At 41.3% G+C, this 144179-nt stretch overlaps 1 protein-coding gene across 1 annotated transcript; it reads right to left on the reverse strand.

Moving 5' to 3' along the window:
* Nucleotides 1–1169: 1169 nt before the first annotated feature.
* On the reverse strand, nucleotides 1170–60068 carry NUDT14 (nudix hydrolase 14). Its single transcript, XM_054286757.1, has 5 exons — nucleotides 59890–60068; nucleotides 32008–32051; nucleotides 17318–17382; nucleotides 12351–12588; nucleotides 1170–2432 (listed from the first exon to the last, which is right to left on the reverse strand). Exons 1-5 carry the CDS (start codon nucleotides 59968–59970, stop codon nucleotides 2192–2194), a joined length of 669 nt encoding a protein of 222 aa, XP_054142732.1. The 5' UTR covers nucleotides 59971–60068; the 3' UTR covers nucleotides 1170–2191.
* Between the last annotated feature and the right edge of the window lie 84111 nt (nucleotides 60069–144179).

Genomic DNA, 144179 nt, shown 5'->3' on the forward strand with positions numbered 1-144179 from the left:
TGGGAGCTGGGGACAATGCTTCTTGTCTGGCTGCCTGCATCATGGATGATGCTGAGGGAATGCCCAGCTCATGCCACTGCCCTCCATCACCATTATCCACGAGTTTCAACTGCCTAAAACACTCTGGAGCCTGTAGGTTGTGTTGGTGGGGTCACCTCAGAGCAAGCAGAGCACTGATGCCACCCTGCCATCCCTGTGGCTTCCTCCACACTGCCACGTGTCCCCCTCTTCCCACAGGGTGACCTCCAGCTCTCACCCCACCCTGGGAAGGAGCAGGACCTCGGGCCAGGTTTTGGCAACCCTGGCACCGCCCCAGGGAGGTTTGGTACATTGAGGAACAGTCACAGCGCCTTGGAGGGGCAAAATATTTTATTTTTCCCAATTTCTGCATTATACAGAAAAAAGATTTTTGACATGTATGCACACAAGCTGCTGTGTGACCAGTAATTTTGGTGGAATCAAACAGAAACTTTGGTTACTACAGCCTGGAATAAAAGGCATTATTTATTCTATGGACTGTAGTAGTTCATAAAGGCCTCAGCAGCAATCAGGACACACTGTACTAGACAGAGCAGTGGAGACCCCACCTTGAAACACCTTCCAATGTAAATACATCAGACAGACAGAATTTATTTGCTTCTCACAATAACTCAGCCCTTGACTCACCATGGACCAGGCCCAGCTCAACACAGCTGTGTCTGAACTTCCACAAATAGCCTGACTCCACAGGCAGAGGCTGCTCCTTCTTCAGTGGCTTTCCAAGGACCTTTCCTCCCTATCAGGAGGAGAACCAGCAAGCAGCAATTCTAAATGCCCCTTTAAAAAAAAACTTTTTTATTTATACACCCATTGAGATAAGCAGTGATTTAAAATCAGCCACTGGACACCATCAGACACCTCTGCTGCATTTACTTCAGCTGTTAAGTTTGAGTTTGCATATTTGCAGCTCTCTTCTAACCACACTTAGCACCTCAGTACTCCTGGAGGCATTTATAATCTGGGCATGTTGATTAAGTCAGTGAATAACATAACCCAGTGCATAATTAAATTGCCAGACTTCATTCTGTTTCATTCATGCTCTTAACAGTTTCACATGACAAACAGTCCACATCCAAACTACACTGATAGAACAAGTACTATATGTTCTAATTAGAGCACTTTACTAAATCAAATTATTAAATCAAGATGTTGATGTAAAGAGCCATTCCTCAGGATATCTGTGCAGGTTGCACAGGCTTTCATGTAAACTGCACAAATGATGATAAAATCACAATAAAGCACTTCCAATCATTAGATTCCAAGAAGTGTTATCTGAGGGGTAAGTCCCATTCCTCCCATTTGGTGGTAAGGAAATTGAGACCACAGCAACCTCAGAGCAATCCCTTGTGTTAATCACCTCATCGTCAAATTAAAAGAATTCGGCCTCTCTGGTCCCGCTCTAGGGGACAAAGTTTGATCTGATTTATCAACTATTGCCCATAAAGCAAACAAAGCAGCATGTGTTCCAGCAGAAGCCCCCATCCTTCACCCCTCCATCCCCATCAGTGCTGCCCAGTATTGTGATGGGAACAAACAAGAGCACATCACCCTACAGCTGCTGCACTGTCAAGGTGACATGTTAGCAGGACTTACAGACCTGTTTGTTTATGAAATAAAAGTTTGCATGTTCAGAAATGCAAAGGCCTCCTCTGCACAGGAGCCACACACACAGAGAAAGCTGCTCCCTGAAAGCTGTGCTGAACTCAGGAACCTTGTTAAGGTATCTGTGACTATTAAGGTTTGCTGCTTTCTTCAAAAAAATATCAAAACTGACAATGAATACACACTGCCAGTATGTAGACATGGTGAGAGGCTCCTGGGGCAGCTGTGCTGAGGGCTTGGGCAGCTCCTCAAAACAGTGCTGTGAGAAAGGAGATCTGGACACGTTCAATTAACTGCACAAAAATCAACATTTGATTTTTTAACTGCACAAAAATCAACATTTGCCTCTCCAAGGCAAATCCTGGCCCCAGCGATTCCAGTTAGTGTTTTGCTAATAATGGAAATTGTGTGAAGATTTTAATTCCGATTATACTTCTAAGTTTATTTAAAGAAAACTTTGTGAGAAGTTGAGTTGATTGAGGCAGGCAGATTTTGCAGCTTTCTGCAGGCACAGCACCAGCAGAAAAGCTTTCCTTAAAATCATGGTGCTTTACTTTTTGGGTAGTTTAGGTGCTATGTTGTTGTGGAACCACATGAAGCTGAAGATGACACCCATTGTCTTCGGGAAAGTCTCATCATAAGCAAACTTCATGGATTCTGCTAAAGGTATTTCCACAACTTCTATCAGCTCTCCTTCTTCAGGCTGGCCACCTCCTCCACTGGCTCTCATCTGGTCGTTTACTTCTGCATAAAACAAAGTCTGCCTAGAACCTGTCACACCAACTCCAGACCTGCAAAAAAACAGAGAGGAAACTCTGGTTTAGACAGAGAGAAGGCATCAAGGAGCTGGGAATGGAACCCTGGGCCCTTCATGTGTGAGACAGAATTATTGAGACAGAAATTGATTGCAACTTTCAACCAGAAATATCAACAGTTTTGAATATAGTTCCATATAAAATAGATCCATCTTCAAATGTATTCCTTGGAAATATGTGATTTTGGGATAAAATAAAAAAAGAAAAAAAATTTTGCATTGGTGAACTGTTGTCCTAGACACACTGAAGTCAACAGAAGTTCTTCCAGCTGACCTCAGGGAGAGCAAACTGCAGAATGACTCACAGAGATGCACAAACAAAAGGAGGAAGCTCCCCAGTCTATCTGTGTGCTGTCGTGCTACATTTGTTTGCTTGTTTTTACACAAATATTTAGATTTTTTACTCTTAAGAGGATTATGTCCATTCACAGCTGGAGTCCTCCACTCATGGACTGGATAGGTAAAGAAGGGAAAGGCAGTCTGAGACTCCCTTTCTATCCTTCCTGAACTTTAGCCCTGACCCAAATGGACCACTGTAAGCACGCACATGTCCAAAGTAATTCAGTCTCCCTGCTAAATTTGCTTCAGTGGATTTAGTTGAGGATATTTTAGATTATGTAGTCTTTCTTCAGCTAGACTGCTTGCTGTGTATTATACTTCTTATTTGTTAATCCTCTATTTCCTTAGGACTATTTAATTTAGGTATTATTAAATAAGGGATAAGTAGATAATCCACTCATTTAGTCCTTCCAAGAAAATATTCACATTGTAATTGCAATTTCTTCATTTCACATGATTACAAGCGACTTTTCACATTAAATCTGGATCCAAAGTTCACTGAAACTATGAATGAGGCATTAGGGCAAGATGAAAAATTAGCTTTCATATTATTACACATACAGAGGATTCTCAGATTTGTAGCAGTGTTATGATCTTAAGAGTGTATATCCAGATTTACCCAACCATTAGTCAACTAAATCTTTCAGTTAATCCAGCACACATCACACCCCAAAGCAGGAATTAATCATTTGTCTCTCGGTTTTCTAAGAACACTGGCAATTATTTTGTTTGAGGAATTAACAGTGACTAGAGAAGTTGGTTTCTAATAGTGATTATTGAAATTGGTTTCTTACATCAATATACACTTTTAAAAAATATTGAATAGGGAGTGAATCAGTGAATTCTTTTCCTAAAATTACTTCTGATGCATTCTGTGAATTTGGACAAGATGTGTCACCCCTCCAGGATCATTCCTGTACATCTGTGTAAAGAAACTTGACCATCTTTGGCATTTTCAGGAACTCTAAAGGTTGATATTGGACCTCTTTCATTCTGTGCTCATCACTTTATTCCAGGGCTAGAACTGGGGTTTTTGATCCATGTTTTAACCAACTTTGCAATACAAAGAACGCAGGTAGCTGGTTGTCACAGGTTCCATGAAAAACACAGGACTGTGTATAATATATTTAATGTCCTGTTTTGTAGTTTTTGGTTTTTTTTTTTTTTTTTTTTTTTTTATTATGAGTGTCAAGTCTGACACCTTCCTCTGGGGTGCTCCACCTGGAGACCAAAAATTATCCTAACTTGAGTACTTCCATGTACACTTGATATTATATAAAGGTTGTATGAAAAACCAGCAAATTTATATAAGAAGTATTTCTACAAGAACGTTCTGGCTTGATTATTTACAGCATAATCTCCTTCTATAGCACCTGTGACCATTTCCTTATGAAATAGCTGCAGCTGTGAAATCAGTTCACTTTCCACACATCTTTTCTCTAAAGTAAAGGAAAACCAATTTCCAAGGTGCTACACTGTAAGACTCAGCCCTTGCTACCACAGTTCAAATAGCAGGACTGATTTCCATATGGTGTAATTTCTTTGTACTTATTCACATGATACTCCCTTGTTATGAAATAAATATATCAAGAGTAGCTACTACACTTAATATACTTGAAAAGATGAAAGTCCTGGACATAAAGGTCTTTCCTTTGTTATGATGCCCAAAGTTATGGTATTTCTTCACATCTATTGACATATAATTAACCACAGAAATGAACCAGAATTTCTAACAATACAAATTCAAAGGAGGACATACCCACATGGTCATTCTCTCTTACTTGATTATCTAACTTTCTCTTCTCTGGTGCAACTTTGCCACAAGATATCAGCTACAAAGTAATAAAAACTTCCAAGTGAGCTATAAATAAAATGAAAGAATGCTGGTATCAGTACTCATTACATTCTATTCTACTCTTTCCTCCCCCAAACCAGCAAATCTAACATTTCTAAGCCTACCTAGAACTCCTTCACTATTGAGATGGTGACTTTGCAGATTGTTGCAGGATGTTATTTATAAATATATTCACTGCTTTAACTTGTTGTCTAGTCTCCCTCAAGAGAGTTGACAGTTCCTCTCAATTTGATGATAATAAACTGTGAGGAGCTGTTGAGTCCTTCAAGGGCAGAGAGACCTCAATGAATTAAGAGAGGAGCAATCACCACCCATATGGAGTTTAATAAGGACATGTGCTGGATTCTCTCTCAACATCCTCACAAGGTGCAGCAGAGGGACAGACAGCCATCTCCTCACTCCTGTGGCAGCAACAGGACCCGAGGAAACAGCACAAGGCTGAGTCAGGAGAGGCTTAGGTTGGATATTAGAGAAAGGTTCTGCACCCAGAGGATGTTTGGGCACTGGAACACCTCCCCCAGGGCAGTGGTCACAGCACCAAGGCTGACAGAGCTCAAGAAGCTTTGGACAAGGCTCTGAGGCACAGGGTGTGACCCTTGGAGTGTCCTGTGCAGGGCCAGGAGCTGCACCCAATGATCCTCGTGGGTCCCTTCCAACTCAGAAAATTCCATTAGTCTCTGATTCTAAAAGACCATTTCAATGGTTTGAGAAAGAACATGAAAGATCTAGAAATATACTTTTTTTCTTAAAAGAGGCAAATACCTTTTCTCACTTGCTCTTTCATTCTCTAAATGCTCTTGTTTACATTGCCAGTTGATCATTTTTGCATCGATCCACATGGACTGCCCTTTATTAAATTAAATATTCTCCAGTATTGCTTACTGATGTCTTTCAGGACATTTCCAGACTGCTAATCTATCCTGCTTGTCCTTAGAAAATTGCACAAAAATCAATTCTATTCACATTTTGTCTGTCTTAGTACCTTTGGCTTTTATAGAAATCAAAAGTTAGGTTTGTTGCTTTGAAGCTTTTCAGGTAGAAGTAATAAAGTGATTTTCCATATAACCTTGCAAAACATTGTACATTTCAGTGATGTTGGGCACTGGAAGAGAGCAGAGGGAGAAAGTGAGTCTGACTGGTGAATAGGCTACAGGAATATTATGTTTGCAGTGTGCTTTCAGGTTTATCTCACCAGGAATTTTCTCTGCTTTTGCACAATGACCTGTACTTTCTGAATATGCTGCTTAAGGAATTTTGATGTGCCTTTAATCCTGTCTATATTCCTCTTTCTGCTACAATCTTCTTCTATCCCTCATCTGCGACATACACTTTTCCTTACCCCAGTATTTCCCACTACAAATAAAAAACTTTTGCCATGGTCTGAAATGAGTCACCTATTAACAGATTACAGCTATATTCATTAGCTTTGCATCTGTGGAAATCACAGGGGTCAGCACACCCGGACTGCAAGTGATGAGTTTCAGCCTGGGAAAGCCACCTTGCTGATAAAGGTGCCTTCCTGCGACAGGAGAGCCTTGGCTGGGGGAGGGTGGGCAGGTCTGAACTCAGGTCTGAGCCCAGCACCAGCCCATGGTGAGACTTCAGGCTTCAGTGTCAGTCCAGGGTTTAGCACCAAACCCAGCAGGTCATGGCTCACACTGACCCAGACCTACTAAGCCTGGCTTGACCTCAGCTGGCTGCTCCAGCTGCATTCTGATGTGTCTGCACAGGGCTTGGCTTCTGTGCCGCTGTGGGACAAAGGCAAATGATCTACACAAAACACAGCTCAGTTTTCCTTGCCTCTTCATCCTGAGGACTGGTTTCCTCTGAGGAGCTGATGGTCATTCCAATTAACAGCTCACAAATATCCTTGTCAAGTCATTAGGGCTTAAGCTCACAAGTCCTGTAATTTCAACAGAGAGATTTTAAACCCCAAAACTCTATTAGCACCGAACTTTCTGCATTGCTTCAGACAGTTAGAAACCTCCATTACCTTTGACAACAGCAAGTCTAGGAATGTAAGCATGTCAAAGTAAGGATACCAAAGTCGTATGGTTTTTATCACAATAGTAACTTATATATAAGTTTAACACATCAAAACAAGATTGTGTGCTGCCTTCCCATATTTCATTTTGAATAGAACACTCAAACAGTGAGATTAATTCATGCTATGGCTTTTAAAGCCCTGGGCAGCACACTTTTAGGCAATGCCACACCAGAGGAGGAGCTTCTGCAGAATGACTGTGAAGCACTTCTCTCCTGCCCAGGATGGGATGGGCTGGCAGCACCAGGCTGTAATTACAGTATTTCCATCTACTTCCTCCTCAGACCTGGGGAAACACAGGAGGCAGACCGTCACTCCAATCTGTTTTTGAAACACAGCAATATCAGCTACCACAAAGCCTTTGTTTAACTGCTCCCTTTTATCAAATGCACAAGGAAATACACAGTGCTCGAAATCGAGCTCACAAAATGGGACTTTTCACTTGTCCTAAGTTCATGAGCATAAAGATACAGTACATATATTTTTTATCAGAAGAGGGAAACAGTATCTTATGGCTTAAAAAAAAAGGTTTAGAAGTGTCTGAAGCCACAAGTGAGACTGAGTTTGCCAACAGTCAGTGAGTTTTTTCTTCACAATGAGTGTGCTCATGTGTGCATGTCCACACACAAACACGTTGCTAATCAGGGCCAAAATTCAAAGCTTTGGTTCAGATTAGCTTTGCCTTTTTCTCATGTCTGGGTGCTCGCCTATGCCAGCCACTTGTCTCATTCATAAGTATCAAGTTTGTAAATATTGTATTTTGAATTTGAAGAAACAAACATGTATGAGAATATAAACAGTATTTTCTAATCTCCTCCTCTGCTACAAGATGGGGAACAAATTAATTTATCCTTGTGAAGACTTATGACTTTAGTTCAGATTTCTGACAGACAGCAATTAAAAGCTAAATTTCTTGTAATGTGTTAATATTAAACAAATGTAAAATCTATACACAATCAAAATTCTTATCAACACAGAAATATATCCTTTTTTTGGTTTTAATCTTACACAGTGAATGTCCAAATTCCTGAAAGCAATGTATCCTTTTCTAAGACACAAGCCATCTGGATGCAAAATTTGGGTATAGAGTGAATACATAATTCATGTTTACAAATAAATGTGACACAAATCTCTGTTATTTATGCTTAAATCAAGATCTACTTCGGCATGCAACATGTAAACTCATGATCAGTGACATGCAGCTCCCATTGTCACTTCTCAGGACCTTTGTACAGTTCTGACATTATAAGCGGCAGGTGCAGGAAAAAAGCACAGAGGTAATTAACATAAAATTATATTACATTATGCCATCACCCAACAGGTGTACTAGCAGGTGATCTTTCTAATTATAATGCACTCTAAGATTTTCAAGGCTATTATTCTTTCTACATAAAAACCTGTGAATACAAACCATTTTTACCTCATTGCACAGAGGCTAAAAGCCATGGCACAGTAATTGGAACATCCAATATTAATTCTCTGAATGCTCTTCTTGTACACTTTGGGAAAAGAAATCAAATGTAGGAAGATTAAAGTAAGTACCTATTTTAATATAGTCAGTCCTTTAAACTAATCCATCTGATTTCTTTGCAGTGGGGCTGAGAACCTACAGCTCCTATTGTACCCAGGTCAGAGCCAAGAGTTTTTCACAGCCTCTGGGAGAAAATAAAGATGTAATGAAGGGAAAAGGAAGTTTAACTAGCAGCTCTGGTTCAACTCTACCCTGATGTTCTGAGGTGTTACTGAAGTCCAATTAATTTTATAAATATTCTTCAGGACAACCATCATTTTCAAGAACTAAAAGAAAATACTTTGCAATAGCAACAATAACATCAATGACAACAACAACAAATTATTTCACTGTCCCTGTTAGCTGCTGCCATAATTTAAACTAACCTTTCTGCAATACCAAAATGAAGTTACTGGATGCCAAGCACAAAAGTAGAAATTTGTGATGATACTAAACTCACCATACAGGCTGCAAACAATGCAGATTCTTTTCAGAATGATCCCTCCTCTGTCTACACAGCAACATGAACCATCTGCATTTCAATTCACCTCCTGTCTGACAATTTTCTATAATAGGAGTAGATATTTCTGATTTCCAAAGTGTGATTTCTCTGCTCCTCCAGTCAGTTCCTCTAAATATGTTTGTGTTTCTTGTTATCTGCCCCCAGCCCGGCCTCCCTCCCTCACCCACACCATACTGTCCTCCTGCTGCTGGAACAATTTGTTCCAAAGATTCTTACTGAAATGGCCTAAATTCCCCAACTCCTGGCTTCTCTCCTGATTCCTCATTGACTCCACAGCTCCTCTGTGGATCATTCAAGGTAATTAAGTCTGAGATCTGCTTAATTCACTGTCTGACTTCTATGTGATGAGTATTAAATCACTGGAGCTTTGACAGAGCTTAATCAGGGGTCCAGTGGGTTACCTGCATGTGTATGAATTACCTGTGGCAGTACTGGGCTCACACTTTCCAGCTTAGCTGAGAAGCACAAAAAAAAATCCCCCAAAACTGCTACAGGCCCTGATAATAAATGAGGAAAATCCCTGCTATCTTCAGTGGAGATAACCTATAAAGTTATAGAACAATGTTGAACACAGTCTAAGTACTTTCCTCACTTCCTTACAGAGAAATCTCTTCTACCACAATGAATGTACTTTCCCCAGGTCCATTAGTTCTCAGCCTATGATTTTTCTCTGCATTGTTCCTTCATCTCTTCTTCTTCTTTTGCCACTCAAGGTTTTCATTTTCATTTCTTCCCCATAGTCTAAGTTCTCCCTATGGATTGTCCATGCTCCATCTTTCTTAATCCATTAGGCACAGAAATGTATTGACTCCCCTAGCCAAAACCATTTCTCCCTTTACATTTGATGTGTCTTTGGCTTTCATGCCCTTCTGTCAGGTCTAACTCGAATCCTGCTTTTATTCCAGGCAGACAATTTCCTCTGATGATCATGATTCCAGCAAGGGGTGTCATTAGGAATACAACTCCCTGCTTTCAGATCAAAGGCTATGATGACACAGAATATGGACAGGAGGTTAATGACAATGCAGAATCATGGAATATTCTGAGTTGGAAGGGACCCACAAGGATCATCAGGTTCAAATCCGAGGTTTGAGATAGGGGAGGCATTGTGGAAGAAAAATTACATCAATAATGTAATGCCTCCGCAAAAAAGGCAAACCACAAACTCCAGTGTATAAAGAATGATCTGTGAGATAATGCTTCCACTCTCTCCAGGAAAGCCCCCACTAAAGAACTGTGCTTCACTTTGGGCACTAGATTTTTAAGAAATGTGCAGACCAGATGGAGAGAAGGCAGAGGACAGCAGAAGGGATGATCAGCTATCTAGAAAATATGATCTGAAGAGAAAGACTAAATCAATTAAAATAGTTTTGCACAGGCAAAAATAAAATAAAGGGAAACATGCTTTAACAAGGAAGTGGAAGGGGCAGAAGTGCTTCATGTCCACTGGGGACAGAGGAGTAAATGTCAGTATTGAAGTAAAGAAAGGGAAATTTAAGCAAGACATGAAGGGAAAGTTGCTTGTGGTACAGACAGACAGCACACTTCAGACAGAATGCCAGAACCCTCCAAGAGAGGCCACAGAATGGTCACATTTGAAAAAAAGCACAGATGCACATTTGCCACAACTGGTGCCAGTCCAGCTGAGGCTGATCTTTGGAAGAGGAGCCATCTAGAGAGAGCCCCCCAAAACTCTGACCTGGGGCACTGGATCAATAAATAATGCAGAGCAGCTATTACACAGATTGCTGGGATGGGAGATAAGGGTACAAGTGCAGGATGCATTGCAATTATAATGGCATGCATATGCATTAATGCAATGCTTTATGCCTGTGCTTTGTATTGACAGTCACAGCATGAAACAGCAGCAAAATCCACTTGGAAAAACCTGCTGCACTTAGAAAAAGCCCAGGAATTCTTATATGTTGTGCAGTGATTACAGAAAAAATGTCCTTAGGAGACCATAAATGAACTGATTACTTCCTTTCTTTGCATCAAATCCTCAAGGATCAGAAAGATGCCAATCCTTGGCTGGAGGAAAACAGGACACTCCCAACAAGAATATTTGGAATAAAATCCTAAAACTAGAGCATGGGAAATCATACAAAAAACCCTGTGAAATATCATCTTTGAGGCTTCAAACTTTCATATTAATTTAAAAATGTAAAAATTATACAGGCCCTTCTGACTTCAGCATGGATCTCCATGGGCAGAAAGCTGTGTCCACATGGACAATGGAGGATTATGAGCTGTTTGCAAAGGTCTCAACAAAGAAAACCCCAATTGTGTACACTCTTCACAAATCAGTGCAATTAAGAAAAAAAAAGGCAAGCAACTGAATGAACAACCACCTGTAACATATAAAGACATTTATCAACACCAAAACACAGAGAATTTTAAACAGATATAAATCATTAATATTGAGTCAAACTTCTGCACTAAATCTCCAACCTTCTACAGGAATTGTATTCTGCTTTTCCTCCTTTGCATTTGTATGCACATACATACATACACATACATATGTATATATCTGCATGCAGCAGCCTGTCAGTGTCACCCAACCTATGAAATTCTATAGACAGCTTTTGCTCATAAATCTGGAAGACACTTTTTCTTTCAGTAGAACAAACCCTTAATCTGGTTTCAATGAGTTGTAAAAGACAGCTCCTGTGATTCACCCCCTCCCCTCAACAGAAGCACTGCTTGTTAATCCAGCAGGAAATAACATTTGCCAGGATTGACAGCTGTGGATTTGTATTCAATTCCCAAATTAAAAACCAATGACAGTGCCTAGTTCAATGGAGTTGTCAAGTAAAATAAAGAAAGTAAAAAACCTGCTGCTTTCTCTGTAAAATACAAACATACATACATTTTGGATAACAATACTAAAAGCTGGGAATGAGATATAATAGGATTAAAGCTGTGTGCAAAGTTTCTCTTTGTTTTTTTTTCACCAACAACTCATGTTTTGTTTTTTCCACTTACATATTAATTTTTCCCTTTATTCCTAACACGTTTTAAAACATGTTAAAATCTATTTCAATAACTATTTGTAACCCTGCAAAAATAAAATGTAATAATTTTGACAGTCAGATCTGCAAAATCTTCATATACAACAATAATTATTGTCCAATTCAAGGAAGCTTTAATCACAGACCAAATATTATGAAGAGATCTAATGCCACAGGTTCTCATGCTTCTGAAAAATCATGGTAAAGGTTAATCAGAGAGCATCGTGGGCAGTTTCTATTGTTAATCTGAATAATAAGAATCAGAGATGGAAAACACCCAGTATAGTAAAGATAGGCTGTTTTCTAGTGCTGTAACAAACTCTGAAGAGCCCAATGCAACTTCTTCCTCTTGTAACAGTCTTTGGAATAAGTCATAATAGTATGATTCTTTCTGGGAATTCAATCCCATAATTATCATACTGATTATATATTTCTAATTCCTTACATTTCTGCAAATACTCCTCTCACTTGCAAAAAAATTACACCTTTCCTGTACCTTCAGATGTCCACGTTCCTCCAACACTGCTTAAACAAGGCAAGAGGGAACACTCAGGCCACTTCAGCAGTCTGTGAAACAATGAAATGCTAAGAGTTGTAACTTGCTGCGCTTTACCTGTAAGAAGTGATCCTCCTGAGGTCTGCAGTGGAAACACGATAGCCACACTCTTCCAAAACTTCCTCACATGCAATTTCTTCTAAAGAAAGGCCTGGCTTGTCCACAATGCCAGCACAGAGTTCATAGGTCACTCCAACCACAGCAGGTAAGGGATTTTCCAGGGAAGGGAAGCTCTCCTTGTCCCGATTCTCAAACACTTGAGGCTGATGCCTTTCTATTTCACACATGTAAACAGCTTAAAAAATCCCAAAAGAGAAAAGAAAAAGAAACAAGGGGCAGTGAGTTAGTCTCTTTATATTAAATATAAAAAAAGGTTGCAGACAAATTTTGCCTGGAAATTAACAACCATGAGAGTACTTGAGAGTAACAAGGAATTCAGCTGTGTTATCTGTTAAAATAATGACACACAAAACTGGAATTTCAAAGAACAAAGGTTCGCTTGCCATGTCCGTAAAATTATTCTTTAAACTCTTACTTTTATTTACATGAACTGAAATGAATTCATGGACACCTTAAAATAAATAAAAATTGAAAAAGGAAGCTAGTTCATCCAAGAAATTGAAGTGCCAGAAGCACCACACAGCTCCCATTTGTTGGGCAATGCAGATATTGCGATTTAATTTAAACTATGCAGTTATCTTGCAGGAAAGTTGGGTTGCACATAAAGTACCATGTGCACAATGATGAGTCTTTCAGCCTGTCAACTCAGCTGTTATTTAGAAAGGGTATGAAAAGCATGTAGTTTGTTTGAAAAAAAAAATCCTCTTTTGAACATACAGTTCCTTGCAGAGATTCCTGTGTGGGGTCTGAAAAGGACTTCTTGAACTAATCTACAAACAGCTGCCACTGTAATGCACTCCTAAAGAAAGTGCAAATGTCAGATTTTAGTCCTTATTTAAGCAAAATCTCTCACTGATGTCAAAAGAAATTTTGCCTGAGTGAGAACTGCAGGACTGGATGTCAACACAGAAAGAATCCCTACTGACAGACAACTCCAGATCATTGCAACTTTAATATACAGGCATCATTCCACTTGTTTTTCCCTTGAAATTTCCTTATGTCTATCCCCTTGCTTTTCATGAAAGCTTTCCAAGAGAGTGTTATAAACCACCCTATTTTAAACTTTGAACCTATTTTTATTCCATTAAAATACTTTACATACATATTTCAGATACACATAACATGGTTTTCAAATTAGTGTCTCTTTTATTTCCCCTTCTAAATCTTGAAGAACTGATAAATAACAACTGAAGTTTAAGAGGCAACTTTTTGTCCTTCCAGGTACAGTAGCTTGGTATTTCTTAAAAAAGGTCTCTGGAGAAATGATGTTGCATAACAGTGAAGATCCACAGTGACTTTTTAAGCACTTGGTCTCTGAGGCAGAGTCCACACCCCAGCAATTTGTGCCTGGGATCTTTCTGCAGTGCTCATTTTGACACCTCAGAAGTGCAGAATAGCAAGATCTGCACTTGAAAGGGAGATGTCCAGATCAGTCCAATATCCCAAATCTAATCTTTCTCCAGAAGTTAAAACTTTCAAAGCTGCTACTCTTAGATACATCCAGGTCTTTGAGATTCAAATAGGTATGGATTAGAGTCTCCATTTCTTACTTGAGAGACGTGAGTTAAGAGCTCAGGTTTTTTTTTTTAAAGTGTAGCATGAAGCCAGAAAAAAAAAAAACTCCCTGCCAGCTTTAAGGGACAGCTCCTTGAAGGGTGTCTATTGTCATTATTCCAAAAACTTCTAAAAGCTAGGAAAATTATCATAAATGACAGCCACATCCAAGATTTCTCTGAGACAAGCCAAATCCTCTGAAAGTTTTACTTCTTTTTTAGTACTGACATACCCATATCAGATAGTTAAAAAAGGAACAACACATGCATCCCAATAAAGGCTTTGGGCAGGATAAAACAGGATACAGGTAAGAGTGTGGGGTACAGACATATGAAGCTGTGATGTGAAAGTATTAAAAGTCTTCTGTATCCCTGTCATTCCATCAGGCACCTGCCATTCTCCTTCTTCCTCAGCACAACTGGGCCCCAGGTAGATCAAAACCTACATTCCCAGAAGGACCTAATTCAGCAGTCCTCTGCAGAGCAAAGTCCTGTGATATGGCCACACTTCAAGCCCAGGAACAGTTTTTCTCTGTAGATAAGGAAGAAAAGAAGCAGTACCAGCCACTTCTGTAAGAGCTCAAATATTAGAGCATTCACCAAGGAGTCTGATTATGAATTTATTATCACCTGGCTTCAAAGGTTCAAACTCAATTGAACTCTCACAGATAAGCAAAGCCTGGAAAGCCAAGCTGCCTTCTCATGTCAGGGAACAGAGAATCACCCACAGCTCTCTTGAAGGTGCAAAACTGACTGCACAAGTGATGCACTGGATGATGAAGAACTGGATGGAAAAGCAGTGTGTGACCTACTGGCTAAGGCACATTATTCAGAGGGAAACCTGTGACCCTCCTCATCCTCACCAGAAGTTGTGATCTTACTGCAAATTCACAGAGGCTGGAAAGCAGAATCCAGAAGCCCCAGCACAGTCACCCACCCACCTGTCCCATGTCTGCTGTTCCCTTGTCTTCCAATGCCTCCTTGGCCAGGAGCTGCCTCTGCACCATGGCTGGGCTGTCTCCTCCATGGCCAGATGGACACGGCCATGAGCAGCAGCACAGTGAGGAACCAACCTGTGCCAGGGCAGCTTCTGGCTGCTCACCAGGAAGAATGACAACAGAAAGGGTTGTCAGGCCTTGGAAAAGGCTTCCCAAGGAAGTGATGGAATCCACATCTGGACTAATTACTCTGGAGCCACTCAGCTGTAAGAAAGTTTCCACTCAGTGGAAAGTCCAGTAGAATTGATGTTCTCACCTTCCTTTCTGTAATGTGGGACAAAGGATAGATGGTTCAACCAAATGGAGCAAATAAGATCACTGCTGTTATTAAAAGCAGCCTTTGCAGGTGACACATATAGGGACTTGTTTGCTGTCCCCAAACAGAAGAAAACAACAGTACAGACTAAGGAGCCAGTGGGGTTTGGCTGTCTGGGAAGGCGCTGGCTCCTCTCTAAACTTCTGACTGTGCTTGTGTTTTGTACCTCCTGAAAGGGAAGATGGCTTATGATTCAAATCTTTGATACTGTTTCTTGTAAGTCAGTGGAAAAACAAACATGACAATACATTGAAAGGTCATGATACTTACAGTTAATAAACCAGAGCACATGTTCATAGGTCCCAACCCTAGCAACGTATCATTTTATTATATTTGAAAATGTGTGGTCAATTGCCTACCAAAATAAGCATTGACCAATACCTTTGCAAATTAGTCATGGGTGAGGCACATATATAGAGATACATGCTTATCTTTCTTCTCTCTGCTCCTCCCAAATGTGTGATTTCATGACCATTCAAGATGATCTAATCCCAGAGCACACTGTTTGCCTCACTGGTTGTGTGCTTCTGCCACCCTCAAGTCAGCGTGAACTCCTTCAGCTCCCTGCTCCTCAAAACCTCCTGTCTGCAGCCATTCTGCTGTGGCTGCATAAGGGCTGCTGCTGCCAAACAGAATGGGAGGGACGAGTGCCTTTACAAGCAGCACAGCCATCAGTGGGAAAAGCTGCTCCTGCCAGCACAGCCTAGGGAAGGCGAGCACACATGGCAGCAGCACACGTGCAGGGCCGTGCCTGCAGAGCGAGCGGCAGCTGCTCCCTCCCAGCAACGAGGGATCGCCTTCCTGGTGGGACCCTGGTGGGAGCTGGCAAGGAGAAAAGCCTCAGCCTTTGTCTTGGCTTTGTGGAACAGGCACCAGAGCAGACAATAACCATGGAATGGAGATGTAATTATAAATATAGGGATGTGAGTAAGGGCAGGGCATGGTTGTGATCACTGAAGTGCTGTGGGGTATCTGACTGACCACTGTGCCTATGGCCAGGTGTCTGAGCAGCTCCAGCCTCTGGAATGGTTTCACTCCACTCTTTTGAGGCTGATTTGACACTTTCACAGAGATAATGCAATGAATGTGTTGCTGCTCTGCACATATATATATACGTGTGTATATATATATATATATGCATGCACACACTTCTCCCTGAGATTGCCTCAAAGAGAGCAAGAGCTGTGGGAGCCATTTGTTCGCTGGCAAATAAAAGACAGTGGATTAGTGATGAACAAATAACCAAACACTTTATACAAGTCAATTAGCACTTGATGAGAAGGATGCACTCTCGATGTAACACTGCTGCACAGCACTGGAGAGGCTGTAATCACTGTCAGGAAGAAAGGGCAGTGTGACACTACCCTAGAAAGTTTTCTATGAAGTCTACCATGAGCAGTCTTGAAATGGTCTCTTAGCAACAGTCAGTGAAATACCTTGTCATTTCTTTTAATTAAAATGCAGCGAATATGCATTTTGTTTTTAACTTCCAGAAAGTAAATAATGCTTTGAGTTAAAAGAACTGACACAAATAAAATATTTATTAACCTAAATTAATAATAACTGGTAAAATGAAGTTGTCCACATACTGGTGAAAAAGCATACAGTCCTGAATCTCCCTCATTTCAAATTCCCAACTATACAATGCACAATAAGACAGTACAAATAAAAATAATATTTAAGACAGAACAAAACAAAAAGGAAAATACTGTGCTTCTGTACAAGCAGGTCAAGAAGGAACTTCAAATTAAAGCAATTTCTTGCATGATCATTGTAGAGATGTTTGTAATTTCATCCAAAAAAGGACAATAGCCAGCCCAAGAGCAGAATGTAAGACTACCCTGATCATTCGTTTCATCTGTAATGGAAATTTCTCTGGTTAGAAATTCTCACTGACTGAAAAGGATGGGCTATCATACAAAGAAACAGAATATAGAACAAAGATTTTATCACCACAGATGCACCAACTTTTAACTGCTAAACCCTTAAAAGCTTGCTTCACTAGAGAGCAAAAGTAAATGTAAAAAGGAGGATTACCTGGGCGGAACTGCTTCACCACAACAAAGCACTGCCGAGAAGTATTAAAGATCAGGATTGACACACTGAGGAGGAAGATAAAAAACACCAAAAGATCAATGCTTTATGAAGGATTAATGCAGAGCTATTAAACTTCCATCTTGTGAATTTAATTTCAACTACATAAATACACGTAAGATTTATTACTAAAGCCACAACACAGCAAGGTTCTTGTCCAAAATCCATATAGAGGGATAGATCATGTTCCCAAAGCCCATGACAATTTTGTTTAAAATTAAGTCCCTTTTGTCTCCTGGTATGCAAATAAAGCACCAATCAATTCCTTTTTCCCAACAGGAACACTACCACCACCCCTCTTCCAGTCTAGGAACACTGGTACTAGACAGCAAAAAATCCTTACAAATAAAAACATTTTTTCCCTTTATATCAATCTCAAATTAGGATAGTCAAAACCTCAGGCACAATCTAGTCTCATTCAGAGACAGTGACTCCTGTAAAAGCACAGAGCATCTCCTATCTGCAGCTACTTGCTGAGCTCAGGTTTCCAAACAGACACCATCCAAGTCCAATTTTGTACAAATTTAATCCAGTAGCTTCACCTGCTACACTCAGTGGTTCTTTGGTTGCTTGCAGAACATGCCATGGGGACACCTGATGGGCTGAGCATTTGGACATGTCTGGATGTTCTGATATAATACTGATGTTCTCTGCTTGCCTAACACACTCCCAGGTTTTACTAGTTTAAGAAAATGCAGACAAAAGTTTTTCTTCTTAGTTGGTAGCCCACTGCCACCTGAAAAAACAAGTGTATATTTTGCTCATTACCATGGCAGCATTCTCTCATTTGTTCTGCCTCACTGTATGCAATAGAGATGTTAATTCATTATTCCATGAATTCTACAATGGATTAGACTCACAATGGCATATTTGCAGGGCTGAGTCAAGCTTTCAACTTTCCTTGTAAAAGAGCTGTATATTTATTTTCACTATTTGATTTAATAATGAGTTCTCAAGCTGCCAAAGAAAATGCTATCTGATGATTATTAAAAACAATGTTAATGTTTATTATAATAATATATAAAAACCAAAACAGAAGGGAAAAGTCCAGATGTTAATATTTATATTCATGCTTGCTATTCTCAAAGACCTGTACTGCATATTGATGGCTTCCTGCCCTGGGAGATGCCATTTGCAGGCAATTTTAAAGCAAAGGTTTTAGCCTTCAGAGAGGCTGGAGGAGAACATTCACTCTGTTTCCTGGCACTAAGGTTCTATCTGGAATATCTGGGAGTTTGTGCTGGAAGAAATGAAGTTAAACCACAGACCATAATATCTTTAAGGTTACTTAAACATTATTCTTTTATTCTTTGATTTTTTTTTTTTCTTTTTCATGACTGATCCTCTCCCCAAAGCATTACTGTCTGAGGGCAACACTGCTCTAAATAAAAGAGGAAAAAGAATTACTGCCACCAAATCTTTGTTGTTTTGTCCACAGGCACTGCCTGAAAGTGGAGAGAGCAGCAGCCTAAAGCTGCTGATGGAGAGTGGAAGCTTCCTGAAGCAGATGGTTGCCCTTTACCTTTCTTTACATCCACCACCCCAGGCCCAATCTTTCCTTTGGCTTGCCTTCTTCAGCACGTCTCATTAAATAACTCATACCAACTCATTAAAAATGGCTCAGCTATTAGACATTATTTTTTCCTAGGAGTCAATCACTTGAGATTTTTATGGAACAGATGGGAAAATTAAAAACAATCTGTCAGAATTAAGGAACAAGATCAAATTAGCTGGAAAGGAGTAGCAGCAAGTTATTACAATTGTCTGCTTCTCACACCATCTTGAGATGAGAGGGTACAGAAATGGCACAAATCTGTAGAACTTTCTATTTAATTACTTCTAATTTTCTGAGAGACTGACAAACAATTTTGAACAGAAATTTACATCTTTTAACAAACCACAACATACAAGCTCTAATATTTTCTGTCGGAGTTGGAGACTCATGGAAGAGAAAGTACAGAATTACACCTTCTTAGAAGGGGGGTAACACTGGGAATGCCATTTGCTGTTTCATTGTTCACAAGAAACAACATAATATGAAATATTTCCACAGGTCACCATGTCTGTAACTTCTGAAAACCCACTGAAGGCTGCATTCAGGACAGTTATCTGAGTATTACACAAAGTTAGAGCAAGACAGTTCAGCTGAGCTGAGTGGAGGAGCCTCACTCCCTTTTTCAATGGGTTTCCTTGTAATGACTCAAAATGTGGGTTCACATTTGGGTTCACATGATTGGTCTGGCCTATAAGGAAAATATTTATCCTCTGGAGTTTTAAACCATCATACAAAGAATTCACGACAAAATCAGTTTAAGATTGCTATTTTTACAGATGATACAGGCTACCAAAAAGAACTAATACAAATGCATTAGTAGGTCCAAACACATCTTTCAGTGGTGCCATACCATGGGGCATTACAGAGGTCTTTGATGCTTCAAGGTAATTCCCTTCAAAATATTACAACCAGATCTATATTAGAGTATTATATACACAGTTTTTAAGTGAGGAGTAAACATATAAAAATTAAAACATCCACAAGGACTTTTGTGAGCATCTCCACAACTAAAAGGTACAGAAAAGAAATGAAGTAGTACATTTGGGAAAAACACATAGAAGCACTAAAAAAAAAAAAAAAAAAAAAAAAAGCCCAGCCAGATTCCCTAAAAGAAGGCAGTAATACTATACAAGAATTTAATCTAAAATGAATAACAAATGTCCTAATGTAGCAATAGGCTTCTTTTCTCAAATAAGAGTACAAGAGCACTTTTTTATTGTATTTTACAAAGGAAAACAATACCCAGATATAAAAGGATCATGATAAATCCCAAGCTTCCATCCATGCCTTAAAAGAAGCTGTAACACCTCTGCACTAAGGAAACAGCAGTCTCAGGTGTTAGAAGGTCTCAGCTCAGACCTTCTAATCTTTACACTTTTTGTGGCAGATTACTTTTACCATATTCCAGAGGTGTGGATCTTTGCTGGCTACTCCTCCAGCAGCTGACGCTGGGGGAAATCAGAGGTGTAAAGGGAGAGCTCAGGAATGCAAATACCACTGCCCAGTGAAGGAGACTCAGCTCCTCCACACCACATCTGTCACGGCTGCACTAGGGACTGCAACCAAACAGAAAAGGAACTTCTTAAGAGATGACAGGGTGTGTAAAGTGTCTTCCAGGGCTGGTGAAGACCACAGACCTACTTAACCTTCAGCTCAACCTTGTCCTCAACTTACCACTGCAGTGGCTCCCACTCACTTTATACATTAAATAAATCACTACTCTAATTACAGCAGTTCTCCCCAAAGAAAGCATGCATGTAAACAGCTTACTGTGCAATGATGTAGAATATTGTTCTTTCTATAAATATGGGAACAATTAGAGTAGCTTTAAAATATTTTAAGAAATATATGTACCTAAAATGTCACATACAAAGAGCATTTAACCTGTACTTGAGCTGTTGTTGTACTGAAGTTTGCAGTTGAAGTGTGTCTGTCTTGGCACACAATGTTTTCTGAAAGGGATTCCAACTATTCAACCAAGGCTCTCTTGTAGCATTTAACCATTTAAACTTCAAAAAAGCCCCAAGTGAAACAGGTGTTAGGATTCATGATGGATATGTGACTTCCCTAAACTAAATCAATGTGCAGAAATCAGAAGCTAACCCAAGGGCCCTGCAACATAAGAGTGCAGAACCTTAATTCCTCCTCCACCTTTAAGACTTTTATGAAAAGAGAAAACACCTACCTGAATACAACCTTTACAGCTGAAAACACTGCTGAGAATAGTTTAGAAAATGACTCTATTGTGTGCCACAGAAAACTACTTCCACAATTTTCCTTCCCCCAACATAGTACAGCTCTGTATTTACTGGAATCACAGTAACTGATGTATTGTGATATTCCAGCTCAGCAGACATTTAGCAGAAATACTACAACTTCCCACTCAAACCTGAGAAAGGAAGGTGGTGTTTCATGGAGCAGCACAAGACATGCAGCATTTGACCACAGCAGCTCTGAGGTAGAGGGCAGATGAAAACTGACATCCTTTTAAAATGTGCACACACACATATGGACCATGCAAAGTTAATTCTTTTAAAATCCATCCCAGAAACTGAGATCAGCAAATGAACTTTACCACAGCTTCTTAAATGTGTACTTCTAGGGCTATAGTTAATCCACATGCAACTGCTGACACTTACTAATTGCTTTTCATGAGACAAACTTTCAAAAGCCTTTAATAAACAAAGATGGATTCAGTCTTTCTTTATTCTCAGATGTGGCCTTAATGCTGACTTTACAAATGTGAATTTTTAAACTAAAAATAATTTTAGAAAATTCCCACAGTACAGCAATAGCAAAGACAAGGACAAGACCCCTGTACTTCTGTCAGTGAGCCAAGACTCTCTCAAAGCTGGAGATGACTTTTAATGACAATATCCTGCATTAATAACTAAAATACTAATACATTAGGTAAATGATGAGGCAACACAGGCAAAGAAATTGACCTTTCTTAAATCTTTGTAAGAGCAACTCGGGAGCTGCTTGTGTCAAGCATGGATATGTGTGTGACACACCCAAATTGTGATCAGAAATGAATAGTGGAGAATAAAGCACCTAAAAAAGACTGATATTAACATTGAAAGCTAAGACTTCTGAGCTATTAACCTCAGCCACTTTCAGCTACTTTTAAAGGTTAAAAAGTATCTCAAAATTAGTTTAAATCTTGTAATACTGGTACGTGCTGCCTACAAACAAGAATCTCAGCTCCATGGGGGAGACTTCAGGAACTAATGATGTACGATTTCTAAAAAACCACAACAAACCAACCAAACCAAACCACCAAAATCCCTCCAATACTACTACTACAGCGCCTGCAGTATTTCAGTTACCATTTTCAATAAAGACAAAGAAAAAAGAATGGCAGATTCCAAAAGGAGACACAAAAATGGCATGCAGGAATAAAAGCAAGTAAGTGATTTAATCAGCCCCCTTGACTCTCAACAGATATTTGGTTTTAAAATTCCCTTTGATACAATCAGAAGAAAATAATCAAATATACTGTGCAACCACAGAGGTATTTAGAGATGCATTCATCTCTGCTGGAGAGCATGTGAATATAAAACATACATTTAATATTTTTGCCCACATAGCTCATAAATGAGAAAATGTCAAGATTTACGAATCATACTAGATGAAAAGTTAGTAAGAAATAAATAAATAATTCAGAAATCCCATAATTGTTTTAGCTTTAAAGTATAAATATGTTTTTCTTCTTGAACTTATATGAATTTGGCTTTCTTTGTTCATAGAGGGATGACAAATTGATTATTCATAGTTTTCTATGTCAAGCCTATAATTCCATCTAGTCTTTTTAAAATATCGTATTTGAGAAACACGCCAGATCACAAATAAATTATGTTTATAAAATGCTAAAGGGCTGGAATGGACCTTAAATATCCTCTACTCCCCCACTGCCACAGACAAGGACAGCTCCCACCTGACCAGGCTGTTCCAGGTGTTATCCAACCTGGCTTTAAACACTTCCAGGCTTGGGGCATCCACAGCCTCCCTGGCCAACCTGTTCCAGTGCCTCACACCCTCACAGTAAAAAACTTCTTCCTAATATCCAACCTAACCTTTCCCTCTTTGAATCTGTACCTATTGCTCCCTGTCCTGTCATTACAGCTCCTGACAGAGTCTCTCTCTGTGGGTCCCCTTCAGATCCTGCAAGGTGCTCTGAGGTCTCCACACAACCACGTTCACATTTGTGAATGTGTCCTCTCCGTGTCTGAATCTAAAATGACTGTGTTTTCAGTTTGAAATGATAATCAAAAATCACCTAAACCTGTTTGAGAGCCAACACTCAAAAGCAACCCTTTGGGAGGAGTCAACCTTCAGGAGGGCATGCTTCATCTTATTTCCAAATTATTTTTGATGTCTATAAGAAAAAATTGTATGTAGCTCCTGTGCCACTTTTGTATTCCAATTTCCCATCCATTTCACAGCTGGACACATTCTGAAAACTTCCAATGTGGTGTCTAAAGTGCTGTCTTCTTCCTTTTATCAGCACAGCTCCCAGCACCTTAAGCCAGAGAAAACAGCCCCTTCGTTTTCAGAACAGAGATGTAATAAAGCTGTACCCTTTGATTACTCTCCAGTGCAATTCCTTTAGTTTCCCAGAGCTTTAGCTATAATGCAGATAGTCCTGAGATTAAATGTGTGTGCTTGCACAGTCTTTACTGGTTCATTTAAGTCTTCCTTCAAAGCATTTTGCATCTTTCAAAGGCCAACACCAATCCAATTGGCTGCTTAAAATGCAGTCCATTACAAAAGCAAAGCTATAAGCTCCTGACAAAAACATTCACCCTTTCATACTAATCACAGATAAAGTGGATTTGGCAATAGATAATTAGAGATGTCTAAAAGACTTCTGTATGCTGATGAAATTTGAACGCTTTCTCCAACACAATGTAAATATTTAATACTAAATAAACCCAGAATAAAGTGGTGAGCCACGTATGCTTGAGAAAATAAACTTTTCTTTGGAAAAAATCAAAAGGAAGTTTGGTTTCAGTAAACTGAACTGCAGCAGGAAGTTGTTCATGACACCATAAAGCAGGAAGCATATATTTGGTTAATCATCAGACCAGCATAAAAACGAACTAAGAAGTGGTAACAAACCCATATACATGCACTTTAAAAACACATTTTGTATCTACTTGTAAAGTAGCAATTTGTATTGCCAACCAGAGAATATCATCAGGAAAACTTCTTTGGAATAAACAATTCTCTCAGCAACTTATTTTCATACAACATAGAAAAATGAGAAAGAAAATTCAACTGCAAAATAAATGAGACATCAAAGCACACTGCTCTCAATAACATTCCTGAAGTGTCATATCTTGGCCAGTATCCCAGGATACCCTTAGAAATGACACATTGCATCTCAATGGGATTCTTTCAACAAAATATTTTAATAAATAAATTCAGGTTTTATGCTAACTTATTTGATTAAATACATCTTTATGGGAATTATGTGCAACAGATGTCAGAGCCTGATGGGCTTTTGTTCCAATTTCTAACTGTTTGTGAAACTGCCATTTATAAATGCTATCACATAGTAAGACCAATAAATAATCCACCTAAAAAGCCTAAGTATGTTTCTATTCCATTCTGAAATGGCAAAAGTCAAAAATTTAAAATACCACCAAGTTACAAGGAGAGCTCACAAAACAAAAAAGTTCAATGTTCTGCACTAAGGTAAGGGAAATGAGCAACTTTGTTTATTACCTACCAAAACCCAAACATGACGTGAATAACAAAACCTTTTGCCAGGTATAACTTTACATTCTCAGTACCATCAGTGAGAAACTGATAGTTGTTCACATTTTCCTCAGTTTTCTAGAATAAGGTTTAAAGAATTCCCTCATTTCCAAGAGATATTTTCAGCTAAAATTCTAAAATACAGGCATTCCAACTACAGAACATTTCCTGGCTTTCCTAAGATTATTTTTACCCATCCCAAATGCAGGCCATGTCTCTAGGCCATGTAGAAACTCCTGGCACACTTCACACAAAACAGGTTTATTTCAAAATCACCTGAAAGCAAAGGGAAGACTCTTTCTGATTTCAGTGATTGTAAGAGAATGAATACATTAATTTATTTTGCATATTGTTGGAAACACTAGAAAATTAAATCCCTAAACTTGTGAAAAATCCAAGATGTTTCTAATCTGGATACCAGAAACTTGTATTGAGAAATTAATGACTAACCAGTCAAAATTCTCGTGTACCTGCTTAGTTATATGAATTTTGATGGATTCTATTCTTGGAATTAGGCAAATATTCAACTTCCCAATGAAGCAATTCCCTCTATAAAGATTTTATTGCCATTTTACCCTGTTTCAGTGATACAGCCAAGAAGAGATTATAAACTATAGGGTGCTTTCATATCACATGCTTAAGAAGATGAAATGAGAATCTGAAAATTTATGACTTAATGTTTCTCTCTGATAACTTTACAACATCTCATGTTTCTCTCATTCCTATGCTTTTATTTAAATTGGATCCTAAGGTAACAACATAGTAACTCATTTTAAAAGACAGTAAATACGCCTGCAGAATTCCTGGCACAAAAGCAGAGGATCTGTCAAGTCTTCACTGTAGAAAACCCCAAAAATGAACAACAAAAAACACAGCATTAAGTGCATTTTATTTGCAAATATTGTATGCAAACAAATCATGTAATTACTTGGGTTGAAGGAAACTAATAGGCTACTACATTTTTTCCTTCTAATACCAGGAAAATTATCATTATCCTGATAACATCCTTGATAGACAGATATCAAGCCTAGACCTGAGCATTTTCAATGACAGTGATTACAAAACATGCCTTCTTGCTTATTGGTAAAAACAGTTTCTTAGCGCTTAATTTTAAAAATTCTTTCCCCACCATACATAATTTCTCATTCTGTCATTGATTACTGATGAAATTAAATTATTCTGGCCTGTTCTGTAACGTTCCTTTACATTTTATGATAAGTGGTAATTTCTCTCCTCAGTTGTGATATCCTTTGCATGAACATGCCCAGCCCTCATTCCCTTCTCTCAGCTATTATTTCCCTAAACTTTTTATCATTTTTGTTTGTTGAACTACTTCCAGTTGATTTTAAACAGTGCATTATCTTCCACACTATCTTTGAAGATTATCAAGAAAATTCCACATCATTGACACCCTGGAGGAGACATTACAAAGACAGACAAGATTTACAAAATAACAGCACATCATTGAAAGCAAAAGGCATATGCCACCCAAGAAAAACATTTTTCTTTTACCTGTAATGATGTTAAAAAGCTGTATTTTAAAGCTACTGTGATAATTCTTGCACAAAGGAAGCATCTGAGTTAAATTTCATGGTGTCTTATAATACACTAGGACATAAACCAGAAAAATACATACAGGATTAAGTTTCCATAAAGCCCAAATGATCTGGCATATGAAATAGGAGAAGGAATTTAATCCACTCCTATAATGTGGTCAGGGCACATGACTTCCACCCTGTCTCCATAGCTGCCTGCTCCAGCCACTGAGCCAGAATAGCACCCGTGGCTCCTGCAGGCCACTGGCCCAGCTCTGTCACCATCCCTGGCTGCTCCCTTGGCCAGGGCTGGGATGCAGCCACAGCTGCTGGGCTGTGACCCTCAGTGCCCTGGGCAGCACTTCCTGATCCCTGCCCTTGGCCAGGCAATGCACAGCACACAGCCTCCACACCTGCACCTCCTCCTGTGGAGTTATGTCACTCCTAACCTGCCTGGAGAACCTCCTCCCGTTTGCCTGCAGGACTGGGAACAAGCTGAGGTGGAGATTGCTTTGGTTTCCTTCATCCTGTAAACTCACTCCTGATGGAAAACTACACTTTTCAGTCGTCTTTGTAATAGATAAAGTGTAAAGTCGTTTCTTCCGAGGAAGCAAATTAGATTAGGAATTAATTTGTTTGAAATGTGAAACAAGTTCATCTCTTTACTTGAAAAAACAAAAAGGCTGTGAAAACCCAGGACACCAGGAATATTTCTCAGTTTGTTCTGGGGTGCCCTGACCCCCAGGGGAGCACTGACTTTGACCCTCATTCATGGAGAAAGTTTCCTAGACTTCAAGATAGACTGGAATCCACAGAAGTGTGAAACAGATTATAGAGAGCAGTGTAGGTGTATCACCTGGTGAGAAATTTAGGTTTTGGGGTTTTTAGTATGCTGTGGATGGAAGCAAGATGGAGGGCACAGGGTGTTGTCCTGGGTTTCTTCTTCATGTTTCTTCTTCCTTCTTCTCCATGGGTTTGGGTGGCATTTTGTAATTGGGCAGAAGAGTCTGCATTGCAGCTCTTTGGGATCAATTATTAGGTTAAAAGGGGAAATAATCTAGGTGTCAGTTCTTAATTGGATAGTTTAGTCTTAAAAGACCTTGTAACAAAAGATTGTTGGCCATTTTATGCCTTCTCATGAAAAGCTGCCAAACTCGCAGTATTGAGACTGTTTTACTGATAAGAAATAATAAACACTTAAATCCAAACACAAATTACTGTCTCAAGTGCCTTCAATCCAGATCCAGAAAAACTGATGAGTGGTATACCCACAAAAGACAAATCTTATAAAGCAGAAATATAAGAATAAACTTCCAGCTTTTTTTATTAATAATTTTTAAGTCAGGAGCTACTGCTGAGTCACTGTGACACATTTTTGCAGGTAAAAATGCAGCATGAATGGGGTACAATGCACATGTAGAGTCGCAAGTTTTTTGGTCCAAATGCTTTTTATTCATCACATGATATTTTCAGAGTTCAGAGGAACTCACATAAGTATCATGCACACAATTCAGTCTCCTCAAATTTGTTCTATTTTAAATGCAGTAAACTTTACAGTGAATTTTTCATACTTTCACATAGAGAGGTAGACATAGTTTTGTTTTGTCAACTAGGAAAAGGTACAGTTGTGTCCCTGTTCTCAGGCGTTATTACTCAAAGCACAGAAGGAAGCACATGACTGTGCACTGACCTTCATCTGTTCCCAAATTATGCCTTTTAAAAGCCTTGAATCTGTTTAAGGGGAGCTGCTGAAACCTGAAACGAATGTGGTCTATTGCTTTATAAAGTAGATGAATGTAGAACTTAAGTATTACATTTCAGGCTCTTACTGTACTATATATAGCAAAATTAGGATGAGGGAGAATATAACTGTAACCTGAGTCTGGTTTTAGAGAATATTTTTTTGTTACAGGTATCGATGGTTACTCTGTAAAATTTAGTATGTTTCTATTTCTAACATAAAATCACCACAAAGTTGCAGAAGGAAAATGTTCTCCTGATAAAGATTTTAATTTTTAAAAGCAGAGTCCTTAAAAAAATTACCAGCCCACAAATTGCTAACCAGTTCTGACAGACCCAAGCCTAAAAAAAATCTTGAAATAAACCTTGTATCTAAATTTTCATTGCTTGCACTCTGCCTGATTTTCATCAGGATATGTTTAATAATGACCAAACACATCACCTTGAGTATTAAAGTGAAAATTACACTTAATTAGAAAAGTAAGCAGTGCATAACTGCAGAAAACATCTTTTGCTGTGTGCCTGACACAACAGGCCAAAATTATTTAACTCTTAGGAGCAACACCTCAATAAACTTGTTCAATAATTACAGTGGAGAAGAGGTAATCAAGGATTTTTACTTCATTCATTTTGAGTAAACTTCATTGTTGTTTCTAATGACATTGTAAAACCTTCCAATGAGCTCTGACAATGTTCATCTGTGTGTTTCAAATACATATTAACTCAAATCTAACTCCACAGGACAAGAACAATAGTAAGCTCATTATTTTCCAATAGAAAAAAATGGCTTGTGAATTGACAGATTTCTTGACAAGTTTACAAATTTTTGACAGTTTTCAGATGGGAATTGTAACACTCATTAAACATTTAATATGCCTGTAAAATCATAGACACCTTCAGGATGTAAGTGACTTCTGGAAATCATCTGATCCAATCTCCTGTTTGTTAAAAGTCACTCTAAGTTAGGCCTGACTTCTCAGATCCTTGTCCAGTCAAGGTTTGGATTTCTCTAAAGATGGAGACTCTGGGCAAAGCATTCCAGGACCAAACTACTGTCCATAGGTATTGTCCTTGTGTTGTGGATCTTCCTCCTACTAGAATTTAAACCTAAATATGGTAAGAAATGCTGCTTCTTTTGTCTATGCTGACACACAGTTGACTTCTGACAGCACAGGTTCTGAAGGTTTGCCTTAACACAGTTTATTTTGTGACCAGTAATAAATACTATTTTTGTCTTTTAAGTGGCGGTGAGGGATTGGGAATAAGCAATTATTTGTTCAACATGAATTACAGCAGTGACATCAGGATGGATGTCTAGTTCTGAATGATCTTGATCTTAAGAGAGCTCATGAACTACATACAGTAGACTCATGCCCAGATGTGCAATAACTAAAGGAAAGAAAAGAAATAAAAGGAAAAACCAGAAAAGTAATACCAATTCTGCTATTTTACCTTGTGCTAGAGTTACACCACCAGACTACATACGGTTAAATGATCTTGCCCTACTGCAACATATAGTGAGATTTTAAAAGATGACTCACATCTAAGGCAAATGAAGTGACTACTGCAGCCCTTGTGCTTTTGTCTTTGTACAATTTAATCAGCTGTTCATCTGAACAGTTGGAAAGGATTCATTTATACAACAATAACTTCATCTCTCTTGGTAAATATTTTCTTGTATCTTCTGATACAAATCTATTAAATACTGGCTTACATTGACCTAATTGGAAATGAGACAGAACACTGGGGTCCCAAAGGAACCCAGCACACAAGCTCTCATTTCACTACCATGCAGCAAGGAAGTCTGTCTTAAGCATGTTTAACTTGTGCTGCTGAAAGAGGATGACAAATAAAGACATGGGTTAGGCACAATGTCTGGTTTTATAGGATTACACAGTTGTTTTTTTAATTCATCATCACTAAATTTGTAATACATATAAATTCTATGTAAATATATAATATATACATGTGTTCTTTACAGATCTTTACAGAACATGCTCAGTTCAGGTAAACAGCCCTATTACAGATACTTGGAGCATTTAACAGTCTTACAGCACTTCTGTAAGTTGTAAACTATGAATACTTATGAAAAAGTATTATGGAAAAGGGATCTTAATTCTGGAAAACATCTACAATCTTCTTCAAGCAGACATACACACCAGGAAATGCTGACCAACAGAACTGTGTCCCAGAAACCTCTCCTCTTCAATATTTATCTTTCATTGACAGTAATGAACCTGTAAGAGCTCTCTCAGCATGAAGTTCTCTATAATCTTCAGGAACTAGTTTGCATGACTTTTCCATATAATAAGCATCACAGCTATTAAAATACATCAAAATGTAAAGCTTTAAAGTATTATAAGGGATTTTGAATCTGACTAATGTATTGGGTAATAACTGCCTTCCTATTCACAAAAACAAATTTATGTAAACCCATGGATTTCCTATGCAGGAAGTTCACATTACTACCTTTGGTGTCAGAAGCTGCCATGAATTTCCTTGTGAAAGAGTGTTAGACATTCTGCAGTTCCACAGTAGTCACTAATAAGTTGGGGTGGCAGCTGTTGTGCATCTGAAGCTAACAAATGTTATGTGACCAGAGATGACTGGCATGACATGTGGCTGTAGCCTTTTTATAAAGTTATGTTCTCAACTATTTTAAAAATGTCCACAAAAGTCCTTCAGAAATACTGTTCCCAAGAAGTTCATGGAAAACTGATCCTTTAATACTTACCCCACTCAGTTAGCTACATATATTCACACATTATCACACAGTGATAAACTAAAGTTTAAACAAAAATAGTCATATAAATTCATCTGGAAGTCATGTTCTCAGCACTGTGACTTGAGGCTGGATTCACTTGCTTGAATGGGAATATATTAAATTTCCAGCAATCAATTATCATTTCAGCCTTTGTATCTGCCATCATAAATTCAGGCACATGCCCATATGGACAGACAAAGTGCAAAGACAGAACTGTCTTCCAGGCAAATTCCAAAAGCAAGTGTGAAGTTCAGTATTGAAATATCACTCCCTTTTCTGTCCTCATTCTCAAGCACTACAGGCATTTTTAATCCAACTAAGACTTCCCCAATTCTCCTGAAAATTTTACCTTCATAATCTTTATATAGATAAAAACTGCTGCTAGAATTTTATATCCCTCCCAGGCACCCACATGCATATAAAGACTCACATCACAAAAAGAATCATGTAAGGACTTAGAGGGTTTCAACAGAGAAGAATTTCCCAAAATGCAACTGATTTTAGTAATTTAATGCACACAAAAAACACATCTCCTGATGTGGCTCTGGTTATGTCACAATTTATTTTAGTGTTTTGCTACATTTTTTACACTTAATAGATTTAGAAAAGCTTTTTCTTGGAAAAAGTTGTTACCCTTGCTTTTTATTTTTATCTTCTAATGCTTGAATTTTCAGCAAACAGATTAAATATTAATACTTTTTGAAAGACATATATAAATATTTTAGTTTTTAATAACACTGAGACTTGGTCTGTTTTATATACACCTTATTTTTTATAATGTTGTATGAACTGATCTTTGAAGTCAGAAGTTAATTGCTTTTCTTCTCTGATCAGAGAAATACATTTGGAAAGACAGAATAAACTCCTTCCTTCAGGTAATAAATTCTCACTCAAAAAAGAGAATTTCATACAATCCAAACTTTCAGTTCCATCTTCTATGTAATCATTAAAATGTACAATAATGTGTTAATAATGTAATGTGTAAATAATGTGCACAACAATGTGTTAATGCACAATTATGTGTTAAAATTCTAATACTGGAACAGTCAAGAAAAGACAAAACTTACTAAAAACATAATAAACCACAAGGAGATTTTAAAATTTCTGCTAATTCTATCTTAAACAGTAGAGAACCACATGTAAGTATTACACAAGAAGTGAGAATTGAAGAGGAAATTGGAGGAAAGAAAACATCAACAACACCTGACCAGTTAAAGAGAATACAGTATGAAATACAACAGGAAGATAATGGGAAATAATGTGATGCCATTGTTACCTGTCATGTGTCCTCATAAAATCCCAGAACTTCTTTGTGCCATTCTGGGGGAAAAAAATTAAAAATCAATTCAATCAACTCCAACTGAAAAATTACTATAATGAAATTTAACAAAACTTGAGAGGCATTTCTTTGAAAACTTAGTATAGCTAGCTTTATTTATGAGGCCAGTACTCTGGATTTTGACAGTTAGTATTACAGACACTGGAGCTGTCTTAGGACAGTTCAAAATCTTAGACCCACAACAATATGATGACAGCTAGCAGACATTTATTGCAGCCTTCAGGCCCAGTTTTGGCCACAGTATCAACTTCAGCTGCCCAATCTAACTATTCACAGTGCCAGGAAGCCATAAACAGCTCTGTTTTAACCAGTAAAATAACCCACAGGTATGTTCTTCCATGTCCAGAAATGCTCTTACCTGGAGAACAGCTCAGCCCTTAGCTCCTAACTAAACCCATGTGGGACCCAGGAACAAGGCACCTTCCCTGTAAGCCCTTACAAGGACCAAAATAGGAGTTTCATCCACACCTAGCATGAAGGGGTCACACTCCACTCTGCACAGCAGCTGTTCCTCTGCACTGCTGGTGGAGCTGAGGGCTTGAAATCACAGCACTCACTCAAGAACTGGGAGACATAAAATGGCTGATTTTTCTCAAGATGGGCCAATTCCTGTCCTCTGCCAGCTTAAAAAAACCAATATCCACTACAGCACAACTGACAGTGATCTCTGAAAACAAGTGTTCCTCCACCATTATAATGAACACATATACCTTGCTTACATTTATATTATACCTTCTATGGTTACCTACAGCAATTCATACACATAACTTAATGGAGATGCATACAATTCTTTACTCTGTTTACTGGAAGTGTGATGGTGTTTTTCAGCTCAAACACAACTCAAGAGATTTCACTCCCAGGTCAGTTTTAAGTCTGTGTTAGGAATCAGTATGAAACCAGAGGAAATTCTTGTGGTTGATACCTTTTTCTTACAAGCAACACAAAAACGAGACCTGCTGAAGACCTACACACCTAAAATATGCTTAATGTGAAAAGCAGCACTTGACTTCTATTATAAAGTATGGTTAAATGGATGATCAAACCCTGAGCAACTGGTTAATGATTTAAAGCAGGTAAATGTGAGCAATGAGAGAAGAATCAAGTTCAGTTGGTGGGTAAAGGTGCCAACCAATATAGACAGGCCCTTCAGCTCTATTACAGATGTCATGGCTACCAAGTACACAACAGCTGGTGGGGATTAGATAACAAGCACTCTGGTTCAGAGATTAAGCCCCTGAGCTTCATGAGTTTACCAAGCTTTTTGGAAGAGGGACTGCTTGCTTGCTAGCTGGGTTTTCCTTCATTCCCACAACTCTAATTATAAACAGTTGTTCACCTCAAGAGAAACTCTAATCCATGCTTCCATTGGTGTGTGCACATACCTTCTGTTAGCACTGACAGGAATCCAACGTGTGCAGCACAGGAGAAGCCCTGTCATTGCTCAAATGCAATGTAATGTTGAAAGGAAAATAAAGACAGCAAATTCTTAGTGTGAACTGAAATATTAAAGGCATTGTTTCCAAATCTGAGTGTATATCCAATTCATTCCACCTGCTGAGAGACAGAGGAACATATTTGATAGGACTATGATACAATACACAGCTGCAACATGGGCTGTGTTGTATGGTAAGATAATTTAAGGTATTAAATGTGCAAGGTCAGCTCAATATTTCTGTAAGTTTATTTCTACCTGTAAGCAAGGTATTTGTGGGATTTGTTAGCAGATTGCTGAGCAATTTTCCATTTAACACAAAAGAACTGGAAAACTTTGTACCAAGGGTAATGTCTTCTGCATGTAACTCCATATTGTTTCTCTAGTCTCAACCTTCCCCTGCCCCAAATCCTAAATTGGTGCTACCATCATCCATTCTCCCTTTGTAGTGTCCACTTTGGAGAAATGTGGGTGTCCAGGTACTGGAGATGCCAAAAAAAAAAAAGCCTGAATCAACTCTCTCCCTGCATTAATTTAGGCTATTAGTCCTGTGATATTGCATTCTAACATACAATCCCACCAAAAATCTTCCCAGCTCTTTCCTCTTGCCATCATTTTGCAAATTATAGAACCTGATTGCTTTGAAGCACTTATGAGAGGGTTTCAAATAGCTGAGGAAAATTACACCCAAGAGAATCATCCTCATACAGATGGGATCCATCAGAACTGATTGACCTCTTCCCAGGGATGAGCTCTATTACCATTAACAGAGCCTACCTCACAGACATGCACATAATTTTTAGCAGAAAGTCAAAGAAGGAACTTAGTACATAAAAAGAAATTAATCAGAAAATAAAATCTGTATTTTCTATTTTCTAGGTCCAGGTAAAGCACTTTCTCCAGAACATGATTTGATTATTCTAAGACCCAAATTCAAAAACAGCCACAGACTAAATTATTTTGAGTCAAGACATTGGTTAATATCATATACTCTGACTGAACAATGCTTACTAAGCTATTTTCTGCCTATATTTGAATTATTTTTTTTTTCATATGATCAAGTTGCACCTGTCCAAATAAATAAATCAATAAACAAATGCAACATTCCAACATCTCTTTGTTTACAGTGGCAGAAACTCAAATGAGCCCCATTGTCGAAGTCAAATGTAATTTGAACCCAACGGAATGGAGTTGAGTTTCTATTGTACCCAATGCATGGTTCTTTCCTAACAGACTGCTAGGAAGGTTGCTAATTATTAATAGCATGTAAACAGTTACCAATGGTTCTTATGCTGCTTTACATACTTTACAGAACATTAATTCCAGCTAGTTTCTAACCAACTATATCAAGCTGCATGTAGTATCTCTATCTTGTCTTTGAGACAAAAACATTACTTGCTGAACTGATAAAAATTCATGCTTTTAAAAGCCAAGTGGCTATGATTACTTGTTAAACTGTTCAGCTCTATATATCCTGGTCTTTGACAAAGCTCTGCTATCACCACAGTTACAAACAGCTGCAATATTAAAGGTATCAGTGGTCAACATCATTCCTGAAAAAGAGAAGTATCTTTGTGAAACACAAAGGCTCTCTCAAACCCTTAACATTTTTCATTTTAATAAGCATATGTAATTACATTATTACAAGTAGTTCATTCTCCAATGTCCAATAAGGAACAATCACAGTATCTCTCAATGCAGTGAGAACTGAGTATAACTGATTGCCGGGAGATCTAAGCATTGATGACAGGAAGGAGAAAGAATTATTTTATGACATTTGAGAAATATTTAAAAAATTATGCTTCAAACAGGAAATGTGTCCTGTGATGTTTATAAAGATTAATATGTCAGAATTATTTTACATTAGTTTTAATCTGTTCAGAATAGCAGTTCTGATACTACAGCAACCTTGTGTAACACATAATCGATTTGGTAAATCTTTAATCACAAAGTAATCACACTCTAGTTCTGTGCTCAGTGATCAGGTTCTGTGATGTTGCAACACTCAACTAGTGCATATAGTATGTGTAAATTAATAAAGCTGTATTCCAGGAGAGGCAGCATGTGAGACAACCTCGTTTCACATTACACAGAAGACAGATCACTTACATAAGTACTAATTGCATAAGAAAGCCATACCAGGTCAGACGAGATGTCCATCTTGCCTGGCAACCTGTCTCTAAAATTTAAGAACAGAGAAAGCACACAGCAATGCTTCCCCAGAACACTCTTCAAGTCTGGCAAAAGGCACCAGAGGGTGGCAAAAGACAGTGCCTTAAAAAGGCACCCAAATTAAACTCACTCCTTCAACTCTAAAAAGAGAGCACAAGTAGCCATTTCAGTACTACCTGAATGCGCAAAGTGTGTCACAAGACCATATTGTCTGTAAGACTGACTTGGTAATGGCATTGGTAACTAAATCAGAATTAACAGCAGTTCACTCCCAGCTTGGCAGTCTGCACAAGGAGACTCACTGCCTTCTGCTTCAGGTGATCGCAGGACAACCAGGCACTGCCAAGTGCTCTCTGCTAGACAAGTGCTGACAGTGGCTGCAAGTTTAGCAGATGTGACTCCTACCTGTGCAGAGCTGTTTATATCACCCATACTTGATCTTCACATTGTCCTGCTACCATCCTTGAAATAATTTTCTTCAGACTCTTCCTGCACCAGCTCAGTGCCATAATTACAAGCAGGAGTCTCTTCACACTGTCTGTAATAGATAAGTTGGACTTGTCTGCAGCCTATCAAAATACCATTCTTTTTACCACATGCCCTCTAGCTAAAATGCTTTAAGAATCACTGTGCCAGGATATTGCTGTCCTTTGCTTTTGTCCACCACCTGAGGCAACAAAATATCTGAACAGCAAGGTCAAATCACTGCCAGAATGCCTAAAGGATTGCTAGAGGAACTTGTCTAAGACTTAACCCAGGCAGGCCAATAAAGGAGAGAAGAAGGATTTGCTGTGCAAATGATGTAGAAAGAAACATTCACTGGCACTGACTGTAGGGTGACACTGGGTATGCTCTACATGTGACAGACCCTGGACATGCTCTGACACAAGTCACTGGAAGTTTTTACTCTTCACTTAGGGCAGCTTCAATGCCTTCCTCCTTTTTTTCCCTGAGGGCAGTGCCCATGCACAGTCTGCCACCTGAGAAGAACCAGCGCTTGAAGCAGCTCTTACATGAGGTAAGGTGTCTGCACAGGTAGCAATACTCATCACTGTTAGACTGATCTGATATCATCCTGGGCTTTTAAAATACCCCCAACCCAAACAAACCAATCCCCTCAGTCTTGCTGTGGTGTACAGCCCTCTAGACATTCACAATTTCTCTGCAGATGCAGCTTTTTCAAATGGAAGGAATAAGTACTTGAACACAATTTTATAGAGACAGGTATAAGACTCTTCCTCAAGGATCATTCCAAGAATCGTCCCAAAGAATGAGATCCTTTTCACAAGTCATTTAATTAAATTAGAGCTGTGGTACTCCAGTTATAAGATGCTACTGAGTTTCAAGGTGAGGAAGAGAAAGGACAGGGATGCTGTAATCCATGGCACACTGCTTATGGTAACCTTGGTACAGTGCCACACTAAGGGCTGACACAGCAGAAGTCTGTAAAACCATGAATTACACAGAGATGGTGAAAAAATATTCACTATTTCTCATAATATAGAAGCACTATGTGATAGCTGCCTCCCTGGGAAAAAGGCTGAGGTTTTTCTGGGCACTGATCTTCTCTGATCTCTCTCATCTCAATGAACCAGTGCTCAAGTTCTGCAGCTGCAGAGAGGTTTGCCTTGCTTATGTATAAAAGAATTAACTGACAGCTTCTGAAAGAGCGGCAGACAAACTGCATTACATGTATGTTTTAAACATGTGCAATTAAAGCCTTATTCTTCTTAGATGTTGTTAGAAGTTTTATTCTGAAGAGTAAGCCAAAAACATGTTGGTGTAACAAGTGAAAGAACACTCACAAAACTGCTCTAATGCTTCCTTTAACTTTGTGTAATAATTTTTTCACAACATCACACAAGGATGTATAAAATAAATCCTCCATACACAGGATTACAGTAACAGATTTCCTGTAGTTACTCTGTTGGGAGTTTTATTCAACAAAACTGTGATTGTCACTTATTTAATGACTCCTTTAAATGCGCTCTGGACAGACAACACATAAGTGACAGAGAAATGATCTTTACCCAAAACCTACTTAAAGATTCTCCTATATTATTTGCCTTATACAACTACCTAAAAATTTAAAAAGTGACCAAATTAAAGGCACTGCCTTATGTCATCTCCCACGTTTATCCACAAACTTCTGCTTGGGCAGAGAATGTCTAAGTGGCCAAGAACTGTAAAGTTACACCATAACCACCTCAGCAAAAAAGGTTTTAAACGTTGTATTACATATTTTTGAAGAGAAAAGTAACAGGCCATGCAGGCAGATCACTTAAAATATAGGAGACATGTGTCCAAAATATGTCAAAATAAGCAAATTAACATCACATATACCACTAAAAGAGAAAGAAAAAAATCTGCCCATGACAATGATTAACTTCTTTCTGTTTACATTACAGGAGAGACAACATGAGGCTTGGTGCCTCATTGTGAAAGGCACTAAACACATATAGTGGGAACAGTTCCTGTTCAATGATCTTACAATTCAGTTAGACCCCAGACAAAAGTTGATGTAAACAAACAGAGGCAGTTAAGACAAATACATTCTGATTTAGATAAGCTACATGCACTAGTTATGAGGGTTAAAATGACAAACAAGTCATGATTCCCCAGTCTTTACCATTTGGATTGGGTTTAAAGCAGTCACCCAAGAAGTAAATGTTCCATATTTGTGAAAAAAAATCCAACTGGAAAAGTTGAAACAATTATAAAATAAAAATAACTCTGTCCTCATTACTCCATTTACACTGTTTCCACACTCCTAAGACACAAAAGCAGTTCATGTCCTTAATACAAAGGGATAATGAGCATTCTTCATGTAATAAAATAATTCTACTATGGGTGCTGAAAAACAGATAAGAGAATTAATTGGCAAATAATGGTCTTAAACCAGAATCAGCAAAGTCAAGCAAGAGTGAGGTCCCTGTTTAATGATTTACATGGACCAAAGCAGTAAAACTCCCTAGAGTAATAATAAATTTTTTGCCTTTTTTCTGCTCTCAAAAAATTTTTTTAATGGTTTGAGGGTTATGCTTTTCTTTCAAAAAGTATAAAACTTGTTTTTCTATTGCACTTATTTTCACATTCAACCAATCTTCTACCAATGTGTTCACAAAGTTTGGTACCAATGTGCAAAGCAATGCCTCTATCTGGAAATTCACCATGCATTCACCATTGCGGAGGTGGCAAATTGCTGCCCAAACCTTCATAGCAAGAGAACACTGAACTTCTCATTTTATTAGATGGGTTTTTGTGAGGTTATTCCACATGAGCAGTCAAGAAACTGAGTCATGAAGACAAAAATCTGCACCAACACAGCCAGCACCTGCTACCTCCTGCCACCTTTATTTCCTTAAGTGTCTCAGCTTAATGCTTTTCAGCCATATTCACCTTTTTATGACCAATAAAAGCTGTCAAGAGATAAATTTGCAATAAAATCAACTAAGAAATTCAGAACTTTTTGGTTTATAAAAGATATGGTTCTACAACAGGAAAGATGTGTGTTAGCTGCTGCTTCTCAAGTCCCAGATCCTGGGTTAAACAGAGTGGATTTCCCCTGTGGTAAAGCCATAAAAGTTCTGTCCTCATCCCTCTGCAAATGAACCTTCCCCTTCCTTTCTCCTCTCACTGCTGAAGAAGTGCTGCTACCAGTTGAGGATTCCTTGTTATGTTTCCTTTTTCCAGCCTAATGGAACCTGATGTCACATCTACAGTGGTTTTCAGTGGCAACATATGAGCATTGATAACCTAATGTAAACAATTTCTTGCCAGCTAAATTATTAATGCTGGAACTCTGTGTTCTATAGAATCAATACAAAATGTTTTCGGTGCCTGCAGAAACTGCACTTTCAGGACAAACTTAGGACTTTATTCTTTTCACTTCACTATCAGAGACAATTAGTCCCCAAATTGTCTGTACCTTGCATTGTCTGAACATTTTTCATAGTATTTTCAGCATATACAAAAATTACGTGAATAAAAAAAAAATCACCCTCAAAATAAAAAATTTGGAATTTTTTTAAAGAAATAAAGCATTGATAGTCATCACAATGCTGTGAAACCTGTATGAACTGAGACAGACAGCTAAAGCAAGTTTAGACTCCTGAAGTTTTCCAAATGACAATAAAATACTACTCAATACTTATTCAATACACTTTAAAAGCTTTATTGCTTCCTGTTGAATATTTTTATTGATGAGTCAGGGGGGTGGATTTTTGTATATAGAAGCTGAAGAACTACCATGCTGTATCTATAAATCTTCATCCATTAAAAAAAGCTGCAAATGAACAGTCAAAAATTCAAGGACATTTAATATTCAACTTTTTCATCTAAAAGATAAATCTCATCTTGAATAGACTACTTTGCATCTGAAATTTGTTTGAAATAATGACTTATCATCATTTTTTTGTCTACTTGAAAGGTTTGATCTGTAGCAAGCAGGGAGAATGCTGTCTTCTTTTTATGTAATTACAGACTTCACAGAAAGTTCTGCATTATCTTTCAAAATGAAAGGAAGCACTTTCAGCTAGAATAAAACCATGAACTCAGTTACAAAAATATTAAAATATTTTTATAATATTATTTATAATAATACAAAAATATTACATTTGTATTATTATTTATAATAATACAAAAATATTAAAATCAATAAAATAATTTCAATTTGCATTAGTTGAGTGACCTTTTTTTTTCTTTACAATGTACACAAAAGTATTAGGGAACTGTCTTATGCTGGGCTCTCTTACAACATAACTGCTAATTCAAATGTGATGTTGAAGTCACTCTGTCCTGGGGTGCAGTCCCAAAATAATGTAAGTCAGACAAAAAGCAAGCTGCCCCTTTTCCTACACTTGCACATCTTTACTCTACCCTTACCCCACCACTGATATTTGTGTGGGCTGGCTCTGGGAACTCACCTAATCAAAAAAAAATTTTTTTTGCTCTAGAAAAAAAAATTATTAAAAAATTATTTAGTAGAATGAAAGTGAAAAACTAATAATAAAAAATTATTAGTCAACATGAATGCAATGCAGTCATACAGATTTCAAGTCTTCAGCAGTGACTATTAAATAGAACAGCCTTGATCCTCTCACAACTTCTGCAGGAGGACAGAGATGTGTGTGATAGGGAGTGTTCTGCAGAGAGACCCAGGCACACAAAAAAGCCCAAATTACCATTTCAGTCCACACCCACTAATCCACTCCATCAGACTGCACACACGCTGGAGTAAATGAAGCCTCATCTTCAAAAGCAATTTGCAGAATTACTTGCTGATGTTGAAAAACTACTTCAAAAGAGTTTAAGTGTTATGGAATTTTACTGGGTTTTTTAAACAAGCCACTGTTTAAGCTCAAGAGAAAGGGGGAGAGTGTTTGCTTTTTAAACAAAGCTTGTAATATTTCATTACTAAACTATCCAGAGTGTTTAATTTAAAAGCATCATGATTACAAATAATGGCATTTTTCAGTTTTTAACTTCCCTATTCAAGTATTTCAGTTGGAAATTATTCAGTTTAGTGCCCTTGTAGAGTACGCACCCAAAATTACACAAAATGATGACATTTTAACAGAATTAAAAGTGAACATTCTACCTGAGGCTAAACACTAGTGCTGCTAATTGGCTTTAAATGACAATATGAGCAGTTTCAGAAGTAAGACTGAGCTAGTGAAGTCCATGCAGACAAACACCCTTCAACTACAGGACATCATGCCAGATGCCCAGCAGTTCTGGGCAGGGCAGGACAAAGTTGTGGGGTCTCACTCAGCTCATTTTAAGGCTTGAACAAGAGACTGGAGTGCTCAGCACTGTGTGACAGGCAACTCTTTGATGCATGGGCATCTTATCTGAAATTAGCTGGAAGACATAAAGGTATTTCTTGAAGAAACCTTAACATCCACCAGCGGAGACCACACCAGGGATACCTCAAGGGACATAAAACCTAAGGTCAGAGACCGTAATTTTTACAACCCATATCAATTTTCTCTTCAAAGAGAAGGTTATTCTGGTAGGAGTGTGTAATGAAAGTGCAAACAGATGGTTATAGCAATAGAGTTTACTGTTCAAAGGTGCAATTTTTTCACACTTTGGGAGGTAAAGTAAACAATGGAGAATACATTAATTTATTCAACTGTTAATGCAATACTGGGCCAAGCCACTTTGTTCATTTTATGTACATCAACTGCCAGAACAATTACAACTAAGATACCTGATGTGTAAGTAAACTTTCTCCTATAATCCTCTGGAAGTTTACTTTTCAGGTCACGGTTTGTTTTTTTGTGTGTACTTTTCAACAATGGAGTTGTTGCAGTTTACCTTGGCATTCAGCTATCATTAAGATCACTTACCTTTGAATGAAATTTATAAAACATGAGAATTAAGCATATATAAGTACATTAAATACAATCAAATCTCCTTTCTCACCTTGTTTTTCTGGTTTTAATACACATAATTATCAGGAACAATTGCATGTACAGATCAAACACACTTTATTCCAAGTCAAATCCACAGCAGTGCACTGAAATCTATACTACAAAGAATAAGGACATTAAGAAACACAATATGCACAAAGGTCAAATTTATGACTTTTCTCACATCATTTTACTGCCAAGTCAGCATATAATTTAAGGTTATAAGTTGAGATACAGATGGGGATTTCCTACTATTAAATTAAATCCAATTCTGTACAAAGGAACCAATTGCTAACTTCAGATTCCTCTCTCATTGTATACAACTGATAAAACTTAAAGTGAATATTCAACTGTTCTTTTGAATTAATTCCTTTTATATTATTGAATTTTGCTGCATGTATTTCTCCATTTTCACAACTGTGTTTTCCCTCTGAAGTTTGTAGCACACTTTCTTATTTTGCAGGGATAAAAGGAACATACGCCTTCCATATTTCCAAAATTACTCACACTATTTTTTCTAGAACACTATAGGAAAACATAGAACTTTTAACTTTGACTGGACGTAGATAAGAAAAATATTCCTAATAACAAAACAAGTTTTAACAGAGATAATGTAATTTGGAAACTGCATTCAGCTGATGTGACAGCAAAATGCTTTACTGTAAATAAGTGCTGTACTTTCAAACAGATGTATTGCACATCTCACACTTGTGCCTATACTTGCTGAAAACCTCCCCAACAAAGGCCTTTTCTCTAATCTTCTACCACTATTTTTTCTGATATTTTTTTAAGAAAAAATCTCACACAATTTGCAATAACTACAATAGGAGGCTTAGTAACAAAGGTCCAGGATGCACATCTGCTGGCTCCAGCTCAGAGAATAAAAGCCAGAAAAATACCTCAGCCAAAGGCTGCTGAGACCTCCTGGGTGTTCTGTGCCTCAGTACTTTTTCTGGAGTTTTCCTTATTTGTATAAATTATTGCAAATTGTTGTAGTTGGAAACAAACAAACAAACAAGCATGGCCTTTGTAGCTCTGTAATAAATTAATCTGGGGAACACAGACGTGGGTTCACAGCCCTACTTCGAATTTATAATAATTCGTTAACAACTCCAAAATATGAGATTTACAAAGGCACTTTTTAGCATTCAAAAACCTTCACCTTTAAGACCCTCACTAGAAAGATGGAAGAATTGAATTTAGACTTTACTATGGACCACTGCAATTTCAGCCTAACGCCAGAACCCCCCAGTTGCATCTAAACATCTTTATTGAATAATATAATTTCTGTGGTGGGACTTAGACTGCAATATTTGTCTAGGATCACAGAATTATTTCTGCTCTACTACCTAATGGAGTGTTAGTGAAATTAAGTGAGACCAACTCCTGAAAATTCCTTTGCAAAATGGCACTTAAACTCCTAAGTTCATATAGACAATATTTTCCAAACTTCTAAATTTTACTGAGACTCACATAAATATGAGAAAAATAAATTTTGCTTAATTTTGTTGGTTTTTTTTAAGAGAGACCAAAAGAATTAAAAACATTTCCAGGAAACCTGTTTTCATCTTTTCTTGTCCACTGGCAGCTGCTCCTTTTGATGAGTTACCAAGATAAAGGGCCTGACTGAAATTTCAGACTAGTGATATTTAATGACAGGCAGGGGCAATAATTCTGCACTCATCATAACATACCTAGATCAGTCATGTCTGTCTGTTGTAGCTGTTTCAAGACAGAATGAAACTCAATATAAAGTACCCACTGCAAGTTCGAGACCCCACAGTGGATGAGAATTCTCACTGAATATTCTTGAGCTCCTTCCTGTACTCATCCTGTGCACTCATCAGTCAAAATAACCTTTCAGCCCCTTAGCAAGAGGATTCTCCAAATGCTGCACACAGGGCAAACACTGCTGTGGTCCACAGCTCATGATTGCCTGGTCAGTTCTGGTACAGCACAGCCTCACGTAGGATCTCTGACTCAGAGAGGGATTCACCCCCCTGGCTTAGCTGGGATTTAGGGCTTTCACCTCATCCCTGCAGGCACAGCAGGCAGAAAAGCAAACACAAGTATAATAGGCAGAAGGAGTAAATGAATCTTAAAATCATCAGTCCCAAGGCAACCACTACGCCTACAAGCATAATTTCTTCATCTTTGCTACCCTAGGTCATGACCCTCATCCAAGAGAGGAAGGAAAGAAACTGTCCTTTCATCATTAATTTTGCTATGTCATTCGGGAAAACAACACTGACAACACCATAAAACCACAGTTTAACTTGCCACTGGTACTTCAGCCAAAAGCTAATCACCACCATCAATTGTCTAATATTTCTCATTACCTCTTTAGTCATTCTAACAATTCATGGCAACTTATATAGGATCTGATTAAAATCTTTTCTGGCTGACAGAGAGCCAGCAGGAAAATAAAACTATCCCTCTTCTACCACAATACTGGGCCACTCCACATTTAAACAGATAATAAATCTGCATTCAAAAGCAATGCAGCTGATGAATGCTGCTCCAATTTAAAAAAAGAAAAAACAACAACTACTGACTGTGTCACCTGAAGCAGAATGCTGTTAAGAAAAATGCTGTCCACAGACTGCTGTATCATTAAAATTGGATTAAAAAACTCTCCAAACAACACAGAAAACACTCCATCATGCATAGCTGCCAAGTTACTTGGTTTTCCTAATGCACCTGATAAGCAATATCATGGATCACATGAGTATGATTTTAAAATGGTTCACAAATCTATTCATTTATATATATAACTTACGAAGGACAAAATACTTCTAATGCAGCATTCAAATCAATGCAGAAAATGCAGCTCAATGAACTGTACACCTGGCCTTACACACCAGGCTGGTACCTGCCAACAAAGACCCAGCATTAAGAAGCTTGACCAAGGTTAGTAGGCAGCACTTGGTACATTCTGAGCCTCAACAAAGCTGGGAACAAAGCCAGGAGCAGCACTGCTGTGTCTCCATGGTGAGTAGGAGCAGGGGAGGACACATCCTATACAGCAAACCTCACAGGAACACAAGGCTACCACTTCCCCTAAATATGTTCATAGACACAGTCCCAGGATTTTGAACATGTCTCCTCAGCAGTACTGTGAGCATGTTAAAACTGTTTCTTGGCCTCTTCTGTTGGGTCCTTCAGTAGAACATCAAGACACTTTAAGCCCTAAGACTTCATTCTGAGCATGCAATGGCACGAACTCAGCATATACAGAAGAGCCTAAATCTTAGACAAAGAATGAAGGTCACAAGTTCACCCCACAGGGTCAGCAGGGCTGGTCTGCGAATGAAGGTCCAACATTCCCAACTACTACAGGCAATTCCACACCTTCCCTTGCAAGAGCAAGACACACTTTTCTCACTAAAATGTACACATAACACACCACTGAAGAAAGTTGTTCTTCCTTTCATCCTCTCCCCAAGGCACAACTGTTGGGTGTGGTTTATCATCCCACTTAGGGCAGGACTGGAAGGCCTGACACTGCTCTATCCCATGGGCTGCAGAACAGGGTACAGACAGAGGGGAGGGAAAACACAATACCAACTGGCATTCATCTAGGTTTTTTCAGAAATACTTCAAAAGCAAATATCCTGGCAATTTTTTTGTTTAATGAAATAGTTTCCCTGACTTTTTCAAGCCCCTGGGTGTGATTAAATCTCTACTTTCCCACCCCTCAACATAATTCTTACACTTAAATCTTAACATTCATATTATTACTTTAACAAATTAATCTTTGTCTAAGGAGTGTCCCATAATGCTCTAGGGAGGCTCATATGCTCCCATGAGTCCTGTCAGATTTCTGCCAAGAGGTTTGAACTCCTAGACACATCAAAGAGAAAGTAAGGAGATATAAAAAAGAAGGTTCTCCAGACTGACAGGTCAACCACCTCTCCTTGTCAAGAATTAAGGGTGGTTTACAGAAACAATAAGAGAGACAGTAGTGTTTCAGATTTGGTGGAACTATCCTGTAAAATACTATAGCAGTAATTTCCATACTAATGATTACTGATTGCTTTCACTGAATTGGAGGCCAATCTTCACAGAAAGATTTAGGCAGGAAGAGACCTTCAAGATCATCAATTTCCAGACCCTCTGCCATGGGCTGGGACACCTTCCACCAGACCAGGTTGCTCAAAGCACCATCCAATCTGGCCTTGAACATTCTAGGGCTGGGGCATCCACCCACAACTTCCCTGGTGCCTCACCACTCTCTCAGCCAATAGTTTCCTGCTTATTGAAAATCTAAATCTATCTTCTTTCTGTTTAAGGCCATTCTCCCTTGTCCTATCACTACATGAAATAATCTCGTACTGCTTTTTAATTCATCTGAACAGTACAAATCAGATGAGTTACAGATAAAAGTTTAGGCTGTACAAACTGCAGTGCTATGGAAATGTCACTCTGAAAAGCAACACAGCTTTGCAAAGTAAGCCAGAAATTGCCTGTGTCCAATATTTTGAAGTGTCAGAAATGGTACAATGCTGAAAGCAGAGTGCTAAGTGCAGACACACATATGAAATTCTACAGCAGATTTGCCAAAAGATTTGATTTTTGAAAGCCAATTTTTCTTCTAATCCTGCTGCTTCAGAAGCTCAACAAGTTTAAGTGGCATAATGATAACCAAAATGAAGCCAAAATGAAACTAAACAAAGTCAACAGTGATAGTTTATTTCAGCAGTTCTGGATAAGAATGCATACAAAGCTATATAGCATCACAGCCTAATTTTTTTATTATTATTATTTATAATGTTATTGTCAATACATAAATGTACTATTTGCTCCTAATTTTCCCCATATTGACTTCCAGCTCAGTTTGTCAGAATATATAATTTCTGGTTAAAAACCACTGAACTGCTGCTACTACAACAAGCATACCTACTAAGTAAAAAAAAAGTTACTCAAATTGCTTTTGAATTTGCTTAAACCAGGACTGAATAGAAACAATGTAAGGGACAACCTGGGCTTATCAATGAGAAGAGTGAAAATGCTAAGGTTGGAATTTCACAATGTTACAAAAATTCATAATGTGGATCTTAATATATGGCCAGACCCACTTATTGTCTAGAATCTTTTTATGCAGCAAACCAAAATGCTATATCCATTCTAAGTTCACAAATAACAATTACAACTAATTAAAACATCATCTAAAATTACAAATATCATTTTATAAACAAATATCATTTTCAAGAATCCTTAAAATAGTAACAGCAAGTGACCAAATTCTATGTTAGATGATTGGATAGTCAATATTCTTACTCCTTATTTAAATGATCTCATACATCATGAAAATCTTACAGATTTCACTCAAATAATGTCATGCCTTTTGGTGAAACATACCATTTCTAAGCCTTATCCAGTAATTGCAGTCATCACATATTAGGCTCTTGGGAAAAACAATTTTCTGCATTTCATAGAATCAGATCTGGGTCAGAATCATGCATAGATGTAGCTGCTATACTCTGGAAGGTACTTGTGAATTAAAATTGGAATTACAACACTGAATATTTTTGAAATCTGAAGATGGATATTGTAGTTTATCAGCTTGCTGAGGAATTATTCTAGTCTTTAAAAAGAATTGTTTGTATTTGCTTACTAAAAGTGCACCTTGATATGCAGCATGAGATCAGAAATAAAAAAAAAAATGAGGCTCATAGTCTCAGTGGAAATGCTGTTTTCAATGTACACCTTTTTTTCCTTCACTTTTTCATATTAGATCTACAATACAACAGTAAAAAATACACTATTTACTGATTGGGAGAACTGTGGAGAGAACTGTCAGTGGGGAGAGGAGAGGAAAATAAGAAGGCAGGTTCCAGAAGAAATATGCAATTAGTAGATGATATACAAATGCACTTTGCACACACTGAACACACAGAACAAATATTATGCACTGCAACACAAAGAAAAACAACTATTTCAGAACTAGATAAGAATTTGAAGCACTAGTTAATTAAAAATACCAGAAAACGGCATCCCTTAAGACAGACAGAAAATTAAAAAGCACAGTAACGACCACCTACATATTTTTATGCTTTGGTACTTTTCCATCTATACATGATGAAAAAAACCGCAACACTCATGGAAAAAAAAATCATCTTGCAGATATAGAGAGGGTCATAAAAGCTACGAAAGAGATACTTAACATAGGTTCCTGAGCAGATGACAAGCCATTAAACTTTCACCTTTAGGTAGTTATGATGATCTGATGTCTCTTTTATGATATCAGCCATTTTTTTAATTAAATCTACAACGTGTTTAACAAGCAATTCTTCCATCAATCTTTGATGTGTTTTACTTATAAAGCAATGACAGTTTTCAGTTCAGACTCCTTAAAGTTCCAGAGAAACCATTTTCCACTCACTTGCTTTGAAAGCCATTAAAACAACTTGATGAAGAACAGCAGCAGGGGGCTAACAGAAGCCAAGGCTTAGGAACAATCTTTAGATTTTTCTCCTAAGACTTTCTCACAGACCCTCCTCACAAAGATCCTCAGGGCTTTTCATCCTCTCCTTCCTCCCTACCCCCTCCCAAAAATCAAAGTTCAAAGTGACAGATGCAACCAGCTCCAGATTCTGCTCTTTTCTTAATTTCACTTTTACCTCTCAATTTTGATAGACTCAACTGAAATCTGATTCCCACAGAGGCATTCCTCTTATCATCTTCCCACTGGGAAAAAGAAATGCACAGAAAGATTCAAGTGACTCGTGAACACCTTCTAATCTCTCATCCATTCTAACAGAGTGCACTACTAGTGAGACATGTACCTATTACTTAAATACTACTGGCATTCAGTAAATTGATTGAATTAGTGATTAATTGATTAGTGATTAATCTACAGTTCTATGTGTTACTGCAGTATTTCTGAAACTTGCATGACAGTGGCCCTATAAAATATAAAAAATATAAAGAACTGTGCAAGCCAACTATAAATGGTCTTTAAAATGGGAATTGCCTGTAACAAATGGTAAATTCTTTGGTTGTAGTTTCATGCAAATGCAGAAATCCCAGTTTTATGGAAAATACACCTATTAGGACAGTACTTATGCTAATTAGAATCAGTAGAGCAGATTTTTTTAATCTCTGTTTTGCTGTGCTCACCATAATTTTATTTCTTTGATTATGGCTGGCTGAAGGACAAATTTCACTGATTGCTAATTTTGTAGACATCTGTAACTCCAAAGCTCTCCCAACTCTTCAGCTGCTGTATTCAAGTGATGTCACTGCAGTCAAGACACCGAACATGGAATTTCTCAAATGTGAACAGCTATTTCCATGAAGCAGGGCTATGGACACATCAATCCCAGATTCTGTTTACAATCCCTTGTTCTTTTACAAATGAGAGCTACAGTTACAGGACACATGGCTGGAGCAAACAGGGACTGAAGGAGGCCAGCCTCATGTCTCCTCAGCTGGAGGACAGGGGCAGCACATATGAGGGATTTGAGGTCAGGAAGGACAGATGGTGGGCATTCCCATTACAGCTAAGTCACCTCTTGTCCTTACAGCATTGGGCTTTGTATTTGCCAGTTGGTGACTCTCACAGTTTGTGTTTCGACATTATTTTACCAAGCTTGTATTTGTAACTCAAACTGTGAGAATACATTGTGGAATGAATTTCTAGATGTCTTGTGAACAAATCTGATTGGTACTTTCTCAGAACATTAACAATTATACTTTCTGTTAGTCCTCCCTTCAGCTAAAGTAATACATTATTAAAATGTTAGTGTGAGATGTTTTTTAATGAGTTTATCTTTACAGAAATTTGAAAGAAAAAATCTCATAAGAAATTCTAAGTCAGAAAATTGACATACAATCCTCTAAGAGAACATGCAAAAAGTTTCTGTTTGCTTTCTGACATAACTATACTATAAATATTGGAAAAGGATCCATCAAGAATATAAACTAAGGAAGTCCAAGAAGTAAAGAAACAATACCCTAAGGAACAGGAGGAGTTATGTATGATATTCTACAAGCATTCAATCACTTTACAGAATTAAAAAAATGTTAAGGCTGGAAGGACCTCACAAGATCACTCAGTACAAGTCTCTTAACAGTGGCAGGATCAAACATATGTTATGTGAGTGCTATGTAATACATGCCAGATACAGAATATGCTTCTAAGCATTATCCAGTCAGAGCCTCAATTCCAGGCTGTTCCATCATTCAAACTATTCCACCATTTGTGCAGTCTCATGACTAAAATAAACACTTTCGATCCTAGATATGTAATAGCACTGTAAGATTGTTATGCTGGAAGTACACGACTTAAGAGTTTATCATGAACGCTCTTTCAGAATAATAATTTAATTTAAATTAGCATTAGCTTTACTTCTTTATGTATTAACTTTCAAGAATGTTTGATTCTCTAGAGGGCTAAACTTTTCCCATATTTTCTATTTCAAGAGAAAGACCATCTCTCACCTTCAGGAGTTTAGCCTCATTTCCCTATAATGTATTCATCACCACTCAGCACATCTGTCCCAGCAAATCCCATTTCCTGTTCTATTCATGAGGCTCAGCAACCTGGAGCTTTAGTGATTGGCGCCACACTTTTCCCATGGCCTTCTCACCTCTCACCCCCCCACGCACCCCGCTCCCATTGTTTATCATCTGTTCTCCCCTGCTGCAAACTGCTGTCAGATGTTCACTTATCCCTAATCTTACTCACTGCCTTTGATATTCTTTCTAATCCAACAACCTGTCAACTGGGGCATCAGCCCATGTCCACACCAGCTGCTCTGTCACAGGCTGTAAGATTCCCTCTCTGCTCCAAGAGGTATTTAAAGGATTTTGACACAGCAACCTCAATGTGAAACAAATAATTAATGCTGTTTTGATCAGTGATCAGGGCTTTAGTGTGACATGAGCTGACCACTAAGAAAAACTGAGCTTTACTTTGTTTAAACTTTAGTGTTACTATATTAACAAGATTTTGATCAATGTCTGAAGGACGGTACCAGAAAGCAAAGTTCTTTAACTCTGGTTAAAAATTATGAAGAATAATTAATCTGAGTGCAAGTCAGAGGGACAGATAACATTATATGCCTGCTGTGTAAAACATGCTCATTTATGCAGTATCAAGTTGTATAGTTTTCAAAGCATGGGAGCTGACCTTTTATGAGTTACAGCTGAAAATACAAATGTATTTAAAATACTGCAGCAGTTGAGATAAAATTATTTAAAATAAACTTGTTTTCAGAAATAAAGTAGGATAGTTTCATCCCCTATGGACATCAAACAATGACATTTTAAAGAATATTGCCATTTACAGAAAATCTAATTTTCACAATATTCAGATTTGTTATAAACATTAAAAATTTTACAGTGTTCATCTGCTTTAAAACATACCAAATACACATAATGTCATAGCTGAGATTGTGACTCAGATGACAGATGTATGAGGAAAAGTTTTTTTGTATGAGGAAAAGTTTCTACTAGTTAAGCAAACACATGGATTTTGATCCAAACTGAAAAACAAATACAGCATTTATTTGTTGGAAGAACATGAGCACTATTTTATTTCTCAGATCTATCTGCAATTACTACAAAAGAGATGGTACCAAATGAGACAAAAAAGCCTACTTTATACCCTACAGTAGCTGTATTTCACACACAAAAGTATAATAAAACTTCAGTGATGAATTTTACAACATGGTTCATTCACTTAGAACTAAACCACTTTTATTCCTAGGGCTTGTCTATACCAGGACATCAAGAAAATGAATCTGAAGTAAGTACCTTGATGAACTTGAATTCTGCTACTTAAACTCCATTAAACCCCTGTGTGGACACAGTCATCCAGTTTAGTTTACTGCTCCCTTAGGGCACACACAGGAGAGTTAACATGGATTAAGGTAGGGTATGAATTCAAAGTGCAATCGTACTTTGAAAATGGTTAAACGTAAACAGAACCAGACTCTTTGTTGTAGAATGAGACATGGAGTTAATCAGGAAAGTCCTGTGCAGACAAGTCCTTGCTCATGAGGCTACTGGAGTGGTATTGCCAGAGCTGATGGTTTTCAACTTCTCCTTTTCAGATCTGGAAACATCTTCAGGGAAGCTGTAGCCCATTAAGCCTGCTAATAATTGATCTGCTTTTCTCAGCTGCCTCATGTGGATGACCTGCAAGTATTGCAATGGCCCTCAGTGAGCAGCACATCAGAGCTTGAGAAGTAAAGCTCAGGCTCACTACAACTTCTGTACCTCCTCCTACACTCAGCCTTAACTTCACAGTTAGTGCAGTAACCCAAGTCGTCTGATGGCATTAAATGAGATTTTACTGATCGTTTATGTAAGTGCAGACACATTTCAGCTACAAAAGGTGCTCAACAAGGCCTTATTCTTTCCATTATGTGACATTTGCTGTCACAAGTGTGTTAAATTGTAGTACGACTGACCTAAAAATACAAAGTTTTGTCACTGTCAACTACTTTTCATGCATTTACTTCAAAGCTTACATTCACTTGTCAAAGCATGCTGGATAAAGAAATTAAGACTAACATGACATAATTTCACTGAAACAAAAACACTTGTTTCAGAACACTAGTGTTCTTTTCAACTACTACTCTTATTAACTAATGCTTCTCATTTCCCCTTCAGTAATTAATAAATGTGTTATACAAAAATAACTTGTATAAATTTTCAGAGTTGAATTCAAAGCATATGGCAGAGTCAGAAGCAGACATGCCTAGATTCCTGAGCTCCTTTTCTTAAATCTGTGTTCTAATTGCAGAGAACACCATTTCCCTCAAAGGAACCTTCAGTACTCAACTCTCTAATGCTGTCTTTGCAAAATCTTTTCTTTCACACATAGGAAAGAATTATACTGCATCTCAACCACATTCACTGTTAACACAGCAGCAGTCAGATCAAAAATCAGTCTCATCCAAGATTTACCTCTGACAGAAGCCAAGATGCCCAAGTAAGAATATATTGTTAAAACACTCTCAGACTCCTGCAATTTGCAGCTCAGGGACTCCCTGAGCTGGAAGCAGTATGTTTCCATTTAAGATTAATACTCAACACTGACATAACAGACTTGACAAGCTGAAGAAAATGAGACAAACTTCACAGGGAAAAAATGGCATCTCCTTTCACTGCACTATGGCTTTAAAAAAATGAACTGCAAATAAATGTGTTACTTGGTAACATATTTCCTACTACTGGAACCTTTTGAAGATTCAACAGAAGACTTACTTGTTTGAACAGGTAACTTAAAAATCTGTTTACTCCCTCAACAGCATAATTTTTAACTGTCAAAACAGAAAAGAATGTTTTATGTTTATAAAAAAGCAGACGGAAGTCCCAGAGAATATTTCAGGCAGCTGGGCACATTTATGTTGCTGTTACCATATACAAAAATTCCTAAATGCAAAATAAGATTGTTAATATTATTGTTACATGCTTTGCTTTTTAATCTTCAAAGTTTTCACGGCATTAATGGTACAGGGCTCACTTCTTTCTCCATGCATACACATATTATAATCTTGATGACATCTCCAATACCGTTAAAATTGTAAGGCACAGTGGTTGCTCATGGTCACAAAAGAAAGCAGTAGCAAACTCAGATCAGAAGAAATCTTTCTTTGCTGATGAACTGCACCCTGCTCATGAAGCACATTTTCTACCCATTACAAAGTTCATGAGGTGTTAAAATCTGCAGCAGCCTTGAAAATTGCTTTAGAACTACTCAAAACTCAAAGACATAATAATTTTACTCTCTTAACAGTGAATGAAAAACATCACGCATTAAAATGAACTCGAAGGGAGAATTTTTCTTGTTTAAATTTTAAATAAATTATTCTACGGATTAAATCAATAGAGGAAATGTAATGCTAAGGCACTGACCTACTCTGAAGTGTGGATGGAATGTGAAGCTCAGAAAAGAGCAAATAGTTCCAATTTACCATTCCTGACTGCATGGTTCAGTCGATATGCATGGAGTTTTTGAGGTTTATCCCACCCACAGCATTGAAGCAGATGCCCATTCACCATTCCACAGATCCAAAACACAAACTCACTCACACACAAACACGCGGGGAAAATTACGGACACTTGGTTCTAGTCTGGTGGCAAACTTCTAAAAGTTCTGGGCAGAAGGCACATATATGTTTATAGAATGCAAGGAAACAGTGGCAAGAGCTCCCCTGCCAGAACAACTTTCAAAAACAAAGGTATATGAGTTTGGGAGAGATCCACAAAGGCTTTGATATGTGAGCTCTGGACAAAAGTTTCTATAAGAGCTCAAGGTATTATTCCAGCAGCCTGATGCTTCCCCCCAGCTGATGGATGCTGTGCCTCCCCTTTGAAGGGAGCTGTCCCTAGCACAGAGGTCACCAAAAAGAATATGCAAAGGCAATTCACTCAGTTCTGTGTAAAGCTCAGTGGTTTGGCTTAAAGGGCTGATGGCAGTGGGTTTGAATTGGAACAACAGAGCAAGAGCTGCACCAAAGGCACCTTCTGCTGATTCCCAGGGGGTAAGAACCATTAGCACAGAGAAAACTTGAATGCAGTAACTTCTTAAATTGCTACAGCAAGATCCACCATAGCTCTGTGTAAGGGTCCAAATCCCTGTGTAAGGGTCCAAATCCAACATGCAGAACCACTGAAATCCCTCCCTGCTCAGGTGCTGATTAAGATTTCGTTATATCCAAACACCATTTGGATACTTAATGCTGCTCAAGTCATAACTACTCTCCTTAACTGTTGACCACTTAGAGTTCTCAAAGTTGACTTCATGACTTGGAGTCTCAGCAGAGTTCTTAAACTTGGGTTTGGGGGTTTTTTTCGTTTTGGGGTTTGTTTTTTTGGTTTGGTTTTTTTGGGATTTTTTTTAAATGTAATATATAGGCTAGTGTCTGGCTAGCATACACAAAAGAGAGCTGAAGATTTACACACAAATGTGTTTCCCAGCAGTGAGCACACTCTGCTGTGATGTGGGAAGCAATATTAATTGAAGTGAGATCTTGCAGCCTGACTCTACCACATCCCAGGGAAATGCCCTAGCCCTTGGGCATTGAGTTAATCTCTCATTAGCCATCCCTCTGGTCTCTTGAATAAATTATTTATGAAAAGCAGAAAAACTTCAATAGGAAAAAGTGAAAAGAGATTTACCATGGAGTTCCTGGTAAAGAAGCCAATTCTTCAGGAGGTGATGTATGTTTAAAAAAAAGGCAATTTAGATAACAAATCAATTTGCACTTTGGGGGCAAGCACACATTAAAGCTAGACAGATGCTCTCCTCTATGTGAGAAAAATGAACTCTCTTCTCTCACTACCAAGCAGAACCAAAATATACAGGAACACAAGGTTCCTACTGACAAAATGAAGAGAATATTCCTCAGCCTAAGAGAGGTACCTTGTCCATCTCTCAAACTCAGGCCACCTCACTTCAAACATGGTTGATTTGACTAAGGGCCCCACCTGGAGCAGGACTGAGAGTTGAAAATCCCAAACAGAAGCTGAGGTCCCTTTTGAAATTCTGTCAGACACCCATTTTGAAGAATATAATCTTAATTTGTACCGTACCTTACCCCTCCATATTGGCCATCACCAGGATCTGACTGCAGTTTGCTGAATTCCACAATTCCTTGGCTGCACTTCCATTTCTACCTCTAAACTACACAAAGACAGATTAAATAATTTAAATGAGTCACTGGTACAGTGATTTGTCCAGCAAGCCAGGCTATTCTCCACAGCTTGGATGCCCAACATGAAGCTGCAGGGTGCCTCAATCTGCAAGGTTTGAAACCTGGAAGTCTTTCAGAAGGGTATACAACTACTTTTGTGCTCTACAGGAAAAATTCAGAGCTCATTGCTGTCATTTAAAATACAGATGGACAGAAGGAGAAGATGATGAAACACCTCATATGAAAAGCTCCCAGGGGAAGAACAGAATCTACCATGGCCATAAATTGCTGTATGGTTTTCTACCATTCCTACTTCAGGAACTTCCATGATTTCTTACAATCCTCACTTCAGTGAAACAGCCAGAAAACATTTTTCTCATAGACTTCTGGAAGAGTATTTCTATATGTAACCAAATGCAGTCTAAAGGATGACTCACCCTCTTACAGCACAGGGGAACTTGGGACCCAAGCAAAACCTACAAGGACAGTGCTGTGGTTTTTTCTAACATGACAGTAATAGCCTGATTGGATTCTATGTAAACACAACTCTGTTCTTGTGTTTGTCCACAGTTTCCAGTCTGAGCATCTGTATGTCCAAGGAAAATACTCAGCTGGCCAAGACATCAATGCAATCCTTGGGCCTGCAACTGTAAATGTGTAAAATGCCTCTGAAAGCAGGTAGAAAATGATCTGAGTCTGTGGCTGCACTCTTCACCAGGTGTGACCACAGCCTCCTTCAGATGTGAGACCTGTGTGGGTTTACAAAAGTATTTCCAGAATCACAGAATATTCTGAGTTGGAAGGGACTCACGAGATCACTGACCCGACTCTTGAGTGAATGGCCCCTACAGGGACTGAGCCTTTGACCTTGGTGTTATCAGCACCATGCTCTGACCAACTGAGCTGATTTACTCAGCATTTTGTTTAGATTTCAGCCCCCAAATGAATCCTCTTCTGGTGTCTTACAGATTTTGAGTGGTCTGTAAAGCTTTGAGAACAACAGTGGTTTACAACTCAGTGGGGTGCAGGTTGAGTGGATAAAATCAGACTAGCAGGGTATCTTGAAATATAAATCTAAATTTATCTTTAAAATAATAAAAATTATGTTTATTTAAAAGACCTTGCTATATTAGATATAGTAACAGGACTCAAATTATCTCCATACAAGTAGCATAATTTTGGTATGAAATGTCTAGAAATCAATGCTGTTACTTAAGCTTTCATGAATGCTTATAAATAATCTTAAAATCCTACATTATATCTAAAAATTCTTTCCATTTCCTATTTGTACCGAAAAGAAATAGTTGTGAAACAAATGAATAAAAAAACCTCTCACTCTCTATGTGTCCTTGGGTAAAAGATTTATGTTAAATATCAAAGCCTGTTTTACGAATAAAGCTTTTTGAAAACAGATTTAAAATTCTCAGTCTTCAAGGCCCCAATTCTCCTTCATTAATATTATGTGAACACCAAAAAATGCATCAATGACTCTTTTTCAGACCTACAATGAATTATAGGGAATGTGTCATAGCTTCACAAAATGTACCTCTAAGACCACCCCAAGCCTTCCAACTACATCATAATGCCACATATTGCATAATTTAAGCATCCAAATTAGTTTCAGTTTTCACAGCGCAACAAATGCCATTATTCAAAAGTTTTACCCATTAGATTATTCTGTTATCCAGAAAGACTTTTTTATTAGATTTGGGTCAAGTTCAGCGAGCAAGTGTAGGGAATTCATGGATGGGGGAAATTAATGTTACTTAGAAACAATTAGGAACTGGGAAGAAGAAAAGTTTCTTTTCTTTTTCCAGATAGTGAATTAAAATAGTTGGACAATGGAAGACCTACTCAGTATAAAAGCATTAAGATCAAGGGCTAGATTTTGGAAACAATTGTCAGTTTTAAAGGAGTGGTGGAATTTTCAAAATTTTTAAGCACAACAGGCATTTAACTTTCTTGGATTTTAGACACTTGACTGTTTAATGGGGTTTTGAGCAGACCTAAATGCTTTTGAAACAATTAGTCAAATGAGTGAAAATATTTAGTATTTCCTTTGGTTAGTACGTCGGTTTTTAAATGCAAAATGGGTTTCAATAAACCTAGGGCCTGTTTCTCAGGTCAGGTACAGACAGTTGTGCTCACACTGAGCTCATGCTCTCCGTGGGCTGGACCCAAGCCAGCCTCTGCACACATGCCATAGAAACTACATTTTCAACTTCATTTTAAGACAGTGCTGCAGCCAAGAGAAACAATCTCTCACCAGGCCCGAAACACTCATCCCTAACTACCACATTACCACCTCCCCTCTGCCAGCATAATGAACTGAATCACTGATCTTGTCTACTTAAAACTGACTTCTTTTTTTGGCTAGATTAGGTTTTACCCTGGTCCAGCTCACTCAGCTGCTGCACAGACACTTGTGCAAGGAGAGGAAGTAGCAAGAAGGGCAAGTCTGCTTCATTTAGTGGCAATGCTGATCTCTGTCAATTCACAGCACATGACCAAACATATCCTTACTTCTTCTTTACAACACTCATCACATCTAAGGCACATCCATTCAATTAAATGTAATTTTGCAACACTGTTTCAAACATTTTAATTAAATCCCGTTTTTCATGTAAATAGAGCATGACTCAGAAGTGAAAATTAATTTAAGTAGTAAGACCCATCACTCGTAAGCTAAGCCAGCAAAAATTCAGAACGTGAAAGAATGTTTTTCAGGTTTACTGTGACTGTGTTCACAGGGGTCTTAGGATGAGGGAAGAGACGAGGATCTGGCTCCATGTTTCAGAAGGTTTGATTTATTATTTTATTATATATATTACAATAAAACTATACTAAAATAATAGAAAAAAGAATTTAATCAGAAGGCCAGCTAAGAATAGAAAAAGAAGGAATGATAACAAAAGCTTTTGTCTCGGACAGAGAGTCCGGGCCAGCTGACTGTGATTGGCCATTAATTAGAAATAACCACATGAGACCAATCACAGATGCACCTGTTGCATTCCACAGCAGCAGATAATCATTGTTTACATTTTGTTCCTGAGGCCTCTCAGCTTCTCAGGAGGAAAAATCCTAAGGAAAGGATTTTTCACAAAAGATGTCTGTGACAGTTTACTTCTGATACCTAAAAAGACATCTCAGTATAAAGCTCTCAGCTGTTCATGAATCAAAATAGTTTATTTATCCCAATCAATGAGAAGAGAGCTTTCTTTAGGAAAATCATGTATAAAACGCATTTTTAAAAATGTTAAAAATTAGCTCATCTGCTTTGATGAAACCTATTTGAACCTTTGCTTTTCATTTTCTGCAGTTTATCTCACTGTTGGACTCAATAGTTTCCTCTTCTGCCTTTCCAACTGATGTGTTTAAAAGCGAAGCAAAGAAGAAATGAGAGATGTGTTTTCCACCATCCATTTTTAGGTCTGTCCAAACTCTCCTTCCTTTCCCCTTCCACCACTCTGCCTGGGTAAAAGCTCACCCTGGAGCAGCCACCAAGCAGGCCCAAGGAAAGCACCCGAGGACCATGCAATGCTTTGTGCTGTGACAAGTGACTTTCTTTTCAAAGTTCCCATTCCTGCCGCTGTCGGAAGCACCAGCTCTCAGTGATCCTGTGAAAGGTGACTCATGTTGATACAAACATGACAGGGGACAGGATTTCCTTCCCCACTTCCCACCTGCGGGCATTGAGGTTATTCACGGAATCACAGAATAGTCAGGGTGGAAAGGGACCTCTGGAGATCACCCGGTCCAAACCCCCTCTCATGGCAGGGTCACCTGGAGCAGGTGACACAGGAATGAGTCCAGCTGGGTTTGGAATGTCTCTAGAGAGGTGAACCCGAACACCAGCACGGGGTGAAAGTGACAGTGAAAGTGACAGTGAAAGTGACAGCCCCGCGCGGGCGGAGGGCACAGGGGACACCCATGGGGACGCAGGAACCGCTGCCACCCCAAGGCAGTGACCCCACGGTCTGTCCTCCTGGAACCCCACCTCAGGGCGGGCCGAGGGAGCGCCGGGGACAGCGCGGCCGCCCCGGGGGTGCCATGAGGCGGCAGCGGCGCTGCTCCAAAATGGCGCAGGCGGGGGCTGAGGGGCCCTGCCGGGTCGGGGCACGGCGGGCGGGCTGGCGGCGCCACTCACCTGCCGGTAAGAGAGGCGGAAAGGCCGCAGGTAGAGGGAGGAGGTGCAGGGCTGGACCGCCAGCTCCTCGATGGCCTCCATCCCTGCCGCGGGGGCAGCGGCAGCGGCGGGAGGAGGAGGAGGAGGAGGAAGGGGAGAGGCGCGCGCAGCCGCCGGCGGACGGGCCGGGAGCGGCACCGGAGCTGACGGACGCGGCCGCGGCGCTCTGCGGCCTCTGCCCTCAGAGGGAGCCGGAATCACGGAATGCTGAATTTCACCCCCGCAAACCGGGACATAGGAGCCTCGCCGCCTTTATTCACAGAATCACCGCGGTTGGAAGACATCTTTAAGATCATCCGGTTCAAGCGTCCGCCTAGCACTGCCTCTGTAACCCTCACTAAATCACGTAGCTCAGTGCCAAATCCAGACACCTCTTGAACTGGTGACTTCACCATCTCCCTGGGTAGCCTGTTGCAATGTCTGACCATTATAACAGTGAAAAAAGGTTTCTACTGTCTATTCTGCATCTCTCCTCTCTTAGCATAAGGCCATTTATTCTTTTTCTCTCACTGCAGGCACGGAAGAAGAGACCGGCCCCCACCCACCTCACTACAAGCTCCGGTCACAGAGTAGAATTATTCTCCAGATACACCTATTCACCATCCTGTTTTCTCTGGAGCTTGGCGGATGTTCTCAGAGGGTCAGTTATTCCCACATTTTACACCAAAATTTATAGAGTATGCCGGCATTGAACTGAAACCCGCGCCCCTCCTCCAAAGCCTTGATGCGATCTAGGTGCTCCCAGGTTATCCCATTCCTGGACACCATCGGCTTTGCAGGATGAGCACCTTGCTGTGAAAAGCACAGTCCCTTCTGCCTGCCTGCTTGTGTGCTGCTTTCCTGCCAAATGGAGATTGTATGAGTGGTGTGGAAAATTCAGGTACAAATGCAGATTCGTGGATAACCTGCAAACCATCACTTGATGCATCTCCAGTTTTCCTTTTCAGTCAGCTTCCAGTACTGGCCATGCACCAGCCCATGGCAGAAGAATAAAAGCAGTTCGGTTAGACTCCCCTGGCTGTTTTCAAGTTATAAAACAGTTATCCCCTCTACTTTTATGTCATTATTTTTTAAGCAAAACACTTGTAGATTTAGCAATTTCCTAGTTTTTGTAGGCATTTGATCACAGTTATGCAACATTAGGTTACATTACTCTGGGTGCTTTAATACTCCTAACAATTTTTTTCCAGGTTCATGAGCAACAAAGCTCACAATTTTTGGTGGTTGTTATCTCTCTGATTTGTGATCACTTTCCATGCAGATGTGCCTGTGTACAGCAATTTAAGTGCCATATAAATAAAAATATTTTGTCAATGTGTTGGCCACACTGAGAAAAATATGAAGTTTCTTGTATCTTTTTTTCTATTTTTGTCTTCCTCTGTACTTCCACTGCATCACTAAGAAAGTTTATTGTCTTGTCATGTGGTAGTAAGAATTTCAGCAGTCTATCTAAAAGGAACAGATCCAGCAATTACAAAACTCACTAAGAAGTAAATGAGGCAGCACTTACATTGCAGAATGCTTGCCATCAGTTCTGATAACGCAAGTGGCAAAAAAAATGCTTGGTGGGGCTGAATAGTGTGGTTTTAAAAGTATGTTTGCAAAGCTATCATAAAAAATAGGCAAGGAAATGTATTTTATTAGCTGACTTCAAAAATATTTGTGTAACTCTGTTTGCATCACTGTATATGTCTACATATTTCTGTTTTTTTCAGAATGATCTCAAGGTCATTCAGAGCTCCTGGGAACTTAAGCTATATTTTTCTAGTAAGTTATTTCAGTCTTCCAAGTCCAATTTAAGTATAAACACAGTTTCCATGCACAGCAGGTTTACAGTATCTCTGTTTGCTTATGTTAAAAGTTACCGGCTACCCAGGTCGGTTCAGCCAGTCAGATTGCCCTCTTCAATAAACAGTCTGACACCACTCTCAGGTTTTGAGTGTGTGTGTGTTTTGGGGAACGTGTCACACTGTGTGATGGATTGCTTATTCCATTCCTAGGCTGAGGTGGGAAGCTTTTGGGGTTGTGATGTGTCACAGACCTGATCCCGTTAATGTACCTGGAGCAGTTGAGCACAGTGTCACAGGAAAATGCATTTTGGGATGCTCTGGTGTTGCAGTTGCAATGGAAAGCTGTCAGTTCCTTTGTTGGAAAATCTTCTTTGTGAGAATGCCAGCTGAATTGAAGTTTTAACAGGCTGAGATTGAGGAGTTGCCTTAATGTTCCTGTTTTACAAGTGAAATCTGAGCAAGAAAATAAATAGGAAAAATATGTTCTGATAGAGGGACTAATCGTTCAGCACCTGGACCTGAATTTCATTACAGTTCTTTATTAAGGCTTAGATACCCTCTGCAGCAAGTGGTTTTGCATTTGCTAGTGCAGGAACAATCCCAAAAAGGAAATTTCTCTCAGCTACCATTTATTCAGAGGATAATAACAAAGGGGAACAGCTTACTTTTGTATGGGTGAGACCCACTCCTGCTTTCCTGTTCCCTTTCACTGCTTTTGTGGCTGACTGGCACAGTGACACAGCCTGGCTGAAGGTGCCCTGAGTTCACAGCAAAGATTAGGAGATGATACAGCTCAGGGGCCAGGAGAGCTCCTTTCCCACTGGGTCCCAAAGGACATGGTGTGTTTGCTCAGTAAACTGCCCCAACTACTTAGTTGTGTGTTCCTTGACATCCCTGTGTGTGTGATCCTGTTTAAAGCAGAAATACCAGCAGTGGTATGTGTCCAGAAACTTGGGAAAACAGACATCCATAATTCCAAAGTGTTTATGGACTGTATTCATGCCTGTTACCTTCAATGAGATATTTCCAATATTTAAGTCCATGTGTAACTGCTTGCAGAATCTTTTGAGTTTGATTAGCATTATTCTAGTATAATTTACATTTCTACAGTCCTGTCCCTAGTTCATCAGTTCCCAAATTTCTTACACCTTGGATTACTCTTGCCTGTGACAGTTTCTTAGCAGGGCACTGTCCAGGTTTATCATTGCACTTCTAATCAAAACCACTACCTCTGATGTCCTTCCACAAACCAAGTGCTTTATGCCATCACATCTTTCTTGCCAACTATGACTGTTAACTTGACTTCCAGAAAACCAAGAATGTGTCAGAATGACAGGTTGCCTTTCACTACATTAAATACATTCCTTTTTCTCCCTTAACAGTGGCTTCTGGATTGTTTTTTTGTTAATAAAAAAACCCCAAAAAACACAGATACTAAGTTGTGAATGCTGTCATGGGTAGTTTGCTCATGGGTTCTTCGGTCTCCTGGAGCTGCCGGTCTCCTGCTGTAAATTACTAAAATCCAGATGTTTGTCCCTAGGCTGTATTAGCTGAGAATGGTTTGTGTAACTGTGATAAACAGCCCAATGAAGAGAAGCAGAAAGTGTGAATAAAAATTTGTGTCTTTCCTGGAAAGGAGAGTATATCAGAGAGGGAAAAAAAGAGAAGTGTCCTGTTTGGAGTAAAGAGTCTTAAGGGAAGATTCACTGGCATTTCTTACAAAAAATGAAATGTCAACATTAGTGTTAAAAAGGAATTCTTTCTGCAGAGTAAAGTTCTTTGTTTAACAGACTTCTCTTTCCTTCAAAGCAGTGTTTGCTCTGGGTTACTTCGAGAGTAACTTTTATTACCAGCAAAGTACCCAAACTTTTTTTTTTGGTTGCTCTTTTAAAAAATCCCCTTGAGCTTGGAGTTTCTGCCGGCACAGTCCTTCCCTTCCCCTTGCAGCCCGCGGTCCTTGGGCAGGCGCTCTGCAGAGGGTCAGGTTGCATCCTCATTAGCAGTTTGTTTTATTGCTGTTTGCTTTGGGACACAACCGGGAATGTTTCCGTCTGCTCGCCTGGCCCCGGGAGCCAAGCACACCTCTCACCTCGGCCCAGGCTTACAGAGAGAGGACACTCAGGAACGTCCCTTCCCTCTTCCCACTGGAGCTTAGCGAGGTGCCTGAGCTGTTGGGTTCACTCGTGCAGAGTTAGGGAGCACATTTTCCATAGTGATTTTTGTGTGTGTACGTGTCTGTGTGTACTTTTAATCTCCGTCAATCCCTGCCAGGCTTACTTTGCTCTTTGACATGCTGTGGCTCATGAACAAAAAATCATCAGGTCCTGAGCCTTTCATCTCCAGAGGACTCCTTAGTGTATTGCAGAGTATCATTACTTTTGATATTTGTGAGTACGGCTGTTACTAAGATACTACAAGTATGAAAGCCTCAACAGCTAGAGGCATGTTGACTTGCACTTCTCAAATTCCATTTTTAAAAATATTTCTAACCCTCATGGTTGCAGGGAAAAATGGGAAATGCAAATGATGGAAATGAAAATGATGGCAAACTTCGTGGTTTGTGAGCTGTTAAGCGGAGGTGATGCCACATGTTTGGTAGAAGGGCTTTGCTGTTGGGGTGACAAATAACCTGGATCCCCAGCTCTGGGCAGAAGCAGAGGCTGCTGAAGCCAGGAGGAACTGGATCCAGCTGTGTGCCCACATCAGCCCCATCCAACTGGGATGCCATCAAAGCATTGTCTTCTGCCTAGAAACTGCTCCCAGAACTTCTTCCTTTGCCTCACATGCAGTTTTTGTTAAGGTCACATAGGGGTATTAGGAGAGTAGAACACCTTTGCTGTACAGGCGTAGTGAGAAGGATGGATGAAAGTGTCCCAAATGAAGCCTATTTTGTAAACTCATGTTGGGAATCCTTATGGTTGACACATGAAATTGTATCCTCTTCATGTGGGCCATCCTTGCATCGCCACAGAGATGTTAGTTTTGAGTGCTTTTCTGGGGATCAGATGCATGTTCTTTCTGTAATGAAGTGGCTGCTGTGAAGTTTGCCTTCTAAAGCTTATCCCTTAGGCTCCTGGGGAAAAGCAAGCCTGAAGCTGCCAATATCTAACTTTTAATTATTATTCAGTTCTGGGGCATAACCACCCTGGTTACATTCATGAAAGTCAGGAATTGTGCTTATGCAATTCTTCTGGCATTGTAAATAGAGCCCTAGAGAAATTTGTTTTGATTTTAGTTGTAACTTTCCTGAGAGACAACTTTTTCTTTTAATAAATTATTTACATTTCAATTACAAAATACAAAATTACAGGTCCACACTGCAGTACATGATATTATGTTCCTACAATTTTGTTCACCATCAATTGGCTCAGTGCTGCTTTAATCCATGAATAGCCTCAGTCTGAAGAACTTGGAGCAATTATTCCTGAATTTGGTTTGTAAGGACTAACAGCATGATCAAGACAGGCATGGTGTGTGGTATTCCTGATGCGCACCACAGTGAGTTAGAGGAATATGTCAGTTTGTTTCCCTTAGATATTTTGATTAGCTCCACCTTGTTTTCAGAAAAAGTGTATCTCTTTTAACAAGAACAACCATCTTGGTCTTTACTTTGCAAAGTCAAGAACTGTCTCATGGCTGTAGTAGGAAATTCACCTGGGTCTACTTAGAATAGTGTCATTTCCCAGAGGAGCTGAAATTTATCCATCTGCCTTGTGAAATGAAGGTCTGATAAGTAGCTTTTTTTTCTGCCTATCATCAGTAAAAGCCTTGAACTAAATATGGCAAGAAAAAAAAATTAAACATATTCAGTATAAATATAGATACAGATATCATGACATGTAAAATTGGTCTCTCTAAAAATAGTGAAGGAAAAAAGCTCTGCAACATAAATGTGTAACTAATATGTCAAATAGGTCTTAAGTTATTCACAATATAATATGACAAGTTGCAATATGGTATAAAGTAGAGGAGGGGAGGTGAGAACATGGGAAGTAAATTCTCATTCTTAGCTTTTAAGCTGGAGGAAGAACAAACACACACTGTGTGAAAAAAAAAGAAACAATATGCATGCAAAATTTAGATACTTTTATATTATATTAATTACTATCCAACAAATGTTGCCTACAGCTAACAGTGAAAATGATTACAGGGAAGGCTTTGATTTTTCAATAAACTTCTCTCTAAGGAAGGAAAAAAGAAAATGATAACACCATGTTGTTTGTCTTGCATAACCACGTACAACCAATATCTGGATCTCATTATGCTGGGAACTGTTCAAATGCAGGTAGAAAAATGATGTCTTTCACAAAAAAACCAGCAAAATAATTTGCACAAAAGAACAAACAAGATGAATGTACGGTAATAAGGAACAGCTGAAGGGGAGCAAAAGATCGCGAAGGATCTTCTATTGTTTGCCACATATGTATGCAATAGAGCTGGAAGGAGAAAAGTATTTTGATTTCTCAGGGAACCTTGATGTTCCAACAGTTTGAAATTGCCTGTAAAAAGGCCTGGAGCTGGAGCTGTTGGATACTGGAGTGCTGGCCATGTAGCCATGAGCCTGGTGTCTCTGAGCTCCCCAGTCACCAGGACACTGTGCTGTGCCGGGTACTCTGCGCTGGACTGGGGGCATTACAAACCCAAGGGTCCTTTATCTTCAGGCAATTTGTCTAGCAAGATTTGTTGAGACTGTGGGAGCTGTAAGCCCTGGTGCTCCGGAGACTACCAGCTGGGCTGCTCACAAGCTGGGGCTGGCACGGCTCCAGTGGAAGCTTGCCTGTTTTTCAAAGGAATTTAATTGAATACTTGTCTGGATGAAATGTTTCTGTTTGGTAAATTGAGACATTCCAAAATAAAAATATATTCAGAGAGGTTTTTTTTTCACCAGATGTAGGGAGCAGGTACATGGTTTCTATTTCAACATATTTAAATATAAATATATGTATATGTGTTTTGTGTGATAGAAAGGTAGAGAGACACAGCTGGCCATTTTCCTGCCCCCTCTTCATTAGACATATTTTATCATTTTCCTGTTTATTTCTATTGCACCAGTGATTAGGAACGCAGAGCTTTATGGTGGTCATTGGGTATCGAATCACAGAACAAAACAACCTAAATGCTCTCGTGAGATTCTTGTGGTTGGAAGTGAGATGGAGAAGAGCTCAGAGGAAGGACAGGGTAAGCACCCCACAAGTTCAAGGAGTTGTAACTTTTCTTCAAAAAACATGTGGTTGAAGGACAGCACAGACCCTGGTTCTGGGAGTGCAGTGGCAGCGTGGGATGTGGGCTGGAGATACAGAGCAGCAGGATTTCATTATCAGAGACTTGATGTCAGGAAGCAATATAAGGGTTGGACTGAGTCAGTTGAAATGATTTAGCAAGTGATCTGGAGGTAGTTGAGCTGGTTTGTTGTTGAGGGCTAGCTGGAAAGTTAGAATATGGGTCTTTAAAAGATTGGGTCTGGAAGAGATTGGATCTCCATAAAAATCAAAGTTCTGAAAAACAAAATCCTAGGCATTTTATACTGGAGTCTCAAAACTGTTGGCACTGACCTTTCCTAACTTGGGAAAGTGCCTGACTTTGAAATCTTGACTTTTTTTCTTTTTTAATAAATGTTCTGCATACTTTTCAATTCTTTAGTTGTAGTCCAGAAAAAAAAAAAATTAACCACAAAAATCAACCCTTCCTCCTCTTTCCTATTTGTGATCTATCTTGCTGGAATTATTATTTTGCTCTGTGTTCTTGGAGGCTGCAGAGAAGGTTTCCAGAGCATTTCAGTTGGAGATGTGGGCATTAGTATGCCCACAGTAAAACTGAGCCTGGGGATATCCAGCCCTAATCTCTGTCGATCTCCTGGAGCAGCCTATTTTCATTTTACTTCTGCAGTGCTCTCTCTCTTATGCCTCTTCCTTGCCTGCAGCCACTTCGTTAGAAAGGCTGTGGAGCAGGAGAGGCGGATGTGTTTAATGCTGACAGGTGTCAAGACCAAAGGAAAGGCAAAGGAAAACTTTGTTTGGCTCCATGCTCCTGTGTGAGGAGTTTGCAGCTCAGCTGAACACGCTGGACAAGGCATGGGGTGTTAGGGAATGAATTGGCTTGTGCTGGGCAGGGGATATCAGTGCTTTTAAACTGGTGGGGATCTATCCCCTGCATGGCCTTTTTGCTGAGATTAGATTTGAAATTCTCATAACTAAGCAACCTGTAGGAAGAAATTGCCCTCCTCCATCAAGATCAGGAATTATATATTGTTTTAACCGCAGTGCTCTCTAAAAACTACTGCAGTTTTCTGCTTTATTTTAAAGATATACAGTCCATGTTTGCTAATATATCTGCATGAGAAATTGTGAGGGCTTGGAGGCAGTCTTTGGCAGGGACAATAGAACAGGCTCACAAACAGGTGGTTTTCATCACTGGGTGCATAATGCTGTGAGTATGTTTTAGCCCCTTGCCTGATGCCCTGATGCTGCAGAGGAGGCAGTTCTCTCTGGATGTAAATCAGGATGCATTTGCTGCAGAGGGTATCAAAGTGCTTCCTTCACTGAGGCATCCTGCCTGGTACCTGCACAAACACCTCTAGGCAAGCAGGTAAACAAACAGCACATAATCTGTCATTGCTGAGGACAGCATTGCTGCTCTGTGTACACAAGGAAGGAAAATATGTTTAGAATGAATGTGGATATTCCGTTCTTCATTCATGTGTGACTGAATTCTAATCTCTTTTAGTGTGCTGTAAATCCAAAATAACATACTGAAGTCAGTGCAGTTCCTGGGGATTTGTGCTACTGTAAATGAGAACAGAATAAAGAATTTTTCCTCCTCTCTTGTAATGGTGAGAAGAAAAGCTGGATTGTCAGCCTGGTTATGCCTCTTTGCTTTGCTGACTTTGTCATAAAATGGACACCATTTAAACATTCTTCATTTTTTTTATATTTAGAATATATCAGAAGGAGAACCTTGATGGTTTTTTATTTTACAGAAATATAAACATTAAAGTAATTTTTCTTTTACACGTGACTTAGAAAGCATAATTTACATGAAAGGACCCTATTATATACTCTGTCCTGTATTTGTTTATCTAATTGAATAGAAGAGCATTTACTGCACTTTCAAAGTTAAGCCAATAAACATTTGTCTTTGTATTGCAGCGGTGATGTTTGACAATTGGGTTGGGTAACACCCGTTTTAACTTGAGTTTATTTTATAGTATTGACAAAGCAAAACTCCGAGTCCATTTTCACCCCCTTGCTTGCACTGTTGCCATAAGGTAGATATTTGGCAAAAGATTTTCTTACAAGCTGCCTGTGTTATTTACATCATCCTTATTCTCTTCACCATATAGATCATTCCAGAACTTTACATTTTATTTCACATATCCCTGGATATCCTGGATGCCTGATGTATGAAACAAGATATAGAGATATGAGCAGAGGGATTTTAAATGGACCTATCTTTATATATTTCCAGTTAAAATCAAGAGGAAAGCAGAAAAAACCAAACTGAACCTTTTTCTCTTATGTGCCATGCTCACACCAAAACATCTGTCCATCCACTCTACCTGCTTCAAATCCAGGAACACCATGGTTATAGGGGTGTTAAATGCTTATTTTCACTGTCAGTTAGATGCCGTTGTCGTACTTAGACATAAAAATACCTAAAGACTGCTGTATTATTTTATTTTTGCTGCATAAATGGCATTCTGGATTGTGCTGCCTGTATCAAATGGCTCCTAGAACATCCCTCCTAATCAGTTCCTTTTGGGAGCAGGATGGTCGGGCTCGTTCTGAAGCCGCGCCAGTGCCAGCAGTGCATGGGTACTACAGATGAGAGCTTTGTTACAGAGGCATGAGATCAATTCACCATTCCAGGCCATGTAGTAAATGCATTCCTGACTGGATGTTACATCGTTTTTATGTTCCTGGGACAGCATTGTGCTGTGTCTCCTCACTGAAAGAGCCATGTTCATTAGACACAGGAAGTCCTGCTAATCATCCATAACGCAACATTAGCAGCTGCTGGTGGATCTTTGTGTACCCACTGATCAGGGGAGAGCTTGCAGGAGATTTGGTGCTTCTTTGCTGTGATTGTTTTCCTCAGCATGCTTCAGAATCTGAAGTTCTGTGGAGAGAAAAAAAAAAATTAAAAAAAAAAAAGGGCAGTTAATCCTTGAGGTTGTGAGGAAAACTTTTAAAACATGCACCAGATGGAAATCAATGCAGTAGTGTCTGCAGACAGACACATACACTGAGAAGCAATCTGAAGACTGACACTATTTGGATTAAAGGCAAAAGAGCTGCAAAGCAGTCACACAATTTAGATATCATCAATACAGTCCAGGGGCTCTGCAATTCTGCACTGAGCCCTGTCTTGTTTCACATGGTTGATAGCTTTGTTTTTGCCAGTGGCTCAAGATAAACCGAATTTTCTCTCCTGTTGATTTGTGCTCCCTTTCTTTTGTACAGACAACTTCCATTACTTCCTTTAGCAGTGTACACAGATAGCTGACTCAGGAATGGAGCTGACCGGAAAAAGAAGTATTTCCAGTCTATAGACAATAAATTTGTATTTCTCCACTTGTTTTCTGCCCATTTTCTCACAACAAGAAAAAAAAAAAAAAAAAGGGAAAAGAGCATAACTGATAAATTGTGAGATGTTTGTTTTGAACTGTTTTGATCTATATGAAACCCTCACACTGGAGTTGATTAGCCTAGTGACTGTTTCATGTATAGTGAAGTCTTCAGGAATCTCTGCAGGGTGCCAACAATTATTCCTTAGCCCCAGCTTGGGATCTCTGACACCTCTTTGTGGGTGAGATATAGCAGGATTTCTACAGATTATTCTCCAGAACAATCCATTGTTCATGCAGGAGTCCTGTGTGTCTGGCTCCCATCCAGTTCATGGGAAAGGCTCTCTGCTGACAGTGTTGCTGATTTTGGTAGAAAAAATATTAATCCAACATCCTCCTGGTAATACTAAAATAAATTATGAAATAAATCCCAAGGTGGTTTACAGTGTCTGGAAGGAAAATTATATAGCAAATCACATCTTGTACCCTGGAAGCCAAGTGGTTCCTCAATGTCAACAGCAAACAGGGGATGTGACTTCAGAGGGCTGGATATTTCATGTGACACAGAGGGAATATGGGCCAAAAGCACATGGAAGCCCCTTCATTCCTGGCCCTTCCAACACAGGAAAATGCCCATAAACCATCAGAACCTGCTCAGGAGTGAAAGCTCTGCCAAATGAATAGTGCAGAGCTGGTAGCAGCTGCTGGCTGAGACAGGAAGACAGCTGGTGTCTGTGGACAGTGCCCATGGGGGGAACTGCCCTAGGAGGTGGCAGAGGTAAAGCAGAGCAATAATCAAAGAAATGCCCATCCTCTGGGTGGAGGTGTTTGCATGCAGCACCTTGCTGCACACCTGAGTGCCTGGCAGCTCGAGGTTGTTGATGCTCTGCAAGACCATACATGGCACCATTTGCTTTAATAGTAGCAATTAGTGGCCCAGTAGAATAAACAATGATTTTATGAAAATAAGGACTGATCCATTCATGGATGGATCTGGGACAAAGATTGAATCCCATGCTTGTCATCAGTCAGTGCTCCCCTCAAGGTGTTCATTGTTCAGCCAGATTTCACTGGCTAGATCCATACAACAGACCATGCAATTTTGTACTTTTGCTGCATTGCACAGTTCCCTGGGGCTCCAAAGCAGCTCTTTGCTGTCAGTAATGCTTGCTGTATGCTCTAGTGCAGGCAGGCAGAAGAGCAGGTCCCAGAATCTATTCACAAAACTTAAAAAACCAATATCATGGAGTGCCTCGATTTTGCCCAATTCACCCTTGCAGGGAGATGCTCTATGGCATTGCAATATCCAGAATTTGCAGTAAGAAGCTGCAGTAAGGCAAGTTTAAATGAAAATTAAGAGGTGTGTTTCCAACAGTGGGCATCACTCACCAGGGGAGCACAAGCTCCAAGAGAAACCACCTGATGGCTGATAATTAGTATGGTATTTTTTGGTAATTTATAGACGAGTTGATAGATTACATAAAGTTTCATCTGTTACAGACTGTAAGCAAAGCAAGTAGGGATTTGTCTGGGGAGAAGTGCCTGGCAGAAAAACACATTGGTTCCAGTTCTCCACCACCTCCTGTGTCCTCTTTCTTGGTGTCCCTCCTTTGTCCCCAACAGGGAGCCTCAGGAGGTCAAACTGCAGGGCTGGCACCTTTTGTGCATGCAGCTAAGTGACAACAGGGCTGCTCCCTTGATATTTAAGGTGATGTAGGTGAAAGAAGACTTAGGTTTCATGTTTCTGCATCTACACCCTTCCTTTTGTGCTTCCCTCCCTTGAATTTCGGAGTTCAGCACTGCTGGGAGAAAAGGCTGGGAGATCTGGCTTTGAAGGAGATGAATCCTAGAACAGAACAGGAGTCTTCAGGCTGCAGTTATTTCTACCTGGTCACAGAGAATAAGTTTCTGCTGTTACTGGATGATACATGCAGACAGGACAAGATGCTTGAAGCCCTCAAATGTTATCTGCTGTCAGCCAACAACATAAAAAATGCAGCATTCGAGTTCCAAATCCTGGGAATTGGCCATGAGGATTCACAATAAATAAGCATTTCAATTTCCCTGCACTAGAAGTCTTTAATGATTTTGTGTTTTTCTTCACAAATATGGAGGCTTGAAATGAATTATTTAGGTGAAACATGGTCTTTCTTATGATAGTGATTTCTTGTCTTTGTCTACTTAGACACCGAGTACTGTAGGTTAAAGAAACACATCAGATTTGCTTTGATATCCTTAAACCTGGAAACAATGGATTCATACCAGAGGATGAGACTGTTGTGAAACTGAAGATGAAGTCTTGGCTTCAGCTGCTGAAGTAATTTTAACAGGCATCCAGATGTGTTTAATAAAATCAGATTTTCACCTTTCCAACTGGAGCTTTAGTCACAGCAGCATATTTTGCAGTTCCCACTCAAGCCAAGCAGTATGTGATAGTAAGGACACTTGCTGGAGCAGGGAAAGTGGAATCAAACAGCATGGAATCCATCTCACACTTCCCAGCCAACAAACTGAGCAGGAAAGTGTTAAATCTCCTCCAGCAATGCTGTGTGGGAGCCTGCCAGTCATCTTTGCCTTTATTTGCAACTCAAGCAAAGTAGATCCTCCAAAATAGGTCATCTGTTTGCTTCATTCTGAAAGATTTTTATTAAAATTAAAAGTGTTGTCTGTTTCTTCTCCCAGAGAGAAAAGAAACATTGGCATCTGAAGTGGTGGAAGACAAACACTTGGTGCTGGGCAGCTTGATTAAAGTGTATTCCTTGCAATGAGCGGTGCCTCCCTTATCCTGCCATTGTGTTCAGACAAGAAAAAAAAAGGAGGGCCTGCCCTTTCCCATTGTACAGTCACATTTTCCAAGTGCAGTGAAAATGGGTTTTATAAAGAGCTCTAAAAAGTTAAAAAAAAAAGAAAAAGAAAGATGAACTCTGTCTTTTAGTAAACCACTGAAGCAACTCTTCAATGAAGGCAACCTTGTGCACCTTGTGTGTAGGAAAACTGTTGGAGTTGGTGCTCTATCTAACCTAGCAGAGAAGGAAGATAATAGTGATAAAAATGGCCTGGGATAAATGTTATCAGAGCTTTGCTTAAAAGTTTGCTACTGGAATCAAAGCTGGGAAAGGTAATAAAGGAAAGAGTGATTTGCAGCAGAAGACTGTGTTTGTACTGTTATGTTTTTATCACTGCCATCACCAATACCAACATCAGCATTTATCTACCAGTGTACATTAACCAGAAGTCCACTAATACATTAACAGGCATTATTGGCTGTAATAGCCCAGTTCAGTGAGATGTAGTGAGAGATTCACAGAGTCTCTGCATGATGTTTGCCCTTATCCAGAGAGAATTGCTTATGGGCATTCACCTGTGTGCAAACTGGGCAGAAAAAATGAAAACTGTGCATTGTATGCTTTCATTTTGGAAACATTAAAAAGAAGCTGCAGTCAGTAGAAATACATACCTATCCTCAAAAATAAAAACCCCAACAAAGAAAATTTGAGACTCAGGCTAAGCCATGTCCTCAACTCTGTATTGTGGCACTTCTATTTGTTTTAAAGACTCAGCATGAATTTTCCTTGGTATCTTTGTGTGCTGAGTTCTACTGTACTGGTTCCACCAGCAGCAGACTCAGTAAACAAGGATGTGCCCAGGGAAAAACAGACATGGTTAAAAAGATCTGTGTTGCCAGCCAAAATCTGATGAGGTTAGTTTGGGCTTCTAGCAGCCAAAATAAAACAGTTGTGCAGGGCCAAGAATTTTGAGATAGTGAGGGCTAAAGGAATTCTAAATATGCTACAGAAGTGGAAGCAACAGGACTTGGCAAAATCCTTGGTTGAGATGGAGAAACAACATTTCTCTCTAGCCAAACAACAGGGTGGTGTTGAAAGAGAGAGTGAGATGGCAAAGCTCTTGGGCAGAGAGAGGATATCCAGGAAGGAGTGTTTGAAACTTGGGCCCAGATGGAGATTAAAAGTTAGCTCTAATGCAACCCCCATTTGCTCAGGTATTTGGTTCACTGTAAATATAAATTCTTGACCTAAAATTCTTCTTTAGTATGATCAAGGAATCTGAGCTGACCAAATAGTTCTGAGATCCAACAAAAACACAGCACTCTTGAAGTATATATAGATAAATATAATATATATACCTCCATCCATACTTACAAATATGTCTGTTAAATGGACATGGTTTTGACATAATAGTTGAAATAATAGAAATATTTAATACTAGAATAGTATTAAACAATCACAGTAAAGATCTCTTCTCCTTGTGCTTAACTTTAGTTCTGTATCGACACATTAGCTTTTAGGTTTTCTTCTTTTCCTTCCTAATTTTAGGAATAAGTTTCCTTCCTAATTTTAGGAATAAGTTACATTCCCTGTAGCTGCTTCACTAATAGAAAGAAATTTACCTATGGAGCCTGCATCAGAGAAACTTAAGATATAAATACTTGTACCTGTTTGGCAAGAGAATTAGCAAAGTGATGCTAATTGACACTGAACACCTTGAGGGGGGATATTTTTATAGTCACCAATTACACACTAATGTGTATTGATTGAGAGGAAAGCAATGCACACATCAGTTCCTCAGCACAAAAAAAAAAAAAAATGCACTCAGCCAGCATAGCATTTTTGCTGTGTGATTTTCTTTGTTTTTAACACCAAGTCCAATATAAAAGGCAGGTACTTTCAGTTAATTAAAATTACACATTTTATCCAGGAACACATCAATAGATAGGCGTGTAAAAGGTAGAGATGTTATCTCACTCAAAGGGAACATGGGTTTGGTTCACTCTTACTCTTTGAATTTGTGTTTGTGGCTTATTACCATTGTAATCAACAAAATATAAATCTCCTTCCAAGTGCCTGCTTGAGCCTGACAGCTCCAAGGGAGCATTTTACAGCAGGACCCTTCATCCAGCCCCCTGGACTGCTCAGGGTCTCTTTTAATTCTTGTGCTGGAGCTGTCAGAGCTCACAGATGCAGAGTTGTGGTTAGTCAGCAAAAACCAGCCCCGTGTTTCTGTGCTGGGCTGCAGGAGCAGGAGGGATGCACGTGCCCCACAGGGCCTGGAGCCCACCGAGGGCGGAGACACAGCTCGTGCCAAAATATGCCAGGAATTGAAATGAAGGCTCTCCTAACCCCATACAACATGCATTTTCAAAAAAATGCCTAGATCTCTCATCAAAGTGAAATGTAATTAGGGATATTATTGCATTCCTTCTTAATTGGAACGGCTTGTGACAGAGAAGTGTTTGGGAGGATAACAAAGTGCAGACGTTGTGTGTGCACGGCTCCGGTGGAAACTCTGCCCAGCACATCCATGTGCAAAGCAGAGCAATGGGGAGGGTCACTGGGACTGCCCCCGTGCCCAAAGTGGTTCATGTGCAGAAAGAGCTCAGAGTTTATGCTGTAATCACAGTAAGACCCTGTTAAGGTTCCTCTGGGATAAGCAGGAATCTGTCACTCCCCTGTGAGCAGTGGGGAGTACTTTAACAAGTCATGTGTGTGACACCTTTTCTCCAGAAGCATGAAGGAATTATCAACCGTCTGCCTTGTCTTGAAGTTACTGTCCCAAATGCAAAACTGGCCATGTCAACGAAAGGACGAACAATTGTGCAGCCAGTTCAGAAAACTATTCCTGTGAGACCCAGCCATGAGAGTGAGACAGCAGCAAATGGATGGGAAGAATTCCCACAGACAGGGCAGTGGAGAGAGACCATAGATGGGATTTGGGCACAATAAGGGAGGGGTTGACACTGGGAGGTGAAAGATGCCTTCATTCTTCTCATGTGGTTGGCTCTGCCCTGCCATAGCCAGAGGAATAATACCCCAGGGGACTGCTCTCCCAGACAGTCTGGCCACGGGCCAGGTATTAATTTCTCTGGGTTCCTGTGTGGAAGCAGGGAAAGTGAAGAAAAGTGTTAGAAATGAAAATAAGATGAGAATATTAATGATGTTTGCCATGAGCTTCTTCTTAGGCAGTGTGCTGCTTGCACACCCCCAGAGTAAATGTAGAAACAAGCTTGTTATTTTCACATGACTAATAACAGAATTTTTTTTGCTTAATACATTTCTTGGTGGAAGGGAAGTGTAGCTGGAAAGATTTATTTTAATGTGGTGCATTGAGAAGAGCTGTTGCCTGATATTCAATAGTTAAGTTGAAGTATCGGACACTGGAGTAATAAAAACCTACTTGCTTTGATCTTGTAGTTAAAAAATGATTAAAGTATAGAATTGCATGTGCTGACATTAGACCTCCACCCACAGAGAGATTTAAAACTGTCAGGGGAAAAAGGAAAGTTGAAAGACAGCTTAAATATAATAATTCAGAAATTGAGCTGCTTTGTTATTTCAAAGATGGTCAGAGTAAAGGGGATTTTTCATACTCTATTTGTTACACTAGATCTGAGAACCTTATCCCAGGACATTTCCTCTTGCATACAACCAAAAAGATGAAAATTGCTAAGAAGAGGTAGCATAGGAGAGACCTGCATTTCCGTACTTCGTGTTGAACTGAACTCAGTGAATTTACAGCCTCGGGGATTCCCTCTTCCTCTCCTGGTACCTCCACCCTGTGCAGGGTGACCTCTGCCCTCCCTTCTGCATGCTGCAAATAGAAAAGATCTCAGAATTCAGTAATACAGTTTGCAGGGATGAAAAGCTTTCTTCTTTTAATTGTATGCATATTGTCATCTCCCAGGCACATTAAATTACCTTGTGGAATTGCAATTATGAACTTATTACTGGTTTATCTAATTGTTAAAGAATACAGAGTTGCATTTCTGGCCTCTGACATCTAAACTGCTCCAACAAAGGCACACCCTACACCCACACACAATCCTGATTTAAGTCAGTAGGAAGCCTCTGGTTTTGCATAAGCATTTTGCAGCCAGTATAGAGACTTACAAAAATGTATTGGCTGATGCTTGCATGATTACATCTGCCCAGCCAGGTTTTTTAATTCTTTTGTAGCAACAGCTTTGCTTATGCAAAGTCAATATTTGATCTTGAAGTGTCCTTGATTATACAGATAATTTTGATTCTCTGGCAAATTACAGACCCTTAGCATTTTGTCAAACATTCTTCAATTAAAGGACTTGTGTGATTAAAATAACCACGGTAGCACTCATTGCAAATGACCCTGGAGATCAGACAGAACGTTAGATCAGTGAGCTGGGTTTCACTAAGACTGCTTCATTCCTATTAACATGATGATCCTGATCAGAAATTGCAGAGTGACTGAGGTTAATGCTGCTGTTCTCTGAGAATAAAGACCCAGAAATCTCACCATGTCATCTCTGAGATATGCTGGGACAAGAAGATTCCAAGACAGCTTTCTGGAATCAGCTTCATTTACACAGGGATTCAACATTTTTGCTTTTGAATTGCCTGCCATATTGGCAATGCCCTGCTGTTCTTCTACTGTATTCTTTACCAGATGTTCATTGCTGAAGCACACACTCAGAAAACATGTTGATTTTTGGGATAAGTAGGATTCTTGCAGCTCACTGGTTTGATATGCACTGCCCTTTCCAATATCAAAATTTAAATACTGTGTGTCCAGCTGCTGGGGTGGTCAAAAAGTTCATTTTGTTCTTCCAACCAGCAAGGATCCGGTTGCCACTTGAAGAGGTCCAGGACTCCTGCAGGACAAATTCCTGAGGACAACAGTTGCCTTCAGAAAGCCATTCTCATCATGCGTGTGGACAAGGGAACCTTCCAACCATGTAGGATTTCCTCTATGTTGTTTGCTGAAAGGATCATTCCTTTCCTGATCATCTGCAAAGCACACTGAAATTCACAATGAGAGCTCTCTTCAGGTGAGAAAAATAGTGTTAAACTCTCAGATTCTTCTGTCTGAAGTGTTTCCTGGTTGATTTTGAATTTTCATTGCTTCATGAGATGGAAGGACAACAACCTGGCATGATGAGGCAGGGTTTGCCTCTTGGAAGTGCAGGTGTGTTCTCCGGCATCTCAGTCCCTTGGGGGCATTGAGAAACTGATTTAGGATCTTACGTATCCTTAAGTTAGTCTTAACAACAATTGGAAGTCGAATTTTAAGATCATGATGTAATAGGGGATGTAGTAGCATTACATAACACATGGATTAGGCATAAATGGGGAAAAATAAGAAATTTCCACAGAAAATCATAGCAGAGTAGATCTCCATGTTTGGCCAACTTCATCTGCACTGACTCTGGCTATTAGGGAATATCCATTGGGAAATGGGCTCTCTGAGGCAGAGCTGTCAAAGAGAGGTACCCAGTCAGACTTACATCACGTGCCTTTGGGCCCCTCTGAAAATTGAAAGAATGAGGTGTTTACAGATCATTTCAGACAGCAAAGGTTTGTCTTGGGGTTCTACTACAGCAAGGCAGAAATGGACATATTTTAAATGCTCATATACTCTATGCAAAAAAATAACGCTTTCAAGTTAAAATAGCAAAGAACATCTTGAAGCTTATATCTGTAGAAATAAACCTTCCAAACTAATAGTAAATGACTATTTATAATTGCCTGTTGGGATGCCTGACATCAGATGGTTGTACTACTAACATGAGAACGGTATCTGACAGGTTGGGAAAAACACATGGCAGAAGATGGGAATATTGATTCGTAGGCAAAATTTGGAGGGAGGGGGAGGGAGACAACAGCCAAGAATGTGCTTTACTTTTTAAGAAAGTGACATTCCTACCACCAAAACAAAAACCTGAGAAAGAAAGCACATTCCAAAATGATATCATCACATTCCTTCTATACGGACAAACATGCGGCGCTGTAGCTGCTGTTTCCTGCATTTGTGATTTCCCTCAGAGAGTGTTTCAGTGAGAGAGGTTTTCAAATAGGAAAAGAAATTCAGCTTCAATGTCCTTAAGAGCCTCTTAGCAAAGTTAGACTGTCTCTCTGAGGCCAAGACTGGCTTAAATAACAACATCTGGGTTGGTTAACACATCAACTTGTAAATTTGTGATGGAGGTAGAAAGTAGGTTTTCCAGTCTTCAGTGACACTTTTCAGAGAATATCCACATATTCTGGTGGATGCTTTAGGCTGAATAATAGACCCAACATGAGATTTTAATTTGTATTGTACTGAAATAGAATCTTGAGTGTCTTGGTTTCCAGGTTTGCAAGTGGATGGGAGGCCTGTGAGGCCTGAGAGGATTTGTGTAAATTGACTCACTGAGTGTAGCAAACCACAGCAACACCTGACCAGGGATGTGGTGATTCTCCATCATCAGGAGACTGGACCAAGCCATATTTTTTTAAACCACCAGCAACCACAAATTGAGACCACAGGGTTGAGCAGAAGCTTCTGCATGGATTTCTTCCCCTTGGGTTGCTCTGAAGGTCAGACTGAACGATCATGAGATCCTGAGCTGTGAGTGCATGGGCTGCCACAGCCTGGGATCAGCGTGGGGCTTTGCCTGTGCTGTGCCCTTCTAGGTGGGGAGAAAGGGATGAGGAGATTCAGGCTCCCATGAATAACAGGCTGTCAGGTGTCTTAGAGCAGCACAGCAGGCAGAGTCTCACTGCATCTGCATGGCAGGGACTTGCTGTTGGTCTGCTCCCTCTGAGTTCCATTCTGGTATAACTCAGTGGCTTCCCACAAAGTAAACCCAAACGTAACTGAAGGGAGAACAAGTTCATGATCGGTTAAAAAAATTAAAGTCTGAGATTCCTGTGCCTTTTGGGCTGCAGACAGCAAAATCATGGCTCTATGTATGTTATTGTTCAGTATGTAATTCTGAATTGTTATTGTGAATAACACAGTGTTATATAGAAACCCTGAATTTCATCATCAACCATGAATACCTAGGGAATTTCTGTAACTGTTTCCCCATAGTTCTACCTTCTATCACTAGCATCCTAAAATCAGCATTCAGGCACACACACTGTCCTCTTGTGTGATTTATGACAACCTAGTCCTTCCCTTTCCATTTCTGTTATCTTTGCTATACAACATCTCCCTCACTGATTTCAAATGCAAGTTTTGAGGGGCAGGGTCTACCTTTGTAAGTGTGAAGAGGTTCTCACTCAGGGGTGCAGTACAAACGTACAAAATTATTATACATATTATTATAAGAAGTAATATTTATTTTTGAAAGGACAAACATTTACTCAATCACTGACTCAGGTCAGTAGCTCAATCCTTATACCAAATAAGTGCATTTTGCACAAGTGATGCCAAATTTCTATGTCTTCACAAACACCAGGGTCATTGTAAAATCTCTCTCGGTTTCAAGATTACTTTTTGGGTGATGAACATCACGGCAGAAGTCTGATAGTACTGCAAAGAGAATTGCCATGACAAAATTGTGTCTCTCACAGCCTTTTCCAAACCACTGCTGATTGCAGTTTGTCTCCAAATGGTATTCTGCTTTTACAGAGTGTGTGAACCTCCTCCATCCTGCTGCCCCCAGAGTGGCAGCTGCTCCTTCTGTCCTTGAAGCACTGAGGGAAGCTGTGGCTGGCATGTGGCTCTTCCTCCCCTCCAAGCAAATGATGAGGTTGTGTGGCAGATCCATGTTTCCTTTGTTGTCTTTTTTGTTTGAAGAAAAGGGGTTTAGCCTGAGCAGGTCATTCAATTAAACAAAGATATTTTATTTTAGCCTCTGTTTAATGAAGAGGAAACCAATAGACAATCCTGTCTTCCTCTGGGTGAGGAAGGCATTGGCAAGTGCTATATTTAGTTGTGAGCTAGTGCAAAGGATGTCCAACTTACCAGGAAATGAATCCCCCTTCATTTCTATCAACTTGAACTTCAGGGAATGTGAGCAGCTCACACTACATTGGAAACTCATGCTCCTAAATGCACTTGAGTTTTAAAATGAAACAAAGAGAAATCCAAACCAAAATTGGGTGGAAAAAGCAGCATTTTAATACAAGTAATTATTTTCTCAGGCATAATTTGGGATACACTTGCTGGCACTGGAAGCCAAGGTTACATTTTGTTCTTGTTCCTCTCAGTGCTGATAGCCATGGGGAAAGGATGGCTGAAATGGACAGGATGAGGAGCTGTGGGCATGGCCATCCCAATGCTTATCCCATCTCCAGGGATAAGCATTGGCCTCAGTTATGCCAGACAACCCTCCTGAGCTACAGGAGTTTGATGTATTTATTGCTGCTGCTGATGATTCATAAGACACTTGAGAAGACAACTAGTTCCTCATATCCCAAAACACGTTTCCAAGTCTGGGTAGTGTAGCTGTAAGCTGAGCTAATTAAAGATAATTTCTTGTATATGACAGGAAAATGCTGATAACATCAAACCCTAATGGAGGGAGATGGGAGAATTTCCCTGAGCTACGTGATTGCTGCTGAGAAAGTAGAGCTTGGCAGATGGAGTAAGATGGAACTGATTTCCAATTTAGCCTTCTATTAATGTTTTATGAATTTAAATTTAGCATAGTAATTCACTCTTCTGTAATCTTTGCAGGTCTCCTATTTCCTTTCCATGACCTGCTAAAATGAATTCTGTAAAAATATCTGTGTATACACAAATCAGAAGTCTCTCCTGTCCAAAGGAGGAACAAGAGAATCTCAGCACAAATTCCACAGCAATTGCCCTTCCTACCATGTGAGGCTCAACATCCTCATTCTGTCAAAACTTCCTCTGAGCTCTGTGGCTTAGATCCAGGTTTGCCTGGGTCCAGCTTCTCAGGTATAGATGGGTAAGAGTGAGCAGAGGACACACATTGTTTTTATTCTCCTAATCTCTCTGAGCAATTAGGCTTTGGCAGAGAAAGGGTGAGAGATGCAGTGAGAGTCCTTTCCTCCCCACTCTGCGTGGGCTTGAGCTACGGGCTGTGTGATTTTATCCACTGCATTCCTATGGCACTTGGGGAGTGCTCTGGCAGCAGGCCATCAAGGCATACTGATGGCATCCCAGGAAATCTCTTCAGAGAAATGCAGGAAAGTGAAATACATATCCACCCACCCTGGGCACTGGGGACTGTCTGAGAGATGGATGCTGATTCATTCTGCCAAAAAAAAAACCCACCCAGTAGATGGAATGCCCAGCATGAATTACCTTCTGCCTCTCTTTTCATTGATTATAATTTAATCATGTAGTGAGTTGGCTTGGACTGAGAAACCTGAGATTTAGGGAGATGAACCTGGACAAAAAGCACTCAGCTCCAAGACGGAAACACAGAGTTATTTCTCTCAGGGCATGTTTCATCCCATGATTGATAAATGTGGCTGAATCCCTGGGAGCATCCCCATGGCTTTCACACTGCCAGGCCCTATGCAGGCTGAGGGGCCAGTGGGTGGAGGATCAGCACATGCTGGCAAGTTAATTGGGGTTTTGATCATACTGGCATGAATCTGGGGCAGCTCTCCCAAAGCCAATGGCAGCTGCTCTCTGTCTGTGCCACTGACACTTGGAAACCAGGGAGCAAAACGCTGTGAATTTGGGAGCCTCAATTAGCAGTTCCAAAAATGATGGAATCCTATGAGGTAGTGCATCAGCTGAGAGCAGGCAGAAGGATTCCCAAAATATAAGCATGATTCTGTAGAAAATCAGTGAGAAAACCAGAGTGGGAAGGGAATTTTGCCCAGCAGGGTGTCCCCAGCAGGGAGGGAATCTTTATTTGGAGAACCATGACTTTATTGTGTCGATTGTAGCACTTTTCCTTATTGTGTGCTGTTGCACAAAGAAAAGAGAGGTGTCTGCAAGGAGACCTAATATGCTGATGCTGATCTAGGTGTGACTGGGTGTAAAAACACAGTAATTTCAGAGCTGGGGAAGCTGCTGCTGGCGATTTAGCACTGCCTATCTCAGGGTCTGTCTGCTCTGACCGGCTTCCTGCCACTATCCACCATTATGTATCAGCAGGAAATTACACTTTTATGAGTGATTTACCTTTAAACAAACACTACTACACAAACAATATGGTATTGAATTTGGTGGTTTGCCTTTTAAGTATTACAGTGAAAGACTGTAACAGCTGTCTAAGCTGATAACTACTACCTAGGGTAAGAATAATGTTGACTGAGTTATTAGTCAATTGTTTAACGAAATCTAGCTGCATCTCTCTCTTTTAACTGTGTGGCATTTACAGTTTCTTTAAACAATATAGTCCCTTGAAACATGTAACTGGTTCCTTGGGTGGGAACTTTATGGATAAAGAATTGTTTTGGAAGTAATATTTTTAATTTTTAGTCATATTTTTGGAAGTTATATTTTTAATTTAAATTTTTGTATTTCTCTGTTTCTTCCTTTATTTTTCATAGCCAATGCCTGGAGGGAACAGTCTCCTAGAAGTGAATTTCCATGTGGCTTTCTAAATTTAGCAGATGAGTTGCAACCACAACTTGTGGCTAAAGGTGACTAGACTGCACAGCTGGATGAATTTTGGCAGAGCTGGATTGAGACAATGTAATGAAACCACTGCATATCTCCTTCAGTGGCTTTTGTGGAAGGTTTATCCTAAGATGGGAGGGTCATTTTGTAATGTGCTGAATGCCTGCAGCCTTCAAGAAGACTCTCAAGCCATTGCAAAATAGGACACAGCATGTGTGGAGGAGGTTAACCTAACAAAATTCTTGTTCCCTTTTTGAACAATCAGGGTTAACTTCAAGCCCAGTGGAGACTTCCAGACTTTGAGGCTCCACAGTTTGGCCCAGATCCAAGGTCCAGTTAAGTCACCTGGAGATTTTCCACTGACTTCACTATGCTTTGGACTAGGCCCTTTGAAAGGCTATTCCCGTGAATTCAAATGCCTGAAGTCAAACATGGCTTTATACAATTGAAAATCACCTGCTTTGTATGTTTTCAAAGGCAGCTCCACCACTCAGCAGTAACAATGTAGAATTGGGTTGAAAGGGTGAAAATAGAGGTGGATGTGAAGTGACTCTTCAAAAAGTCCGTGGCAATGGTCCAGCTCTGCCACACTGAAAATGAGAAGTTTTAATGCAGACTTTTTATGGTCATTCCTGAACCTGATTTAAAGGGAAAAAAAAATCTTGTTGCTATTGCAGAACAAGCACTCTCCTCGTGTTTTATAGATTTGAACAATCCTCTCTGCATTCTTTGAAAAGAGAAACACTTCAATGCTTCAAGGCATTCCTTTTGTTGTATCACTTCCACTACCATTTTAAAGCCAATTTTTTGCTATGAGCTCTGGCGATACTCTGGAGTTGGTCTCTATCAACAGCCCATTTCCATCAAATCACACCTGGAGTCGTTTGCCCATTGCAGGAAGGATCAGTGCTGTGCCTCAGAGACAAACTGTTCCCTGCAGCTTTGCACCTGGCAACAGCCTGGTTCCAAAGAACCAGCTCACCCCTGAATCCGTGTACAATCTACCAATAAAGGCAATCTCATGTCTTTTGTCCCACCGTTAGTTTTTTGAAAGTACAGTTCCCCTTTGCCTATAACTGCTTTTTGTAACAAAAATCCTGAATTTTTAAGTCGAGCTTATATCACTGTCTTTATGGTTTTGTTCTTTCAAACAAGGTCAGTTTTGAAAATTCTTGTACATATGTGCAAATTCTTGTACAATTATGTGGGTTCTGATATAAGGGCCCAAAAGTTTAGAGGACTAGGCCCTTCTTTGTCTTATTGCATGGATGAAAAGGAAGAAAAGAAAGGTGACAGAGGATTTATAAAGCCTCATGATCTACTTGTATAGCTTATTTTCTGCCTATGTCTAAGTTTCTAAAGGGTCCTTTCTTCATTAGAAGGCTAATTATTTTGTCTAGCGAGCCAAAGCATAGATGAATATTGGATTAACAGTGCCCACTAATTCTCCCTCAGCAGGTGGAGGGTTTGATTTTGATCTGCTTGGTGGTGGTGTAGAGGAAGAGTCATGACCTGGAACCAAATGAATATGGAAGGGCACAAAGGAGGATGAGATCAGGAGGATTTTCTATTACTGTCTGGGCAGCTCCCTGCTGATGTAGCCATCCTTGAAAGAATAATAAAGTCTTACAGTTGACTTTTCAGGTGCTTGTGTGCTTTGGGGCACAAGAGCTATTGGTCACAGAGAAAATAAATTATTTATTTTCAATCTATTTCCCTTTTTTTGTTGTTTGTTTGTTTTTTGCTGTTGTTTTGTTTGGTTTTGTGTCCGTACCAAACTGGGAAGAACTGCAGGTGATGATGAGTATGAGATTCTGAAATGCACCAAAATGGCAGAACAGCCTTGAACACACATAAAAGGAGAACTTCTCTGTAATACAAGTTGTCAAAAGCACTGCCTCTTAATGTAGAACAAAAAAAAATAATCTTTTCAAACAGTTTAACGGCCAGGATGAATGAAAGAATCTGTGTATGCTTTACAAATGACCTGATTACTGCCAGCTCACATGCTTGCTCTGCAGTTGTAGTACATTAGAATTTGAAGTAGGATGTTGTTAGCAACTCTTTGCGTGGGGTGGAATTTGAATCAAAAGCTATAAATGACCTGTGACAGCAAAAATGAAAGTGCAATTGCTTTCTCACATGACCTGTTTCTTTTAGTGTCATTAAACTCAATCAATGATTAACCTTTGGTTTAACAGTGCTTGTCATTTCGTAGCAAATCAAGTAGAAAAAATGTTGTCTACCTGAATAATTCCCTAGAAAATGTCTCTGAGGCACATTAATAGTTTGAGAGGTGAGAGGCTGGCCTAAATTTGAAGTGCAAAATCACTGAGTGCAATTGAGGGAATGAGAAACATCTGACTATCCATTTGGCTTGTAGAAATACTGCATGCAAACCCAGACTATAGGAAGGCCTGGAGACTTCTTGCACGAACAGGACAGTGTTTGACTCACAAATAACACATAAGAAATAGCATTGAGTGATTTCACAGAGCCTTCATCTCACAGAGATTGTTTTTTGCATAATAACTTTATGTAGTAAATATATACAAACAGTGTGTTGTAATCCAAGATTCTCTGGAGATGGTTGTGTTTTTTTGATCTTCACTGAGATCAAATGAGTTACGTTACTTTACCCTGAGTTAAGTTCTAGTTGGAATGAATTTCCTTTTGGCAACCAATTAGGATGTTTAAAGAATTTAATTTTATTTCTTGATCTCAAAAGTATTTGTGGACAGTTCACATGGACAATATATTACTGTGCCTAACTGCCTGTATAATTATGTCATTTGCATATGCTAACAAGGTACATTATAGGTATGGTGTTTTCACATGCCTTTTATCCAATTAGCTCATTGTGCCCAGCAGTCTTGTGTTCTGTCCCTCTGTCACCAAATTATTAAGAGTTGTGAATTGAAAATGGTTCCATTCACACGGTGTGTCTGTGCAGACAGACCTTGCTCAGAAGAAATGTAGTTTCTGCTGTTTGCAATCCTGATTTATTCATTACACACGAGGGGAGGGTGTGCAAGGCCCCCAGATAAGCTGGGGAGCTTGATGTGGGAGATGAGAATTGATTGAGAATTTCACAAATATTGTGCTCTAAAAAATGCAGAATTCCGAGGATGACTTCTTGTGCTCATCAAGTGCCTTTCAACTGAAGGCACATGAAATAATTAACCTTTGCTTCCTTTCATTCTTTTTGCTCTCAAAAGGCAAAGTTGCACACAGTGAGATCTCCTTCCTCTTTTTTCCTGTGTCCAAGTATTCCAATGCACTTTGTGTAGCATTTTTAGTTCAATCCCATTGAAGTGGGATTCATTCAGGTGATTCAGCCATGCTCATGTGCCTTCATGTGCAGAATCATATACCCAGCTATGTTTCTTTTAAAAGAGGATTTGCATGTAGATTTGCACTAAGGGGATAAAAATTTTCAGTGAATTTCCTTCCTAAAATTTTGGCACAAAATATGTATGATCCTGCACAAGCATCATGTTGAAATCATCACCCTGTTAATAGTGTTGCAACATGATAATACTGTCATCATGGTCAGTGAAGTCAGAGCAGTGTTGGGAAAGTGTAAGGGACAAGAAGGTTAAATTTATTATCCTCAGTGCTCTTTTCTAGCTTATCCTTTTTAAAATTGTAAATATTCCCAAAGAAAACTTCAGAGTCAGGTCTGTTGAAATCTCCTGTTTTATTGTTATATGAGTAAAACCTCATTGACTCAATGACGGCCTAATTAATCACTGGAAAAGTGAAAAGGAGAAAAAACAAATTGCAATCAGTATGCAGGCAAGAAGGAAATGGGTTAAAAGTGTGGAGAACATGGTGGTTTTTAGTTACTTTGTTTTCTCCTTTTCCCTTCTTTCTATCCCATCCATGGCACTCCAAGAAAAGCAGCTGGCATCTGTAGCCTGTTGTGCAGATGGGTTGAGAGGAGCACATATTCCACGATGTGTCTGGCACACTTCAAAAGTGGCTGGTGACTGATTGTGTGTTTGCCAGCAGCCAGTGATTAGGGAGCCTTGCTGTAGCCATGCATGTCTGGCAGCACAGGGAGTCCAAGAGACTGAGGGCATAAGGAAACATCACATTAATGTCTCTCAAAACCCTGGCCACATATGCAGCCACTTGGTAGACACAGCCTGCAGGGTGAGCATGTCCCTTATCCAGACTTGACAGTTTCACAGGAGCCCCAAGTTTTTGTTTTTATTCCTAGATGTATGGAATATGCACTGGAATATGTTGTTGTGTGTGTACACCTTGTGAGAATTGATGCTTGGCCTGAACAGCTTGCAGTTTAAATAGGCAGGAGCAGCAAAGGGCTGGAGACAGAAGATTTCCCCATTCCAAGGGGAAAGAACTGAAGCACAGAGAAATAACATTGCTGGGTGACACGTGGGTGTTGTGACAGTGGTGAGAGCTAAATCCCATTATTGCAAGCCTTTGTTGAGGGTTTTAGCTTCAAATTGATTTTTTGCCTGTATGTACAAGGCACACCTTTGACTTGATGTCACTTGACTGTTTCTTCCAACCAGGCAGGGCTCTGCTCACCTTGAGCACAGGTCAGATGCCAACCTTGCCGGAGTTCTGTGCCTCTCCTCAATTTCCACTGTGGCCTTGCTGTCACCCCTCTGCAGCACAGCTGGGACACAGTTCTTGCTTTTTGGATGAGGCACAGGAGCCACTAATCCCTTTCACTGTCTGCTCCCTGCCCACCCAGCCTGGTATAGGACCAGGAGAGAAAACAAGGCACAGGCAGATGGCAAATGACACTGAGAGGATGCTGACATGGCTGGAGCAACATTCCTGCAAAGAGCCAGCTGCTGGCAGGCAGCTTTGCCATGGACTTTGCCATGCAGGCAGGACATGGCATTGCTCAGGAACTCTCTGGAGCCTCTCCCTTGTTTTTCTGGAATGGTACCAGCACAAAGCTGCAGCAACATGCTGGTGATTGAGGCCCAGCATGAATGGTGGGGCTGGACTGGTAATTTTGCTGCATGCCAGGAGGGACTCTGCCAGAAAATTCACCGCCAGCAGCATACTTGCACCACATTCAGCTTTACAGACACCTTTCCAAAACAAATATATCTGCTCAGGATGAAATTCAGCTCTTTGTGAAGTGGCGTCAGGCTCGGCTGGTTGGGGTTGTTTATGGAAAGTCACCAGCTCTCCAGTGGTGAGTTCTCCAGCAGCAAACCAGTCTCTGCATTCCTCATTGCAAAATTAATAGCCCTCTTCCAACCTACACTCAGGACTCAAACTTGTGATGATCTGAAGGAGAGGCCAAGGCAGGATATCTTCCTCCTTTTCCTCCATCATTGGGTGATCTTTTTTATTTTGACTTATGCACTTCCAGCTCTGTGCCCGTGGTGAACTGGTCTGGTCATTGGTCACTAAGCCACCTCCAGCCTCAGTTTCCCAACAGATAATCCCAATGGCACCTCCTGCCCAACCATTTGGCTGTGATAGACCACCCATGGGCTGCAGCAGGACCTCAACCAGCATCCAGTCACTGAAAAACAAAAAAACCCCTTTATTCTGACCCACTCACACCTCTTCTGCATCGATGCTCTTCCAGATGATCCAGAACCGAAGGAGGATTGGGACACCACTGACAAATATGGTGGCTCCAGAGCTGTCCAGCTGGCAAGGAATGGCTCTCTGCCCTGCCCTGGGCACAGACAAGGACCCTGCTGTGGCTGAGCAAGACCCAGGACCAAGCTCTTTTGCCAGAGGTTGCATGAACAAAATACTTGAATGAACAGAAATAAAACAGGTGACAGAGAACTGGGAGGATCAGGATTGCAGATCAGTGTTGACCACTTTTCTCTGCAGTGGGAACACCTCTGCATCAGAGATGGAACCTCAGTCATTGGCCAGTTTTTATACATTATTCATGGTTATAAATTGCTATTGTATACCCTGATATTGCAACCTGTTGGCTGACACTGCCATGCCCAGTGATTTCATCAGGTATAATGGCTACCACCAGCCTGAGCCCCGGCCCAGAAGCCTAGGAAAACCAGGATATTCACCAACTGCTTTTAGGAGAGGAAGCTTCCCACAGACAAAGCTTGTATGAGGAAATAAGAGGAAATGCAAAGCTGGCACAGCCTCAGCTTGGAAAAACTGACAGTCAGACAGCAGTCCCCAGGGAAAATATCCTAATTTGGGAGAGCAGGAAGAATAGCTGTGGCTTGTTTGGTGCAGGGTTGGGAATGCAGCCAGGCCAGTGCCAGGCTATGGTGGGAGCAGCTGGGCAAGGACAGGCACTGCAGGGCAGGGGCTCCACAGGTGGACATGGGATGTGGCCTGTGGGGCTTGGCATCCTGGAGGAGCCTCTCTGGCTGATCCGAGCACTAACACAGAGGGAAGCAGTGTGGGAGCTTTGCCTCACTCTTGCTTTCTCCCTCTCAGAGGTAAACTATTCAACCCTCTGCACTCCAGCCCCTCCGGGGCCTTGCCACCCAGCTCGAGAGCAGGCGCATTAATAAACCAACAATATCTGTGTCTGCATCTAGATCTAATCTGAGCTGCTAAGTGAGATTTGCTGCTTCCCACCCCCAGAAGCATCTCAGTTCTCCACCTGCAGTTTGAACATCCCATGGAGTGGTGTTAATTTGGAGCCCATTCCTCCACTGTTCTGTTGACCAGTCCTAGGGAAGCCTGAGTGATGTCCATCCCTTCAGGAAAGTGAAGCCTTTCCTGCTTTCACTGGTTAGTTCAGAACATGATTCTGGCTTGCTGGATAGACAAGCCCTTGCTGGATTTTGTCAGCTGAGGGGCAGCATTTACCTGCTTCACTGGAAGATCTCCAGTGGCCATTTATTTGGCATCAGTATTTCCACCTGAGGTTGCTGTCAGGTTTTTGTCACGGTCTCACAGTCTGATCTCTGTGGAATCCTCCAGAAAGATCCTGATGGCACACAGGGCCAAGCAGAGTCTCTGCTTCCCCAAGTTGCCTTCCTGCCACCTCTCTTCCTCTGTTTTGTCTGAGCTGCAGCTTCACACAACAGTGTTTAGTACCTTCAAATTCATTATTTAGCTACATTTTGGGCAAAACACTCTAAATATTAATGCAAACAAGGCCTGTTTCTTTTAACTGTTTCCCTCTGCTTGCTGATGGAAACAAGAGGAGAGCTAATCCCTGGGGACAGCCTGCCCATCTGGAGTATTCAGGCTTTTAGGGGCTGGTTTTCATCCTCTTCCCTGGCACTTGCTTCTTGCAGGGCTGGGCTGCACATTCACAGGTATATGACACTACTGCTAATACTGCAACAAGCTGGCATTCATCAAGCATCTGGGATGAAAGCTGTCTTTAAAAAGGCAGGTAGGGGCCTGTGCCATGGGAAAAATGACCAGGTTTTCTCATCACTCATATGGAGTTATCTGGACACATGGCTACCTTTCATCACTTAGGCTGAAGCCAAAAAAAAGGGATTATAAAGCCAACATGCCTGTTGAAATGTCTGTGTGTACTAGCTGTCATGGACTTGTTTTAGGTCAAAATAACACGTGTACTTGATTTCTTTGTTTTTAATTTTTCCTTTCTTTTTTTTTTTTTTTTACTGTCCTAATTTTCTTGTAAGAATGTGAATATAAAGAAGATAAAATTTATCGACAGAAAATATAAGTAATAGTGCCATTAACCAGCATTACTTTTTGAAAGCCATGCATAACCCAAAGCATTATGTAATGGTAGAAGTAAATACAAATATCCAAGCAATTTTTCTCTTAAAAACCAAACACTTCAGTAAATGGGTTTTAGCAAGCTGGTCTAGTGGGAGGTGTCCATGCCCATGGCAGGGTGGCTGGAATGAAATGATCCTTAAGGTCCTTTCCAACCCAAGACCATTCTCTGAGTCCATGAGCTACAGCCTCCTTGTCACCAGTATTTGTGCCACAAACATAAAACCAGGAGAGCAGCTGTACCAGGTCACATCAAGGTCCATCTTGACTGGCATCCAACTTTGGACTGAAATCATAAATAGATGTCTTGGGAAGAGAAAGGAAGCAGAAAACCTGTAAGAAACATTCCCCTTCCAGCATCAGCTGTTCTCAGGTCAGGGACTCTGAGCAAGGTGTGGTTTGTCTGTTTTGCAACCTCAGTGCATTTCTCTGCTGTGAACTTGTCCAGTCACTGGTTGAACCCTAATAAAGTTTTATCATCCACAACATCCTTTGGCAAGCAATTCCACAGATCTGCTGCATGTAAAACTACCACTCTTGTTTGGAACCCAGTTCATGCACAACAAAAAACAACTGACAGTCCATCCCCATCCAACTTTTCTGTGATAATGTTAAGCAGCCATGCAAATTAACAGCAGTGGCATTATTCAGATTTGGCTTTACATCATCCATGAAGTTGTGCTGACATATTGCAGACTAGCAAATGCTCATCTTCTGCAGAACCTGCTTGGAAAAGGCACAAACCCCCTAACAGCTAATAAGAGAATGCATTCAAAAGATTTTCTGGCCTACACAAATAATTGAACAATTTGAACAATCTCTAGGGCTTGGTTTTCCATTGCATGGCAGTAATGGTGTAATACTTGGAGAAGCTGTGTATAAAGCTCTATGGGCTGGAAAGGAAGTAAATTCCATTAAAATCCTATGAAGAAAAAAAGGTGCAGCACTGGACAATGTGGTGCTCAAAAATATGCTGCAAGAGACAGAAAAAAAGTATATCTTAATTTTAAAAATGTCATTGTTCAAAGGTATAATATTAGTCCTTCCAGGTTTTCCTGATGGCTGTGAGTAATAGGGCTCTGCTTTGCTCCCCAGTGAGTCAGTGGTGTGCACCACCCCACAACATTTATGGCTTTCCATTTATCATTGTGCAGCATTTTGTCCCCATTCTTGTGTGTTTTCCTCTGCTTCTGCCATTTGTGCCATTCCAATGAGGCAATTTAACTGGGATGTCAGTAAGCAGCAAAGCAGGGAGTCTCTCTGAGGAAGGAGCCATCATCTCCAGTGTCTCCAAGGAGGGATCTGCAAAGAATGGCAAGGAGGATGCCAAGCCAGAGAGTCACTGTGGCAAGGGAGGAACAAGAAAGGGAGGAGATGAGGAGGGAGCTTGCCACCTTTCCCTGCAGGACTCATGCAAAGCACTGATAATGTGTGTTTTATTCATTCCTTGCCTTTGTTCTCTAACCATCTCTTGAGAGACATTTCAAAGAAAGGGAGGTGAGGAATAGACTAAAAGTCTCCTTTTAGATTGAGGAATGTAGGCTCCACCCTTGCTCCCAGCTCCATCCTTTTTGTGCTGCTGCAGCTGGGGAGTCTCCCTTGAGGCTCTAACATAAACCTGGGCTTGGTCCTAAGCCAAATGGTCCAAGGATCAACGGAGCCATTTTCTGCTCCAAGCTCAGGGCTGGCCTTTCATTACAGTGCTGGGAGGTCAAGAATCCCTTGGGAAAGGACTCCATCCCTTGCACCACAGGGAGCTGGAAGGATGCAGGGGTGACCGTGAGCAGCCAGGTGAATGTCATCTCCTTGTGTGATGCTGCTGTGCAGAATGTCCTGGACATGCCCAGGAGGAGCCACGACCTGGATTTATTTATGTGCACAGCAGCACGGGGCAGCCATGGGAACGGTCTGCCCCATTTTCCAGCCCACACTTCAAAGGAGATGTTGGCAGGTTGGAAAGGCATCAGGGAAAGGTGCATGAGCAGCCTGAGATCTGTAAAACTTTATGGTAGGAGACTGAGAACTCAGTGGAATTCTTCTGTTTGAAGGAAGGCTGAGGGGTGACTTGCTTGTGGTCTACAAGTATGAGCATGGGGAAAATGCAACAGATGTTCCAAGCAGAAAATAAGCCCATAATAAAATCTAGTGGTTGGGTGTTGATGCTAGATACATTCAGAACAGAAGGCAAGTAAAAAAAACTGACTGTAATTAGCCACTACTTACTGGAGTAAAGTTGGATTCTCAGTTTCTCTTTTAAATCTAGAGTGGATGACTTCCTGAAATCTCTTCTGCAACATCTAAAGATGGAGAAGAGCTCATGGGAGATGATTTTGTATCAGGGTTATACAGCAGTTCAGATGACCATCATGAAGGCTCCCATGGCAAAACCGAATGTACATCAGAGTTGATGTTCCAGGCCAAGTGCCTTTGGTCCTTACTCTGACAACTCTTGTGTGACCCTGGGTGCACTGGGAAACCCACATGGTCCATAGTCACAGTGTGTTTATGTACCCCAGAGAGATGAATGGGAGAAATGTTTCCATACTGGGTAATCAGGATTAAATCTCACTGAGATTACAGCATTCAATGTCAGCACCTCTGAAACTGAGATAAAGAACAAGAATAAGTAAAAAAAAAAATAGCCCCCTTTTATTTTCACACAATAGATCTGCTATCAACAGCAGCCGACCTGCTTTCAACAGCAGCCAATCTGCTAGCAATGATATTAAAATGTATTATTGTGTTCAGAAAATGTACAATTTTTTGGTCTAGTTGGTGCCCTCACCTAAAGCCAGTGTGATCTGGCCAGTTGGGAAAAAATTGTGTCTGGTCACTTGAGCTCAGGGAGATCCACTAGGTTACCTGTTTGGATTCAGATCTCCACAAGACTAAATCTTATTTAAAAAAAAAATACCTAATGTGTGTGGATTATCATGTGCATGTCTGGAATAGAGAATCTCGGGTTTAGGTGTTTGGCTGGAAATGTGTCCCGGGTGAGGTTCTCACTCCCATTCTGCAGTGACCTCTGCTGGCAAGGGCAGCACCCGGGATCTCCCTCCTTCCTTCCCTCCCTCGCTTTGTCTGGAGGTGTTCCATTACCCTCCGTGTCAGTGCGGGGCAACACGGGTAAGGTAATGGAGCTGTCATACAAAAGCAAAAAAATGCCATGGGGCCTGTGAAGGTGGTAGTTAAACAGAGATAGTAAAATCTGATTAACAGCAATGATAGAGGAGTGTCAACATACGCCAGTCTCGATGATTAAAAGAGAAAGTAGCTGGAAATTAGCAATTGTTATAGGTAGCTTAAGGATATTGTTATTTTTTTCACCTTTTGAAACTTCCCTTGGGGCATGTGTCTGCCGGTGAATCACTGAGGTGTTTTTCCAGGGCGTAAGGAGCTGCTGTCATGCAGCGACTCATCAGAGATGCCCCTTGCTCTTCTGGAGGGATCTGTGCTTTTAGTGGCAGAGTCTCTGTGGCTGTAAATCACATTAGTGCAATTTACCTCATTGCTTTCTTACCCTGACTGTGAATCTGGCTCCAAATATTCACATTACAGTTGTCCAAGAGCACCTACGAGCACTGGGTTAGTTCTTGGCCCTTGGACAAGTCCCAGTGTTCACTGTTGCAACTTGCCTTCTTATAGCTGATTTTTTTTTTCCTATGTAACTTGTTTTTCTTTCTGTGATCACCATTTGTTTGCCACTTCAGGCCCATTGTGTTTGCACCCCTGTGACCAATAAACCCCTATTTCCATGCTGGTTGCAGAGAGGAGCAGTGTTTGTTTCTAGGTGATATTCTCAACTCAGTGCAGGTGGAAATGCTGAAGTCCCGGCTGCCTGCCTGTCCTGACCGTCACTGTCTAAATATGCAGGGCCAGTTCTGACTGTGAGCAGCAGCTCAGAGCCAGAGCACGAACAGGGCCAAGAGGGCAAAATTAGCTTACAAATTAACATGCAATGTGTAACCTGAGTTTTGGCTGTGTGCTGGTGCTCTCAGAGAGCAGCCAGGGGCTGGTGTCTGAGGAAGAGGATAACAGCAGGGCAGCACAGAGCAGATAGCACCAGCCTGCTCTGCCAGCCACCAGTGACTAATCTGACCCAGGTGAGCTAATCTATAAGGGGTTGATGAAAAATTACCCATTTCCCATCACCTGTGTCTATAACGCAAGTAGCTCCAGCTCTTGGGGACATCCTGGTCCAGGAGGCTACAAGAGTTTGTAGCCCCAAAATCCTTCAGAGGGCTTGGGGTTGCAGTGGCAAATGGAGATGGAATGTATTCCTTCCCCTGCTGAGGAAGTGGTTCATGAATAATTGTGTTCCCTGAGGAAACTGCCCAGGGCCAAGTGCTGGAAGGCAAAGAAAAAGGAGAGGGAAGCTTTATGACTCCAGCATGGCCAGAATGGTTCTAAGCACCAGCAGACAACTAAGTTCATGTCTGCTGAAGTTCTTCTCGTGGTGAAACCCTTCAGGCAAACTCAGTTTTACCCCTCCATGGCAGAACACCCTGCCACCTCCACACTGCTGCATAAGAAGAAGTGGCACATCAAAGCCTGAGCACCACAATTTCTTCATGTGCCCCCTGTTAGACAATTCCCTGGACATCCTGGTCAGGGCCAAACCACCACTACATCCCCTGTGCTGGGAGCAGACCACCAGCCCAAGCAGCCTTGCTGCCTTCTACCCCTCCCAGTTGACCCCCAGTACTTTATCTGGATCACTGACAGTCCTGGTTAGATAATGTGGCTCTCCAGGGCCTTGCAGAAGACTCGCAGCTCTTCAGGTCTATCCTGTGAACTCCTGGGATTTCATGAACTTTGTTGCATCCAAGGTGCAGGGGAATCTCATAAATCTTCCCCTGCCCTGTTGTATGCTGTTTAGTGCATCTTATCACGTTCGACATCTCTAGTTATAGTAATCACTTTTAAAAATGTACTTCTGCCATGTCAGTAATTAATCAAATGCCTTTGTTTCATTAGCCATAATAATTCCTTTGGTTTCATGCTCTTAGGTGTTCCTCTTTATAAACCCCTCCTGACGAGTCTCTCCTCCTTAGCACCCCGTCACTCCAGATGCTTTAACATTGCTGATAAGGTGTTTAATGGGAAGACTATGAAAATTTCTCTTCTCGTATCAGACTGGGATCTAAAAGGGCTGGGATCACCATCAGGTCTGCTTTGCAGCTGCAAATGCTGGCTATGCCCTTTGATCCCTGTAGCTCCTGACTGACTCCAGAGAGCTTCCCCTGCAGCTCCTGGCCCACCCCTCCTGCAAGGTCCTGTGTTGGTTTGAAAATAATAGGATCAGTTCCTAGAGGCAAGGCAAAGTCCTGGCAGTCTGTAGAGGAAAAGGTTATGAGTGAGCAGGCTGTGTGGATTTTGGTAGAAGTGGAAGAAAATGAAAAGGATGTCCAAACCCAGCACTGTATCTGTGCTGATAAGAGAGCAGCAAAGGTGAAGTCATTGCATGTGTCCCCCACTAAAAACTGGTGTGTGAGGACATCACCTGTCACAGCAATGTGCACATCCAGCTGACTGCTGAAGCCTGGTTATTCAGTATCTCTAACTCTGAAATTTGTGCCACTGCTGTACACTTCAGAGTCGTGCTGTGTAACCAGAACTTCTCCTCTTCTCTTCTCTTCTCTTCTCTTCTCTTCTCTTCTCTTCTCTTCTCTTCTCTTCTCTTCTCTTCTCTTCTCTTCTCTTCTCTCTTCCTCTTTCTTTTTTCTGCTGGAATCATTCCTTTTTTTCTCTTTTACTTTTTAAATCAAGGAAAAAAAAATAATTCTGGCATACTTGGAGTATAATAATTGTATAAAGTCGCTGGCAAACAATCTTTGCCCAAACACGCATGCAGAAGGTGAGTTCTCACAATTATGGTTAATGCAAAATGAAGTCAGATTATAGAGGCCTCCAGCATGATTTCTAGCATGATAATGATGAGAAGAGAAGATTAGGCTTATCACAGACAAAGCCTGTGTGCTGAGATTTTTAGTAATTCAAAGATAGCCGCCCTGCACTTACACTGCTTATCTGCTGCATGGTGTTCACAAACGCTGTAGCTTTGCAAAGTGAGGCAAAGGAGGGATTTTCTGCACTATTTTTCACTCCAAAACTGCAATGGTGCAGGCATCACCTCCATCTCCAGCACGTGGAGCAGCTCTGTGGGCTCAGCTGGGAAGCGCTGTGTGCCTTGAGGTGCACAGGTGCTGCTCATTACCTGGCTGCTCAAGCAGTTTGGTTTTTTGGTGGGGTTTTTGTGTTTTGGCTTTTTGGTTTGTTTTTTTCTTTAATTTTGGAGGGAGGCCTTATCTGAACCTCCTACAGCTCTGTGCATCTGCCATGGGAAGGCTGGGAAGTCTCAGAGAGCCTGGTGGGAGCCTGGAGCAAGGCTCGCCCCCTCTTTTGTTCAGTGAGGAACTCCAGAGCAAAGCCCAGAGCTGTTATGCCCTGGTGGAACGTGAAGTCGGCAGAAACTGCCTAAGTGCTGGGCATGGCATGGATCCAAAATTCCTTACACGTCCATATTCCCACTCCATATGGCACTGGATTGTGATGGGGACTGTCTCAGAAGAAATGAGTCTGAGTGTGGTTTCCTACCCCCTGATGGGTCCTGCCAGAGGGCTGGTCAGCTCATGGCAGCTCTGTTTTAGCTTTTTGTCATTGCTTTGCTTTTGCAGCTCCATCAGGACCCTTGACCTCATAGCACTAAGTTTCTCAGCTCTGATCGTTGTGTCTGAAAATTGTGTCACTTTGCCTTGATCCCAGTGAGGGTCTGTCTCGGCTGGCAGAGAAAACCCTGTGTTCTGGATAACCCAAATTTCACAAGACAGCAGGACACGAAGAAATGCAGCCTCTGAGCAGCCATCATGTGAAAGAGCCCAGCTGGAAGGGAGCCAGGCTGCAGGAAGGGCAGTGCTGAGTCAGGCTGAGGGGTCACCTACACTGCATCCTGTCCATGGCCAACCTGCAGCCAGTGCTCAGCCAAAGAGCACAGGAGCAGGACAAGGACAGAGATATTTCCTCCACTTCATCCTTCCAGCTTCTGGCAGTCTGGAGTTTAGGGCCTTCCTGATCCAGAGCTGTATCTTCATCTCTGCAGTCTAGGGACCTTTTCTCTCAAGAATTTTCTAATTGTATTTGGAGCCCGTTTATACCTTTGGCCTCCAGGACATCCTGTGGCAGTGGGTATCACAAAGTGCTTATGTGTTGGGTGTGTTTGCTCTAAACCTGGCACTTCATCATGTAAAGTCTCCCCAGTCCTCACAAGATGGGAGACACATTTTTATCCCATTCTCCAGGCCATTCCTCATTTCACACACCTCTCTCATCTGCTGTCCCAGTGGTCTCTTCACCAGCTGAGCAGTCCCAGCCCATGTGATGCTTCTTTATTTTTGAAGACTTTCCATAGATTTGATCATCCCTGTTGATCTCCTGTGAACATTTCTGGCCCTGCTCTGTTTTTCCTGGGCACAGTGATCAGCCCTGCCTGCAGGGTTACACACCATCAATGTACACAGCAGCACAGAGATGAGAACAGCTGTCTTTTTTTTTCTCTGTTTCTTTCCTAGTAGTTCCTGATGCTCAGTTTTGCTTTCTGAGTGCTGCTAGACCCTGAATTATGTATTTACAAAGCACTATCCACACTGATTGCAGTGTCTTTCCTGAGAAGAAATAACTAATGTAAGGTCCATTACTGTACAGACATTATTAGGCTGTGGTTTTTGCCCTGTAAGAGTCAGTTTGCATTAGTTATCAAGAAACTTTTAATATGCTATTTCATCTTTTGCTACTGTTAGATCACAGTCACTGGTAGAGCAGGATTTTCTGTGTCTCTCCACAACCAGCATTAGCTGTTTCACTTTTCAAAATCAGCCTTCACTTTTTAGCAACTGGGCAAGATTAGTACAGGGATAATACTTAGGGTCTCATCCTTAAGGGAAGTACTGGATAAAACCCACCAAACTCTGGGGTTTGTGCCTATAGGATGCTCTTCACAGGACCAAAGGTGTGTTGGACATCTCAGAAGCAGAGATTACACCAACACCTCATTTCTTGAATTACAAACATCAATCCTTGCCTCATCCTGCTCCAGGGATACAGAGTTGAGATGCCTGATTAGTGAGCTGGGTGTAATGGTGATGCTTTGGGGCTACTCCAGGCACTGGAATGAGTCCAGGCTGTGGGGTACAGCAATGGGCCCTGAGCTGTGCAGGTTGCAGATTGGATTCCATGTTCCATTTTGAAATCAAGTTTTTTGGGGTTTTTTTTGTTTGTTTGCTTGTTTGTTTGGTTGGTTCTTTTTGTTTTGTTTTGTTGGGGTTTTTTGGTGTTGTTTGTTATCTTTTAAGTTGTTTTTATTGATTAAGTTATTTTTATTGATTTTCTTTATGAAGCTTTAAATATCCCAGAATGCTTATATTTCAAAGGCATGACTCTTCTGAGTCTGGTCTTTGACAGTGGCAAAAAATGCATATTTGTGACCTTGAATCCCTCAGGTCATTTGTTGGTTATCTCATTCCATGAACTAGGATCTTCTTCCCTCTATATACAGAGTCTATATATTTGACTCTATAAATCCTAGGGGTGCTGTGGAGGAGCCATTGATCTATTGCCTTGGGAAGCAGGGAAAGAGGAAAGAGTGGAAGCAGGGAAAGAGTGGAGCTGGGGATGGTTTTTGAGGCTTCCATTTGATCATGTTTGGCTGTGGCAGGGTGGGAAGAAGGAGCCGGCTCTCCCTGTGACAGATGCTGGGGAGGCAGAGCCAGGATAGGTCGCTTCCGATGGGAGCTCACGGTATGAAATAAATAAGGGGAAAGTGAGAGTGAAAGACACATTGTATAAGATGTGCAACTGGCAAGGTGCCAGCATAAATATTCATTGAGTATGTTAATTAGCAACTATTGCTGTTACTCATTAACTAATTTATTCAACAAATAGCATTCAGGCCACTCTAGAACACTGCATACTGTTACTGCTAAAAGGGGTATCAGTTTCCCTGGCTGTCACCTGGAGACATTGATACCCCCCCATCTTTGCAAGTACTTTGATGTGTGGAGATGAAAACTGCTGCAGGGGGCCAGTGGAGCACAGTGTGTCACTTATGGAGCAGGAGAAGTCCAGTCCCATTCCCAGCAACCTGCTAAGAGATTTAATTCACTAATTCAACCTCAACTGGAGAAGAACTGGCAAGTCCACGACAAGATTTCTGTTTGGACAACAGCAACAGTGTGTAAGTAGGAGAGAGTCTGCAAAGAAATGGATGGGCTCCTCTGTGAATTAATTATTTTTTAAAAGAGAGGAATTAAAGGTGTCTTAAAGAGTCAGCTTTTGTTGTTTCCACCAAATACTGTAAGTCCTGCCTGTCAAAACTACTGCTGGCAGCAAAGAATTGCAGAATAGGTTGGTGTTACTGAGTGGCTGTATGATAAAACAGAAATGGAATTTAGTGTTGGAAAGTGCAAAGTAATGCACTGCAGAGAAAAACAATCTGAATATTACATATGTAATGAGGGCTTCTAATATACCAATTACCAATCAGGAAAGGGAAACTGAGGTCACTGGGGACAGTACTATGAGATTATCACACCACCAGTGAGTGCTCAGTAGTGATCAGAAAGGCAAATGGGATGTTGGTAATTACAGGAAACAGAATACAGGGAAAAAAAAAAAAGAAAGATATTATTAAGCCATTACTCCAATCCAAGTACATTCAAATAGCCTGGTTCCCCCATCTCAAAAGCTCAGAGCAGAACTATATTACATCTGTAACTGTGACAGAATATGGTGTGATATTTATGGAGAAATAACTTCCATGCAAAGACTGAACAAGTAGAAAGGAATCTACCTTATGGGGAAGAAAGTGATGATGAAAGGCAACATCTGAGAAAAAAATGTTTTCCATCCCAAATGGCACAGAAAAGGTAAATAAAGACAGCTGTTCTTACAATAGAAGAACTGAGACACATGCAAAGAAACGATCAAGCAGCAAACTCAAATAAGAAGAAATACTGCTTCATACCACATCTAACGGGTTGGTGGAACTCCTTGCCCAGGGTGTTATGGGGGCCAAGAATATAACTGGTTCCAGGAAAGGAACAGAAACAATCATGATGAAAAATTCCTTTAGAGTCTGCTAAAGCAGAAGTTGAGGGAGTTGTTGGTTGCTACGAGCTGTGTGGAGGCCATGCCCACAGGAGGATTTCTGCATCGTGCCCTGCTTTGGACTCTGCAAACCTGCTGCAAGTCACTGCCAGAGAGAAGGTCCTGGGCTATCTGGACTCCTGGGTGGCTGTGTGTAAGTGTTTTTATGTCAGTGCTCTGCACTGAGGACTGAGATCCCTTTGAGGTCCCTTCCACATCATCTTCTCTAACTGGACTTTGGAGAGGAATCCTGATCTATCAGTCTCTCTAGCCATCTGCTCTCTACCTCAGCACCCAGATAAAATGTGTCACTCAGCAATGGCTTTAGCTTCATGGTGTATCTTACAGTACCTAAGACAAATGGACCTTCACAAGCAGCTGAGACACCAGTGGTGTGCTGCAATACCCTGCAGACGTGGATTGCACCACAATCTATGACTCACTCAGAGAAAGTGGTGAGCTGCTCCTTGTGGGCTGCTTGCTCCCACAGCAAGGGCTTTGCAGCAAGAGACTCAGGCAGCAGCACTTGTAAATTCAGGTGTGGCAGTAGGATCCCCATGTACTGTGCCTGTACTAGCAGAACTTTAGAGCATCCTGACAGGAATTTCGTAGAATCCTAGAACCCTAGAGTGGTTTGGGTTGGGAGGGACCTTAAAGATCATCTCACTCCAAGCCCCTTGCCATGAGAAGGAACACCTTCCACCAGACCAGGCTGCTCAAAACCCCATCCAGCCTGGCCTTGAACACACCCAGGGATGGGGCAGCCACAGCTTCTCAGGGCATTTGCCCATTGTAACTCTGTTCTCAGGCACAGCACTTAGTCCAGGGTCCATTTGCAGTAAGTGGTTGCCATGTGAACAGCTTTAACCAGGCATTCCAGGCACAGGCACTGCCTTTCCCAACTGGCTGCAGTGCCCAGGAGTGCTGCTGCCCATGTTTAATTTAGTGTACATGTGGCTTCTGTGCCTGGATTCAATTACAGGATTAGGTCCACAAGGACAGGAGAGATGAATTTGTGAATCAAAGCAGTGCAAATTTATTTCCTATGAAGGGCAACATTTTCATGTGAGGCCAAAGGTAGAGCAGCTCCTCAAAGAAAACCCCAGTGATTCTTATCTCAGCTGTAAGGAATGTGTGCATTTTGGAACTACACCATGAATGATAGTAGGATGCTGAGCTGGAAAGTAAAGAAGCTGGAACAGAGGTTCGAGGACTCTGAACCTCAAGAAGGAATGGCCTGGAGGAAAACCCTAACCAAAACTAAAAAAAAAAAAAAGGAAATAAAGGAGCAAATAAAAACATAGCTGACATTTATGCAGTACCTGAGACAATGACCTCCTAGTAGAACTTCTTAGAACTGGTGTATTTTAAATGAAATGTAAAGTGAAGTAGCAATTAACTAAAAAGGCAGTCCAAGTCCAGCCCCTACAACAAGTTGCAATATGTAGAGAAATATGTATGAAATTCTTTGATGGGGGTTTAAAGTGTGAGATAAAAGTGGTGTTGAGAAAACAGTATTCTCTTTCTCCTATCTGGTCCATCACCACCAGTGACTGTGGGTTGGTCCTGGTAACTGCACAGCATTTGGTGCTGCTGCTTTTTAGGGTGGTTGAGACTAAAAGAAAAAAATGAAGATGCACCCTGTTCCCAAAGTGTTGGATGCATTTTATTAAAGCATGAAAAATATCAGTGAGCCTGACATTACTCATGCTCAAGGTGACAAAAAGCACTGCAAAAAAGTTAATAAAAAGCTGGCCCTCTCCCTTCAGTAGCAGCTTGTGAGGACACAGACTTTGTGAGGAGTGTGGAGCTGTTCTTCCTAATCTGTGCTATGCTCTAACTTTGGAGCAGGACAAATCCACACCAAGATTTATGCACAGAATCACCACATTCCCTGGTGTGGGAGCAATGGGATGGATGTGGCACACCAGTTCATGTGGCAAAGGAGTCCCAGTGTGATGGGGAAGAGCCAGGAGACGTGGGAGGACTCTACAGCATGGGAGTAGGAGTGGAGGGGCAGGAGCTGGGCCAGCAATGCTCAGGCTTTGCCCTAAGAGATTCTTGTGGATCCACTTCAGGAAAACTCTCCCTTGCTCTCCTATTTTAATATGCTGAGAGTGTTTTCTCACATCATACAGGCTCTTTATTTTTATTATTATTATTGCCAATCTTTTCCACGTTTATTTTTAATTTGGTGCAATGGCTCATGCCCAGAAGGGCTCTTTTTAATAAAATGAGGAATCTTTTCTCTTTGGATAAAGTCTTCATGGGAGAAGAAGATTTTAAAGTAGTCCAGGGAGGGAGGGGAAAAAAAAAGGCAATTGTTTTCTTTTAAGGAAGAGCAACATGTATCTACAAATCAAAAAGATTTCTGCAGCCTACGCTTAAAAACCCTGGAGAGTCCCTTGCAGGGAGGATATCACCTCAGGGAGAGTCCATCCTCACTCCTTCCAACCCACCACGTGCTGCTCTGGGTGCAAATGAAGTTTACCCTTGCGCGGGAATAGCTGCAAGCCCTGGCTCCAAACCCAGCCAGCCTCTCTCCCCTCCCATGGGAAGCTGGACAGAGCAGTGCACACAGGCTGGACACCACATCCCTCCTTCTGCTCCCCAGCAGGCATGGGGATGTGCTGGGGCTCCAGTCTGTTCTAGACCAGCTCTGGGAGCCTGTCTGGGGACAGAGCCCTCGGCCCATCCAGCCTGACATCCCTCAGACACACAGGCAGTGTCTTCACTGAGGTCCAGAAGGAAATAACTGAGCAGTGTGGGATCACAGTTACTGCTCCTCCCTTGGGAATTCAAGGCATTATTTTGGATGAACCCAGGCCAAAAAATTCTTTAACGGTGTTTGCAGCAGAGGTGAGGGAAGTGAACAGTCCTGAGGGAAATGTATTTCAAATACTGGCAAATACTGTCATTTCTAGCTGATGTCTAACTCAATTGCAAATCCTTCCTTTGTCTAGTCACTAAAATAAAGAGTATTCTTTAGTAGCTGGTTATAGAAAGCAGACCAAAAAAAGGTGATTTTTCATTTGGAGCAAAGGCAGTGCTGTGGGTGTTTTGTCTAGTGCCATGCATAAAGATTTTTTTAATGTCCCCCAAGGAACATCTCTTTAAAGCAGCCTGTCAGCTTTACACTTTAATCCATTAAGCTACAAAATACAGATAAATGAACAGAAAAATACCTATCTTTAAGCTACTGTTGCTTAATCTGTTTCAGTATTTACATATTTAGCAGCAGACAAATAATGGGCTCGCTCATTAGCAAGAATTTGTTTTGTGCCACTTTTATTTTCTTTGCAGCTTTGTTGGAACCTGATCACCCACCCAACAATACACTGGGGGAGCTAATGTCATTTCATATGATTTAGCTGCAAGGCACATCTTGGACTTCCAAATGCTTGCATGCATTGTTTCATTCACAGTATATGTTGTCCCACTCCCTTTTGAATAAGGACAAATATTTTTACATATGCAGGTCATCAGCCAGCTCAGGCCCATTCTGTTTTGACTGGGTGCTGAAGGACTGCACTCAGAAACCAGTCACATGGATTCCCGCTCCTGCCTCATTGTCCACATGTCCCCACAATCAGTCAGTTGTCCTGCTTGGCTTTTTTTGCCTGGAGCAGCTGAGTAAAGCCACATGCTCTCTGGATAATCAAACAGCTGATGCTCGGGGCGTGCGTTGCCAATCGTGACTCAGTAGATATGGAGACAGTCGCTAGCTGCCCTTATGATTTGCTCCTCGTGGCTCCTCAATAGGCAGTAGCACAAAGGGATGAGGACAGGCATTCAGGTCACATGCACCACCAAAACCATGGCATGGCAAAGCTTGTCTTTGTTTGTAAGCCTCCAGCCAGGCCTTCATTTGCTGCACCTGGATGGCACATCCTTGAATGTAGCTCTGCACCTACCCACTGCACCCACAGACACAGCTCTTCCCTATCCTCTCTTTCAAATGCTCTTATTTTGCAGAGGAAACTTGCTGGGGATCCATTGCCCAGTCTAAGGACAGAACACATGCACAGAGACCCCATTCTTCCGTTTAATGAGATGCCATCTCCATTTAACTACTTTCTGGCAGAATTTTCAAGCGTTGCAGATCTCACATTCCAATTACATCAGTCGGTATTTTGCTCCTTGGCAGAGGCCACTGCCTTCAGCAGCTTGCTGCATTCACCACCAGTAGCAGTGATTACCTCCAAAACAGGGCCACAGGCCTAAATAAGCAAGTTACACGCAAGGAGCCAGATCCTTGGCCCAGCTGGGGCCGCTTTGCCCAGCTCCAGCAGCACAAAGCTGTCACCAAGCCAGCCCAAACAGCTGTTGGAGGATTCCCTTGGCGCAAAAGAATTCCTGAATGGCAAAAAGCCACTAAAGCAACTCCTACACAATCTCACTCACTGGTCCCCAGAAATCCCTGACAGCTGGGGAGGCACAATGGGGCCAGAAGCACCTGTTACCATTCAGAGCGGCCCAAAGGCTGCTCTATAGGGCAATGAATGGCAAAAGGAGCACCCAGGATCTTTGGGAGCCCTTTTGGGAGCACACAGACAGGCCTTCATCACCTCGCCGCCGCAGCCGGAGGTGCAGCGTGGGAATGTTTGTTGGAGGCATTGGCAGAATCAGGAACTCAAGGCACTCCGTGTGAGGCTGTGCTTTCTGACCTTTGTGTGTGTGGAGATGGGGAGACAGGGAAGAAGGGAGCCTGGAGGCCTGCAGGGGGAAGGAGCCTGGAAGCAGAGCCAGGTTTCTCAGCCCTCTCAGTGTGGGCCCACCTCAGGTGTCAGCCTCCTCCTGGAAATTTGTAGCCATCTATTATGGTAGCAAATATTGTAGCTCAGCACCTTATTTAATTTGTCATTTCCGGTCAAACCCAGAGTTTTCTCTCAACCAAGAATACCAGAATCTTCTCCTTCATCCTGCTTGATCTCACAGTCAGTTCACCTTTGCTAATTCCTGTTGTCACTGGCCCCCAGGTGTCATCATGCCCCCAGCTCATCTCTTGGACAAATACAATCCTCTCTTATTTAGTGTTTATCTGCCACAGTGTTCCTCCAGGTCACAGAGTCATGGAATGGTTTGAGTTGGAAGATCATCTAGTCCCAGCCCCACTGCCATGGGCAGGGATGTTGTTTGCTAGGTTGCTATTCACTAGATAACTGATGCTCTTAGAAATTCTGTTCTACTCAATTTTTGGGTCTGATGTCTGAACTTCACTAATCCTTTGGCACATGGGAGCTGATCCGTCCCTTAGAAACACAGAGCTATCCCAGGAGAGGATGCTTCTTTCTGCAAATAGCCATAAAATTCTGTGCTGTGTGTCTACAAAATTTGTAAAGTAGATTGAAGCCACAGATTATGCTCAGGCTCAGGGGCTAATGTTTAGGCCAATTTTTCTTTTTTTTTTACCCAGGATCAATTTGTGTCTGAATTTCTAAAAGTTATATAAATGGTGCACAGTACAAAGAAAGCAGTTGTTATTTTTATTTTATTATACACACACCCCCACCAAATTCCAAATAAATAAATAAAATATATTCAGCTCTGTTAATAATATTTTTCCTATCCCCTGCTTATCCTGGGATTCTTTCCAGCCCTAGACAGATTTCACTCAAGTGACAGTATCAGCATCAAGATTTCATGCAGCATCTGAATGGAGCATTGTCTCTGTGCTGTGCTCTTAACACGCTCTTGCTCTTATTAATTGGGTACTTAATAAGAATTTGTGAGGAATCCACCTTTCATATATTGCCAGTATGAAAGGGATTAATATAGAAGAGATCTAACAAAGGAAACAAAGACAAGCCCTGACCCAGAGACCTCCTAATCAAGGATTTAGACAGTACACAACAGGTGAATACCCTGGTAGGATAAATGGAGACAGGAAGGAGGAATGGAAGACAAGTGCATTTGCCTAAGCTAATAATCACAGTGATCTCAAGAGTCACAGGTGGTCACTAGCTGAACCCATGACTCAACAGCCAAAAAACTTTAGTCCAAAAGCTCACAAGATGAATGTGCTCTATGTGAGCACAACTCAAAGCATTTAAAAGCCACTGGAAAGACTTCCATTAATGAGGCCTGAGGAGCTGAAATATTCACCTCCTGGCTTTAATCATTATTGGATGCAAATTTGTGGATGCAATAAAGACAGTGGTTTTATGGCATGTTCTAATCCCTCAGTAACTATTCTCAGCAAATGCCTCTGTGTTCCTGAGGTGATAAATTACCTGTCTCTTTCCCTCTGAACCACACAGGCTAATGCCCTTTGGGACTCCACTTTTAGTAGCAGTCTCTCCTGACACTAGCAAGCCACAGGCACCAGCTAGCTTTCATCTCATGTGATATCTCTTCCTGCTCTATTAACAGATTTCAAAGCAACACTTTTCAACCTCTACCCGTTTTTGAAGATTGGAACTTTCTGACATTCAGGGGTGTCCTTAAAAACTTGCCTAACCCTTCCAAGCACAGTAGGTGGTCTAAGAAGAGCTATTCCTACTCCTGAAATTTTGACATTCCTAGCTATTCATTGGAAAAGTTGCTCCAAATGGAAAGCAAGCTTAACATTTTAGTTCATCAAGTCAATGATTTTCCATTGCAGCTCAGAATAATGCAGGTGAGATCAGGTAAGCATGCAATGAGGGAGAGATTAAAATTGCTGTAAGTTGGTGATGAAAGACCACTCATTCATACAAGGATATGTCACCAAGCATTTTTGGTTTGTACAGGTTATATATACTCCCTAGATATGTGCCAGAGGAGCATTTCTGCCACAGAGTAGAACTCTGAGAACAAAGTCCTCAGTAGTTTTGTGTAATACTGCACTAGATATGGCAAAAGTAACTCACAGAGGTAGCCAAATTCAAAGCCAGTGGATACAGACTGTCAGCTGGTCTGTGCTGCAGTGTCACTGGTGCAGCCACATCAGGCAGGGCATAGAGACACCCCTTCCTCGGACAGGTTTTTACAAACAGAACCCCTTGCTTTGCTGTTCTGGGATAACACATGTGCCCCTGGGGGTGGAGGTGAAATAAGTCACACTACCAAAAGCACAGTTCCGCTGATAGGAGCTACATTCACAGTAAGGCATTTTGCTGGTGGAGAATACTGTTCAAGCTGTACTGGCAGAGTAGAGGGATGTGGACCTGATCCGAGAGAAGCTGGCAGGTTTGCATACTGTGTGTTATTCCTTTCCAACCTTCTCTTCTGAATAAAAAATGGTGTGGAGTCTAATTTCCTCTCTGAATAAAACATGAATATAGATAAGACAAAGTAAGGACCCAAAGACCACAGCAGCATACTTTCTTGTTCTCCTTACTATTCAACATCATGGCAGCTCACATATAGAGCAGCTCTAGAAACCATCTGTCATTGAGCAGTTCTTTATTCAAATGAAATCAACTGTGAAGTAATCATGGTTCTCATTTTTATTATCTCTCCTTACAGTGAACTTGATTAAAATCCAGCGCACGGTATGCAAACAGGCTGTTGTAAATTTGTACTCTGACAAAAGGGGAAAGTAAGTGATCTGCCCACATGCCTAGAACTTTGTCATTATACATGGGGACAAAAAAGGGAAGGGGCATACTGGGTTGCATAAACAAGTTTGTCCGGACACAAACTGTCCTAGCCCTATACAAAGGCCACGTCTGCTGCATGACACCATCAGAGGGGCCGAGGAGAAGCTAATTTTACTAGCACATTTAAAAGGCTGGGGCATGTTCTGAATCAACCAGATAGCCTGGCTTCAGCAGCACGTGCTTTAAAGTCTTTTGCCCAGGAGGATGATCTGAGCTTCTGAGGAATGAACTCAAAACAGACGTGATTCTCCTTTCACTTCTGGCGGTGTAAATGGGGAGTGATTCCATTGTATGGCTGGTATGAATGAGACTGGGAAAGAGTCCCAATCAGTCAATCATTCCCTGCTTTGTCTATTCATTAAACCCCTCTTCTCCTCTGCACAGATGGCCAATGTACTATTGTACTCTAAGAACTGGCCAAGTTAAAAAAACAACACAAAGGGATATGCCTGACAAGTCAGCAATAAATGTTTGTTTTTCAAAAAAAAAAAAAGGGGGCATATTAGCCTGTTGTACAGATAAGGCTTAACCTGTGCATGTACACATATGTGTAAGTTGATACAGATCCATATATATGTAGATATGCAGAACCTCTCTAACACACTGTGAGCACATGTGTATATATACCTCGCCCCAACGCCCACAGATTTCCCAGCACAAGGCAAAAGGTGTGATTTTTTAAAATCACAGTAGCTGCTGCTGTGTTAACAAACCTTTCTTTGTGCTTTGGAAGCAGCACAGCCAGAGAATGAGACTGCAAGAGGCAGTAATTTGGTACAGCAGCCTTTTGCAGCCCCCTAAGAGCAGGAGCATGACCAGGAGTGCAGCCACGAAGCTGAGGCTGTGCCCCAGCTCCTGGAACTGCAGCTGAGGCAGCAAGCACTGGGCAGGGAAGGCAGAGGGTGGAGGAGAAGGATGAGGGAAGGGCAGGCAGGGGATGCCATGTCATCCTTGTCAGACTCCTGGGGTATAACCAGAGAAGAGATTGTGCCATTCAGCAGACCCCAGCACATCCTTAGAACCAGTGAGTTAGGATTGGGCATTTAGGTCAGCTCTCCTTAGCCCTAGAGTGCTAAAGTATGAAATCTTTGTACCTTCTTCTAGCAAAATCCTGTAGAATAACTACCTGGGATTAATACTTATACAGGTCTCACTTCCCCTCAGGGTCGAAGGAATTCTAGGAAGGGTGCCTTTCCCACATGCCCTTAAGAGATACTACAAAATTAAATCCCTACTAAAATCTTAGAGCTCTGGCTAGTCACAGGGACCCACAACAAATTTGGTGGCTGTAACATTCACACAGTGCACACACTTGTATTTGGCAAAGTGTTTTATGGGGTTTCCATCATAGCACACTGCTGAAAGGGTGATCCAAGTCATCCTGAGTGCTGTGGGCTGAGCAAATGCACCCACCACCTGCACCCAAGTGGCTTCTCATTAGCTGGCATGCAGACATTAATCAGCAAACTTCTTGGACAGCTTGGGTCATGCCAATGGTGGCCACAAACCTGTGTGGGGATGGACTATACTGGCTGTGCAGGAGGCACTGGATGTGCAGGAAGCACTGGCCACACTGCTTCAAAAAAGTCAGATGGATCTGATTTTTTTTAAAGCACTGTCTGGGACACAACTTGCTTGTGATAAGAAATACCAGGGTTGTTGCTCAGGTAAATCTCTCCAGTTGATGGTGTTTTGTGTTGAGCCTTATTCAAGTCAGCTTTGGCACCACCCAGGAACAGATTCTCTGTCTGTAATGCCCTCAACTCATTTAATTTGCCATTGCCAGGACTGAGGGTGTCTGTGTCTAGGACATGAACAATCTTCCTACCCTGGGTAATCCTTGCCTTGGCCCCCAAGGACCAATAGTCACAAGCTCAGGTCACATGTCATTTGAGATGTTGCTTCTCATCCCATACTGAAGAGACCATGTTCTTCAAGATTTGGAGTCTGTGGAGGGGTCAAAAAGCTGTTCTCCATCAGATGTTTCTTTGCGGGAAATGTGCTGAAGCTGGTGCATCACTGGAACATGTAGTAGATGTACAGAGGGAACAGGGTGGTTTGTGCTGCTGACTCTGCTCTCCTCGGGCACACCTGGCACTGGTGCCACTGCCTAAATCATGAGTTGAGAGTTATAGGGAACTGTCTTCCCTCCCTACAGGGCCTTTGATACCCTGCAGACATAATTCACTGAGAATGGATTTCATAGCCTTATACTCAGAGAAATATCAGGCCTGATAAGATGGGACAGCTTTGTGTAAACTTATGAGTTTTCAAGCCATTTTGGTCTGAAAATTGGAAGTATTCTTAGTGAAAAAATAAGCATAGGGAGCATTTCTTACATATAACAGGATGTTCATGGTAGCCATGGTATATGTCATTGTTTCCTGTGCAAAAAGGATGTTGCTATAGTTCTTCAGTGAAGGAAATTATGCCAATAAAGAGAAAATAAGGGAAAATCTGAGAGAGCACAGGGCACTTCTGAGTATACAGAGAGCAGCTGCAAGAACAAAATGCATGTTTTGTCTGTGATAAGTAGGAACTCAAATATGCAGCACCCAAGAAATAAAGGGTTTTACCCAGGCAATAAACAGAAGATGATTACTTTGGAGCTGCACATAAACGCTGAAATTCCTTGGCAGTGATTTCATACCTTTTCCTGAGGCACACTCTGCTGGTACGTAAAACCTGTATCTTCCCATGTCCCACAGGGATTTATGCTTTATGTTACTCACTCGAGGTGGGACTGTGGGCAGGGTCAAGCAATCCACCTAGAGGTGAAAATGTGGGAGCAGCCCTCCCTCCAGCTTCTTCTCTGGGGGTTTCATTTGCTGCGTTTTTAATAATGAAAACCAAACCAAAACAAGAATACAGCATCTGAAGTGTTTAGAAAACACAGGGCCCCGCTGAGATGAAAGCAAACTGTGCTCCCTCATCAGGTATATGGAAGTCTGCACCCTCCTGTATTTATCTGCTCCCTGCTAACCTCAATTCACCTTCATGGCATCCAGGGAATCTTTGCTACAGGGCTCAGGTATCAAAGCCTTCAGTTTCTGAGTGTCTCGTGCTTCATCAGATTAGGGCGTTGCACATCCTTCCATTGATCCGCTGGGCTTTGGATGTGGCTCCTTTGTGCCTTCTCCAACCAGCACATCCCGGCTTCTCTCAGAATGCCTGCCTTATTTTGGACATAGGTAGCCCACCCCTCAAATAACTTTGGATTCTTTAAAAATACCCACACTTGGAAACAAAGCTCAAGAGGCCCCCCAGGAACCTGTTGAGATAACTTGACCCACAGCTGATCCACACAGAATGAGAGCAGCAAAAGAGAGGAGCTTGCTGCATGGAGCAAGAGGAAAGAAAGCTTTGGGGTTGTCCTCAAACTCTAAACAAATAATTTATTCTGCTGTTGAATGGCAGGGACTTTTTCTCAAATAATCTAGAGGGTAATCTAAGGGCAAAAGTATGGGAGGTTTGGATCTGCCTGAACTGCAAACCTGCCCTGACTGGGTCAGACAGCCCTCTGAATTCAGGATACACACAGCTGCCACACAGCACTGGGGAGATGTCTTCGTGTTGAACAACTGAGGAAATAAGACATCTTTAACAAAACAAGATGTAAAGACTGGCTTATTTCATTCAGTATATATAATCTGGGTACATTTATTACTTGTGTAAAAGAGTGACTCACAGGGCTGACATGAGGCAAGTGCATCTCTTGGGAGCTCTTTGAAGGCCATCACTGATGGCAAAGAAGTTCTTAGTTCTGACTTGAAATGTTCTCTGCTGTCCCAGACAAGAGATTCTCTTCCCCAGACACCACCATTTCCAGTGAACTGAACTGTAGTTCTGTAGTCTGTGCAAACTGGAGTCTCCCAGGGAAATGAAAATTAAAATTACTTTTGAAAGTAAATTAAATTGCAGAATTGCAGTAAATTGCAGAATTTCCCTTTACATTGATTTTATTTCAAACCAAACTCAAATTTCTTTTTTTGTCAGTCTGTACATCTCCTTAAGGCACATTTTAAAGCTTAATCTCACATTCTTCATTTTCTCAAGTAATTATATGCATGGAGTCCCCATCTCTCCATAGTTTAGCACTGCAATAATTATGATTATTTACAAGATCAACTGAAGATGACCTGATGTGAAAAAAAGCAGACCTGAAAAAGTCTTGCATTCCCCCAACCTTATCTTTGTTTTCCCTCCGTTATCAGCTGGATTAATAAAGAGATGCTATCTCACCTTCCAAACAACTGCCTTGTTTATGTCGTTAGATCTTCATTACTTTAGCAACTCTCACATCTTGTCTTCACCCTTGGAAAGACAGACATTGCTCATGCTGCTGGCTACAGGTTCTGTGCTAAAGCATTATCACTGCCTGGCTTTGTGTCACTCTGGCTGCACAGGGAGCTAATTTGAGCAGCTTTAGAGAGAATCACAGAATATCTCAGAGTGGCAGAGACCTCTCAGTGTCACCTGGTCACACGCCCGCTCACAGCACAGCCAACTTCAAAGCCAAATGCAACTTCAAAGGCAGATCAGGTTGCTCAGGGTCATCCCTGGCTGAGACTGGAGTGCCTCCAAGGATGGAGACTCCACAAGAGTTGCTCTCTGAAGCACTCATTGCTCTCTTGATGCTGTGGGGTACCTGAGTGCATCCCACCATGCAGCTATTCAGCGCTGAGCTAGTAGGAGTTTGTGTGCTGGGCAACACAGTGCTGGTCCTTGGTCCTTCAGAGGATTTGCATTCCTTCTTGTTCCTCATGAAAAGAACAGTTACCCTCAGTGCTGGAGTGACTAGTTAGGACAATGTGAATTGCTGCTGCTTTCATCTTCATCTTTGTTCCTCTTGGTTTCAGAAAATATTTCCTGCCAGTTTGTCTGAGCATTTATCCTATTTTGATATTCTTTTTAGCCAGGAAAAAGAAAAAAGAACCCCCCAAATTCCAATAAAACCTCAAACACTGGAGATATAATTAAAAAAATAAAAACTTATAAACTTCAAAATGAACCTGAGGCAAAATCATAGAGCAAAAAACCCGTGTGCTTAATCCAAAAACTGTTTGCCTGCCTTTGCTTGCCTCCAATTTTACCTGATCTTCATTGACCTAAAAAAAGTTTTCAGTTATTTTGCTGCCTTGCTGCGCAGTTGAATTTTGAGCATTATCTGTGGTTGTGTGGACTGAGCTTTTTTGACTCATCCACAGTGGCTTAGTTTTGGTTTGAGACATCACTGGGACATTCATAACCTCTGGATACTGTGGAATCAACTCAGTGGATGAGAAGCAGAAAGAGTGGAAATTATCAGGAGATATTCTGCAGTCACTTTTGGCCAGGGGAAGGAGTTTAGGCATGATTTATAGGGGGAAAAGTGTGGAGGGTGTGTCCTGTTCTAGAAGACTATTAAAGCAAATCCATATTTGTAAATGGAAGTAATCAGATACATATAAAAGAGCACAGTTTGCTCTTTCTAGCATTAATGCCACTAATAGTAAAATGAAAGCATATGTGTTGTTGCTGATGCTTGCCAATATTTCAGGGTATTGATTTAGGACTGTACAATATATTTCAGTGATAAGAAATCCAAAAAGTCTACATCCAGTCAGGTTAAGAAATCTTCTAACATTTCTGATAGATTGTTGATTTCACCTAATTGAATTTGTATTTTGCTGCCACAATTTCTCTGCTAAAACCTTCCAGGTTTTAAGACAGCAGCTCATATTTTCAAATGAAGCACTGACATTTTCCACTGAACATTGTGTTAAAAGCAATTTCTTTTCCACTTTTGTCAAGCATTTCCAGCAATATATTGCCAGTTTTCTGCTGACTTTGCGAGAACCAAAGGCCATTTGAAGGTATTTGGATAAAAGTCCAATACACTTATAATTGCTTTTCTCCCTCTCAGCTGTCCTAATTCCTGTAGTCCAGATTTCTGGCCCTTCCTGATGAGTTGAATGTAACATGACTCATCTCCTTCTTGACCTACCCAGCTGTTCTTATTTCATTTCCCTTTGCTAGGTCAGAGACAATCAGATCATTTATTTCAACCTTTCCATGATGAAGGGAAAACAATATTTCAAAAGGACAACATATGATGACCAACAACCCAATTACATCATCTCATTCACATATTTGTTACCCTGGATTTTGAGTAGGACTTGATTATTTGATGTTGATTGATAATATTTGTAGGTATTTGGACACCAGAATATTGGAGTAAACATGACATATCTTGCTGATTTGTAAGGTCAAGGAAAAATTCCTCTCTATAGCAAAACACCAGAGCTCAGTGTGATACAGGGACTTTTCATCTTCCTTTGAAAGACTGATTAGCAGCCACATCTAAAAACAGGTAACTGGCCCTAGTGAGCCAAAGGTTTAGGTTTTTACTGCAGTCTCTGTGTATATCACTACAGAAATATCAATATAGCTTAAGGCCAGCCATTCAGGTTTCTATCTGCCTGCAGATTCTTGTCATGTTCTCTTTTGCCAGGTCTCTCAGAGGAATTTGTTATGGTAGGATCAGCCTTGCCTTGAGTGAAACTTCACGAAGTGAAGATAACAGGATGGGAGAGTTAAGCTGGGCAGGAAAGAAGGATTAATGAGGGGAATGGAAACAAACTGGAAAGAGGAGATTATTTCTTTCAATAGGTTGGCCAAGGCAGGCAACATTTTTTTTTCTGTTTTTCTGTGGCTCGATGTCAAAAACTCCATTATCTATGAGCAAACAGGAGAAGAAACAATTTGCAAAATATGAACACCTCATCTTTATGTGTCTGGCATAGACCTTCCTGATTTTTTTTCCCCATCTATGTTATTTTCCTCTACAATAACGAAAAAACAACCTAATGAAAGAGAAGACCAGGACAGCAAGATCAGTGTGTTGCATCCACCAGTCCTTCCTTTCCAAGTAGAAACTTCTGCTTACTTCTGGCACTCAAGAAAAACCTATCAAAAATAAAAGACAGACCTTGCTCATATGTAAGGTCGAGTAGGAGGCCAGCTCTTGCTTGCCTTACTCTCATGAACAAGCCAGCTGAACTTACATATTTGGTGTGAACCTAAAGTGAGTGAAGCTCTGGAATGTACTCCTGATTTGCAAAGGGAAGTCAATCCCCAAAAGGAACTTCACTTGGATCCAGGTGCCCCTCGTGTGTAAATACAGATGCAAAGTGGTGGTAAGCAAGTCTCTTCTATTGTGTAAATTAGCAAGTTCTAAGGTGGGGATTTAAGGGGAACTTTGTCCTGCAATGGATAAAAGTGAGGGAGCTCTTCAGTACAGAAAAGGAGCCAAGGGAAGAATGTGCAGCTAATCCAGACGAAAGACCTACAGGCAGTCTTTAAAAACATGTCAGTGCAACTGCCTGGGAGGTTTCCAAATGGGTGCCACATCTTGAACATCTTTCACAGCTTTATATCTGCCTTCGGTATGGAAATGAGAGAAGGGAAATGCTGATAGGAGGGCTGAGAGGAATAAGTGAGGTTATTTGAAATGCAGTTGTTGTTCCCTGGTGTTCATTCCCTCCTCCCCTTAAGCCCCCCACAACAGTTTCTCATTTTTACAGAGAGGAATCTGCCCTGCCGATTGTCTGGCCCCGAAGGGCAGGGCTGGGGACGGGTTTGCAGCCCTAGATCTCTTTTGAGACGGGAGTTCTCAGCATCAAGGTCAAAAGCAGGGGTCATGATCCCTCGCCTGCCTGTCTTTCACACTGCTCCTGGCTACATGTACTTCTTTTTAGACATGGCAGATGGTGAAATACTAAAAGTACAAAGGATTACCCAAACCTATTCAATAGCTGAACTATTTGTGTATTATTGTTATTTTGGAGCGGGGGTGGCCTTGGGACGCCCTCACTGTGTCTTTCACTTTAAGCTGCCCTTAGACATGTGAGTTTGGAAGTTTAATGGGAAAAATAGTGTTCTTTGCACTGTTTCAAAAGACTGCAAAGCACCACCTAAACGCCTTTTCTGCAAATTTTCACATAAAATCTATGACTGTTCATCACAGTGGCAATAAAATTACTACTAATTTGAAATGAGCTGTGGCTGTCCAGATCATTGCTAATAATTTAGCAACCTGTGTTTTCTTTAGGCCAAAACTCTGAAATGTGAATGAGGCCCTAAAACTTTATTTGAGAGTAAAATTTTAGTGGAATTCTTCACAAACCAGAATTGTTCTGTATTCTGTGCAGCTTTGGTGTTGTGCGTCATGTGTGAGCAGAGGAGATTAGAAAGTGGAAGGAGAAGGCTGCCTGCCTCATTCTGTTAGAATGCTGATAATTTTTTCTATATTTTAACATTTCTCAGTGATAGCCATACATAGAGTTTGTGGCTAAATTCTGACTCTGAGAACACAAGAGTTTTTTTGAACCAAACCAGAAAATGCCTTTACTAATTTAATGCATTTTCTAGAAGCCTTTAACAATTACTGCAGGGGACAGACTGAGCTGCTGCTGTGTTGATATCAGTTGTGATGGAGAATGGTTCTGAGACTTCTAAAACTTTCCAAACCACTCACAAGTGTCAACATACTCTCAATTTTCTTCAGAATTACCACAGCTGGGATGGAAGTGTGTGCATGAGGACATGGCAAGAGAAGGCCACATTCATCCTATCATTAAAAGAAAAGGAAAAGATTGGGGGAAAGGATTTGCGCTAAGATGTTATGGTGTTTCAGCCATGCTGCTCACAGGCTGTCTTGCCTTCAGGAGCCAAAGGACACGCTCTGGTGTCACTGTCACCAGAAAAATGAGAGCAGTGTCTCAGCAGCCACGTGAGGAGGAAGCCACTGCTCACAGGTGTTTAGTGGAGGTCTCAGAGCTGCCAGCATTGCTGGAGCTCAGCACACAGTTCTGTTGTCTGGCTGACAAAGACACACAGTTGGCAGCTCATGTAAAGGGAGGGAGCACTTGGAAAACCCAGAGCCAAACCTGGTTCTCACAGACATCAGGGCAGATCTGACATGGTTCCACTGCTGAGTGAAAGTTTGACAGTGTTGATAGCTCTTTGGGCCCTGTTAGCAATCACACAGAGCAAGAATGTACCTTGAGCAATATCCAGCACCTAAACACAGGCAAATCTGAGAGAATTGTGCTTCTGTTTTTCTGCCACACGAACAGAAAGCTTCTGACTAGCATGAAATGACAGTAACACCAGCAAAGTGAAAGGAAGCAATTTTGGGGGCAATGGAAGTGTCACCAGCAGTATATTGTTTTGTGGATAATTATTCCACGGTACAGACCACACAAAAGGCTCTGGGGTACCTTCAGCTGTCAAATTATGTTTGCTGTTAGCAGAAAGCCACAGCAAATCTAAGACCATAATTTTGTGCTCGTGTGGCATTGGGAAAGCTCTCACCTGAGCAATCAAAAATTTCCTCCTGAATACCCACAGCATTATGCAATGCAGGCAACTTTTAGCATGCAAAGCCAGGCATATTCAGCTGAATGCTGTGGTGTTCCACCTCAGGGGCATAAACAGGGCTTGTTCTGTCAATCTCAACAGAAGATACTGAACATACTCATCCCATCCTACAACCTCTTGGGATTTTTGCCTCCATCATACAGAACATGACAGAACTGAATCCCCTCAGACCAGTGTTTTTCAAACCATAGTCTTATCCATGTGCCCAGTTTAAGCTGCATTTACTGAATGCAAGTCATGTATCCACACACAATTTCTAGAACCACAATGTATTTAAATAACCCTGGCTTTAACTTAAAGGTCAAAGGAAAAATGAGTAATGAACTAATTCTTAAACAATGCAAAATTGAGAAATGTTTCTCGTGTGCAATGTATGTGGCTGTTATCCTCCTTGTGCCACTAGAGTTCATAAATACAATGTAAAGGAAATGTCCTTTCATCTAATATTAACAATCAGAATCTGAAAAAAATACCATTGACCTTAACATGAACAGAATTCAAATGAGTAATAATTTCCTCCAATTTTAAAAAAGCTTTCAATAAATTTATTGTTTTTAGTTTTCATGGGGCTTGGCTGGTGTGCTGGGAACACTGCTATTTGCTTATCAAGCTTCTGCCCATATATATTCCAAATTAATGAAAAGCTCTCTAGCCTGGTGCTGGCTATGATAGGGCTGTGCTCATACATGCTCTGTTGAAGGGTAGGTGGAATATTCTGTATTTTCTCATGCACTATATTTCATTGTGAATTTTTTCTGTGTGGGTGAGGGGGGAAGTGGGTTACAAAATTAGGACTTTATTTTAGTTGCAGTGTAATTGCTTCAGCCTTAGATGTTTTGAATAACTCAAGAAGTAACAATGCACAAAAGCACAGGAAGCAATATGAGAAGCAAGCCTTTACCCAGCCTAGTTAAAACACCCTGGCCACAGTTTACAGAGTTGGGTGCACAACATTGAGCACCAAAACTTGCACTTGGTTCCCAAGAGATGCTCCCTCCACAGCCACAGGCCCCACTACCTTGGTTCTGGCATCAGATTCTTTCAGCATGGCTGAAACACCATAACATCTTAGCCCAAATCCTTTCCCCCCATCTTTTCTTTTAATGATAGAAGAAAGTGACCTTCTCTTGCCATGTCCTCATGCACACACCTCCATCCCAGCTTTGGCAATTCTGAAGGAAATGGAGAGTATGTTGACACTTGTGAGTGGTTTGGAAAGATTTAGAAGAGCACTGAGCTCATAGAAAGAGATGTTCCACAGGGTTGGTTTATGCCACTCCTGCCTGGCATGTAGTGCTCATGGACTGATGTGTCTGGGTCTGGCCACTGCTGCTGCCCAGGTGTCCCTGGCATCACCTACACTCTGGACTGGTCCTACAGGTGAGCAGGAGATGCCCACATAAACAATTCCAACCTAGCTCCTGACCTGCCTCAGGCAAAACAACATCAGAGCTTCCCCCACAGTGAGAGGGAAGCAGGGCCTCTAATTTATCCTTTTCCTTCGAGGAAATGATTTCAAGGGCAGAAATTGTATATCTATGGGCACAAAACAAATCTCCCTCTTGTTCTTTCCGGGGCTGTGGGCAAGTCACTGCCTATCCCAGGGACAGGGTTTTGTTCTGGTTTAACCTCACTAGTTGGTGTGCTGTGGAGAGACTTTGCATAACTGATGAATTTGGGTTATTTTAATGAAATTGCTGCATTACTGAATATTATGTTTGAGCTTGTTGCAGCCTGGAAGTATCCTTGAGATGTTTCCACTCTTTCTGTCCATACCATGGCAAAATGCTCTACAGCAAGGAAAAGAGGGTCTCATTCCAGGCTCTGCTTGAATGCCAGAGATTCAGAGAGTGAATCTGGCCTGAGATCTGAAACTCTGTAGTCTGAAGAGAAAGGAATACTCAGATGGGAGGAAAAGAAACCAGCATGTTCTCACTTTAAGAAATTGTAAAGGGGGAAACGAAACTGGGGCAGAAGAGAGAAACAGGAGGGTAAGCTTTTATAGCAAAGGAGCTGTTCCACAGCAGAGGATCCGAGGAACTGGCTGCAAAGGATGGAGAAACTGATCAATGATCCATGGGAAAAGCCAGTAGCTGCAGTGAGGGCCATCTTGGGACACTGACCAAAACCTACAGAAGTCTTAAAAGTTATGAACTTCAGCTTGGATCTCCATCCTGCTCTTCTACCACTTCACCTCAATCTTCGTAGCTCTTGCACTGGTGAGGATGAAGTATCACTGCTTTTAACACACTTTGTAAAGTCTGGAGCAATTTCACAGTAATTTTTCCTTCCCTGAAGGAATAAGTTGAAATCCACAGCATCTGCAAGATGGAGGTAGGGAAGTGTTTGATCAAGCAGCTGGACATCTGTGGGGCTGCCCACACAAGACTGGACAGCTGAACTGCAAATTTCTAGGATGGAGTTAGTTACAAAAAAAAAAAAAAAAACAAAAAACAAAAAAAACCAAACAAAGGCTAAAGGAATAGCTTGGGAATGATCAGGTCACTTGAATTGAAGAGTTTGTGGAATAAATACAAAGAAAAATTAAAAATCCCACCCCACCAATCCAGCAGCCTCTTTCACGGGGAGCCACGACAGTTTTATGACTCTTGCTGTGTGTGATTGTGATGGACTCGGTGCTTTTTTTGCCGGTGATTCTGCCATGCAGGGCAGCGTGAGCAAGGGCTGGGCTGCACTCGTGAGAACGGTCAGGCTGAGCCCTGCTGTGTTTATTTGGGCTGTAGCGGCACCTAAAGGCAGCCCAGAGCCTGAGCCAACCTGTGGCAGGCACCAGCATCCGCCTGAAGATAAAATCCCTTGCCTCTAGATGAAATAGATGAAGGATAAAATGCTGTTGTAGGGATTGAGCTGAGCAAGCTGCCCCCTGGAAGTGGAAATGTATGTTTATTTAATTACTTCAGTAATTAGGGATTTTCCTGCCTTGTGCTGTTTGCACTCACACTCCTTCCAAAGCTGGCCATGGGTACCAGGCTCCTTTGGTTTGTTTTGCACCCTATGAACCAGATGCTACTTGGGAACTGACACAGAAAAGAATAATTTTCCTGTGGTGAAATGATGAATTGGGTGACCCAACTTTCCAGAGGATGCACCAGGCTAACATCTCCTGTGGGTGATTCAAAAATGCCAAAAAACCAACAGATATGCCAAAAACCCAACAGATATGCCAAAAAACCAGATACTGCATAGATTGCAATGAGTTTGGAAACTGAGCTCATTTCTGACCTATGAGAAACACCCAGCTGGACAATAAAATGTTTCCCCAGCACTTTTTGTCGCTGTCACCCGTTCTTTCCACGAGAGACATGTGAGCTGGGACTAGTTCTGATCTACTCACTGCAGTTCTCCAAAGCCCAAAGAATGGCTCTGATTAGCTCCAGCCAAATATCTGGGCCACAGACTTTCAGGGGAGCCTTCTTGTCTCAGAGCTATTGTTAATGCTTCCTGTTTATTGCAGTTCAGCACAAAGCCTTGCAGCCTGTCCACAGAGCAAAACAGCCAGAGGAGCTGAAACACTCTTTAGTAAAGGTCTCATGCCAGCTTTTGAATGTTTCTCATATCAAAGACAAGAACTGAAGCCTCTGCAATGTGCCCAGTGCCAGTGTCCCCTCCTTACAGGTATTTAAGTATTAGTTTGAACACTTCACAGAGGGATTTTGGAGTAACCATATCTCTCTGGACAGGCTTTTTTACCATGCAGAAGATGAGATGTGGGGACTTTAAAATTTCACTTGCTAAAGATAGATCTAGGATAGTGAGTTGGTAATTTTTTCAATACACTATACAAAGAAATCCAGAGGGCCTGAGCTTTCCCAAAGGACAGAACCACAGCCAGGAGCAGAGTCAGGCACAAACCTGGAGAAGAGAAGGAACAGGTAAAGGCAGAGGAGTGAGAAGGACAGAGTGCAGGGAACAGGGCTCTGATGGACAGGCAGGCTTAATCATACTTGAATTAGTGATGTGTCAGACCCCACAGGGAGCACTTCCTTCCTCCCCCATGCTGCCATTAGTGAGACATTTCCAAAGGTACGAAGTGCCTGGTGTCCATGATTACTCAGCAGGAACTACCATTAAAATTGCCTTGTAATGGCACCAAATGTCATTTTGGCCTGACAAGAAACACAGTCTAAGACCTGGCTCCAGTTTATGGTGAATTGCTCTTGTGGTGAGAATTGCTTTTGCTCATGGGTCAAAATCAAATTGAACTGGTGCTCAAGGCAGAAAATGGATGGAAAAAAAGCCATTATTAGGGCTAAACAGTGCAGTGGTGCTGGCAGCAATGGGTTATAAGCCATGTCATGAACTGCACCACAGTTCCCCCCAGTCTTTTGGCACAGCTGTAGAATATCCTGATTTTTGAGCTGTGGGAATTGAGCAAGGTGCACAGAGATGTGAATTACCTGGGCAGGGTGTATCTCCAGCCCTAATACTGGATCTGTGATATAGACATGGGCAGAAAATACGCAGACTGAACAAAATGTAACACAAATTTTTTAGATGGGGAGCTACACAAAGAAAAGGAGCAGACCCTGCCTGTGAAGTCTTCTAATCCAGGAGCTAGGCAAGGCTTATGAAGATGGCAGGGAAAGTCACTGAACAAATGAAAAGAAGCACACTACAGATGGTGTAGATGAGCTGTAGAACTTCTTGGTGTGGGGTGTTGTTGATGGAAAAGCCTTAAATGGAGGCAAGAGGAAGCTGCACAAGGTCATGCAAGAAAAATCTGTTGAAGGTTACTGAATAGATAAAGACTACTCCAATTTAGAATATCCCTGGAGCAGGAATGGCTGAGGGCTGCAATTACTCAGGGCATCTCATAGTTCCTTGACATGTTTCTATAGTCTTACTTAGGCATTCACTATTGGTTGCTGTTGGAAACAGTATGTTGGACAATATGGGTAATTAATCTAATCCAGTATGGCCATTCTCATAGTTAAGTGCAATTAAAAATGATACTGTGCAACAAGGATCAGTGTCTCTAGTGTGATACTAAAAAGCTGTGACCTCTCTGAGCACCTTCAAACTCCAGGCAGCATCAGCAAGGACAATCTGAGGGGAGATGGAGGTAATTAATTTTGTCATTCTGATGAATTAATACTCAGGGGTGTCACAGCACTTTCTCTTAGCATTTGACTGAAAAATACCTGGGATATATGGGGATTGTCATGTTTTGGCATATTTGATATATTTTGGGTTTTGAGCTCTATTCCTTGGACAGTTTGGACAGAAGAGAGTTGGATTTGGATAAGAACCCACTTTGCAAAAAGAAAGAAGCAGGACTAAAACATCATCCCACACAGACACACACAGACCCAAAACCTGCTGCAATGGCTTGAAACAGAGCCATCTACTGACTCACACTGATACTGCCTGTCTCTGCTCCTGGGAAGGGTCCTCAGGACCAGGCTGCATCCTGCCTGTGCTCAGTGGGGATAATGATTCACTGGGGAGAGCAGGCTTTTAATAGCAAAGTGCCTGAGAGTAACACAGCCATGGGAATGGAAGCAGAGATGATTCCTCGGCCTGGAACAGCAGGCTGCCTGTCGTGGGGGCCAGATAGTGTGATAGCTCTGAACTCTAGCTGAAGAGCACAGCCATGAGAATGGTGTTATTTGATGAGAGCTTGGAGCAGATGGGCAGTGTGGTTAATTAAAGGGCTAGGGATAATGTTTCCTAAATTAAAAAAAAAAAAAAAAAGTCGTTGGAAAGCATTTTAAGAAACCACAATCTGCATGTGCAGGGTATCTCAGGAGGGAAAAAATGAGATAGTGGAAATCTATAAAATAAATTTTTTAAAAAACTAGTTTGTTTAAAGTATTGGAATGTTCTCACAAATGAGATAAGTGCTCTTAAAACAGATTGTGTTGATGATTGCATAGCAAGGTTAGCAGCAATGGCAAGAGAGTGGGATAAGTAACCTGGGAGGTTTGATTATTCCTACGTGCCTAATCTCCGTTAACGTGAAGAAAGCTGATCCACACAACACCACCACAGATCTGGTCTTGGCAATTTGCTATCTGAGAGATCTGAAGAGAGTACTGAAGATCTATGCAGACTCTGAAAAGGGCAAGAGAGCACATCTGATCTGGAATTTTTGCTGCTGAGCATTCACACTGTGGTGGTCCCCGGGGTTGTGGTACTTCAGAGGTGCTCAGGGTTGTCCTATCAGCTCTCCTACTTGTTCCTGCTGTTGCAGCTTAATTTGCTCCCCAGTCAGATAAAGGTGCAAGCAGAGGTGGAGAGAATGTTTGCTAATGGAGCTTCTTTGATGCCATATTTTTATAGGTATAACTTGTGATTCAGATAACCCATATCTGTCCTTTTCAAAGTGCCGTATCTTAAAGATTCATTTTCCCTCAGATACTTCTGGGCTGACTCACTCTCCCTTTCATGGGCTGGTTGCATAGCCCACAAATTGCCCAGGCCATGGTGGAAACTACCTGCTGAGGGAGTCTGGGGTGGGGAACAGGTCAGGCATGGGTAATGTTGGGATACCAGGAGAGAAATTCATGTGAAAAGCGGAGGCTGGTGGGATGTCAGGGAAGAAATCTCTAGGTTAAATTTCCTCTTGTAGTATTCACTACTTAACCCTCACGGGTCCTGAAATAATTATGGTTTTGGAAGCTAAACCTCAGATTGTACCTGTGACAACATTGCAGATGAAAGCAAAGCAAAGCAGACAAAAAGAAATACCAGAGATTTAGATTTTCAATGTATAAGATGAAGATAATATCTATCCAACTATGAAAAGAGCTAAAAATTAATATTGTCCACAGACTTTTCAGTAATAGGGTAAACTGAATTATACTGATGTAGGGCTGCCTTTGAACAAAAGCATTGCAAAGAATGTTTAAGAGATCTGAAGACTAACAATAGATTAATAGAGTTGCTAGAAGAAATTGAAAAGAAATTAAAGTATGAGTAATGCAAACAAATTTCTATGAAATGACCATTCCTCTTGCCCACTTTGGCAGTTAACATGGCAATTATGCTTTCTATGCAGACAGTCAAAACTCTTTTAAATTAGCACAGAAGGTATTTTATAAGCAAAATTTCATTTGATCAGGAGTTTTAGGCTGATAAAAATAGCTTTCATGTACTGTAGGTTTGGCCTGTGGTCCTTACTGTACCAGATGTCCTTGAATCAGGAACTTGGCACAATTAGGGCAATTAGTCATGTTTGAGTAAGAGAGCAGCCCAGGTTATATAAGGCACTTAGACTGGACCATAATTAAATGAAAAAAAATTGTGGTTAAAATGAGAGTTTTGTATAAGGATCAAAGTGTCAGAGGTTTTAACTGGAATTTTGGCTCTGTTGACAGTGATTGGGGTTTTGCATTTCACTCATGGCCCATGTGCCTAATTAGACTCCACCCAAGGCCTCCTATTGGCCTAAAATTTGAGAGTTAAAATTGTGCACATGGCATTATTTATGTGATCTTTTAAATTTTCATTTTAACAGGTCTTGGAAGAATAATCTGTGATAATTCTGAACTATAATGATGGTTAATTTAAAATTTGATAAGTCTGACTTGGCCCATTGGGAAGTGCTTTATACCTTTCTAATTCGTGGGAATGATATGACATTTCTCTGTCTCATGAAACCACAAATTTAATTGTACATCGTTGAGCTCTTGGAGAAAAATTAACTTATGTACCCCAGAAGAAATCACTTCTTACTATGCCAGCTGCAGCTGCAGCAGATAGCAAAGGATATAAATGTCTTGCATTCTTCCTTAGCCTTTAGGGCAAACACAAAGAAATGGTGTAGCTATGGAGAAAAACTAAATTGCAAAGAGTGTAAAGAGCCTTTCCAGCAGAAACAGAAATCAGGAGATCCCAAAAAGCTTCTGCAATGAACTCTGTCACACCAAGTGAATACAAAACATTAAAATCTGGGTTTATGTATTTTTTTGTTTTCCCTGAAATGAGAAAATAGGAAAGTAAAAGAGAAGATGTTTAGTTTTAAGCACAAAGACCAATTGAGAAAGGAGATTTTTAATAACTCTTTATTCTGGTATGTTGTGAGTTTACCAGCTTCTACAAGTTTATAAAACTTTGTTTGGAGCAACTGGCTTCTCATCCCATAACCCAGTGCAAGAAACTTGAATGAAGTGATAGGAGATCTATCACTGCTTGACTCCTCCTAAGATAAACATGAAACAAATATCAGATTCCCCAGCAGTCCTTATTTTGGCTGCCTCCCAGAAGGTGTTGTTCTTTCTGGAATTTATGAAAGATGATAGGTTGACCCATGGAGGCAAATCATCCACTCTGTAGTAAAATCATGAAGTGTACTTTGTGTGCAGAAGTGGAGATGGGTCAAGTGGTCTCCTGTAATGTGAGCATTGGCAATCTCAGCCTGGGGCAAGAATGGGAATAATGTGTCTTACAGCACTTCACATCATTCATTTCAGCAGGGAGATCAAGTGTGCAGCCAACAGAGGCTTCTCCCTGCTCAAAATACTTATCTGCATAAACACACACACACCAGCTGCAGTTGTGTGAACACTGGCACCTATATTAATTAAATGATCAAAAATCATCATTTTACAAGGACCAGTTAAGCATATTCTTACAGAACTCAAGAAGGAGGCTTTACTTAATTATAGGAGTGACAGAACACTATGAAAAGCACCCATGAAGATTTCTCCCAGGCTTGAGACCTGTTTAACTAAAAGCAACATAGTACTGCAAACATTAAAAAAAAAAAAAAAAGGCAATCCCTAAAGACTCCTGTCACTATCAGCAAAGGAAACTCAGTGGCAGTAACTATGAACAGTAACTGAACATTAACTAGGATTCTAATTCATACAGCATCCCTTGCAAGGATGAAGAAGAGAAAAACATCTCAAAACATTCTTCCCCATGGAACTGCATAATCACCTCTCTTTCTTTGCTTCTGGCTCAGTGAGAGCCACATCCGACAAGTCACACAAGTATTTGTTTATCTTGAAGTGAGTAAGTGCTACAAATGAAGTGAATGGGATTACTCACATGCTGAGAGATAAATATGTGCTTTGCTGGATCAGAGCCACAGATCTCAGCAACTTGGGCTGAGCTCTAAACATGGGCTGCAGAAAGATCCAAATTCATTGACCAGATATTGCACTACTGGATTCCTTCTGTAGTAAACATGTCTGGCTGCCAATTTCTACATATTTCACCTTGCAATTCACAGAATCACAGAATCATAGAATAATGAGGTTGGAAGAGACCTCTAAGATCATTGAGTCCAACCTATAATTGAGAATTTTGCTCTGTTATCTGTGGCAGGTAAGACACAATTATCTCCTAACATGCATAACATGACACACCCTCAGAAAAATAATAATAAAAATCCTTTTAAAGAGTATTTCTCTGTATTTAACCTCTTTGCCTGCTCTCTCACAGCCTTAGCAAATAAGTGACTGTCCCTGGCAGTTGAGTCCTATCACAAAGAAGCCAATTCTGGCTCAGGAACTTCCTGAGCCATCAAAAGCAAAAAGGGAGTAGGAGAGTGTTCAGGGGAGGATTTCTGCATGCTTGGGATATCATTCAGATCAGCCAGGAGTATTGTAGTGAATGGTTGTTCTAGCTTAGGCAGAGAAACTTAACTTGAGGAAATTACCTGTGGAACATCTCCAGCTTCCTGTTTCCTGACCCATTCTGAGCATAATTCAAGGTTCACACACTGTGTTCAGGGCTGTCATGACCTGAAGTGTCATGAATGAAGAGGTGAGGGAACAGACAGCAGATTTACAGGCAAAGAAGAGCTGGAAGACAGGATGGGGCTGCTGTGAAGGGAAGAGATCAACAGGAATGCCTGGTAGGGTGGAGGGGGTGGTTAGGTATAAAAGGTGAGTAACAGATGGAAAAAAGGATTTAAGGAGTGTGGATCATATGAATGTGTCTCATTTCTGGTTTTGCTGGGGTGTATAAGCCCTCTTACGTGGGACCCATGTGGGTTGGTGTGTGGTCTCTTACACGTTCAACACTACGAACAAATGTGTGGAGCACTTTCCCCATTGTCTTGGCACACATCCTTGGAAGGGGTGTCCTTCTGTAACAGTGTTCACAGGAGTCTCAGCCTGAGGGAAGAGACAAGGATCTGACTCCATGTTTCAGAAGGCTTGATTGATTATTTTATGATATATATTACATTAAAACTATAATACTAAAAGAATAGAAGAAAGGATTTCCTCAGAAGGCTAGCTAAGAATAGAATAGCAAAGAATGATAACAAAGGTTTGTGGCTCGGCTCTCTGTGTGAGCCAGCTGACTGTGATTGGCCATTAATTAGAAACAACCAACATGGGCCAATCACAGATCCACCTGTTGCATTCCACAGCAGCAGATAACCACTGTTTACATTTTGTTCCTGAGGCCTCCAGCTTCTCAGGAGAAAAAATCCTAAGGAAAGGATTTTCCATAAAAGATGTCTGCGACATCCTTCAGCCCTCTTCCCCCACCAAAGGTGGTTCTGTTTGAATGCTTTGGAGAAAGCTTTCTGACTGAAAACATCTCACTCCAACACTGGTTCCAGCCAGAGGCCTGCTGGCAAATCCTTGCCTCCTTTCCAGGGCTGATGTCCCAGCAGGAGCTCAGGGCCCCCATGGGGGATGATTTGACACCATCAGTCCCCACATGTTCCAACAGCCCTGGGGAAAGGGGAGGGTGTGCAGAGTGGGGCCTGTCAGGGTGCACTGCCATGGTGCACCTCAGCCACCCAACCAGGGCTGCATCCCCTGACAGAAATGAGGCCCTTGGAGCTAACAAAGGCACTGGAGTCATTACTGCTCCTTTGCATAAGCATGTGAAATTAAGGGCAATTATCTGTGGCACATGGCACAGGAGGCAGTGTTTAATTAATGTCTGAGGGAGGCACGTGCTGCTTCTGGAGACAAGCAGCCCTCCCTCCCCTCGGGTCACCAGGGCTCTTCTGGAGAGCCTTCCTTCTGTCAGGTCTCCAGGGCTCTTCTCCTGGGGACATCCAGGCCTTCCTCCCCTCAGGTCACCATGGCTCTTCCCCTGGAGACATCCAGGCCTTCCTCCCCTCAGGTCACCATGGCTCTTCCCCTGGAGACATCCAGGCCTTCCTCCCCTCAGGGCTGTTCTCCCTCAGGTCCCAGTGCAGAGATGGGCCTGGTGCCATGGGATGGTCCTGCAGAGATGGAGGTTTGGCATCAAGGATGCCAGGCTAAGGTGACACACTGAAAGGCCTGGGTGTCCTCTCCCACTCAGGGACTTTAGTGCTGTCAGCAGAAGGTGGCCACTTCATGGAGTCTTTGATTTTGTGGTTTGTTTGTTTTTTTCAAATGGCACTTTTGACATGAGGACCAACACTCTGCCCAGGAGCTTGTGTAGTGTTTGTGTGTTTGTCTCAGAGGGCAGGAGGGGCTGCAGAGGTCAGGAGAAGCAGCATCAGGGATGGTGGGCAGGTAGGAATAGAAGCTCTGTCTGTGCTCAGAGGGAGACAGAAGATTCCAACACCAGTTCTGGCTGTGAGTGCAGAGCAAAAGCTGAGAAATGCTGTCCCTCCTCTCCTGCAGACTTGCTGGACACCACTTCTGCTCTGAAGAACAGCACTGACTCAGCAGCTGCACTGAGGGCTGGGCACTCAAGGTCCCAAAAGCTCCTGCCAGCTGACTGCTCACTGCAGGACAGCCTCACACACCAGCCTTTTTGGCATGGTCGTGCATGCTGTTGTGAGCTTTTCTGCATTCTAGGCTTCCAATGAATTTTGTGAGGAGGGACATATTCCCCCACTCCTCCACCTCGTCCTTCCCAGGGCTGTCAGTGCTGCATGCAGCTGACAGGACCTGGGCTCTCAGGGGCTTGATCTCCTTGCTTGGCAAACCCCAGAAAGCTCTTCCTGGGATGGGAACTCCTGTCTCACCAACTCAGACACAGTGCTAAGATCTATCACATACAGGTTTGCTTTCAGAAATGTGGTACTGAGGGACAGTTCTTTTTATTATAAATGTTTTTCTTCACCAAATAGTTGATGGATATTTAACAGAGGAATAGCAGGGCACTTTAAAAGAAGAAAATATCATAAATATATGCAAAGGATGTTGAAAATGGATGCTCAGATTGCAGAGACTTTTAGGCTCTGGTGTAATATGACAATGTTGAGCAATTGGCAATTGGCCTGTCAATAAGCTGTTGGCAGCATTGCTGCAGATGCTGGCAGGCCCTAACATCAACCTACATTGAAAAACATTTGCAAATGCAAAACAGAGACAGCTGGTTTCAAGTTGTGTTACAGCTACACTTAGCAGCTAAAAAATGGACCTTCCATCCTCTCCTGAGGTGTGTGGTTAGGGGGAGATGTATTAGCACTGCAGCCTTGGCAGCTCCTCTCCATTTGGAACAATTAACATGGAAAAAAACATGTCAGAAAATCAATACTGTTGAGGATTAATGAGCCAAAGCATGTACTTGAAGTGAAAATGTTTGCAGTTTTTCTTTAACACAAAGCCCCATGTAAGATAATGACCAAAGGGATGAGTGGCAGGAAGACACTTGTTCTGTGCTGTCCCCACTTCAGAGCAAAAGGTGGCACAGTCTGGTGTGTGAGGGTCTGCTGCAAACCAGTCAGCTCAGACACTGCATGGTGAGGTTGATCTTAGAGAAAGGAATTGAGTTGGGCTCACTGCACCCTTTTTCCTTTCCTTTCCTTTCCTTTCCTTTCCTTTCCTTTCCTTTCCTTTCCTTTCCTTTCCTTTCCTTTCCTTTCCTTTCCTTTCCTTTCCTTTCCTTTCCTTTCCTTTCCTTTCCTTTCCCCTTTTCCTTCCCCCCTTTTCCTTCCCCCCTTTTCTTTCCTTCCTTTTCCTTTCCGCCTTTTCCTTTCCGCCTTTTCCTTTCGCCTTTTCCTTTCACCTTTTCCTTTCGTCTTTCCCTTTCCTTTCCACCTTCCTTTTCTTTTTTCCTTGCAGAGGTTGTGTGTATGTTGCTATTATTTCTCTCTGCTGATTTCATTCAGAACATGGTACAGATTATTCCAGCTGTTAGCAGAGGCCAGCTGGAAGAGTCTCTCTTGCGTTGTCCCTCTGTCCCCCCTGCGTGTCCTCCCGGCACAGCCGCACATCCAGCTGCGCTTCCAGGTGGGAGTGAGGACCTGCAGCCCTGCTCGAGTCCAAAACACAGCCCACACGGATTCTTTCCCCAACGATGGGGTCCTGCCGGCCCCTGGCAGCGCCGCTCCTGCTCCGAGATGCTGCGATGCTCTGAAGGGACAGAGGATGGCACTGCAGCATCGCCTGTCCCCTCCTGCTGCATCTGCGGCGCCGCTCCTTCCCAGAGCTCTGACCCCTGACTTCAGCTTCACTTTACTGCGGGTTTTGCACCCGTTCTCTCTTGGAACAGCACTGGGAGAGGACATAAATAGGTCCCGTCCGTCGCTGGCACGGGTTATGCACAGAGAGAGCCGCGTTCCCGTCATTGCACCTGGCTGTGCGAGGGAAATGCTGGAGCCTCCCCTTGGAGCGCACGTTCCTCCCCCGCGATCGCTGCCTCTTTCCCAGCGCCGTTCATCTGTCTTCATCAGGGTCTGTCGCATAGCACGGGGGTGACGTTTTTCTGTCAGTTTGTACAACAGGCAGTGCCTCTCCTGACACCGCTTAAGACCACGTTTTCTTTTTACACAGCTACATCACATTGGCAGCATGTAATCATCCCATAATAACCTCATATGCACAGGTCTTTATCTGCTTCACTCAATTCTAGCAGAGTTCACAGCTTATAGAAAACGTTTTGTAACCAGCTCCTCATTGCAAGACCCTGAACACTACTGTGAATTAGGTACTGTGAATTTCATAGTATTTTTATTCATACTCCAGTTCCTTAAACAGTTTTTCTCATACTGCATCCTTGTATCTTTTCTCCATGGATGATGCTTCATACCTTTCCATCATCAAAAGATGCCATTAATAATGCCCTTAATATTTATTTCAGCCCTCTAATGCAAATATTACTCATTATCCCCTCTGATGATCTCCACTAACAGCTGTTCTCCGACCTATTTCTCACCTTAACATCAGCCACTGGCACATCCCCTTAGCCAACTGCTTCTCCACCATACCCTTTCTACAACAGTAGTTAGAGTTTCTCTAAGTGAAACAGAAGTGACTTTTCCCCCTGCTTTTGATCAGGGCAGTGCCTGGTGAATTGGGCACAACACAGCAAATCCAGCCCCTGCTTTCATGTCTGTTTGTTATCCATTTTGTTCCACAGAGCAGAACTCTGAAGGCTGTGCCAGGGAAGTGGTGGTGGAGTGGTCAGCCCTTCCTTGCAGCTCCCTCCTGCTCTCCAGAGAGCCAGGGAATGCTGCAACCAGTAACTCCTGTGTGCTGGCTCCTGTGCAGGCCTTGCTGGCAGAGATACCTCTTTGCTCTTAGAGCAGCCAGCTCACAGACGGAGCTCCAGGAGTGATCATGCAACTGTGCTCAACCAACAGCCTTCAAATCCTGCTTTGGCCACAGGGAAGAGCAAAATGAGGTGGGCTGACTTGGTCGAGATCACTGAGCAAAGCCGAAGCCAATGCTCCCCACAGGAAGGGTGGGAATGGCACACTTCCTTCACCTTCCCACTGCAACATGAAGCCACCCAAGGGCCGCTGCTGGCTGCTGGCTGGGCTGGCTGCAGCTGAGAGCAGGGCTCTGATGCACACACACATCCTCATGGGTTGCAGGCACACACAGAAAGGGCTTGGCTTACTTTTTAAACTGTTGCTGCTATTTTAGACCAATGTGCTTAAATGAAACTGGCAGGCTCCACTGAGAGCTTTTCCAGACAGTAGGGAGCACACTTCCTTTATTTTTCAGCAGCTCAGCTGGAGCCACCCAAAAAAATCCTCTGCATTTCAAAAGAGGCCATAAATGAAATGCTTGTGATGTGGCTGCACCAGCTAGACAGGGAGCTCAGTATGTGAAGGAAACTTTATAGCTGCACTGCTGATGGGGACTGGCTTGTGTGGGTTTGTGGCAAACCCTGCTCCATGGCCCTGGGACATGATTCTGCTCTACACACTCTGGGGCCACCACTTAATTAAATATTGCACAGCTTAAAATCTTTATAGGATTTCATTTTTAGAATATGTAGAAATTTCTAGCCTAATGTACTTATGATTCAAATATATGCAGTTAATTGATGTTTCCTGTGGCTTCCAGATGGTCTAAAAGGAACATTTTATATTGCCCTGATTACTAGCACAAGAAAGAGATTTTAGGAAGGAAATGGAGCACTTCAACCTGAGACAAGTATTTACAGTGCAGCAGAGAGGGAGGTCACAGAGATAAGGAAAGGACTCTCTGGATGTTCTCCTCTGTCATCAGGATGTCATTCTTGCTTTGGTCTCATTCTTGAATGATTTTCAGTATGAGGAAATGTAACTAATTTTATGTGTTCTTACCTGATAGAAGAGGAAAACAACTGCTGCAATGACTGAACTGCCTACATGGAAATTATGGGCAACTTGGGCATCCATTTCTCCATGAAGGGAAGGAATGTGGTGGGTGTGGCATTGTTCCTGCTGGTGTCTCTCCCAGAGACAAGAGTCTGGTCTAGGAATCTTGAATACAGTGTGATCAGGAGGAAGGGCAGAACCTTCCTTCCTGTTGCTGTTTTCTGGAAGTACCTGCTGTATTAAAACCAAGCACTGTCAGGGTTGACACTAAGATTTCAGAGGTGCTTAAAGCTCATTCTTATGGCATACTCAGAGGCACCTCAGCCTTAACAAGACTGGTCAGATTGCTGTCTATCCCTTACCTGGGCCTTCTGCTTTTAAACTGAAGTGATAACTGTTAAAGTTCACTGATACACCGACTTAGTGATCAAATAATCACTGACTTTTTAAGCAATGAAGTGACTGAGTCTAGCTCAGAGTGAATGCAGCAGATTTGGTGCAAGCTCTGCCTGTCAGAGAAGAAGTACAGCCAACCCAGTTTGAAATAACTTCTGAAGACACAACAAAGGGAAATATTTTCATATTCTCAGAAAATTATTTGAAAATTCATTTACATGAATGAATGCTCAGATGTTGCCCAGAGAAACTGCAGCTGCTCTGTCTCTAGGAGTGTTCAAAGCCAGATTGGATGGGGCTTTGCGCAAAGTAGTCTGGTGGGGGGTGTCCCTGCCCATGGCAGAGGGTGCAATGAGATGACCTTAAAGGCCCCTTCCAACTCAAACTATTTTGTGGTTCTATTATTCCATGTACTTCATGTCCTAGAAGTACTTGATTGCATAGCTGAGGAACAGAAATAGCTCTACCTGACCTATCTTCCCTTTTAAGCACTTCAGTTTAAAGGTTGGGGTGTTAGGCAGTCTCACTGTACACACTCTTCTAAAAGGTAAAAATGTGTTTGGCAAACAGGGTCATGAAGCATAATTCAACCCTGGGAAATTCCATCTAGATCAGAGGCTTTCTGTATTAGCTGCTCTAAGACAGAAAGAGGCCCAGTTCTTCCCCAGCCAAACAGTTTGCTGTGATTATTTCACACTGAGCTGTGGACAATGAATCACACAGCTCCTACACTCATCTGCACCCCGGGTCACCCAGTGGGGATTCCTCTGCTGCTGCCATTCAAGGCAAGATGCTATAATAAACCTTACTAATAATACTGCAACTTTGTCTGCAAGCACTGTGCAGAGTACAAGGAAGCCATTTGTCTGGAAAAGGGTGAAAAAAAGTTTGGACAAGACAGATTCCTCAGCTCTTGCTTGCCTTTGCTTGCTATCAAACCACCTTAAGCTGTTTAGTGTTTGTTTTGTTATTTTGGTTTTGTTTTTGTTGTGGTTTATTTCTTTTTAATATTAAGGCCTAATAATATCTTTTGGGAAACACACAAGAATATATTCAAAAGGCAAAAATAACCCATTTCTCCAAGGCATCCTCATATTGACTGGAGTATTTCTACAGGGCTTTAAACAGGGAAAAGCAGACACTCTCCAAGGCTTGCAAACATGTATGTATTTCTCTGCTGATGCACATAGGGGCAGAAGTTAGCATCTAAAAGCAGGGATGTTTTTGCTGCTTTATCCATCAGGACTCTGATCACCTCCTGATATTCCAATTAGTTCTGTTATTAAGGACGGAGTAGAATTGGGGTTAGAAGGGTGCCAGGTCACAGCAAAGGTTTGCCATCCCTCCAGATGAGTTATTAAACCTGACCTGTTTTTTTTTTTTTTTTTGTATTTATTTCTTGCTTTTGCCTGGACATCTCAGGGGACCAGGGTGAAGACCCTGGACTTGTAATGTGGCAGCAAATCCTGCATGTCCTTTAGTCCAGCCTGGCTGAGTGGGAGTGATGAAATGAGTCTCCATTAAGTGTTTTTGATTGAATTGGTCTGTAAGAGGAAGGCAACTCCTTTGCTGAAGCCTTTGCCTCAGTCCCATTTACTCCTTGCCCTCCATTCCCCAGCTCCCTGATCTGGAAAAGAGAGGCAGAGCACGGGGTCAAGAGCTGCCCACACAGTCCCTGCCCTGCTGCCCTGCAGCTCCTGACAGGCACAGCCTCCTTCTCCTCCAGCTCACAGCTCCAGACAGGGGGGATGCTGCCAGAGCAGCTAAAGAGGACAAGAGAGGGGTGTGTTTTCTTCCCTGATGGTCACACGCTGCTCAAGATGCTGCATCTGCCCAGCTGGGCAGATCTGTGGTGAGCCAAGTGCTTTGCCCCAGAATTACTGGATCTTGCCTGGCATGGGATTTCTTTTCACAGAGATGCTCAGATTGAATTGTCTTGTGCAGCACCTTCCCCTTTGTTTTTTACCCAGAAGCATCTCATGCCAGTGTGAATCTGGAGCCAGTTCATTGGCTTCAAAGGAACAACAGGTTTGCCTGAGAGCAGAACCAGGCCTCACCACAGACCATGAAAAATTTGGGATGTGTGAGATTCCTGCACATTTAAAAGTTGCATCACATAGGCTGGGCCAGATTATCTGTCCTTTCCTTCCAGCTCCAGAGGAAATAGGGAACAGCTTGATCCTTTAGGGCTGACAAACCCCCTCAGCACCAGGCTGACCACAGAGCCTGAGGAGTGGGTAAAGCTATTATGGCAGGCCCCAAAATAGCATCTGAGAGGAGGACATGTGGCCAGGCACTGCTGAGCACTGCCTGGGCTGGGCTGGGAGGGCAGCAGCCTCTTGCTTTGGCCCAGAATAGAGCAAATACTCTGGGGCTGCTTGTGAAAGAGAAATACTTTTCTTTCTGCCCTTACCAGAGAAAGGGGCACACTGTGGGAACAGCTTTGTATTTACAGAAAAGATGACAAAGCTCAGAGTGTCCAACAGAGATTAACCAGCCAAAAGTTGTGAAACTGGACACAACAGGGTCCCCTCCTATTGGAAAGGAAGCTGTACTGTTTTTATTGTTATAATGAAGCATTAATTTCACTAGGTACCAGCCTGTTGTCCCTCCCAGCACCAAACTGGGAACTTTACTGAGCAGCTGGAAGCCACATGGCCCAGTGTGGTTTATTTAGCAAAACACTTTAATATCTTACCTCTGGATCCTTCCTAGGCAGGTGGTATCAGTGATAAGGGGTGAGTCAGCTGCACCATGCCTCATTTGCCTCCTTCAATAAATTGCACTTTCCTTCCTCCTCAGTGGGTTTTGATTTTGTCCCTAGACTTCTTGCTCCAGGAAACAGCACACCCTGTGTTTTCTTAAAGAAGCCTATCAGCCCTTCCCCTGACTCTACCCTGTCTTTGTACTTAGCCCTTTTTTAAGTAAGCTCACTTTGTCTGTGAGGCTGCATTTGTGCTTAGAATAATGCAATATTATTGTTATCACATTAATTTTTCTTTCTTTCTAACAGTGCAGTGTGGTGTGGTGCTGATCTCTGACCTTCTCTGCACACCCCATTTTTAAAATCAAATTAGAATGGACTTCCCCAGCAGCACATGTACCACTGCTTCATGTACCACTGCTTCAACAAACAATCCTGGTGCTGGGCAACTTTTCTAGAGAAGCTCTTTCTGGCTTGAAACAGATGTGCAGTTGAACTTGGTCCAATCAAGGCAGTCACAGCCCTGTGGGTTCTGCTGCCTTCTCCTGCTTGACTTGTACAAGCAGATCCCAGCTGGAATTTGGGTCCTTGCATAACACAGCAGCAGCTGCTGCTGGTCTGCAGCACCTCATCCCACTCCTTGCCATGGAGGCTGAGTTCCCATGGCAAACCTTGCTGCACAGGGTCAGGCATGGTGTCTCTGCTGGGTTGTTGGAACAGGGAAGAGCAGGGATTGTTACTGCCTTGTCTCTGGGCTCTGGAACTGGGAGCTGCTGGTGCATGGTGAGACAAAGGTTTGGAGAAAAAACACAAGAGTGGTTTGGGATGAAATCCATCTCTTTCTGTGAACTGGATGGGATTCTCACTCCTGTTACTGAGTATCAGCAAATGGCATTCATTTCTTCTGCAATATATGCTAATTGGAGCTTTTAAGTCATTAGCAGCTCAGTTTTATTACAGCTAGACATGGTGGGCACCGAACTGACTGTCTGACTCTGCAAGTCAGTCCCAGCCATGACAAGTCTGCCTATCAAGCACTGAAACATGGCTGCAGCTGAAAGCTCTTTGGTGGTTTTGCTTTTTTCCTTTTCTTTTTTTTTTTTCATTCCTGTTTAAATGAGTTAGGGCTGAGGCAACAGCATTTTTATTTAGTTCTGGTTATTAGTCTCTAAAGTTTTCTTTAATTAAAGCCAGATCCTGATGCTGTTACTTCTGTTGAATCCACCCAAACTCAGAGGGGTGACACAGGGAGTAAAGAGCGACACAGCTTGAATCTGGTCTGTGGACATTATGAATTCCTTGGATGTTGAGATTCTCATATCATTTGCCTGTGAAGTGCCATGGAGCTGTGTAAGCAATAAATAAATAAATATAACTTTTTATCATCCTTTTTAATGTTTATTGTCTCACAGACTTGGATAAAGCAGCATTTCCCTGTGTTGCAAGAGCAGCAATGTCCTGGACTCTCAAGGCAATATTATGCACCTGACTTAGTTAATTAACAAAGGAGAAGCCATGTTGTGAATGCTGCGTTTGCTTCCCACTGGCTTCTTCCATGCTGTGCCTATCAAAAGAGAACAGCAAACATGTGTAGAGAAATGAAAGAAGCCTCTTTGATTGTGTGGACTTCCTAATAAGTGGCACTTTGCATTTTGTAGATCAAGGTCTGGAAATAACACTGGCAGTAATTATGCACATGTGGCATGTCACCTTGATGCACTGGTGTGGAATTGAAGGGGAGAACAAATTTACATAACTAATCACTGACAAACAAGATAAAGTGATTGCTATTAGCAAGTTAACTTTTCTCTACAATTACCACCCTGTGCTATGTGAGATACCCCACCTAGTTATCTCTGTGAAGAACAAGGAGGGCCTGCTGTGCTTCAGATATCAGCACACTGCCTTTTTTGTGGCAAATCATAGAATATCCTGTTAATTTACTTTTCATCCTTGGCTGTGAAACTTAGAATCATCCCCTGGGAAGAAGCAGAGAGAACAAGGCTCTTTCCCTCTGGCATATAAATAAATTGAGATTATGAGCAAATATAAGTTGCAAAACTTGTTGATGGTTTTTAAAACTGAGCTCATTCAGAACACAACATATGGGGGGCCCAGACAACAAGTTTTACATGGGATTTGAAACTGGATTATTTAATTATTTTCAGGCTTCGAGAGGACACATTTCCATGTTTCTATTTTCAGCTACTAAGGCTGGAAACACTGTCTTTAGCTGTGAGATTTTTCAGTCAGTGACTGGGATCCCAGATGTTGAGGTGTTGGCATTAACTACTGTGGATATCATAATTAAAACAGGGACTCCTTTCAGGATATGCTTCTCTTTGTCACCTGGATGATTCCTGTCTCTGGCAAACAGACATTTCTCTTTGCAAGGAAGGTGACATATGTTTCTGTGTCTGCATGTGGATGTGTGCAGCTCCTTAGATCATGGATAGGATTGCTGAGATGTTGTTCTCTCAACACTGACCTTCCTTTCCCCTTCCAGATGCTTCTTTGTGTCCCTGACTTTTCAGTTACACTGTGGAGGGAAATGCTTTCCACCTGCCAACCAGCTTCTCCACTTAATGCATCCTGCTTATCCCTTCCTGTGGTTCCCCTCCTTGGTTTTGCATGTAGGACAGAGATGTGGATATTCAGCAGACCAAGAGCTTGGAAAAGTTTATTTTCAGGTCAGTGGCACCCTCATCTCTGAGTCGCTGAATGATTAGTGATATTCTGTAGAGTGAATGGAGCTGGAATGAGTGCAAGGTGTTGCCCAAGTGGCTTGGCTCCATGGAGAGGTGCCTCTAATTCAGGACTTTCCTGATCTGCAGAGCTGGGACTGAGAGATTTTGGTCTGTCTCATAAGGGTTAGAGGAGAAGTGGATGTAAAGATATGCTAAAGATCTTCATGGAGTCTTGGAACATCATGAAATATTTCTGAGTCTTTTTTATTGTTATTGTTTTTCTGGTTTTATTTTTAGGTCTGCTTAGAGAAACAGAACTTTCAGTCCCATTCTTTGAGAATAGAGTTGGGCCAAAAATATTTCATTAACTACACCATCATCTTTCTTCCTCCTATCTGGAATGGCCCTCAAAGAAAGGGAAACCAACTGTGGACAATTAGCACAGACTATGCCAGATAATTGAAACAAAAAATGGACCAAAAGAATAAATAGCAGAGATGAAGAAAAGAAACTTCTTGCTCCATAAGGAACAAAGAAAAACCAGAGGATGAGGCTAAGATAGCACATGGTAACTTTGTAGTTCCTTTTTTCCTGCTGATTTCAGAGATGGGAGAGCTCTGGAGAGTTAAGGAAGATCATTAACTTTTGACGAGTTTTGATGATCATTGCTATGGGAAAAGCTTTATTTGTCTGTGGTAAGAAAAGAATGACTTGGGTTTATATCAAGTTTATGTCAGGAGACATTTTGTCTTTATTGCACATGGAGGAAAAGAAATGGGGTCTGTATGGAGGACATACACTGGCAGTGATTTAAGTGATTGTCTCTGGAAATCACCCCACCCCCAGACTCTTGAATGAGCCACTTCCCAAAGCAGAAAAGAAGGCAGCAAAGAGATAAGAGAATAGAAAGTCAGTGTGACATCTGTCTTGCATGTATGCTTATGTTTCACTTGCTGATCTGTGAGTTTTTCAGGCACAAAATGACTAAATTTCAACAAGTTCAAATCATGCCTCGGATCATCCTATACAACGAGTTGTTTACCCACTCTACTACAGGCAAGTAATTTCAATATTGACAGATTGGCTAAAGCCCAAATTTGATATGCTGCTATTAGCATATTTTTACTGTTTCTGTGCTTACAAAGGAACCAGAATGTTCCCTGGCAGTCAAGGCTAATAAGTATGCAAATCATGATCTGTGCTTATAGGCACGCTCTTTTTTTGGTACTGAATCATTATGCCAATTTGGCACTCCCCTTTCTGATCAGAGATAAACAGAGCTGCAGGGATTAGGGTGACAGATAATTTCTCCTGAAAACCGTCTGGGTTTTAAAAGATGCAGAACTGTGCTTAATCCTCCTTGCTCTGCACTGTGGATTTGCTTGAGGAGAAGCTACTGACTGAAGGGCCAGCACATGGGTGTCTGTGCCAGAATATGTGAACCCATGAGGCTTTCTACTTTGTTCAGGTCACTTTGGAGTTTATATCTTCAACAGCTAAGAAGCAGCTTTATGTCTAACAATTTTAGGGTCTGAAAGGAGGTTTACAGTATTAAGGGATCTGTATGAACCAAGAACACCTGAAACAAGATCTTAACACATGTAGCGTGCATATATTTTTCAAGCTCGCATATTCCATATCTGTGCTCTCTCTTCATTCATCACCCTCTCACTGTGGTGATCAGACTTTCTTGGTAAATCCTACCTCTTGAGTATCCCCTACAAACCACTCTTCCTTTTATTGCCAGGCTCTGTCACACGAACCTGTGTGACTTGAGCATCTCCATGTCTTCCAAGGGAAATGGCATCACCTTTCCTGTTCATTTCCAGTGCTGCTTTTTAACTGTGAGGCTCCTCCATCCCTCCTTCAAAGCAGCACTTTGAGAGTGGTCCTCTGAAAACCAGCCAGCCTCGTAGACATTGCAGCAGTGGAAGTCGCTGGAGTACATAAACAGACAAAATTATACTGAAGGTTACTAAGGAAGATCAAAAGGAAAACTTAAGTCTCTTTTCATGTCGCAGGTATTTCTTTCTCTCAGCCTCAGCCAGTCCATCCTCTCTTCAGCCCTTTGTTATCTGCCCCGGGCTGCTCTCTACTTACAGTAATAGCTGCTGTTTAAGTCCCACAGTAGAACTCTTTTATCTCAACTAACAGTCCTTTGAGAGCATCAGCAGAAGGGCTGCTAAGTGTCATCCCTGTTGAATCTAAATGGGAGTCTCTCCTGTGTTTGAATATCAATGTCTTTGATCTGGAGTCAGACCACGTAGCTGATGGTTTGGGAGCTTCTTGGTGTGTGCTGCTGCTGATAATTCCTTTTATAATTCTAGTCATTGTCTTCTCACTTGGAGAGCTTGGACGTGCACTTTGCTTTTCTGTTGCCTATTTTTGCATAGAGAAATAAAATGGCCTTATTGCATTATTTTGCTTTTTTCCCCCCTGGTATAAAATGGCTTCATTTTATTCTTTTTGGGGTAGATGCAAGCCTTTTTTGCCAGCTTTGGAAGCCCTGTGAACTCACCGTGTAAAGCAACCTGGACTGCAATACACGAAGAAAAGAAAATATAACCAGGAAGCCCTGAAATGCCTGCACCCTTGGGGAATGCCAACTCAGAAAATGCATCTTTAAAACCCCAAGATATGTCTCCAGCTGCAAGATTCTTGCTGAACATCTGGCAAGGCCATGTGCCATACCAGGTCTATGTGGGACCTTAATTGTCTGCTGTGGTTTGTTCAAGTGGTGAGGGCCTAATCTTGGATTTAGAAGCCCTGATCTCATTTTTCTGCTGTGTGACAGATGTACTGGGGCTAATAATTTAATCTCTGTGGGCTCCATTTCTCTTCTTCAAAAGGGGTGAATTTTGTACTTGCTGTAAGAATAGGTAAAGAAATTACAGCACTCAGAAACGACTTATGGCAAAAAAAAGGTACTTTATGCTGGAAAATGTTTAAGCAAGAAAATTGAAACCTGGGAGAAATGGGAAATTAGAGTTGTTGGAGAAGATACAGAAGAGCTCATTGAGATAAATGAGGAAAAAAAATGAAGAGTTTTTGGGAGAGCAAAATATGTAAAAGAGTTCTCACTCTCCAGGAAAAAAAAAAAAAAAAGGAAGAATGGATTCCAGGCTTCCTGAAGATTCCTAACTTACAAAACAGAGAGCACTCATGAGGCCATTGGTTTTCCAAGTGATAATTCAAATCCTGAGGTAAGTGCCAAGGCTTCTGAAGAAAAATTGTATTTGATACATAGGGTGTTAAGCACATGGTGACTACCTTTCTGTCAAAGTGGAGCTTCTATTTCTGCCAAAGATCCACTTGTACAGAAAATTCATGGGCTCCATACCCATAACAAAGTGACCCCTCTCAAGCTGAAGCTGAATGAAAAGACCACACTCTATTGCCCTGGTTTTACATAGCATTTGAAATGTTGGCAGCAAACGTCTGAGCCTTCTGTGCAGAAAACCACAGTGTAATGGAGATGCTTTCAATTTTCCTGTGGGATCTTGCAGAATCTTCCCAAGGAGAGCAGTTAATGGAGTAGGAGGCATTATTTTATGTCACACAGGGAGAGGGAGCAGAGCTGATCATAAGAAGGTGTTTTTTTAATAAAGATGTGCCTGACACAGCAGTGCAGCTAAGATACCCTTGTTTTGTGAGGATGTGGTAAGGTCACAAAACTCACTAAGCTTTGCACAAAACTCACCGTAGACCTTCCACTTGCCCACATTCCTGATGGAGAAAACATGAGAGCTGCATTTTTTGTACCCAGAGAAACCATTTTGATGATCTAAGTTGACCACCTTCCTAAGAGAGGTGAAAGAACCAATCTCATAATCCTTCTGTTGGAAGCTCATCACTGTTATTTGTGTTACATGTTTGAAAGAGTTGCACTTTAGCCTTCAATGTATCAAATACATGAGGATCTATGATATCCCTAGATATGTTATTTAAGCAGTTAATTAGCCTGACAGGTCTTGTGTCTCACTGGGAGAGTGACCTGGTCCAGCTTCATTTTCTAAGAACTGGCTCCTAACATGAGCTCCCAAAGGCTGTCTGACACTTCCCTGGGCAGATCTTTGCAAAGGATGAGCAAGAAAACATTTAACTTCAGACAGAGGTTAATTAAATATATCTTGAGGCTCTTGGATGAGTGAGATGTATTACACTGCCAGATATTTCTGAGTTTTAAGCAACCTTGGAGATCTTTTCTGCCCCCCTTAAATTTTTCAACTTACTTTGTGAAATGTGGAAAACAGGATGGACCTAACTGTTCCAAAAAGGGCCTTGTGAGACCCATTTGCAGAACTGAAGTTGTCTCCTTACTCTTGATGCATATGCTATTGCTTATCCCTACCATATATCTATTTAAATGGCTACAGCATTGCACTTGGAACACCTTAAGTGTTTGTCACTGCTCCTAAATTGGTATAAGGAATCTACATATGACCTGCAGCCAGCAGAGTGAGTTGGAAAGCAGGCAGAGGCATTATACCAGCTTGATAGTAGTAGTTCCTATTTTCATGTTTTTACCAGGTAGCACATGTTGTTTATTGTTTGTA

The sequence above is a fragment of the Melozone crissalis genome, unplaced genomic scaffold (genome assembly GCF_028551555.1).
Source record: "Melozone crissalis strain CALT ecotype California unplaced genomic scaffold, PUWL_Pcris_2 ptg000056l_1, whole genome shotgun sequence".
In the NCBI taxonomy this organism is placed as follows: domain Eukaryota; kingdom Metazoa; phylum Chordata; class Aves; order Passeriformes; family Passerellidae; genus Melozone; species Melozone crissalis.

What these genes read in the sequence shown, in the direction of transcription:
- NUDT14 (XM_054286757.1), bottom strand. Translation starts at nt 59,970, where the DNA reads ATGGAGGCCATCGAGGAGCTGGCGGTCCAGCCCTGCACCTCCTCCCTC. An exon ending in TTTATGAGGACACATGACAG is followed by an intron (nt 17,383 to 32,007) that starts GTAACAATGGCA and finishes CTTCCTCCTCAG; the next exon opens with TGTGTCAATCCTGATCTTTA. An exon ending in AGGAGGATCACTTCTTACAG is followed by an intron (nt 2,433 to 12,350) that starts GTAAAGCGCAGC and finishes GTTTTTTTGCAG; the next exon opens with GTCTGGAGTTGGTGTGACAG.